The sequence below is a fragment of the Mesoplodon mirus genome, assembly GCF_964341445.2.
Source record: "Mesoplodon mirus genome assembly, chromosome: 6".
Classification (NCBI taxonomy): Eukaryota; Metazoa; Chordata; class Mammalia; order Artiodactyla; family Ziphiidae; genus Mesoplodon; species Mesoplodon mirus.
Window position 1 is genome coordinate 144876579 of NC_138982.1, and position 142561 is coordinate 145019139.

At 47.0% G+C, this 142561-nt stretch overlaps 2 protein-coding genes across 5 annotated transcripts; one reads left to right on the forward strand and one right to left on the reverse strand.

The window, feature by feature from the left end:
* Positions 1-2005: 2005 nt before the first annotated feature.
* Positions 2006-88867, reverse strand: HSF2BP (heat shock transcription factor 2 binding protein). Of its 3 annotated transcripts, none has more exons than XM_082624503.1 (9): positions 88768-88867; positions 87763-87993; positions 86756-86906; positions 73283-73386; positions 65513-65662; positions 63735-63867; positions 53197-53314; positions 42753-42856; positions 2006-3083 (listed from the first exon to the last, which is right to left on the reverse strand). In XM_082624503.1, exons 2-9 carry the CDS (start codon positions 87769-87771, stop codon positions 2875-2877), a joined length of 978 nt encoding a protein of 325 aa, XP_082480629.1. In that variant the 5' UTR covers positions 87772-87993; positions 88768-88867; the 3' UTR covers positions 2006-2874. The 3 variants fall into 3 exon arrangements, with proteins under 3 accessions (XP_082480629.1, XP_082480628.1, XP_082480630.1); XM_082624502.1 differs by having other exon boundaries at positions 87736-87993; XM_082624504.1 differs by lacking the exon at positions 2006-3083 and adding an exon at positions 36846-37154 and having other exon boundaries at positions 87736-87993.
* A 104-nt stretch (positions 88868-88971) lies between these two features.
* On the forward strand, positions 88972-114156 carry RRP1B (ribosomal RNA processing 1B). 2 transcript variants are annotated; one of them, XM_082625076.1, is made up of 16 exons: positions 88972-89168; positions 96412-96494; positions 98074-98131; positions 99367-99452; positions 99755-99816; positions 100155-100284; positions 101837-101901; positions 102338-102519; positions 105038-105132; positions 105708-105805; positions 107567-107586; positions 108669-108800; positions 109325-109959; positions 111623-111772; positions 113014-113077; positions 113933-114156. In XM_082625076.1, exons 1-16 carry the CDS (start codon positions 89039-89041, stop codon positions 114091-114093), a joined length of 2151 nt encoding a protein of 716 aa, XP_082481202.1. In that variant the 5' UTR covers positions 88972-89038; the 3' UTR covers positions 114094-114156. The 2 variants fall into 2 exon arrangements, with proteins under 2 accessions (XP_082481202.1, XP_082481203.1); XM_082625077.1 differs by having other exon boundaries at positions 108672-108800.
* The last annotated feature ends 28405 nt before the right edge of the window (positions 114157-142561 follow it).

The window sequence follows — 142561 nt, forward strand, 5'->3', positions numbered from 1 at the left end:
GCAGTGAGAGGCCCGCGTACAGAAAAAAAAAAAAAAAAAAAAAAAAAAAAAAGAGGGAGGGGATATGGGGACACGTGTATGCGTATGGCTGATTCACTTTGCTGTGCAACAGAAACTAACACGGTATTGTGAAGCAATTATACTCTAATAAAGATCTATTAAAAAAATATATGGGGGCTTGCCTGGTGGCGCAGTGGTTGAGAGTCCGCTGCCGATGCAGGGGACGCAGGTTCGTGCCCCGGTCCGGGAAGATTCCACATGTCGCGGAGCGGCTGGGCCCGTGAGCCATGGCCGCTGAGCCTTCGCGTCCGGAGCCTGTGCTCCGCAACGGGAGAGGCCACAGCAGTGAGAGGCCCGCGTACCGCAAAAAAAAAAAAAAAAAAAAAGTACCATTTTATTGATTTGGGTTTTTTTAAAAAATAAATTTATTAATTTATTTTTGGCTGCACTGGGTCTTTGTTGCTGCACGTGGGCCTCCTTTAGTTGCGGTGAGCAGGGCCACTCCTTGTTGCGGTGGCTTATCTCGTTGCAGAGCATGGGCTCTAGAGTGCAGGCTCAGTAGCTGTGGCACACAGGCCCAGTTGCTCTGCGGCATGTGGGATCTTCCCAGAGCAGGGCTCAGACCGATGTCCCCTGCACCGGCAGGCAGATTCCTAACCACTGCACCACCAGGGAAGTCCCTGATTTTTGTTTCTGATTTTAAAATTCACAAGAGACCTCAGATACTGCCATGTACATGCTTTTATGCATACTTTTTAAACTGAGTTTTCTTTAGAGCTTTAGATGCAAAAAAAATGAAGAACCCATTTTCCCCTTGACCTTCATAAGAAGAGCAAAAATATTAGAAAGGCCAGTCGCTCCTTAAAATTGGCCTTAAGTACTTTTCCTGTGATATACATTCAAAACATGTATTTAACATATGTTTCTTTTTTTTTTCACATCTTTATCGGAGTATAATTGCTTTACAATTGTGTGTTAGTTTCTGCTTTATAACAAAGTGAATCAGTTATACATATACATATGTCCCCATATCCCCTCCCTCTTGTGTCTCCCTCCCACCCTCCCTATCCCACCCCTCTAGGTGGTCACAAAGCACCGAGCTGATCTCCCTGTGCTACGCGGCTGCTTCCCACTATCTATCTACCTTACGTTTGGTAGTGTATATATGTCCATGCCTCTCTCTCGCTTTGTCACAGCTTACCCTTCCCCCTCCCCATGTCCTCAAGTCCATTCTCTACGTCTGCGTCTTTATTCCTGTCCTGCCTCTAGCTTCTTCAGAACTATTTGTTTTAGATTCCATATATATGACATATGTTTCTTGCTTAAGGAGCTTTCATAAGAACTCCTGCTGTCCTTAGCACTTTAAAATTAGGAGGAAAAAAAACCGTATCCTTCTTAATCACATCCATCTACTAATTACCTAAACTATGCAACATTCATGGGTTTGGCCCAGTTTCATTTTTCTCTGTAAGCCACTGATCCCATCTTTGGCAGGAAAAAGACCCTGCATTTCTAGAGGCAGCACAACTAATTATCCGAGTTTATCTCCTGTTAGCTTTTATCAAAGAAAATAACCAAAATGAAAATGACACTATGCTAGAAAAGAACAAACACACAACATCCTCAATTTTATTTGCCAATCAACAGGACCTTACAGAGCCACACAGCACAGATGGACCAATCTCTGCCCCTGTGAATTTTAAACTGCCTTTTAACAACATTTCTCTGGTTCTGATGAGCCAGGTTCCACAATATGTCGGCTCGTGAAATTCAAGCAACTGTGCCTTCCTGTAAGCTCCTTCATTCAGCCTCAGCCATAAACTGCACATTGCCTATAAAAGAAACATGAAGCTATTCCAAACTGCCACGCATAGCAGAAACAGCGTACAAATGTGTATGGGACGCCTGCAAGTGTGTTTTTGCTCCTACAGGATGCCCAGAGACCACGGGCCTGCAGCGTCATCCTGAGGGACACAGCACGCGCTGCTGTGCCTCTAAGGGGTGCCAGAGAGGGAACCGCACTCACACGTCGCGACACCTGTGAGAAATGGAGCACATCCTCCTCTGTTTTCTGCGGTTGAGAAGGACACATGATGAGGGGACCTGGTACACATACCCGTGCACATTGTTTAAAGAACTCCAAGCAGCTGCATGTGCTCTAATCTGTGAGGCCCTTGTCATGATACTGTTATATGAAACACTGGACTCCTGAGCTTATAGCCAAAGGACCCAGAACAACGTGAGGAGAGATTTTTCCACCAACCACGCGTATGCGTTGTAGTATATACCTTCCTAACATCAAGTTTACAATGTTTCAGAAAACAACAGTTGTGGCGTACCAATGGTTCTTCTTCCTTTACTCAGAAATGAAAGAGGCACAGAAATATCGAACTAAAACGTCCAATATCATCTGGAATAGCAGGTTCACCGGAAGGTTTAAAGGTAAACTTGAACTGGGGCGGGGGAGGAATTAATTATAATTATTAGAGAGCGAATGAACTGTTTTTCAAGAAAGGTATCTCAGGAAAACGCTGACCAACGGGGCAGGCGGTTATTCAACCTTCCGCTTTTAGGGGGGAACCAACAGGTCTCAGGGCCTCCTGGGCAGCAGGAGCCGCTCTGAGAAGGCCCTCTTCCGGATGCAGCTGACATGGGTCTTCACGGAGGAATGGACCCTTTCTCAGCCTCACCTCTGGCAAGGTTAACCAGCCACCCACAAAAGCACGTTCACCTCCAGAAGCAAGTCGGATGGGCACATCTCAGTACACAGCCATCTCTAGGCATCACATTTGTTGTCTGTAACACATGGCACACGGTTGGTGGCTTTAGAAGACAAAGTGGGGACCCAGGGAGAAGACGTGGCGCTGAGCACCCCTACGCATCATGCTCCCGAGTGCGCAGGTCCTCCAGGAGCTCCTGGGCCACGGCCTGCAGGTGAGGGTTGCGGCTCTTGGCCATGGCCAGGATGCGCTGCAGGGGCAGGGAACTCTGGAACTCCGAGGCCATCCTGGAGAAGACTTCTGGCTCCAGAACCACAGACTGGACAAGGCGCAGCACATGAAGACACACCTCTGTGTCTGGATCTAGGGGGAAAGAGGTAACGCTTCTGGTTAGAATAAAACCTTCTACAGGGACCTTGGGGCAGAATCCACCCCTCAGGGGTTCTTGGTCTCTCTGAATGATGGATGTGACAGTTTAGTAAACTATGAGCTGACCCCAAACAGTGTCACTTGTTGATGTAAAAGCTTAGCTCATAAGAGGAGCATGACAATATCACCCTCTAGTAACATTCCACCTTCAAACATTACAATCACGTAACTTGAAAATGCTGAACTAAAAATATGAGGGCTTTTCAGGTCGTTTTCTGTAATTCTGCCCAGTTATAAGATTGTTTTAAGAGGTATTACTTCATTTTCACTCCAAGTGCAGCAAAGCCCTGAGAGACCACATACAGATATGGCATCTCTTCAGGTCACTGAGTTCCGCAAAGTCACAGCTGCAACACTCAAGGTGAAATCCATTTTCCCGTGTGAATGCTCTCTGGAGTTACAGAACCTGACAGCCCTGTAGCAACCACTAAAAAGCAGCTGAACTGAAACAACAGCCCAACACAAGTTATAACCTTTAACCACCGGGGATCCAATTCTCCTTACCATGTCTCTCTACTGGGAGCCTTAAACATGCCACTGATTCTTGATTAGATATTGTAATTGGAACCAGACTCAAAATCAGTACCTCCTTCTTAGCACTACACTTTAAACACCTTTTAAGAAGTAAGTGGACTGAGAGAGTAGACTGAGCAAACCCTCAGTGGGAACTGCCACGGCACCAAGGCCCCCGGAGTCCTTCCCCACTGAACGAGAGCCACCAGGGCTCAGTGAAGACTGCTGTGTTGGGAAGCGGAAGAAAACCCTGCCCTACCCTGGGCCCAGACCGTTGAAGTGCTCCTATTTGGGGGAAGGGGAAGGAAACTTGCTCTGGTACAAAAACTGCCAAAGACACAGGCAGAGCGGCTGCCACAGGGAGGAGGACAGGATCCTGGGGAAGGCGCCGCTCAGATGCAGGTGGATGGGAGCCGAACCAAAACAACAGAGAACTCCCCTGCGTCCTCCAGCGGCCCAGCAAACACCCAGCGGCCAATAGAAGCAGGCTACGGCAGCAGCGGGAGGGGCAAGAGGATGGAAGGAGACCCCTCCTGAGGCACAGACCCAGTGGGAAGGCCTGCAGCTGGGGGTGGAGACCGACAAAGGACTCTGGCAACTCAGTCCTCACCTGCAGCACAAGGAAGGAGAAGACTGGAAACCAGCGGCACAGAGTCACCACAGTGACAAAACCCACACCAGCCCAATGCCCACACCGACAGCCCCGCAGAGCAGGAGGTGTAAACACTCTCTATGTACCTCATTCTCTCCTGCAGAGGTTGGTGCACTGTGGCCCAAGGGCCAAATCCAGCCCAGGACCTGTTTCTGCACAGGCTGTGAGCTAAGGTTGGTTCTTACATTTTAAAGAGTTATCTTAAAAGAAAACTAAACAGAAGAATAATATGCAACAGAAACCACACATGACGCTCAAAGTTCAAAGTATTTAATAGCTAGCTCATTACAGGAAAAGTTTGCTGACCTCTGCTCTACTGCCCTCCACACAATGCCCAACACTCAATCAGAAATTACAATGACACAGCAAGGGAAACAAAACCCCACTGCAGTAATAAAGTAATCAGCAGAGCCAGACTCAGAGATGACCCAGATTTAGAAACAATTAGAAAAGGAATCTGAAGTAGATATGATTAATAGATGGGAAAGCACTGTTTTACGGTTCTTGCGCTATACCTGAAGCAGTACAATGTTATTTAAAGATTTTTAATGTTTCAATTGAAAATCTTCAACTAACTGTGATTAATATAATTAATTAATCACAGTTAATTAAAGATTATATTGTAAACCCTAGGGAAAATACTAAAAAGAGTTTTTAAAATGTAAATGATAAGCCAACAGTGCAGTTAAAATAGAATATTAAATACTCAATCCAACAGCGGACAAAAAAAGAGGAAAATAGAAACAACTAGTAATATTTCTGTACTTCTATATACATTAGATGAAAACTGTATAAACACACTGCTTAAAAGACAGAGAATGCACAAAACGTCAAGACCCAATTATACACTGTCTACAAGACACCCAAGATAAATATAAAGACACAGGTTAAAAATAAAAGAATAAAATCATGCCATGCAAACACTAATCAAAAGAAGTCTGCAGAGCCTATATTATTATCAGACAAGGTGGACTTCAGAACAAAAAATATTACCATGGATAAGGAGGGATTATAATTGTATAATTATAATTGTATAATTATAAAGAAGTTAATGCATCAAAAAGACATGACAGTCTTAATTAGGTATGTACCTAACAACAGAGTTTCAAGAGAAACAAAGCACAATATGCTAGAAATCCAAGTGCAAATAAATTCACAATCAGAGGTTGGAAACTTTTTTTTTTTTTTTTTTTTTTTTTTTTTTTGCGGTACGCGGGCCTCCCGCTGCTGTGGCCTCTCCTGTTGCGGAGCACAGGCTCCGGACGCGCAGGCTCAGCGGCCATGGCTCACGGGCCCAGCCACTCCGCGGCATGTGGGATCCTCCCAGACCGGGGCACGAACCCGTGTCCCCTGCATCGGCTGGCGGACTCTCAACCTCTGTGCCACCAGGGAAGCCCAGAGGTTGGAAACTTTAATACTTTTATTTCCATTACTGATTTTAAAAAAGAGAGAAAATCAGTGAAGATACAGAATCCCTGAACAACACTATCAACCAACTTGACCAATATACATTCAAGAGGATTCAAAGTACATTCTGTGATCACAAGGAATTAAGTTAAAAATAACAGAAATACATAATAAATAACAGAAAATAACAGAAATACAAAATAAATAACAGAAAAATATGTTTAAAAATCTCCAACTATTTGGAAATAAAACAACACACTTCTAAATAATGTATGGATCAAGAAGGAAGTCATAAGGAAAACTAGGAAATACTTTGAATGAAATGAAAATGAAAACACAGTATCATAATTTATAGATGCCGTTAAATCACAGCTTATCAGGGGAAATTACAGCACTGAATGCTCATATTGGAAAAGAACAAAGGTCTCAAATTAGTTACCTTAGCTTTCATCTTAAAAAAAAAAAAAAGAAAAAATCAAACCCAAAACATGCCAAAGGAAGGTAATAATAAAGAGCAGAAATCAATACAAAGGAGGACAAATAAAAAACAACTGGGGAAAAAACAGTAAACCCAAAAGGTGACCCTGTTAAAAAAAATCTATAAAATTGATAAAACTCTAGCCAGGCTAAACAAGGAAAGGGGGAAGGAAGAAAGGACAGACAGATTACAAATTTGGGGAATGAAAGAGGGGAAATCACTATAGAACCTACAGATATTAAAGGAATAATAAGGGAATATTATGAACAAATTTGTGCCCATACATTTTGCAACTTGGATGGAATGGACACACAGCTTGGAAGACATAAACTACTAAGATTCATTCAAAAAAAGAATCTCTGGAGCAGGGGACATCAGGCACAACTGAAGATGGAGGTTCTGTCTGGAAAACACATTGGATTAAGCTAAAACACACCCACAAATTCTCAGAGGCTCCTTCTTCCCCGTCTCCGTTGCTAGAGTTGGATGAGTCTTCTCTGGGCAATCTGAGCAACCCAAGAGGAAACATCTAAAGATACTGACCTGTGGGTTCCCAGTGAATGGCTGAGAATGGCTGAGCCAGCTCACAGTACAGTGAAGTTCACAAGCCCCACTCACATGCTCAGGGCTTCCAATCGGCATTATAAATCCCACCCTTAAACACAAGCAAAAAACGATGTGTTACCAGACACCTGAGAAGAAGTTAATTATCATTTTCAACAAAAACAAAAGGAGGGCCAAAGAAAGACTATGCAATGAGAAGAAAACTTTTTTTTAAACTTTATTCATCTCCTCCTCAAGGAGATTTTTTAAAAGTTGTATTATCCATTAAGCAAGAATGGGATGCTATTTTTTTAATTCCAAAAAAAAAAGGCAGCTGGAAATTAAGTGCATGATAGTAGAGATGAAGACTTCAATAGGCAGTATGGAAAATAAAGTAGAGGAAATCTCTCAAAAGTGGTACAAAAGACAAAGGGATGCAAACACTTCCAAAAAAACTGAGGAGGAGGGAATGCCTCCTAACTGATTTTATGAAGCCTATATGACCCTGATACCAAAACCAGGCAAGGACAACACAAAAAAGAAAACTGGAAGCCAATATTCTCTGATAAACACAGATGCAAAAATCCTCTATAAAATATTAGCAAACTAAATACAAAAAATACATTAAAAGGATCATACACCACAATCAAGTGGGATTTATTCCAGGGATGCAAGAATGGTGCAACATGTTCAAATCAATCAATGTGTTACATGACATTAATAAAATGAAAGGTACAAATCATATGATCATCTCAGTAGATGCAGAAAAAGCACTTGACAAGATTCAACATTAACTTATGATAATAACTCTCAATAAAATGGGTAGAGAAGGAACATAACTCAACATAACAAAGGCCTATGACAAACTCATAGCTAACATCAAACTCATTGGTGAAAAACCAAAAGCTATCCCTAAGATCAGGAAAAAGACAAGGATGCCCACTCTCACCACTCTTATTCAACATACTATTGGAAGTCCTAGCCAGAGCAATTAGGCAAGTAAAAGAAAATAAAAGGCATCCAGTTTGGAAAGGAAGAACTAAAACTGTCACTGTTTGCAAAAAAATGATTTTATATAGAGAAAACCCTAAAGATTCCACACACACAAAAAAAAACTGTTAGAAGTAATAAACAAATATAGTAAAGTTCCAGGGTATAAAATCAATATTAAAAGATCTGCTGGGGGCTTCCCTGGTGGCGCAGTGGTTGAGAATCCGCCTGCCGATGCAGGGGACACGGGTTCGTGCCCCAGTCCGGGAAGATCCCACATGCCGCGGAGCGGCTGGGCCCGTGAGCCAGGGCCGCTGAGCCTGCGTCTCCGGAGCCTGTGCTCCACAACGGGAGAGGCCACAACAGTGAGAGGCTCGCGTACAGCAAAAAAAAAAAAAAAAAAAAAAAAAAAAAATCTGTTTGGTGTCTTTACACTAAGAACAAACTATCAGAAAGAAAAATTAAGAAAACAATCCCATCTTTAATTGCAACAAAAAGAATAAAATACCTAGAAATAAATTTAACCAAGGAGATGAAAGACCTGTCCACTGAAAACTATAAGACACTGTTGAAAGAAACTGAAGAAGACACAAAGAAGTGGAAAGATATCCCATGCTCATGTATTGGAATGTTATACATTGTTAAAATGTCCATATTACCTAAAGCAATTCCTATCAAAATTCCAATGACATTTTTCACATTAATAGAACAAACAATCCTAAAACTTATATGGAAACACAAAAGGCCCTGAATAGCTAAAGCAATCCTGAGAAAAAGAAAAAAGCTGGAAGTATCACATTCCCTGATTTCAAATTATGCTACAAAGCTATAGTAATCACAACAGTATGGTTTGGGCAGAAAATCAATGGATAGACAGATCAATGCAACAGAATTGAGAGCCCAGAAATAAACCCACACATAATATGGAAAATTAATTTACAACAAAGGAGCAAAAAACATAAAATGGAGAAAGGATAGCCTCTTCAATAAGTAGCGTTAGGAAAATTGGACAGCCATATGCAAAAGAATGAAACTAGACCATTATCTCACACAACACACAACAATCAATTCAGAATGGCTTAAAGATTTGAAATGAAGACCTCAAACCACAAAACTCCTAGAAAAAAAAAACCAGTACATTCTTTGACATTGGTCTTAGCAGTATCTTTCTGAATATGTCTCATCAGGCAAAAGGAACAAAAGCAAAAATAAACAAATGGGACTACATCAAACTAAAAACTTATGCATAGCAAAGGAAACCATCAACAAAAAGAAAAGGCAACCAACCAAATGGAGAAGATATTTGCAAAGCATGTATCTGATAAGTGGTTAAGATCCAACATATATAAAGAACTCATACAACTGAGTATAACACACATGCTCACACACATAAAAACCTGATTTAAACATAGGCAGAGGAGCTGAACAGACATTTCTCCAAAGAAGACATACAGATGGCCAACAGGCACATGAAAAGATGTTCAACATCACTCAGTATGAGGGAAATGCAAATCAAAACCACAATGAGGTACCACCTCGTGCCTGTTAGAATGGTTATCATCAAAAAGGCAAGACCTAAGTGTTGGTGAGGATGTAGAGAAAAGTAACCCTCATGTACTGTTGCTGGGAATATAAACTGGCGCAGCCACTATGGAAAACAGTATGGAGGTTCCTCAAAAAATTAAGAATAGAACTACCAAATGACCCAGCTAGTCCACTCCTGGGTATTTATCCAAAGAATAGGAAAACACTCATTTGAAAAGATATCTGAACTCCTATGTTCATCACAGAATTATCTACATTAGCCAAGATATGGAAACCTAAGTGTCCATTGATGGATGAATGGATAAATAAGATGTGGTGTGTGTATGTGTGTGTGTATATATATATATATATATATATATATATATATACACACACACACATATATATGTGTGTGTGTGTGTATAAATATACACACACACACAAAGGAACACTACCCAACCATAAAAAAAGATGAAATCTTGCCATTTGAGACAATATAGATGGACCTTTAGGGTATTATGCTAAGTGAAGTAAGTCAGACAAAGACAAATACTGTACAGTTTCTCTCACATGTGCAATTTTTTTTTTTTTTTTTTTTTTGCGGTACGCGGGCCTCTCACTGCTGTGGCCTCTCCCGTTGCGGAGCACAGGCTCCGGATGTGCAGGCTCAGCGGCCATGGCTCACGGGTCCAGCTGCTCCGCGGCATGTGGGATCTTCCCGGACCGGGGCACGAACCCATGTCCCCTGCATCGGCAGGTGGACTCCCAACCACTGCACCACCAGGGAAGCCCCATGTGCAATTTTTTAAATGAACAAACCAAATCAAACAAAAACAACCACAGAGAACAGAGTAGTGGTTACCAGAGGGGAAGTGGGTGGGGAAGAGAAAAATGGGTAAAGAGGGTCAACTGTATGGTGACAGATGGAAACTAAACTTTTGGTGGTGGGCAAGCTGTAGTGTATGCAGAAGTCAAAATATAAATTTGTACACATGAAACATATAATGTTATAAACCCATAAAAAATAAATAACTAAATCTCTTTAAGAGAAAAAATTCCTATTGGCATTTTTTCCAGTGTTTGTCCTTTTTAAAAAAAATTTAAAGAATTTTTTTTTATTGAGGTATAGTTGATTTACAATATTAGTTTCAGGTGTACAACATAGTGATTCAAATTTTTATAGATTATACTCCATTTAAAGGTATTATAAAATATTGGCTATATTCCCTGTGATGTAAAATATATCCTTGTAGCTTATTTATTTTATACATAGTAGTTTGTACCTTTTAAACCCTACGCTTATCTTGCCCTTAACCTGCCCCTCTCCCCACTAGCAACCACTATTCTTTTCTATATATCTGTGAGTCTGTTTCTGTTTTGCTATATTCATTCATTTGTTGTATTTTTTAGACTCCACATATAAGTGATAAAACAGTATTTGTCTTTCTCTGTCTGACTTACTTCACTAAGCATAATGCCCTCCAGGTCCATCCATGTTTTTGCAAATGGCAGTGTGTGTGTGTGTGTGTGTGTGTGTGTGTGTGTGCCACATCTTCATTATCCATTCATCCGTTGATGGACACTTACGTTGCTTCCATATCTTGGCTACTGTAAATAATGATGCTAAGAACATTGGGATACATATGTCTTTTTGAATTAGTGTTTTTGTTTTCTTCAGATATATACTCAGGAGTGGAATGGCTGGATCATGGGCTGGTTCTATTGGGTTGGCTGGAAAGTTCATTCGTTTGTTTGAACAAACTTTCTGGCCAACTCAATATCTTTAGCTTTGAGGCACCTCCACATTGTTTTCCACAGTGGCTGCACCAATTTATATTCCCAGCAAGCATACAAGAATTCCCCTTTCTCCACATCCCCACCAACATCTGTTATTTGTGGTCTTTTTTTTTTTTTTTTTTTTGGTGCGATACGCAGGCCTCTCACTGTTGTGGGGATGCGCAGGCTCAGCAGCCATTGCTCACGGGCCCAGCCGCTCCGCAGCATGTGGGATCTTCCCAGACTGGGGCACGAACCTGTGTCCCCTGCATCGGCAGGCGGACTCTTAACCACTGCACCACCAGGGAAACCTTCTGGTCTTTTTGATAATAGCTATTCTGACAGGTGTGAGGTGATAGCTCACTGTGGTTTGGTTTGCACTTCTCTGATGATTAGCAATGCTGAGCATCTTTGCATGGGTCTATTGGCCATCTGTATGTCTTCTTTGGAAAAATGTCTATTCAGGTCTTCTGCCCATTTTTTAATTGGGTTCTTTGTGTTTTGATATTGAGTTGTATGAGCGGTTTATATATTTTGGATTTAATCCCTTATTAGTCATATCATTTGCAAATATTTTCTCCCATTCAATAAGTTGTCTTCATTTTGTCAACAGTTTCCTTTGCTGAGCAAAAGCTTTTAAGTTTTGTTTTTTGTTTTTTTTTTTTGCTGTACGCGGGCCTCTCACTGTTGTGGCCTCTCCCGTTGCGGAGCACAGGCTCCGGACGCACAGGCTCAGAGGCCATGGCTCACGGGCCCAGCCGCTCTGCGGCATGTGGGATCTTCCCGGACCGGGGCACGAACCCGTGTCCCCTGCATCGGCAGGTGGACTCTCAACCACTGCACCACCAGGGAAGCCCAGCTTTTAAGTTTAATTAGGTACCATTCGGGGTTTTTTTTGCTTTTGTTTCCTTTGCCTTAGGAGACAGATCCAAAAAAAATATTACTATTATTTATGTCAAAGAGAGTTCTGCCTATGTTTTCTTCAAGGAGTTTTATGGTTTTGAGTCTTACATTTAGGTTTTTAACCCATTTTGAGTTTATTTTTGTATATGGTATAAGAAAATGTTCTAATTTCATTCTTTTACATGTAGCTGTCCAGTTTTCCCAGCACTACTTATTGAAGAGATTGTCTTTTCCCCATTGTATATTCTTGCTTTCTTTGTCATAGATAAATTGACCATAAGTGTGTGGCTTTACTTCTGGGTTCTCTTTTGTGCCAGTACCATACTGTTTTGATTACAGTAGATTTGTAATATAGTCTGAAGTCAGGGAGTATGATTCCTCCAGCTCCATTCTTCTTTCTCAAGATTGTTTTGGCTATTCAGGGTCTTTCTGTTTCCATACAAATTTTAAAATTATTTGTTCTAGTTCTGTGAAAATGCCATCAGCAATTTTGATGGGGATTGCACTGAATCTGTAGCTTGCCTTGGGTAGCATGGAAATTTTAACAATATTAATTCTTCCAATCCATTAACATGGTATATCATTCCCAACTGTTTGTGTCATCAATTTCTTTCATTGGTGTCTTACAGTTTTCAGTGTACAGGTCTTTTACCTCCTTCATTTTATTCCTAAGTATTTTATTCTTTTTGCTGTGATTGTAAATGAGGTTGTTCCCTTAATTTCTCTTTCCTATAGTTCCTTGTATAGAAATGTAATAGATCTATGTATATTAATTTTGTATCCTGCAACATTACCAAATTCACTGATGAGTTCTAGTAGTTTTTTGGTGGTGTCTTTTCTGTGTACATGCATCATGTCATCTGCAAACAGTGACAGTTTTACTTCTTCCTTTCCAATTTGGATTCCTTTTACTTCTTTTTCTTATCTGATTGCTGTGGCTAGGACTTCCCCAATCAGTATTTTTATTTGACATACTGGGGAAAAGTGTCAGCTTTACAATATAGAATCTTCTCAGCCAAAAAAGGATTTATCTTTCCATTTATTCAAGTTTGTTTATCTTCATCAATAGAATTTCTCATAAAAGATAAAAAAAAATAAGCAAAGAGATGAACAATAGGAGAAAAAGAAGAGAGGCCCAACACCAAATATTAGATATTCCAAAAAGAGAAAACTGTGTCAGCAGATAGGACATCACTCTATAATGATTCAGTAATTCAAAATAATTTTTTAAAGATTCCTAGAATCAAAAGATATGTTTCTAAGCTGAAATGTCCCTTTCAGTTTCCAGCAAAATTGATAAAAGTTACATCTAATACACCAGGCGTATCAACATAAAATTTAAGTTCAGAAAATGAAACAAAGAGAAACTTCTACAAGTTTCCACAGGGAAAACATACCATATACAAAGAATGAGGAATCAAAACTTCTCAACACTGGACATTAGAAGATAATGGAATGTTGATTTCAAAATTCAGAAATAAAAAGTAATTCTAACCTGGAATTCTATACCCAGCCAAACTCTGACTATTATAGGTGAGGTAAAATAAAGACATTTCAGAATAAGATATCTTAAAAATTTTGTCTCCTCAATTATACTTCAAAAACAAACAAACTCAGAAAAAGATCAGATTTGTGGTTACCAGAGGCAGGGAGTACAGGAAGAGGGAATTGGATGAAGGTGGTCAAAAGTACAAATGTCCAGTTATAGGATAAATAAGTACTAGGGATATAATGTACAACATGATAAGTATAATTTATACTGCTGTATGCTATATATGGAAGTTAAGAGAGAAATTCCTAAGAGTTCTCATCATAAGGAAAAAAATTTTTTTCTATTTCTTTAATTTTGTATCTGTATGAGCTGATGGATGTTCACTACACTTACTGTAATCATTTCATGATGGAGGTAAGTCAAATCATTATGCTGTATACCTTAAACTTATACAGCGCTGTATGTCAACTACATCTTAATAAAACTGGAATAAAATTTTTTTAATTAAAAAACTAAAATAAAACCACAATAAAATAGGGCTTCCCTGGTGGCGCAGTGGTTAAGAATCCGCCTGCTAATGCAGGGATCACAGGTTTGAGACCTGGTCTGGGAAGATCCCACATGCCACGGAGCAACTAAGCCCGTGCGCCACAACTATTGAGCCTGCGCTCTAGAGCCCGTGAGCCACAACTACTGAAGCCTGTGCGCCTAGAGCCCGTGCTCTGCAACGAGAAGCCACTGCAATGAGAAGCCCGTGCACCGCAACGAAGAGTAGCCCCTGCTCACCACAACTAGAGAAAGCCCGTGCACAGCAACGAAGACCCAACGCAGCCTAAAATAAATAAATTTACAAAGAACAAAAAAAAACACAATAAAATAACCCCCGTCAGACTGGCTAAGGTGAAGAAGGCTGACAGTAGCAGGGGTGGTGAGAATGGAAAGGAGCCAGAAGGCTAACATGCTGTCGGTCAAATTTACACTGGGTACAACCATCTTGGAAAACAGCCCTGCACAAGCTATACAGTTGAAGACACACACTTTCATAGACCAAAACTTCCATTATTATTTTTTAATATTTATTTATTTTATTTATCTATTTTCCTTATTGTTTTGGCTGCGTCGGGTCTTAGTTGCAGCCTGCGGGACCTTTCCTTATGGCGCACGGCCTCTTCTTTGCGGCACTCGGGCTTCTCTCTAGTTGTGGCGTGTGGGTTTTCTCTCTCTAGTTGTGGTGTGTGGGCCCCAGGGCACATGGGCTCTGTAGTTGTAGCATGCAGACTCCGGAGCATGTGGGCTCTGTAGTTTGTGGCATGCAGGCTCTGTCGTTGAGGCGTGCGAGCTCAGTAGTTGTGGCGCGCGGGCTTTAGGGGTCCCGTGGCACGTGGGATCTTAGTTCCCCAACCAGGGATCAAACCCGTGTCCCCTGCATTGGAAGGTGGATTCTTTACCACTGGACCACCAAGGAAGTCCTGAAACTTCCATTTTTTGTAATAGACACCCAACAGGAAAATATGCACGTTTACCATAGACAGGCACAAGAATATCTGGTGCAGCATTATTTGTAAAACCCACAAACCTGAAACAAGTCAAGTGTCCAATCCAAATGGTAAATGGATAAACTCATATAATGAAATATTATACAGCAGTGGTTCTCAACTGGGGTGGGGCACTTAGCCCTGCAGGGAACATGTTTGGTTGTCACAGCTGGGGGCGGGAGTGCTACAGGCACCTAGTGGCAATACGGCAATGAACAGGCAACAGCACCAGGAACCCACAAACAAAACGTAAATGAGGACGCCGACACACAACATGAGACTCCACTGACGTCAAGTTCAATGCAGGAGGGAGCAGCAGGGGTCAGGAGGGACAAAGGGATCCCCGAGTGCTGGCGACTTCCCACTCCTCAGCCTGGGGGTTTTAATAAGTGCTGCTTGCAACAGTTCTCTCAGCTTGGCCTGTATGTCTTGTGTACTCTTCTCTAAATATGTTACATCTGTTAAACTTATTTTGATAAAGGAAGGAAGGGAAAAAGGAAGAAAGGGGAGAAGGCAAGGAGGGGGAGAGAAAGAAAAGTAACAACTTGCCGAAGTCAATCCAGAGACGCTCCTCCCAACTCCTGCGGTCCACCCTGCCTACCCACCCGGGCCCACACGGGTATCTCTCCTCCCTGGACCCCTGCTCTGCTGGGAGTGTCACTGCCTGGCTCAGGTCCCAGCCTGACCACTTGATCCCTGGTAGTGATTTCACAGGGCCGGTGAGGGGACGATAGAGTGAAATGCATGTAACAAGCTCAGGATAAGGCCTGGCACAGAGCAAGCACTCAGAAATGTCACTTATCATCAGCATCTCATTAACTACTCTGTACCATCCCAAATTAGTTCTTTAAAGTCTTGCCTTCTGTGATGGTCAATTCTATGTGTCAAATCGACTAGGCTAAGGAGGCCCAGAGCTGGCAAAACATTATTTCTGAATGTGTCTGTAAGGGTTTCCTTGGAAGAAATCGGCATTTGAACCCACAGACCAGGTAAAGAAGATGACTCTCACCAGTGTGGGCGGCATCAACAACTCACTGAAGGCCTGACTAGAACAAAAAGGCACAGGAAGGGTGAATTCGCTCTGTCTGCTTGAGTGGGACGTCCATCTTCTCCTGCCCTTGGACGTGGCGCTGCTGGCTCTCGGGCCTTTGGACTTGGGACTGAACTACAGCACTGGCTTTCCTGGTTCTCTGGCTTGCAGACAGCAGATCATGGGACTTCTCGGCCCCCACAGAAATCTCCTCATATCTATCGATCTATCCACCCTACTGGGTCCCTTGCTCTGGAGAACCCTAATACACGTTCCCTGCAAATTTCAAGTTCTTGAACATGGGAGACAAGGCAGTAACCCTCACAGACCCAGAGCCGGGGCTATGTGCACCCCAGATGCTCACTGGGAGTCTCTGCAGACCGGCTGACCCTGCGCCCGAGTACCCAGCACGTGTGCTGTGCAAAGCTTGCTGGTCCGCAGAGATGCACCTGCATCACAATGAGTCCCACTGTATGCAAAGTGCCTCCAGTTCCCCAGGCAGGTAGGAGAGCCGTGGTTCATACCCTGCAGAGGGGCCCCTGCTCCTGGGAGCATGGCCCAGACGGACTGTCTATTAGACCCAAGTCTGACCATGGACAGATTCTGAAAAGAAATAATGCCAAACATGCCTTCAAAATAAGCTACACGCCACGCAGCAGCTCAGCCAGCCAAGAAATGAAATACTTACTTGGTTTTCCTTTGTTGCTTGTAGGCCTTTTTTCCTTAAGTTAAAGAAATAGGTGCCTTGAATATTAAACCATTAGGTACAAATATCTCTAAGTCCACCAGTGACATCAACTAAACTCCAAGCAGGAGTAACTCAATTCGTGCCGTGTACACTATGTGTTCCAAGTGACAAGCGAGCATTTTAAGAGCTCTTTTACTGTTTCACATCCTCTATGAATCTTCCTGGCCGTCCCTGCGCTGCCCCCCACCCAGCGTCAGCTGGTGACATCTCTCAGTGCTCACAGCACCACCGGCCCTCACCTAAATGCAAACGTGTGCGACTCGTAAGAGAAACAACACTGAGGATTTCTCTACAATTACTTCCCCGTGGTAAAGGAGGAATTCACTGGATCAAGGAGAAAATCCCATCAAAATTAAACAAAATCCATCTCCACAAGTCAACCAAAGCTTATTCTCTCATTCTCTAACCAGGAGATAGTTATTGAGCCTTAACCGTTAAGACAGATCAGACTCATGACATGTAATTTCGCCACAGAAGCCTCATCCTGAAACAGCATTTGAGTCCCTTTAGCACTCTAACATAAACCAGTGAGCAAACACTTTTCCTCCTGGCGGGCATCTCAGCACCCTCCAGCTGCAGCACCCTCCTGCCACCTGGCTCTACCAGCGCATGAGCTCTGAGAGCCCAGCACCTTGCCCTGTCTTCCCTCAGACAGTGGGTGAAAGACAAGCCTACACGCCGGGGGAGCCTGGGGAAACGAGCAGTCATCTGGATGAGCGAGCAAGGAAAACGGGAGGGCGAGTGTGCTTTGGCTGGTTGGGAGTAAACTATAAAAAGAGAGCTTGGTAAGACATGAATTTCAAGGTGACTACAAAAGGTTTGACCATAGAATCCTGTTAAATTACAAGAACAATTCAAATATAATTTGATTTTTAATTCCTCTCCACGAAAATCTAATCTACTGAATGCAACAAAACCAAACAGGAGGAAACCGGTCCCTCCGTCAATATAGTTCAACATGGCAGGAGAGGCTGGGGGTCAGCAGCTGCCCACTCCCCGGCTCCAAGAGCGGCTCTCCCGCCCAGACAGGGCATCTCCAGGGCACTTCAGAGCAAGGAGAGGAACCATTCTACCAAGTTCCAGAACTCTCACAACCCAGAGCCTGCTCTCCACCGAAGCAGTCGGCTGGGAGGGCTTCAGCTTCGTTCCAGAAATGCCATCACTGTTCAGCAGGTTTCTGGAATGCCTCCTGGAACTGCCTTCAGAGCCAGTCTGCGAGCCATTCCCAAACATGGTGTCACCGCCTTAGACGCCGACGCCACGTCCGCATGAGGACCTGGCTGCTCGTTGTGAGCCCTGCTGAGGAGCCGTTGACCACCCAGCCTCAGGCTCCCCCCGAGCGCCCCCCAGCCGGGCCCTCTCCCCTCCTGGCCTGCAGGCTACCCCGACTGCAGCTCGGCTGCTCAGGGCCGTGCGACACAGTGGCTCCGGGTCCACGGTCTTCAGGGACCTCGAGGACACCACGCCCTCTGGGCTCTCCGCCCTCGTCCCACTTCCGTCGTGCTCCCTCGGCATCTCCTCTGCTTCCCCCTCCTCTTCCTCCTGCACTGGAGACGCCGGAGCAGCCCAGGCCCGTCCTCAGAGCCCCCTCGCTCCCGGGATGACGCGGTCCACTGCTAGGCCCACGCGTGCTTCCTACACCGTGACGGCTCACAGAGTGGGCTCCAGCCCCAGCCTCAGCGTGAACTCGACCCAGAAACCCAACCGTGCACTTCGCACCCCCCCTTGAAGGTCAAACAGGCATCTCGAGTTTCACGTGCACCAAACTACTGGTTCGTCCCCAAGTCCTCCTAATAGCACCACCAGGGACCCAGCTACTCAGCCCCAAACTCAAGCATCACCCCGGCCCGCCCGCCCTCATATCCCCCTCCCCTCCAAATGGACCTGAATCCACGCACGTCAATCACCGTCGCCGCTGCTGCTACCCGCAGCCGCCACACCTCCCACCCACACCCCGCACCTGCCCCCCGGCCCCCGGCCCTGGCAGCCAGACGGAGCCCCGTGACCGCCCCTCAGACCAGGGCTGCCCTGCTCTGCCTTCACAGCCCACTCCAGGCCCCAGGGGCCCCGGCCCGACGGGCTCCCTGACCTCCTTCCTGACTCCCCTGCACCTCTCCACCGCACCGCCGCCTCACCCCTACATTCTCAGGGCCACGGCCATCGCAGGGCCTGCCCACTGCCCCTCCGCGGCCCGGGATGCCCTGTTCGCAGAACTCTGATGGCTTGTCCCCCACTTCACTCAGGGCTGCACTCACACGCCCACAGAGCAGCCCCACCTTGTGCCTCGAGGCCCTCACACCACCCCATCTTTATTTGTATTACACGATCTCCGCCATTCTGCTGGTTGTCAAGTCGTTCACCTGAATATAAGTTCCACAAGGGAAGAGCTCTGTCTTGTTCACTTCTGAACCTCCAGTTCTTAGGGCAGGCTCGGCGCTCAAGGAACACCTGTAAAATATGAGCTTCCCGAGTGCTCCAAGCTTCAGTGCACCCTGCCCGTGGCGCCAGCCACCAGGGAGGCAGGTAAAGCACTGAACCACCAAGGGGGCAGGTAAAGCCCCCAGCTCAGCAGCAGGGTCTGCAGAGGGGATGCCAAGCCCCAGCAGTGTACTTTGTTGGAGACAAAAGAAATACAACCTCTAGTCTCCACTCTCTCAACTACTCTGGGACTTTTTTCAATAAAATAGTTCCAGGCCATTAACAAGCAATAGACTAGAAAGTAGGAATATGAGTCTGTTTGTAATATCCACCGTGAGACCCTAAAGAAGGAAAGATCAGTCTTGGGGGTGGGACATCTGGAAAGGCTCCCTAGAGAGCGGTTTCTACTTTTATTCTAAAGATCTGGGAACGTAATGGGTCTAATCATTTATCACATTTCTAGTTTTTTCTTTCCAAACTCATGTTATGCCTTCAACCTTTACCAACTAAAACTCCCTCCAAATGGCTGTGAGCATCCTGGCTTCCTCCACCAGCTCATCTGTTTCTGGATCACACTCCAACACGGATTCCTCATTTCCTTCTTCCCAAAATCTCTTCTCAACTTCTTCAACACAATACTTTACACAACGGATCACACACAGAGGGAAGTGGAGAAAGGGTTCCTTAGCCCAGCTAGGAATTTGCTCCTTTTCTAAAATATACTTGCAGGGCAGATGGGTCAACTCCGACACATATGCAGAGCCTGAATCGCAACCAAATGAGTCCCCCTTCAACACATGTCAAAATACGTGAAAATAAGCAGATGTCAGTGACCATACCAGTACTACCACTGGAAAACAGACTTCTCAAAATGGTATATGATCTATTAAATGGAGGCCACGCACAAGTTCCACATTTCAAATTAAATGCAGGTTTAAATCACAAAGCCAGCAGAGCCCAGGAGAAAACACACAAGCTCAGGGTCTGGAGTCAGGGGGCCAGGATATGAACACCAAATATGGTACCTTCCTAACTGCCCAGCCTTGGCAAGTGAGGATTTCACATTCTCTGAGCCTTGGTTTCCTGGTCAGTCAATCAGGACACACACCACATCCAAGGGTTTGAGAGAACGCATTACAGAATGCACGTAAGCACGTGCTGGCTAGAGTACGGGTTCAGTACGTGCAGCTGCTAGAACCCTGGCTGTTGCACTCCCTTCAGCCGTGAGGAATATCACACACCAATGGCCTGACAGAATTTAGGCATCTTACCTGAAAGATCTTGCCAAGAGTTACCTCTTGGGTTATTTTTCTGGAAAGATTAGTTTATGGGCAGTAAATGTTAAACATAAGGGTGTTTGTGCCAGCAGCTGTTTCTGTTTCCTGTGATGATGCAGTGTGGGGAGAAGCAGTGGCAGGGTTGTGAAGAGGACGCTGTGAGCTGGATGCCCAGACAGCCTGCTCCTAAGTACTTCTTGAGGAGGAGGATGGCCACAAGCCCAAGGGAGAACATAAAGCTACCAAATCCCCTCATATTGTAATTTTCTTCGATCAACTTTTGCCCTCACACAAAGAGGAAAAAATATTGAAAGAAAAAAAAAGCAAAAAGCACCAGTGACCTGTGGAACACTATCAAGCTTGTTATTGGAGTCCTAGAAGGAGAGGAGAGGGAAGACATAAAAACATTTTGAAGAAATCATGGCCTAAAATATTCAAATTTGAGGTAAACCCCAAACCTACAGATCCAAGAAGGTAAAGGCACATCACAATCAAATGTCTGAACACCAGTGATAAAGAGAAATCCTTAGAAGCAACAAGAGGGGAAAAACAACATGAGGCAGAAAGAAAAGGTAAGAAAGACAGCAGACTCCTGGTAAGAAACCATGTGGACCAGAGGACAGGGGGCAACATCTTTAAAGTAATGAAACCTCAAGTCCCATACCCAGCAAAAATATCTTTCAAAAATAATGGTGAGTAAACACTTTGTAAGACAAACAGAAACTGAGAGAATTCTACACCAGCAGACCTGCACCCCAAGAAATGTTAAAGTGATACCAGGTGGAAACTGAGATCTACACAAAGGAATGAGAGCACCAGAAATGGTAAATCATGGACCTTTTTCTTCATATCTTTTCAATCTCTTTAAAAGGTAGCTGTTTAAAGCAAAAATAATAAAAATGTATTTTGAGGTTTTCAACATACATATGACAATTGTAAGAGAATGGAAAGGGGAAAAAGAAGTCTACTGCTGTAAGCTTCTTACACTACACATGAGTGGTATATTTTGAAGGTGGACTATGATAAGTTAAATATGTATATCTTATACCCTAGAGTAACCACTAAAAGAAATTTTTTTTTTTTTTCTTTTTGCGGTATGCGGGCCTCTCACTGTTGTGGCCTCTCCCGTTGCGGAGCACAGGCTCCGGATGCGCAGGCCCAGCGGCCATGGCTCACGGGCCCAGCCGCTCCGCGGCATATGGGATCCTCCCAGACCGGGGCACGAACCCGTATCCCCTGCATCGGCAGGCGGACTCTCAACCACTGCGCCACCAGGGAGGCCCCCAAGAAATATTTTTTTAAAAAGAGAAATAGTGGCTTCCCTGGTGGCGCAGTGGTTGAGAATCTGCCTGCCAATGCAGGGGGCACGGGTTCGAGCCCTGGTCTGGGAAGATCCCACATGCCGTGGAGCAACTGGGCCCATGAGCCACAACTACTGAGCCTGCGCGTCTGGAGCCTGTGCTCTGCAACAAGAGAGGCCGCGACAGTGAGAGGCGGGCACATCGCGATGAAGAGTGGCCCCCGCTCACTGCAACTAGAGAAAGCCTTCGCACAGAAACGAAGACCCAACACAGGCAAAAATGAATAAATAAATAAATAAATTTTTAAAATTTCACCCCCAAAATGAACTTAAAAAAAAAAAAAAGAGAGAGAAATAGCTAATAAGCCAATAATGGAGATAAAATGGAATCACACAATAATACTAAATTCATCCAAAAAAAGAAGGGTGAAAAAGAACAAGGAACAGATATGACAAGTAGAAAACAAATAGCAAGATGACACTTAAACCCATAAAAATTAATAATTACATTAAATATAAATTATCTAAATACTACAATTAAAAAAGCAGAGATTTTCAGATCAATTTTAAACATGCTGTTTACAAGAAATCCACATTAAATATACAGACACAGGTAGGTAAAAGGATGGAAATATATTTTTTAACATTTTATATATTTTTTATATATGTATATTTTACATATGCATTAAAATATACTAATACGAATCAACAGAAAGATGCAGTGGCTATACTGACCTCAAGCAAAGCAGAATTCAGAGGAAGGATTATTACCAGGGATGAGGAAGGACATTTTGTAATGATTAAAAAAAAGTCAATCTATTAAGAGGACATAAAAATTCTAAATCTTTAAGCACTTAATAATAGAGCTTCAAAACCCATGAAGTGAAAACTGACAGACTGAAAGGAAAAATAAATCCACAGTGATGGTCAAAGATTTCGATATCCCTCTCTTTTGTTTTTTTTTTAACATCTTTATTGGAATATAATTGCTTTACAATGGTGTGTTAGTTTCTGCTTTATAACAAAGTGAATCAGTTATACATATACATATGTTCCCATATCTCTTCCCTCTTGCGTCTCCCTCCCTCTCACCCTCCCTATCCCACCCCTCTAGGTGGTCACAAAGCACCGAGCTGATCTCCCTGTGCCATGCGGCTGCTTCCCACTAGCTGTCTATTTTATGTTGATAACTGACAGAACAAACAGAAAATCAGTAAGGATACAGAAGACCTGAACAACATTATCAACCAACTTGAAAGTACTGACATTTAAAGAACACACTACTCCAAAACAATAAAATACACAATCTTTTTCAAGTGCAGTGGAACATTTATAAGAGAGACCACACTTGGCGCTATAAAACTGGTCTCAGTAAACTTAAATGGACTGGAATCAGTCACAGTATGTTCTCTGACCACAGCGGAACTAAATTAGAAATCAATACCGGAAATATACCTAGAAAATCTCCAAATATTTGGAAATTAAATGTCACCTTAGATTAGAACATGTGCCATACAACATATTAAAGAGTCAGGTGGCATCACAATCCCCAGTAGTTAGAAACACTTTACATGCTGCATTATGTTCTGTACTGTTACTCAGGCGTAATAGATTTTTCGTATATATTCAAAACATACAGATGTATAAGCATTCTCTTCATTGCCAATCATCCAGGGGTCCTCAAGAGGCCACCCAGATACACCTGCAGACCCCAGAAGGCCCACGAGGTCCTGTAGGCCGCACCCCGATGCTCTGGCCTCCTCCGTCACTGCCTCTTTCTCCCACGGGCTCACTCCTCTCCTATCCCCACCCCTACACAGCTCCTGGGGTGCTCCCTCCACCTTTCCACCCCTAGCCCTCCAGCACAGTTTCTGTCCCCACAACTCTACTGAGTGTGCTTTCCCGAGGAATCCAGGGACATCTGGACACTGGATCTAATGGCCCTACTCAGACTCTCGAAGAATGCCCTGGCCCAGTTCTCCCCCTTCCCTAGGGCAACCCTACATCCATCACCAACCCCGTCCTCCCCAGCTACAGCTGGACAGAGAGGACACGTTAAGGCTCCGCCTTCCCCACCTCACTTCTTGAGCCAGCAGCCTACTTGGTAATCAGTGAGCGCTCAACATCTAGAGAATGAATGAATGAGTCCACGAGCGAGAGACTGTAGGGTGAGCGTGTTCCCTCAGCAGTCACCTGCCACGCCCCTGCAGGGGGGAGCCAAAACACCAGGGTTCGATCGGGGTTCCCCCACTTGCTAGCACTGTGACTACAGAAAAAAACACTATCTGGTGTCACGCTTTTCCCCAAGGTGACTGATGGGGTGAATATGGCCCGCTCCACACATGGCTGTGAGGGGGAGTTCCATGTGCAGTGGGCCTGCAGCTCCATAACCTGGCTGTGCAGGGCACGGCCCAGAGGACGCGGGGCTCCCCCAAGGACCTGTAAACAACGCTGCCCTCTCGGAGTGAACTGAGGAAAACCCCCACACGTGGAATGTACAGATTAGGAACTGAAGTGAAAACAGGAACAGAGAGTCATGGGCCTTGCCGCAGCCCCAAGAGGACAGACCCAAATTCCCTCCCGCACCTGCCAAATGCCGATGGGGCTCTGATCGAACTGCAGGTGATGGCCGGCTATCAGGCAGGGAACAGGACAGAGGGCACAGACAGCGTGACAGTCGTGGCAGGCACCCTTGGAGGTGGACCGTGGGAATGGAGGGGCTGGCCAGGCTCAAGCGTGGCAGGAGCTGGCAGAGAGGCAGGGTGAGGGGGGCGCTGAGGACCGTGTAGACCACGGGCCCCTCACCGGAGCCGAGCGCCGCCAAGGGACGGGTGACCCCAAGGGTTCTCGGCTGATCTGCGTCCATGCTCTGCACATCCTTTCCTCTGTTCTTACGCCCAGTGCAGCTCTGTGACGGATAGTTTGGCTTGCTAAGGACTCAGAAATCAGGACGAAGGCGCTCTGGGTGGGGACAAGAGCATCCCAGCCACTAGCCAGGAGCGCCCCGAGGTCCAGCACTCCACTAGCTCCCTGCTCTGTAGACCCAGTTCCTGTGAGTGAGCGTGACCAGAGGCGGTCCTCAGTATCCAGCACATCCTGGGCCCTGAAAGAGGGTGGAGGCCCAGACCGTGGGCCCAGTTGGTCTCTCAGCTGACGGGCTCCAGCAAGCCTTCCCCTGGAAAACAGCAAGGTCACTCACCAGGCCCTTTCAACCCGTGATCCTATCTAGCACTTAAATTCCATACAAACCAACCACCATGCTCTTGCCCCATACCTGCTGACTCTTCTGAAGGCACCCAGCAAATCTACAAGTTGGGCGTTTATCTTGCAAGCAATGGTTCTTACCATCTTTTTTTGAGTTAAAAAACCTTCTTCAAATTCTGATAAAAGCTGTGAATTAATCCTCTCCAACACCAACACACACACACACACACACACACACACACACACACACGCCCCTTGGAGGAAGCTGGCAGTCTGCTGGACAGATCTCGGTTTTCCTTGCTGGGAGACGGATGCCTTCCTTGGGACTGCCGGCAAAGGGCCGAATCAGAGCTGTTCCGCCTTCTCTCGTGCTTAGGGAGTAGCTAAGGGGGCGGCAGGACGAGCCGGCAGACACGCAGAGTTCCGGGCACCCCCTCTGCTCTTTCTCTCCGCCCGGGCCTGGGGAGCCCGCAGGTGTGCACGGGACGGTCCAAGTGCAGGAGCCACAGGAGGACTTCGCTCCCCTTCCTCACTTCTAATCAAGTTCCCACGGTGCTTTTAAAATAGCCTATTCGTATTTTCTTTCTGATTTAAAAATCAGACTCAAAATATTTGAACCTCCAGGGTTTGGTAATTTTCAAATGTTACAGTGTTTATATCACAATGCTGGTAACAGGCCATCAGCCACCGACAAAGTTCACAGCATATGAAAATACAAATCTTCGTTCAGACCCACGGGTACCTCATCCTTCTAGGTGCTAGAGAACCAACCCTTTACCCTGAAAATAAGAGCAACTTCTTTCAAAACCCGCGTGTTTCCACGGAGAAGCCGTAAGCTTGCCGCAAGAACTCCATCGTTCACCTGGGCTCTCAGGCTTCCTTCAGGAATCAAGAAAACACTGGATCTCTCCAGCTATGAGGTGGGAGGAACTGAACCCCAACTGCTGCAGGACCAAGTGTAGTACTGGCCACCCTGTCTTTCCAGAAGGAGATAATGATAAAAACAACTTACATCTGACGAGCAGTTCACCCCTTACAAAGTGCTTTCACACCCGTTACTGCCTTTTTACTTTGGGGCAATATCTCTTTACTGTCTGCAGTCAAGTCAGCCTGCCAGAGTCAGACGTCCTTCCTCCATGACTCAGGAGGATGGAGCGGACTGCTAGGGCCCCGCCGCAGAATAAGAAAACTCCTTAAGGAGCTTTCTTCCTACCTGTGGTGAACACTGGCCAAGACTGGGGCCCACGGAAAGGCAGTGGCAGGTCCTAAGGATATTCAAATCCGAACTCAAAAGTCACTTCCAGGTCCCCATGTGCAATCGTGCGTAAGGAGACCAACCTCAGACAGAGCCACTGCCCTCCTGGGTCCAGAGCTCAGTGACTTAAATTTCCAAGTGGAGAAGCGGTGAAGGTTTTGCTGTTTGTTCTACACCTTTGTGACCATCCACAGCATTAAACTCGCATTCTAAAGCACCACACTCCTAGCTGTGTGGCCTCAGAGAACCCTATGCTTCCATGAGCCTTAGCATCTTTGTGTATAAAATATACCTGCTGTAAAGACTACACAAAGCACAGTAAGCAGAGACTTTGGTCCAGTGGCCGTCACGTAGCGAGTGCACAGAGAACGTGCTGTACCCACGTGTGCTCCATTGCTGTTCACCACAGAAGCACCGTGGGTGTGGGCCCCTGGATTAAAAATAAGCCAGTCACATATATCTGACAAAACAGTACATAGAAGGCAACCCTCCACTATCACGTCTCACAGATGAAAACCCTGCCTCGGTGGTGCTGAGCCTTTTAAAGGATGATATAATTATAATCTGTCTTCCTAAGAATTAAGTACTCTGTGCATAGCCCTGAAAATTAAACATGTAAGTTACTTCTTTGGCTGAGGTTTTAAATCCCATGAAGTAAAGTGAAACATGGTTAACTCCATTTAAAAAAAAAAACAACTTTCACTGAACATTATTTGAGACCAAAATAATGCTTTTAATTATCCTGATGACATCCCAAGTTCCCAATTTTCACTTATTATTAAAAATGTGTTCAGCTGAACCACGTGAAACTGTCATTTTTATAGGTCCAAAATGGACAAATACTGGCAATTCCATGTGGCTCAGCCTAGCCCCAGCCCCACGCACTGTGCTGGTGCCCTGTGTCCATGGACGGACTAACTGAATCCCTGTAACCACCCCGAAGCAGATGTCACTGTCACCACTTTACAGGTGAAGAGTGGGAGCAGAGGCTGGTCAACGAATTTGCTCAAGATCAACAACTAATAAGTAGGATTTGCACCCCGAACCTACGACCGGCACTTCTGAACCACATGCAAAGAACTCTGCTAAGTCTTCACATTTTGTCAAGAGCAAAGCAGGTACGTTGATGCTGGCAGGGTACGCTTTCAAGGCAATGCAGATGTTACCTCCGACTATCACACCTTCTTTGTATCCCTTCATTCTGCGTATCGAGAAACTTGGAACTGATTTAGGAAATTCTACTGAATTTTTACTACAGAAACAGTGAGTCAGAATACTTAGCAAAAAATACAAAACGACAACTCAAACTGGCTTAAGCACTAATAACATTTATGATGTCATGTCAAGTCCATTATAGAGCTGGGCTCACTGGCTCAATCATGCCATCAAAGACCTGGGTCCCCTCTTCCCCTCACTCCACCCTGCACAGCGTCACTCTAAGGCTGGCGCACTCAATCACGCGGAGGTGCAAGCAGCATGCAGGGCTGCGTGCCTCCTTGTTTACATCCGGTGAGGGAAAAGCCTCTCCACCATCCTTGGGGTCTGGACGGGCCTAACGTAGCTCATGCATCCTCTTCCGGACCAGTGACCGTGGGCCGGAGGATGCCACGCACTGAGTGGAATAAGCCCTGAACCCTAAACCCATCACTGGCACGATGGTAGGATTGCCATGACCGCCTCAGACCACTAACCCTCAACCCTGCCGTACACATTAGAGTCACCGAGAAGGTGTGAAAACCTCGACATCTGGGTCCCAGTCAATTAAATTACAACCTCTATGGATGGGGACCCAAGCTTGAATATTAGGGCACAGGTAGGTTTGTGCGCGTGTACGTTCTCCTTTGTTTTCCACAAAGGCCCCTACTGGAGTTTAGAATCTCTCTCCTGGGGTCGTATGGTCCATGAAAGGGAGAGTGAAGCCCTGAGTAACAGATACGAGGGACACGACATGGGGTGCTGGATAAGTCACGCGCAGTGTCCAGAATACACAGACACACCCAGAGGAGTCACGGGAGAAAGGCAGAGTGGTTCCGACCCCAAGTGCTACAAAGCTCAGGAACTGCATCTCTCTCAGCACTGTGCAGTGCACAGTTTCACATCCTGTAAAACAGGGGTAATGATCTCTGACTGCTGTGATCTGATCCAACTGTAAGAGATGACCCAAGAACCCTGTGCCTTGCACGTAACGTAAGCAGAACTCTAACGGGCACCTTCCCAGGCTAAATGGGGGGAGGGGTCCCTGCCTTCTGTGCTGTTCCTGAGCTGAAGTCACGGTGGCCTCCTGGTGCCCTGGCATTGCCGCTGCTCTGCAGAAGCCTCTGTGGCCTGGTGGACATTCTGGCTGGGAGGGTCATGCAGGTAGGATTAGAAGATGCTCTGGTCGTGCACCTTCAAGTTCTAGCCAGGCTCTCTCCTGGAGCCATATGATCTTGAGACATGCAAGTTTTTCTCTATAATTTTACACTTAAAATGTTATATTTGTGTCCACAAAATATAGTCCAGCAAATATATGATAAACACTAACTTCCCAATTTTCACCTTCTAAAGGCTTTCTTTTGATTCCTGAATAAACTGGCTTCCAAGATGTTACATAACTCGTGTTATCAGTAGAGTGTGTTCACAGCTGGAACGTTTACAAATCATATGGGAAATTTCATTAGCTGAGGCTGAATAATCCTATAAAGAACAATAATCCTAAGCACTGGATCTTCCATCAGTGAAAAATACTTAATGATGTCTTTTCTTAAAGAATAATGCAGAATTCATACAGAAAGAATGATTATAAAAACTATTCTAATATTAGCAGACTATATTAAAACAAACCACCAAAAATGAAGCAAGTATCACATTTTAGTAACCTACTTTTATGCCAGAAAAGAACTCACCATTTAAAGATGAACTGCAAGAGAAAATAACTCCTTGCCCAAGAAAATGTTATGGTCACAGTGGGTTGTAAAGTAAGATATATTAATTCTTGGGGGGGGGGGGGTTGTTATTTTTTGTTGTTGTTGTTTTTTGGCCGAGCGCTCATCATGCAGGATTCTTGGTTCCCCGACCAGGGATGGAACCCGCGCCCCCGGCCCTGGAAGCGCTGAGCCTTAACCACCGGCCCTCCAGGGAAGTCCCTAATTCTTATTTTTAATTATTTCCTTTCTATGTGAAATTCAAAACCTGAAAATTAGGACCTGATGACCCTTAATACCCTTAATACCCACGCACGACGCCCCCCTTTCACTAACAAACTCCGCCCAAGCAGCATTACCCTGACCTCTGCTCCCGTTTCCCCAGCCCCTCCTTCAATCCCCTTTGTCCTTAATTCTGTACTCTACAGAAAATCTTTTCAAAGATCACCAAAGCCTTTTCTCCTTTCCTGTTTTCTTGATCTTCAACATATATCTGACACTATTAGACTCCTTTCTTCACAAATGACTATTTTCTCCTTTTATTTAATTTATAAACCATTTCCATTTACTGTTACACTAAATTCTCATGGCCTCCCTTTGAGGAAAGCAGAGACACATCTGCAGTTCTGCTTTGTAGATGACAAGCCTGATTGTCATATAATCTAAAGGACTCGCCCAGAACCACAAACCAGGAAACTGCCAGAGAGGGGCTAGGCCCACCTCTGCCCTCGCCCTGCTTCTCCTCACTCCCCCATGGCCCTGGGAGAGCCAGCTCGGCTGCATGACGGCCTCCACACTCCCAGTCCTCTGTTCTGTTACTTCTCTAACAATGACTCCCAGACCCACGCCTCTGGCCTAAAACATGGACTCCAAGCTTCTCATCTCCAATGACCTGTTGGATAGTTCTCTTCAGATATTTTCTTTTTTTTACTGTTACCCTGAACGGAGCATGTCCCACACCAAACTCATCTTTCCATATAAACTACCTCCCCTTTCTAAATTGTGACCATGAATTAATTATACCTCTATCAGACTAAATTTTCCATTGTTCTCAGCTTGTTGGATCTGACATATGTAAGCCAAATGTTTTCTGACATCCTTCAAGATATGAAGTAGTCATTTGACCACTCAATTCTATCAACAGCTAAAAATCAAACATCTAGACTGTGTTTCTGGTTAAAACTGTTACTTAAGGTTTGATTAATCAAAGAGAACAGGCCCCACAATATCCTGTGGGGAGGTTGACTTCTTTATCCTACTGGACCTGAAGGCCAAGTGTCAAGTCAATAATATTTGAGAGTTTTCCGTGTTTTTTTTTTTCTTTTTTTTGCGGTACGTGGGCCTCTCACTGTTGTGGCCTCTCCCGTTGCGGAGCACAGGCTCCGGACACGCAGGCTCAGCGGCCATGGCTCACGGGCCCAGCTGCTCCACGGCACATGGGATCTTCCCGGACCGGGGCACAGACCCGCGTCCCCTGCATCGGCAGTCAGACTCTCAACCACTGCGCCACCAGGGAAGCCCCATGGTTTTTTTTTTAAAGACAAATGCCACACCTGTTGCACTGACAATCTGAACACTGGGCTAATGCAAAGTATTAGGAGAAATATTTAACCAACATAATAAAGCAGTTACATTGAAAATCTTTGTAAATAACCATCTTAAATGTTTTGCTTTTTGATCACATGGTTATCATCATTGTTCACATAATAAAGACGTAGCTTACCAGAATCATAACCCTTGCAAGGCCACCTATTTGGGCCAATAGGAATGCTGAAGATACGTAACTAAACTTTCATCAGCATGCAAACCTCTCAGCCTTTCTCTGTGCCTATGATCCAAATATATATAACCAAATGCCAAATATTCTCTGTGATATAACCAAAGTCCAAATAAGAGCATTGCATCTCTGTGTGAGATGATGGACAGCTGCACACAAACTGAAGGGTTTCATTCATTCATTGGAGATGTGTTTTTGCGCACCTCCTACATGTTACAGGTGCTTGGGATCATCTGTGAGCCGAACGAGATCCCTGCCCTCTTGGAGCTTTCATTCCCGTGTGGAAGAGAGACAATAAACAACAAGCAGACCAACCAGGGGAATTACACAGCATGACAAAAGGTGACTGGTGCCACGGGAAAAGAGAAAGTGACACCACAGTGGGGTAGGGAGGTGTGAGTTAGAGGACGGAGGTACGCTGTCCTCACTGAAAGGAAAATGATGCTTAAACTAACTTTAGAAAAAGGAGAGGAGCTATTCACAGAAGATGCTGGAGTGACTCAAAATTTGAGAAAAAGCTAAACAACCCAGCTCTGGGAAGGGCAGGGTGACGCCAACTGCAAACTGGAGGATCCCTCTTTGCACCTTGTGTCAGCACTCTGACCTGGCTTCAGTGACCGGCAGCACAGATGAACTTCCCCCAGGTGGCCAGCCACATAGCCACAGGCAGCTCTCTATGGCCCAGACTGGGAAAAACACTCCTCTTCAGTAGCTCCAGCCAGAACACTCCTGGAGGACGACTCTGGTCTGGCTCAGGCCACGTGCCCTTCACTGAGATCGTCACCATGGCACCACCAGGCCCCAGGCTGACCAGTGGTCAGGGTAGAAGGCAGGAGCATGCCAAGCAGACCAAAGAACAGCCCCACAGAAACTGAGTCAAGGCTAACTTTCCTAGCCCAGGGTCCAATCACGCCACCAACAGTGAACTTGGGGACCCCACCTCTGCCTAGGCTGGTGACCAACCTGAGGAGTGTACAGAACAGGAGGTGTGTCCAGGCAATGTTGGGCCAGAGGTGGCCACTAACTTCTTGCAGGTCGTGGCAAAAAGACCCAGATGCTTGGGCAAAGTGGTGGGGATTCAGAAGATCCTCAGAGACCCAGTCAGCACCCAGTTCAGTGAAGAACTGGAAAGCAAATCCAGAACAGAGGCAGGAGACCACGGGGAAAGCTACAGAATGCATAAATGGCCTGAGGGAAACTGGACACCGTCTCCTAACAGATGTGGAGCAGCGCAGGGCGGCTCCTGCAGCAGGTGGAATGGAGACCACGGCCAAGGGCAAGGGGAGAGGCAGGCTTTCGACAACAGGAATTGCGTGAAAACCTAAGATATGGTTCCAACCAAAAGGAAATGTACGGTCCAGTTGGATATGACTGATATTTATGAAACAAGATACCAAGAAAATGTTAAATTAATATGTCTCTAAATAAAATGGGAAACCAAAGGAGACAGGGCTTGACGTGGGCTAGAGCAGCAGCAGAAAGCTCCTAAGAGGCATGACCCGAGCTGAGCCTGCAGAGACAGGAGAACGGCAAGGGCGGACCGAATGAGGCGGTGTTCAAAGTCGCTGGGTTTGATGACTTTGGACGCCTCATATAAGGGGGATGGTGCAGGATTTGTCTTTTTGTGACTGGCTTATTTCAGTCAACTACCTCGATGTCCTCAAGGTTCAACCACGTTGTGGCAGGTGTCAAACCGCCCTTCCTTTCTAAGGCTGAAAAATACTCCACTATACGTATAGACCACAGTTTCTTTATCCATTCATCTGTTGATGGACATTTAAGTTGCTTCCTTATCTTGACTATTGTGAATAAATGCTGCAGTAAACATGGGTATGCAAATATCTCCTCAAGATCCTTTTTTCAATTCTTTTTGGATATGTACCCAGGGATGGGATAAAATCTTTCACTCTTACTAGAAGTGTTTTAAAACACAGTTTTGGGCTTCCCTGGTGGCGCAGTGGTTGAGAGTCTGCCTGCCAATGCAGGGGACACGGGTTCGTGCCCCGGTCTGGGAAGATCCCACATGCCGTGGAGTGGCTGGGCCCGTGAGCCATGGCCGCTGAGCCTGCACGTCTGGAGGCTGTGCTCCGCAACGGGAGAGGCCACAGCAGTGAGAGGCCCGCGTACCGCAAAAAAAAAACCACAACAGTTTCAACAGAGAGCGCCTCTGAAACACCAGCCTTACCCATGAATCATACTGAGCCCATGGAAAGGTGGCCTCCACCAATATCTCTGGATTGAAGTTATGCATTGGGGTCATTTTCTCCCAGCTTTAAGAACTTCCTTTCTTGTAAAGAAGGTCTGCTAGCAATAAAACCTCTCAGTCTTTGCTTATCCAGGAATGTATTTTGCCTTCATTTTGAAGACTAGTTTAGCTGGACACAGAATTCTTGGTAGAAGGTCTTTTCTTTCAGAACTTTGGACACATCATCCCTCTGCTTTAGGACCACTGTTTCTGATGAGCAGTGAGCTGTCAACCTGTGGTTTCCTTGTACGTGTTTCACTGATTCCGAAATGTTCTCTTGGTCCTAAGTTTTAACAGTGTGACTGTGACATGTCTACATGTAGATCTTTTTGTTTATCCTACTTGAAGCTCACATATCTTCTTGGATATATGGATTGTTTTTCATCAAAGTTAAGATGTTTTCAGATGTTCTCTTTTCAAATATTTTTTCTGCCCCTTTCTCTCAAGTATTTCCTTCAGGGACTCACACTGTGCTTATGTTGGTATGCTTGATGATGTCCCAGAGGTCTCTGAGCTTTGTTCATTTTCCATCTTCCTCTTTTGTTTCTGTTGTTCAGAGCAGATAATCTCTAGCTAGCGTTAAGTTTGCTGATTCTTCCCACCAGCTCAAATCTGCTGTTGAGCCTACCCAGGGTTGTTCCCATTTCTTAAGTTCTTATGTAGATGTTCAGCTCATTCATTTTCTACTTTCTTCTTTAAATTGATAAACTTTCTACTAAATACTGATTTAAATGTATTTCACCATTTTTGATACGTAATATTTTCATTATGCAGTTCAAAACATCTGATTTCTATTATGAGTTCTTCTTTTACTCATGGGCTACTTAATTTCTACACGCAGGATTTTACTAATTCTCTTTTTGTTATTAATTTCCACCTTCACTGTATTGTGGTCAAAGAAGATACCCCATACGATTCTTATCATCTGAAACGTGAGACTTGCTTCAAACCCCAGAAAATGATCACTTTCATAAATTTTCCATGTGTAACTGCAACAAGTATACAGTTGGAGTCTTCTGTGCATCCAGTGGGGCAGATTGGTTAGTTGTGTTTTTCAAACCATTCATATCCTTATTGAGTGTTTGTTCTTTTTTAGTTATCAAGTATCGAGTGAAGTGGGTTAAAATGTCCCTGATCATGGGGGATTTATGAATTCCTTCTTATGCTGTTTTTAGTTGTTTCATTTTTGAGACTATATTAAGAAGTGTTTATATAAGTTCAAAATGTTATATCCTGGTGATACAGAATCTGGTGATGAGAATCTGCCTAGTATGTTTTCCTTTTATTCTCAACCTTTATGTATTCTTATGTTTTAAATGAATCTCTTATAAACAACATATAACTGGATGACTACTTTAAATCCAGTCTGACATGACTATCTCTTAATTGGGTCATTTGGTCCATTTATAGTTGTAACTGCACATATTTTTGGATTTATTGCTTCCATCTTATTTTTTCATTTTTTCTCTCTTTCTTGCCATCTTTTGAATTATTTTTCACATTGCATTTTATCCTGTATTAACGTTATAGGCATAGAGTCTATTTCTATTATCTCCACGTGATCCTAGAAACTTTCACCTGCATACTGTCAAGGTCTGAAATTAGCCACTGTTTCGGCTCTCGGTTTTGAACAGGGCTGGACCTCACAATGCTGCCGCTCTGCCTATCCTCCTCCCATGCACATGCTATTACTCTGCTCTTGGTATTCTACTGTTTGGGTCTTCTGTTCGTCAGTGTTTATTTTGACTTATTGATACATATGCTACCGTCTCTGATCATTGTTCTCACTTGCATCTCACACTTTCCATCCAAGATCAAGCTCCTCCTGAAGTGTGTATATATGTATATATGTATGTGTGTATATATATATATACACCCTTTAGAAGCTCCTACTGGGAAGGTCTATTGGTGACAGACTCTCTCAGTTCTTGTTTGTCTGAAATGTCTTTATTTCACCCTTGCTCTGAAAGCTATTTGTTGGCGGGGGGAAGAAGCATACAAATTCGTGTTCACAGTTATTTTCTCTCCGTGCTAAGATACTGCACTGTTGCTGTGAAGGGGTCAACTGTCAGTCTAAGTGTCAATCCTCTGAAGGTATACATCTTTTCTGTCTGCCTGCCTCTAAGACCTCCTCTCTCTAATGTTCTGGTTTTCAATACAGTGTGTCTTAGTGCAGATTCCTTGTCCTTCATCCTGCTCACAATCAGGTGGACTTCTCAGATTCAGTGTACACAAGGTGGGGAGCTCCTCCGTCATGACCTCTTCAAACGCTGCGGCTGTCTCCCTCACTCTCCCCTCGCTTCCCGGAACGCTGATACGTCCAGGGCTCAGTCTCTCCTCTGTGTCTCCTGCCCACTCCAATTTTCCATCTCTGTCTCTCTGTGCTTCATTCTGGATAATTTCTTCAGAACTGTCTGCCTCAATCTAATTATCCCTTCAACTGTGTCTAATCTGCTGTTAAAGCTGTCTAATAAATTTATAATTGCAATCATTATATTGTTCACTTCCAGAAATATTATTCGACCCTTTTTCAGATCTGCCCAGTCACTTTCACAATCTCTCACTCTTTACTCATATATTAATCCCTTCTTTTATTTCTTTAAACACAGTTAACATACTTATTTTATACTGATTTGATAACTCTTAGATCTGAAATCTTCTTTAGGGTCTATGTCATGTTATTTCACTAATGATACTTCCCATGCTTTTTGTAACTCTTAATATGTGAGCTCTGACTCTTGGAACCTTATCTGTATGAACCGGTTGAAGTCAAAGAATCCTCCAGAAAGGATGTGCATTGTTCTCTAAACAAGGACCGCCTGGGTGGTTTGAATTCAGGCTTCGAAGCTGCATGAAAACCAGTCTACAGTGATTAATTCTCAGAGGACATTTTTCCTCCACTACAGCCTATGGTTATTCTCAGAAGAGGTTTTCCCCCACTGTGTTCAGTCCCTAAGGTCACACAGGCCGCCTTCCTGGAGTCTGCAAGGGCAGGCAGAGTACCTTCAGTCTACCCTGACAATGCTGGTAAGTACCTTTGGGAGTCCCCTACCCAGCTACTCATTTAGGGTGGTAACTGAGCTTTGTTTCCTGTCCCCACACCCTGTTAGGACACGGAAACTAAAGGTCATCTTGACAAATGCCTTCAGAACAGGAGTTAGCTCAGGTCTCTGTTAACCTGTCTGGCATCTCACTTTCACTTGGCTTTTGTGCTCTGGGTGTAATTACTATTTTTCTAGCTCAAAGGAGGATTTTTAAAGTGTTTTTTATATCTAACCAGACGTTTTGACTGTTTTCAGTAAGGAGACTTGTCCAGGATCTATGCCATCACACCCCTGCCTCCCAATTCATGGTCTACAAGGATGGACTGATGGGAGATCTGCAGGAGGTGACTTGAAGTTTTTAAACAGAAGATGAGGGAGGCCCAAACCTGGTGGCAGTGGCAGACTGTGGTCAGACTGTGGATGTATTTTGAAAGCAGGGCCATCTGAATTTCCTTACAGACTGCACGTGGGTATCAGAGTAGAAGGAGACAAGGATCACTCCAAGGTCTTTACAGGCCTGAGAAACTGGAAAAATAGAGTTGCCATCAACTAAGACTGGGAAGGCCGTGAGTAGAGTTAAATGGAGGAAGATTAGGAATTTAGTCTGAACACACTGAGTTTGAATGTCTATTAGATGTCCACGTGGAGACGTCAAGTAGATAATCGGATATAGGAGTCTGGAGTTCAGGAGAGAGGTCTGGGCTGAAGATATTAATACAAATTGGGCAGAACATCAATGTTTCATATTACTTAGATAAACCAAATAAATGTAAGGTGGGAAGCAAATGCCTATATGTCTGTTCAACATTGTAGACATGAGTAGGAAGTGCAGCACTGAAAAGTTACAGGTTGATCTGAACACCAGTCTGCAGTAATGGCTACATGACATACGGCCGACGTCCTCCCAGAACGCTCCGTCCTCATCCGCTATTGGCTAGGGTTCCACGCCAGTTCTTCGGCTTGAGAGGAATGTGAAGAATTTGGAGAAAGCCTGGGAAAAAGCCAGCCACACAGTTGAATAAAGGGAAGGAAAACGAAACCCAGCAAAGGTTAAAGGAAATGAGATTATTTAGTCAGGGATGATTAACAGCAACTGGCCCTGTACTCTGGATGAAAGAAGTCCGGATACTTGAAAGCAACTTGCCACCTTTAGGTCAAAGGAATTAAAAGGAAATGAGCTTTCATTGTGGCATAGAAGATTTAGATTATAAATAAAAAGCAAAACTAACACCTCTTTAACACCTAGTATGTTAGGTATTGGCCCAGGCACTACTGCATTTTCATATACACGAAGACCCTTGAGGTAGAAATCCCCATTTTGCAGAGCAGAAAAGAGGGATCCTAAAAGGTAAGTTCCCAAGTAGACAAGCTGTAATTTCAATCTGGGTCTAATGAATCCAAAGTCCATGTTCTCTAAAACATATCAAATTTCCTAACATGAAAACTGACAAATGTAGGAACCAATTATTGAAAGAAGTAATGGAGTCTTTTTTCCTAGATCTTTTAAAAGTTAAGAGAGATTCTTATTTTCTAGTATATTTTCATAAAGCAGATCTACCTAAAAGCAAGAATAAGCCAGTTTTTAAATTCTCTTAGTCCTAAGCAGTTATGACAGTCGAGAATTATGAAAACAATCACACCACCACCGCCAGGCACCAAGATGAACATACTTTTTTCAGAGAACTACTTTTGTTTCTATTTTCCTATTCTATAATAAAATATATATTCACCTTCCTAAAAGACACACCAAATTCGATAACAAATTTCAATTTTTAAGTTAAATTAATTCCATAGATAAATCAGGGGACAAACATGCTGGGCTTGACAGACCTTGTCTTTATTTGACTATGATAGCAAATAACATCAATTAAGATGACCTTTCAAAAGATTTATTAGGCTTTGGGCTGTGCACATTGTCAAAAGAACCAGTAACTGTCTTCATGAGCAAGAAAGCCTGATGGCCCCGGGGCAAAAAGTGGCATTAAGGCAACTTTACCCCAGCCCCCACTGTACAGGACCCGAAGTTCAAGCAGGAACAGTCCACCCTGGTCAAAGCACGCCACCTCTGGTGAGGGTCAGGAACCGACACTCTTGGGTTGCTGGCAACCTAGAGAGCTGCCTAAATTAAAATGAAACTGTAAGGACTGTCACTCGGCCCTGGAACACTTCTGGAGCACCAGAGCTAGAAAAGGCCCTAGAGAACATTCAGCCTAAGGCCCTCTTTTTATGCGAAAGTAAACAACTGGCAAAAGGTGCTGGAGGATCACTGGCTGCAAGCTAGCAGAGAGGGGCGTAAGGTTTCAGGACATCTATCTCTAAGGCTGAGACTCGCCACACCAGGAGACAAGGAAAGGAGAGAGGTCACCGGGAACTTAGCATCCATCTCAGAGGCACTTCCTGTGGAGTGGAGGTCCACAGAGTGGCTGGGAGAAGGGACCTAGAACCCAACTGCCCGGACTTCCACCCAGAAACTGTATGACATCGAGGAAGTCACTTCATCCCTGCGTGCTCCAGTTTCCTCGTATATAAAACATAAATCGTAATATTTGCCTTATAAGGGTATTTAGAGAAGTAAATCTGTAAATACACATTGCCTGGCACTCCAGGAGTGTTAGGGACCCTTATTTAATTATCCTCGCCCTCTCCCCACCCCCGCCCCCACCGACTGACACCATCTGCTGGCACGTGGCCCACAGCGACCAGCCGGGATAGCTACCCACCTCTAGCCCAAGACCCACCTCTGATTCCATGGGTTCCTTGGTTCACGTTCTCAAGAGAAAAACGCTGTCTGGTCAAATACCTAGCCCTCGTGGGCAGGAGGCCTCCTAAAATACAAACACAGCCCTCTCGGCCACCTCCTTACAGCTTTGGAGGATCTGGGGTTTTACCCTACTTGCAAGTTAAGAAGCCAGCGTGCGAGAGTCTCACGGATGCTGGCAGGAGAGACAACACCCCTGTGTCCAAGGCAAAGAACAGTATTCCTCCACGGCAACGGCCATATCCAGAGGGTCAGCACAGTTCACTGAGACCCAATTCTACAGGGCCAGGCATACGCCATGGGCTGCATTGCAGAAGAGAAACCCCAAGCTCAGGGAACCCAAATCGTTCATAATGGGAGTAATCCTGCCAGACCTTTTCCCCAGAGGGAAGCATTATCCCTATTGCGTGAGTGTCAACAAACCCACCCTTTGTTCTGGGGAGAGACAGTATCTCTACCTTCACGGGGATTTACTACATCAGCAGCCTTGAAAAGAAGCCAGAAACAAAGGAGGCCAGTTCCTCTGCGCTCCCAACAACATCTAAATAAATGGACACACATATACTATTCCATTGACTGGGAGACTCGGTATTGCTCAAATGTCAATTCTCCCCAAGACGAACTGCTGATTCAACACAATCCTAATAAAAATCCCAACAGGATTTTTTGTCGCTGTCAGAAAGTGACAAGCTGATCCTCAAATTCGTATGGAAATGCAAAGGACTTAGAAAGAGTCAAAACAACTTTGAAAAATAAGAACAAAGTCGGAGGATTTACACTACCTGACTTTAAGATTTATTATAAAGTATGGTATTGGCATAATGCTACAAAAATGGATCCACAGAACAAACGAATAGAGTCCAAAAACTACACCCTCTCATATAATGTCATTTGATTTTCAACAAAGGTCCAAGGGCAATTCTGTGGAGAAAGGAGAGTCTTCCAAACAAATGGTGTTAGATCAACTAGGCGGCTTTATGCAAAAAAAAAAAAAACCTCAAAAACAAAAAAACTTTGAGTCATACCACTCAACATATATAAATATTAACTCAAAATGGATCACAGACCTAAATGTAAAATGCAAAACTACAAAACTAATAGAAGAAAACACATTTAAAAAATCCGTGGGGCAAAAATTTCTATACCAAAGGCATGATTCGTAGAAGAAAAAGAACAATAAATTAAACCTCACCAAAAAAATTAAGAACTTCTGTTCTTTAAAGATGCTCTTAAGAGAATGAAAAGACAAGCAACAAACTGAGAGCAATTATTTGCAAACTACATATCTGACAAAGGATTTGTATGCAGAATATACAAAGAACCTCAATACTCCATTGAAACAACCCAATTTTTTTTTTATACAGCAGGTTCTTATTAGTCATCCATTTTATACACATCAGTGTATACATGTCAATCCCAATCGCCCAATTCATCCCACCACCACCACCTCCCCCCGCCGCTTTCCCCCCTTGGTGTCCATACGTTTGTTCTCTACATCTGTGTCTCTATTTCTGCCCTGCAAACTGGTTCATCTGTACCATTTTTCTAGGTTCCACATACATGCGTTAATATTCGATATTTTTTTTCTCCTTCTGACTTACTTCACTCTGTATGACAGTCTCTAGATTCATCCATGTCTCTACAAATGACCCAATTTTGTTCCTTTTTATGGCTGAGTAATAACCCAATTTTTTTTAATGGGCAAAAAGGTGTGAACAGACATTTAATCATAGAAGATATATGGATGGGCAAATAAACACAGGAAAAAATGCTCAACATCATTAGTCATAACATAAATGCAAAGTAAGACCAAAGTGAGTGAGGTATATCACACCACTCCCGGAATATCTAAAATTAAAAAGAAGGACCATGCCGAACACTGACGAGGATATGCACAACTGAGGCGGTAACCCTCTGCTGGGGCGGGGGCTGGGGGATGCAAAGCGGTGGCACCACTCTGCAGCACAGCTTGGCAGTGCCACAGAAACACCTATTACACGAGCCAGACAGTCCACTCCCAGGTGCTGACCCCAGAGAAATGAAAGCCGGTGTCCAGGCAAAAACATACAAGAATGTTCACAGCAGCTTTATTTATAAGAGCGAAAACTTGGAGACAACCCAAATGTCCATCAACAGCCGAATACATAAAGCAATTGCAGCCTCTCCACATAACAGAATACTATTTAGTAATAAAAAGGAATCAACTATTAATACACACAGTATGGATAGATCTCAAAATAATTATGCTGAGTGAAAGAAGAGAGGCAAAAAAGAATACACAGTGCATGGTTCCATTTATATAAACCTGTAGAAAAAGAAAACTAACCTGTAATACAGAAAGGAGGCAAGCGATTTTCTGGGAAGAGGGGAATAGAGGGACGGCAAGGAGGGATCCAAGAAGTACAAGGTACCCCTCGAGAGTGACAGGTATGCTCATTATCTTGATTGTGATGATGATTTTACGGGTGTATAACTTACGTCAAAACTTATCAGTTGTTTGCCTTAAATGTGTGCAGTTTATTCCATGTCAATTATACCTCAAAAAACCTGTTACAAAAAATAAGCATTTACCACCAGATGGAACTGAAGCTCAAAAACAGAGATGGATCTGAATTACAAAAAAATAAGGAAAGGTAATTTTTTTGCACACTTGAGTGAAATATGTTCCTATTGAAGACATGGTATTAAAAAGTATGATGGGGCCTCCCTGGTGGCGCAGTGGTTGAGAGTCCGCCTGCCGATGCAGGGGACACGGGTTCGTGCCCCGGTCTGGGAGGATCCCATATGCCGCGGAGCGGCTGGGCCCGTGAGCCATGGCCGCTGAGCCTGCGCATCCGGAGCCTGCGCGTCCGGAGCCTGTGCTTCGCAACGGGAGAGGCCACAGCAGTGAGAGGCCCGCATACCGCAAAAAGAAAAAAAAAAAAATAAAAAAAATAAAAAGTATGATGAACAGGACTTCCCTGGTGGCGCAGTGGTTAAGAATCCACCTGCCAATGCAGGGCACACAGGTTCGATCCCTGATCCAGGAAGATCCCACATGTCACGGAGCAACTAAGCCCATGAGCCACAACTACTGAGCCTACGCTCTAGAACCTGTGAGCCACAACTACTGAGCCTGCATGCCACAACTACTGAGCCCGCGTGCCTAGAGCCCGTGCTCCGCAACAAGAGAAGCCACCACAATGAGAAGCCCGTGCATCGCAACGAAGAGTAGCCCCTGCTCGCCACAACCAGAGAAAGCTCGCGTGCAGCAATGAAGACCCAACGCAGCCAAAAATAAACAAATAAATTTATTTTTTAAAAAAAGTATGATGAACAGATTGCGACAAAATTTTAGGTTAAATTGGTGGTTAGGGAGAAAAGCCGGAGAAACAGTAAAGACAGCTTTTTATTCCAAAGAAAACAAAAAAGCACATCAGATGGATAGAGCGACAGACAGACGGAACTTCAGAGCTGCAGTCTCTCAGATTTTTCCCCCACGTTGCTTAACGACGGGATTTCCCTGTGCCTGATGTTCAGAGCCACAGACAGCATACATGGTGCTGTGTCGTTCACAGTGAGAGGGACACAGGTTAAAGCCACTTACTAGCTCTTTTATTAGGTAAGGTTTCTGTGTGTCACAGAATCATAACTAAATTGAAAGCCATGCTTCAGAAACAGAGCTAGAAATAACGTAGCATACCAGTGAGTTTTCTATAATGTGAAATCTGTTTTTCGGAAGGCATGAGAACACCTTGGGATGAACAACCCTCATCTCTAATACTTTACGACCTCCTCCTGCCACAGGGGGACACGTGTACAAGGAGACACACAGGTAAAGCCCATCCTTACCGCTCAGAAGCCACCACAACAAAGGGATGAATCCTGGACTCTCACTAATGTACTTCAAGCCTTTCAAATTGATGCTCACGTTGTACAGGGACATCAGCATTAACCTGAAATGTAAAAGAAAATGGTGTTGACATGCTGCCCCTCCATACTGCGTCACCCTAAATATATCTCCTGGTTCATAGGACCTTAACATATTTAGGGGTGCCCTTAGACTTCAGATGTCCAACTCTAACACAATCTGGATGACAGGTATAGTAAGCAGAAGTATGTGAAATACTATTTGTCTCTGTGAGGCTACCTGAAAATGGGAAACTTCAGCAATACTGCCACGTGACACCACCTCTTATAAGCTCACATTATCAAGAGACACATATGCAAAGCGGGCACAGGGAACCTCAAAACCATATTTATTGAGTAATCTCTTTTAGTACCAATCCTGCATTTATATACAGATAACCCTCCATTCATAAGTATACTGTACTCTAAAAGTTCAATTCACTGTTTAAAATTTAATCCTACCTTTCACTCAATGAATGTTACCCATGATGTCTGGGTGGCCAGGTCAGGCCATACAATCCTGTTTAATCCACAGCAAAGGGATGGAGAGCACCACAATCCAACCATCCCTAACAACCAACAATCCTAGTGACCTGGAGTTAAACAGGGTTTTACAAGTGGTCTTGGGAACTGACCACAACTAGTAATACAGAGTGGAATATTATTAAAAACTGGAAAACGATAGGACTGGTTTCTGATAATACTGCTGAATACAGAGACCCCCCCCCAAACTTCATACTGTACAGTAATAGAAAAGGCTACACAAATATTTTGCAAAGTCTTGGAAAAAATGAATGACCTTGTAAGAAATGAAGGGAAAACATCTCTAATCAGGAACTTAGTGAGAGCTCAAATTCAGAAAGGTGAGCCCTAAAGATGACAGATTCCAGAGACACAGAATGTCGGTGTTAGTGCCTTTGTGCAGAGGGACAGAAAGAAAAGTCTCAGAACAACACAAGACAGGACTTCAGAGCACAGACCCCTTCAGAAAACCAGGAAAGAGTGACCTGTCAAGCTTGGCATGAATGCATACTTTTTGTATGGCCTGAAAATCCACAAGCCAATAATTTTAAGAAGAAAGTAGACCTGGGATGGGAGGTGCTCCAGCCACCCGGCCACAAGAAACATTCTCTTAAAGGAAAGGACCTCAACTGGGTCCTCAAAGAATTCTCACAAATACAGTGCTAACAATTTTAAGTTCATAATAAAAATCACAAAACACATGAAAAGTAAGACCTTAAAGTAACAGCACAAAGAACCAATGACAGAGTCAGCATAAAAAAAAAATTATCAGATACTACAAGTATCAATTACCAAATAGAAAACAGCTATGTTTAACAGGTATAAATAATTCAAAAAATAAATTGAAAACATCATCAAGGAGCTACTGAGTATTATAAATAACCAGGCAGCTCAAAAAAGAACCTAGAAGAACTTACAAGAATGAAAACTTTAATAATCAAACTGTAAAACTCAAGGGTAATTAACACCTGGGAAAGGAGAAATACTAAACAGGAAAGAGAGCTAAAGAAGGGCTTCCCTGGTTGCACAGTGGTTAAGAATTGCCTGCCAATGCAGGGGACACGGGTTTGAGCCCTGGTCCGGGAAGATCTCACATGCCGCGGAGCAACTAAGCCCGTGTGCCACAACTTCTGAGCCTGTGCTCTAGAGCCCACGAGTCACAACTCTTGAGCTCACAAGCCACGACTCCTGAAGCCCAGGCGCCTACAGCCCATGCTCTGCAACAAGAGAAGCCGCCGCAATGAGAAGCCCACACACCGCAACGAAGAGTAGCTCCCGCTCGCTGCAACTAGAGAAAGCCCACGCGCAGCAACGAAGACCCAATGCAGCCAAAAAAGAATAAATTAAATAAAACTTTTTAAAAAGTGAGCTAAAGAAATTGCAGCAAATGGAGCAAAGCTAGGGAGGAGGAAGCCCAGAAAGGCAGCTACCAGACAAGGGGAGCACTAGCGAGCATGCAGAATCTGCCCAGGCTGCAGCCGGCTCTGACCCGGCCACTGGACGAGGCAGACACTACGAAGCCCAGTGGAGAGTGAGAGGAAACCACGGAACGAGGTACAGATCTGGCACTGACCACCTCAGGGGGGCCAGGGTTTAGGAGTCAGGAAGAGCTAACTGCCTGTCAGGACAAACACCAGTTCTCTTCAGGAAAAGGTACCAGAGCCCAGAGCCCACAGCCCATCTCCTGCAGTGTCCTATGCGTGCACAACTGAACATTTAACCAGCAGGGCCGGAGAGGGTGAGGAGAACAAGGCACTTGCTTTGGTTGCAAATTTAAGGGGTGCCAAAAAAGCTTAGCAACCAAGGTTTTTAAAATATATTGTAATGCAACTTTTTAAAATCAGAACTACTGCAAAAATTCCATAATAAGCAATATATCAAAATTTAAAATCAAGATGGGATCAGTAACAGTACCATGCCAAGACTTATTAGAGCCTGAGGCAAAAGGAAAATCAATAAAAGCAATTCAGTCCATTAAGAAGGGATCAATTAAATTATGGTACACACATACATGCATGCCACAGAAAATGTTTATTACAGTTTTCTGTCAAAATAGCTGGTTTCAGGCTTCCCTGGTGGCACAGTGGTTGAGAGTCCGCCTGCCGATGCAGGGGACACGGGTTCGTGCCCCGGTCCGGGAAGATCCCACATGCCGCGGAGCGGCTGGGCCCGTGAGCCATGGCCGCTGAGCCTGCGCGTCCGGAGCCTGTGCTCCGCAACGGGAGAGACCACAACAGTGAGAGGCCCGCGTACCGCAAAATAAATAAATAAATAAATAAAAATTTAAAAAAATTTAAAAAAATAGCTGGTTTCCCCACTAAGCTTTGTTTGTCAAAAGCAAGCTCCACGGCTGATTTGCCTTTACAGACACATAGGCTGGTACAGTACCTGGGACATGATACACGCTCGGGCTCAATATGGAAAGTGACGCAGCTCCCAGCGACTGGGAGCCTCAGCAGGGCAGCGTGCGGAGACGGTCTGGCTCTCCTCCCATTTCCATGGCATTTTCAAAGTCAAGGCAATGCTACCATCCAAGAAGATAACACCAGACTAGCACCCTTGAGAACAGTAATGCCCAAGTCTCAAATTACGATTTTCAACCTCCCCACGGGCCACAAAATGAGCCAAAATTACAGATGTTTTCAAGTTTTCCTGACAATTTTTACAGATATCCAAAATCTATGCACTAGTAACCATTTAATGAGTTATTAAGGGATGTTCAAATATCGTATTCATGAGGAAAATTCAACACATTAACTAGAATTTTCTGAGATCTCTAATCCAGGATCTCAAGAAGAGAAAAGTTCAGATCACCAACACAGATAGTTGGAATTCCTTAAAATTCAATGTATTTCCTATGCTGCTTTCAGGCTACAACAACAGGAGTGAGTCACTGCAACAGAGATCGCATGGCCCACAGAGCCTAAAATATTCTATGTGGCCCTTTAGAGGAAAGCTTGCCAACCCCTGCTTTAGAGAATGAAAAGAAAATAAGCCAATCTTCTCTAGATTTTAAGAGGCAAAGTTAATATCTGGGTGATGACTGAAATATGGGGCAAACCCCAGATAATATGTCTAGTTGAAATTCTTCATTGACTGCTGTTTAACTTTGAGGTGGCAAAAACACAAATTGACAAATGTCTCTAAAATTTCATATTTGGTCACAATCAGCCAACCTTAAGAAGCTAAAATGAGGGACTTCCCTGGTGGTCCAATGGGTAAGACTCTGCGCTCCCAATGCAGGGGGTCCGGGTTTGATCCCTGGTCGGGAAACTAGATCCCACATGCTGCAACTAAGATCCCGTGTGCCACAACTAAAACCCGGCGCAGCCACAATAAATAAATATATAAAAAAAAAAGAAGTTAAAATGGAACAAAAGTAATTGCCACGGCCATGGTGCCACCTGACCTCGTGTTACTGCCAGGCTACATCTTTCGGAAGACCAGAGAATCCTCCAAGGTCACACCATGACTTAGCAAACAACAAACCCTGAACCACTTCCTGTTTCTTATACAAATACTTTCTATTCCAACATTTCTACTCCAACCAAAAGCACTCTGTAAATAATGTAGCAAAGTTCCAACTGTCAGGTCAAAAGAGACCGCCCATTCAATTCACTTTTCCGCTACTTCAGTATTAAAAGGAAATGTCATTTCCCAAACTACTGTAGTACTAGGAGTCATGTGTTTCTTCCAATGACAAAAAAGTAGGTAAATTCTGCTTCCTACCATGAACCTAAGCAGAAGACACATTATAAATGGATTAAGGGCTGCAAAAGAGCAATTTCCCCATCTCTGCAGTCTTGAGAATTTCAGAGGCATCTGACATTGGTAATAAAAGGACTGAAAGCAATGCTAAAATAAAGGTAGTAGTACACTTAAAATGCTACGCAAGTAACTCTCCTTGAATGACAAGGCCCTCTCTCCACCTAGATGCACGAGGCCTGCGCCTGGAGGCTGAGCGGGCTCTCCTGGTGAGACGTCAGAAAGCCCCCCAGACACTGTGACGTCCAAGGCTGAGGTGCTCAAAGTAAAGGTGATGCAAGTGAGCTACCTTGTTCTTCATTGTAAAAGAAATTATAACTTGTAACCTAGAAGCAGCAAAGAATAAACACACCCAGTACTTCAAAACAAGCCAACCATAAAAATAAACCAAAACGCATGACTTGTGATGTCTACTGGCCTGAAACAAAACCCACAAATCAGTCATCCAAAACTGACTAAAATCTAAAGTAGCCAAATTAGCACCATCAAGTAATTTTAAGGAACAAAGAGTAATACAATTCTTAGAGAAGACTGCACGTGTTACATGAGAAAGAAGCAATTGGCAGAGCAATACAGTCAGACACTTCAGACCAAATGACGGACAGAAACTCGCAGTTAGAGGCCCACCAATTTTTAAAGAGGATACAGTAACTGACTAGTGAACGTGCTTGTTTTAGACTCGGGCCCCCTCCCCAGTCAAGGCAGAGCTTAAAAATCTGTGGCCTATACCATACGTAATCCTAATCAAGTACCTGAGATTAATTTTTATCTACTACTTAACAGAGAAGACACACAAAAAGACAGAACAACACGACACCCACCTCCCTGGTTAAGAAAGAAACCTCCTCACCGTAGTCAAATCCCCGTCATGAACTCTATCTGAACTCGGACTTCAGGCGGGTGGGAACCACTATCCTCATTTGCTACGGGAGAGAGGCGTGCATCTCCACACACCTTTACAGCACGTATACAGAGCCCGACGACCCTGTTCCCCACGCCTGTATCAGCAGCGCGCACCGCAGTAATCTTCCCCACCACCGTGAGAGGTCTGTCCGTGTTGATCTGTGTAGCTCGGAAGTATTTTCACTGATGCGTCCCAACGTACTGCTCGCAATTGGTTTCTCTGTTCTCCAGCTGACGGAGGTTTGGTCAGTCCCTAGTGTGTGCTATAACACACACAGCCGCTGTGACATTTCCGCACGCGTGTCCTGGGGCTCATGGGTAGAACTGTCCCTGGAGTAAGTATGCAGAAGCGGGTTACCTGTCCCAGGCCTGAGTCCATAAGGACTGGTAAAATCATAATGAAGGATGAGCAATGAGACAAAGTCAATGAGAAATTTAAGGGCAGAAGAAACCAGGGAGAACTTAAAAGGCTGGAAGCAACCCTACTTCCCGGAATCCAGATCTCCGACGAGAAACAGAAATTGTGTTTGTCCAGCTCAGAACGGCAGCACCAGTGTCACACAACAGCAGTGGGGAAACAGGCCACAACCAGGAGTTTCTGAGGGTCCATCGTACCAGGCTCAAGGCCAGCACGACACCTGGTGGCCCTCAGAATCCCAAGGTCAGGGTGCAACCCCAGACACAGCACAGAAACTGCCTGTACCAAACGCTGTGTGTGCCTGGCTGATGCCCCATGGCTGGAGGTGGAAGGAAAAGGACCGATGCTGGTGAGGATGGGGACTCTCTGGACAGTTCCCACCCTGGAAGGAAAAGGACCGATGCTGGTGAGGATGGGGAGTCTCTGGACAGTTCCCACCCCGCGCGTGGCTAAGTAAGAAGAAATGCACAGAGAAGAGGTGGACAAGAGCCCCTGCCAGGCAGCACTGACCTCCCCAGCCTTGGCAGACAGAGCCTGGTCTAGGGCCGGCCTGGGGTCGCCCACAGTCCTATCAAGTGGCCATATGGAGCAGACACCTGAGAGGCTGATGAGAATGTTAGAAATTATCAACAGAGAACACAGACCTGGTTGGTGTAGCAAGAAGGTCATCCCCTTGAAGGTAGGGAAGCCAAGGCTTAAAAGATACACCACCATAGCAGGCAGCAACCCAGCCCTCCTCCTGGCAGCAAAAAACACCTTGAGAGGCCCTCAGGGCCAGCTGGTGTCTCACCACCAGATGTTGGAAGTTTCTAGATTTGGAGAGTTTAAAAAGGGTCTTCCAAAAAAAAGGCAGATACACTGGAGCTATCGAGAAGTCAAATGGCCTGAGAAGATGTAGCCCTGAAAGAACTCACAGAGGCCAGTCACAACAATGTCCCACTTGTCACCAAAGAGGTGGCCCTGGGGCCCCTCGGTGGAATCAAGTCTGTTATAAAGGGCCACTAACCCCAAGGGCCCATGGGGACTTCAAGGGAAGCAAAAGGAACAGGGCCACATAAGCCAGCCCTTCATTCCGGAAAAATGCGTCATGTCGTGGAAAATCCAAAGCCACCCAAATCCTAGCAGAGCTGGAAACGCTCTGATATGGACCCTAGGGCACCGCTGAAGGTGATCACAGCACAGCTGGGAGGAAGTCGGCTGAAAAGGAGCCAGTGGGAGGGAGAACTTGGAAATGCCGAAGCAAGAGATGACAACTAATTGAGCAAAATCCCAGAGGGCAACTAATCAAAAGCACAGCTAATCAAAACCAGAGGTGGAGGCCCCAAAAGGCCACATGAGAGAAGAAAGTGAGAGGCTGAGTGGGTATAAACAAGTGAGGCAGAGAGATGAGAAAGCTCAGGCCCACAGCCCTCGGCTCTCCCTGGGGAGCAGGGAGGAAAGCCACCCTCTGGGATAACTGCCCCTGCCCCACAGGGGACCGAAGAACAGCGCAGTGGCCGGCGTCACAGAGAGAGTCTGCGTCTGATCCAGCCACTGTGGAGACTAAAGTGGCACTGATAAGGATGCAGAGAAGGGTTCCAGGGGGACTCAGGACCAGGCGAGGGTGAACCGGCACAACTCTGTGCACTTGAAACCTCCTCCTCAAGCATCACCGCAGCTAGGAAGGGAGATGGTGGATGGCCAGTCCAAGGTCAGAGCATCAGGAGGTGGTGGTGAGGGTCCAGGTTAGCTGGACGGAGGGGAGGCCGTGGAGGAAAGGGAAGCAGGAAGCAGCAGGAGTCTCAGCGAGGCTCGGGGAGTGATGGGAGGAGGGAGCTGAGCAAGAGAGCGTGTGTCTAAGGACCACGACGGGCTCACCACCTCAGAGGCTGGAAACCCACGTGATGATAAACCCAGGGCCCTCTGTATGCTGTTATAATAATGAATGTGTGTCATAATGTATCTGTCCAAATCCACTGAATGGACAACACCAAGAGTAAACTCTGAGGTAAACTATGGTCTTTGGATGACTATGACGTGCCAAAGTAGGTTTACCCTCGGTAAAAAATGCACCATTCTGGTGAGTGACGGTGATAACAGGTAAGGCTACGCATGGGGGGCAGGGGGGACAGGGGTATATGGGAAATCTTTGCATCTTCCTCTCATTTTGTTGTGAAACTAAAACTGCTCTAAATAATTATTTTAAAAAATCCCCGTCTCTGGGTCTGAGGCACCCAAGCTGCTAAAAATGAGCAGCCTTTGATCATGAAGGTGGCAAGGAAAGCAAAATCCCCAAGAAAAAGGCAAACTACAGTCAAGGCGTGGAGAGGCCAAAAGGAAAAGGAAGTTTGCTTGTAGTACAAGAAGGGTCCTAGTTCTGGAGGACTCAAGGCTGGACGTTAGTAGCGATGGAGAAAGTGGGTATACAGTGTGCGTATCAGAAGGCGGCCACAGAGAACGGAGCGGCAAGACCTGCCTCAGGCCGCTTTGCACAGGGATCCCAAGAGGGGTCTGAGGCTGACAGCCCGCACACGGCTGTGCTTGGGGGTCAGATGGAAGACTGTCAAGTAAGCAAGTAAATGTCTCTGCAGGTGGATTGGGAAGAAGACCAGAATTTTAAGAACCACCAAACCAAGAGTTTACCACTCAGCCCCCAAATCCAGGGTGGCACTGACCCCCACAGAAAGAGCACCAGGAGAAGCCCTCTGGCTCAGGCTCGAGGAGTAGGAACGGGATCTCCCAGCAGTGACCGTGCTGGCAGTGGGAGTCCTCGGGTAACTCAAACTCTGTGGAAAGGAAATGTGATCCTCTGAACTCCTGCTTCTTGCCCTGGACTGGGCCTAGCTGCAGAAACATGGGACCTCAGGGCATATAAAACCTCAGCATTCCAGGTGAAGGACTGAAAAAGGGAGTGCTGGGGAACTCACAAGTACTAAGACGTTGTGGAGAGTTAAGAGCTCAGGAATGTAGGGGCTTCCCTGGTGGCGCAGTGGTTGAGAGTCCGCCTGCCGATGCAGGGGACACGGGTTCGTGCCCCGGTCCGGGAAGATCCCACATGCCGCGGAGCGGCTGGGCCCATGAGCCATGGCCGCTGAGCCTGAGCGTCCGGAGCCTGTGCTCCACAACGGGAGAGGCCACAGCAGTGAGAGGCCCACGTACCGCAAAAAAAAAAAAAAAAAGAGCTCAGGAATGTGACCCCACAAGGCCGTCTATAGACTCCTGGCCTCACCCCAAGCTATGCATGTGTGGATCTGATCATAAACAGCATATCTAAGACTCTGAAAACTAAAATATCAACTATCATCCAGGTCCCAAACAAGGACATACATGAGGGCAGAGCATCAGGAGACGGTGGTGAGGGGTCAGCCTCACAGCAACAGCACTGCAGAAACTGCTTAAAAACGGAACTCAAAGGAGTTCCCTGGTGGCCTAGCGGTTAGGATTCAGCACGTTCACTGCCATGGCCGGGGTTCAATCCCTGGTCAGGGAACTGAGATCCCAAAAGCTGTGCAACATGGCCAAAAAAAAAAAAAAAAAGGAACTGACATGGAAGCCACAAACAGAGAAGGCTGGTCAGAACTTGTGACCTGAACCCAACCAGGATGACTGCTGCTGAAACAAAACATCAACATCTCCCATAAGATTTAAGCAGGACCCAGGGTCTCAAAACATAATATTCAAATGTCCACGATACAATCCAAAAATTACTCAGCCTACAAAGAAACAGGAAAAATCCCAACTCACGTGGGACAAGACAACCAAGAGATTCCAAGGCCAAGATGACACAGATGTGAGAAGTATCTTACAAAGACTTAGAGAAGCTATTAAATGAAGTGCTCAAGAAGTAAAAACAAACACTCAAAATAAATGGTGTGGTAGCAGAATCCTAAAATGGGTCAAGGTTTCCTGCCCTAATCCCCGAGACCAACATATAACACCCTGGTCACATTAAGTTGCCTGGTCAAGGCAGTGAGACTCTGCAGATACAATTAAGGTTACTAATCAGCTAACTCTGAGTTCATCAAAAGGGAGTTTATCCAGTTATGCCAAATATAAACCCATGACCCCATCAAAAACAGTGAGTTTTCTCTGGAGGGTAAAAGAAGAGGAAATCCAAGAGGTTCTGAACTGTAAGAAAGGTTCCGCAAGCTGTTGTGACTTGAAGATGGGGTGAGGTTACATGATAAGGAATTCAGTCAGCCCGGGAAGCTAAACATGGCCCCGCCTGACAGCCAGCGAGGAAACAGGGACCAGAGTCCTATTAACACAGGGAACTGGATTCTTCCAGCAACCTGGATGCACGTGGAAGACATTCTTGTGCAGAGCCTCTGGAAAGGAGCCCTGCCTGGACAACCCTTGATTTGGGCCACTTGAGACCCTGTAGGGAACCCAACCAAGCCCACTCAGACCTCTGACCTACAGACCTTGAAGTAGGTGTTGTTTCAGCCAATAAGTTTGTGGTAATTTGTTAAGCACCAGTGGAAAATAAGTCTGGATTCTGGCTCCTGGAAGTGGGGTGCTGTCAAAACAATCACCTGTTCTAAGTTCACCCTGAAGTTCACCCACGATAGCATTTGGGACTCAGTGACTGCCCTAAGGTGGGAACATTCCTTTTGTTTATATTATTTTCCTAAAATAGTATTGAATAGAGAGTGTATCCCTTAATTCTCTGGGAAATTTGTTTCTTTTATTTTTTAGAACTATAGCCAAATTAAGTGCATTTGCTTGAAAAGGGGGCCCAATCAGCAAATTCTAACTACTATGTAAATAAACATAACTTTTAAATATTATCCACCGTACACTTTGAGTTTGGTGCACTGTCCCGGCTTCAAGTCTCCCAGAAGCTGCAGTATGGTGTCCAAGAGCACCCGACTTGAGTTAACCAGGAATTCACGACCACTTGCTATGGCAGCTACATCTGCAACATAAAGATGAAACAAAGCGTCAAAAGTCTGTCCAAGATAGAGGATGTGTTGCTGTCTTTCTCCTAGCAGACTTAATGAACACACAGAATAACTAGTTATCCACAGAGCCGATGGCCCAGATAGGGTAACTGACAACCACAGCAGTTACTAAAATGGTGAGTGACGTCCGCTGTGATTAGCAAATGCCTCAGTAGTGGAACCGAGCACTAGGTCTAAACATGTCTGCAGCCTGACCACAGCACGGCAAGTGGACACAGGCTCCAGAATACTGGAGTAAACAGCTATGGGCAGTCAGGGTCCAAACAGAAGGTAGGGGCTGATTACTTTACCAGGGACCAAGGACACTAAAATCCACTTTCAACCCTGGGAGCGAAATCCTAATGACTCTAAACCAGAATACCAGACTGAAATCATGAGGGCAAGAGAGAATACAAAAACTGATTCCAAAAAGAAACTTTTCTAAATTGTACATCCTGCTGTGGGTCAGCAAGTATCACGTTTCTTCATGCTTGAGGCCCCGCAGAGCCAGCATGGGGACCAGACCAAGTCACTACACGGGCTCCCATGGACACCGCTGCAGATAACACTGGCTCCATCACATTCCCAAATACCTGTGAGGACACGTCAGTGATCCAGAATATTTATGTATGTGTCAGTAAGATTCTTCTTTAGCTACGTCTAACAATAAAGCATGATTCAAAGGGACTAAAATTTCTAACCCAAATGAGCCGGCCAGGGTGGAGACAAGAAGAGCAGCAGCATCCTTGTTCTCCTGACTTCGGTGGAGATGCTTCTAGCAATTCACAGTTACGTGTGGTGTCCACTGGATGACTCCAGCAGAGATCCTCTACAAGTTTAAGGAAGTGTTCTTCTATTTTTAGTGTGCTAATAACTATCGAGAATGGAAGATGAATTTTATCACGGATTTGTTCTGCTTTGATTAACGGTAACCTCATGGCAGAATATAAAATTTCACCTATGCTACCAGAACAACTTTATGGAATCAGATCCTGGACATTCCGATTTATTTTTGTTTATCTGAGCTGAGGAGGATCAAAAGAGATATATTAAAGTTTCCTAAACCTAACAGATTTTTTCCCCCCATTTCTGCTTGTCCTTCCAGCACTTTTTGCCTCTTTCCTTGCATTGGTGCTTTTTGGTATATAATTTCATGACAGCTATAACTTTACTGAAGACAGGACCCTTAACTGATACAAATGTAACCTGTGTTCAACGAATTTGAACCTGATGACTCTATTTTCTACCATATGAAACACTCTACTTTCACTAAAGAAATACTTGGGGGGAATGAAGCATTTGGCATCATAAACTCAAAGTCATTTTAAGGTAGTTCTTTGGGGAAGACATTCTTCATGTTAAGACTACATTTGGGAACCCCCCAGGAAAACATACATTCTAGCTACATACTTTAGTAGTTTCCAGAGACGACATCCCAGCAAACCACGGCTCTGGTCTGCCGACCTTGGGTTGTTCCTGCCCTAAGACTCCAGTGTGACCAGCAGAATGCAGCGCAGCTGCTGCATGACTTTCAAGGCAAGACAGAAAGAGCCTGGCAGCTTCCACCTCCGTCTCTCGCCACTTGCTCTAGGAGCCCTGGGCCGCTAGGAAAGAAACCTGACTCTCCTGAGGCTGCCGTGATGCAGACTACAGAAAAAGCACACAGTTGGAGAAGCCTGGGACTACACTAGGGTAGGAAGATGTCCCACCAGCCCCCAGCTGTTCCATCCCTCAGCAATTCGAGTCACCCCAGCTGAGGCCCCAGACAGCAGAGGAGCAGCAAATCCTCCTGCCAAGCCCTGAGAAAGTTGCAGGTTCCCGAGCAAAATAAATGACTACTGCTGTTTAAAGACAAAGTTTGGGGGCAGTTTGTTACCCAGCAATAGATAACAGGAACATCACTAATGTATCACTGAAGAAAAAAAGTACACCGTAGCAGAGCAGGCAACAACACCCGACAAAACACAACAAATTTACTGGTAAATGAAGTCCCCTATCATGTATCCAGTATTATAATAGCAAATGCCAATGCTGCATTCCAAGCAAACTATGAAGTAAAATAAACGTGAATAAATTCCTGCTCAGATAGCTCCAGTATTTGTCAGTCTGTCTGGGATGCTTATGAGTCAACCATAGGACTACAAAGGATTGCTGGTTTAATTTTCTGTTAAAATGTACTTTTTTCCTAGGTTTATTTTTCTTTAAAGTTTATAAATATTTCTAGAAGTTACCATAGTAATTATATAATTTAAGAAATGAAACTAGTGTGAATTATGTATGCTGATAAAAAATATAAAGAGTTGAGGCATATTATGTCTGATATTTTTGCTTTAGGTTGTAACAATTCTGTCTTATTTTCGACAATAGAAATAATAATAAGGTACTGGCATAATGACAGTCATACAGATCAATGGTAGAACTGAGAGACCAGAAATAAATACTCAAATTTATGATCAACTGATTTTCAAGAAGGGGATCAGGACAATTGAATGGAGAGAGGATAAAAGAATAATCTTTTTAACAAATGGTGCAGGGACAACTGAATATTCACATGCAAAGAAATAAAAACTGGACCCCTACCTCATACCATACATAAAAATTAACTCAAAATAGATCAAAGACCTAAATGTATGAGCTAAAATTATAAAACCCTTAGAAGAAAACACAGGAGTAAATCTTCATGTCTTTGAATTAGACAATGGTTTCTTAGATATGACAACAAAAACACAAGCAACTAAAGAAAAAACACTGGATATCATCAAAAATTAAAACTTTTTTGCTTCAAAAGACACTATCGGGGCTTCCCTGGTGGCGCAGTGGTTGAGAGTCCGCCTGCCGATGCAGGGAACGCGGGTTCGTGCCCCGGTCCGGGAAGATCCCACATGCCGGGGAGCGGCTGGGCCCGTGAGCCATGGCCGCTGAGCCTGTGCGTCCGGAGCCTGTGCTCCGCAACGGGAGAGGCCACAGCAGTGAGAGGCCCGCGTAGCGCAAAAAAAAAAAAAAAAGACACTATCAAGAAAGTGAAAAGACAACTACAGAATGAGAAAAGTTTTGCAAATCATATGCCTGATAAGGGACTGGTATCTAGAGTATACAAAGAACTCTTATAACTCAATAATAAAAAGACAAATGACAATTTTTTTAACATCTTTATCGGAGTGTAATTGCTTTACAATGGTGTGTTTCTGCTCTATAACAAAGTGAATCAGTTATACATATACATATGTCCCCATATCTCTTCCCTCTTGTGTCTCCGTCCCACCTGCATCTTCCTCCCACCCTCCCTATCCCACCCTTCTAGGTGGTCACAAAGCACCGAGCTGATCTCCCTCTGCTATGCAGCTGCTTCCCACTAGCTATCTATTTTACGTTTGGTAGTGTATATATGTCCATGCCTCTCTCTTGCTTTGTCACAGCTTACTCTTCCCCCTCCCCATGTCCTCAAGTCCATTCTCTAGTAGGTCTGTGTCTTTACTCCCATCTTGCCCCTAGATTCTTCATGACCATTTTTTTTTTAGATTCCATATATATGTGTTAGCATACGGTATTTGTTTTTCTCTTTCTGACTTACTTCACTCTGTATGACAGACTGTAGGTCCATCCACCTCACTACAAATAACTCAAATTCGTTTCTTTTTATGGCTGAGTAATATTCCATTGTATATATGTGCCACATCTTCTTTATCCAGTCATCTGTTGATGGACACTTAGGTTGCTTCCATGTCCTGGCTATTGTAAATAGAGCTGCAATGAACACTTTGGTACATGACTCTTTTTGAATTATGGTTTTCTCAGGGTATATGCCCAGTAGTGGGATTGCTGGGTCGTATGGTAGTTCTATTTTTAGTTTTTTAAGGAACCTCCATACTGTTCTCCATAGTGGCTGTATCAGACCATTTTTTTTCTTTTTATTTGGTTGCACTGGGTCTTAGTTGCAGCTCGCGGGCTCCTTAGTTGTGGCATGCGAACTCTTAGTTGCAGCATGCATGTGGGATCTAGTTCCCTGACCAGGAATTGAACCCAGGCCCCCTGCATTGGGAGCAGGGAGTCTTACCCACTGCACCACCAGGGAAGTCCCTCAAGTGACTTAATTTTGAAATGGGCAAAGGACTTGAATAGACATTTCTCCAAAGAAGATACACAAATGGCCAATGAATACATGAAAAGATGCTCAATATCATTAGCCATCAGGGATATGCAAATCAAAACCATGACAAAGTACTACTTCATACCCACTAGGGATGGCGATAACCAAGAAAATAACTTTAAAGCGTGGGCAAGTATGTGGAGAAACCTCACGCACTGCTGGTGAGAATGTAACATGGTGTGGCCACTGTCAAAAAATGGTCTGACTGTTCCTCAGATGCTAAAAGCCATATCATATGACCCAGCAATTCCACTCCTAACTGCATATCCAAGAGAAATGAAAACATATATCTACACAAAAATTTTTACACAAATTTTCACAGCATCATTATTCATAATAACCAAAAAGTAGAAACAACCCAAATGTCCATCGATGGATGAATGCATAAATGTGGTAGAGCCAAACAATGGAATATTATTCAGCCATAGAAAGGAATGAAGTACTGGTTCATGCTATGACGTGGACACCTTGAAAACACTATGCTAAGTGAAAGAAGCCAGTCACAAGGGACCCCACGTTACATGGTCCCATTATATGACATGTCCAGCACAGGCAAATCTATAGAGACAAAAAGCAGACTGGCTGCCTAAAGCTAGAAGAATGGCAGGATTGGGGAATGATGGCTGAGGTGAGCAGAGCTTCTCTTTGGGTGATGAAAATGTTTAAAAATTGACTGTGGAGATGGATGCACAATTATATGAATGTACTGAAGCCATCAAATTATATACTTTAAGTTGGCAAATTGTATGGTGTATTTTTATCTCGATAAAGCTGTTAAAAAGTAAATATAGTACTAATGACAGTGGGGACATGACTGTCACGCTCAGGGGATGACTCAGTCTCTACTGCTCATCCGGGACCTCTTCTCTATAAACCGCTCTTCTGAAGCACCAACACGACATCACATTTTTTGAAAGAAACATAAGAAAGTTTCCTCTGTGAATACTGTGACTCTGATTTACTGTTTGGTTTTTGTTTCTTTGCATTTGCTGTGGTGCTTTCTTATCAAGTCAATTATTTGGCTGTCAGGGTGGGGGAGTGGGCCAAAGGCCATGGGTAATCTCAGTCTTGAAACTGCCTCTGTATGCTAGGTATGGAAACCCCGTTAGAGCTGGAGGGAATGCCCAGCCCCACTGGGAAGTGGCTCCCAGAATCCAGTTTCTCTCCCACTTGCGTGATCTGGCTTCTGTGGTGAGAAGTCAGGCTAGAGAGGAACACCCTGTAACCTGAGGGCCAGCTGAAAGGGGTGAGCCTACTGTCCTTCCCTGTTTGCTGCGGTCAGTCTGCAGTGTCAACATGACTCCCGGGAAATGTTCCCATACATCTTATAACCTCCTTGCGCTTTCACCTGCCAAATCTGCCTCACCAGGCTGGGTACGTTTCCACCATGGAGTGAGCGTGCTCTGGCCGTTAGGACGCCCAGTCCCAGAAAAAATCAAGGCCAAGGCCTATGGTGACAGAGTGCCACTGCCAGCCAAATGCTGTCACCTGTCGACCCACCATGAAGGAAACAGCTCCAAGCAGAACCCCCAACTTTCCTACGGCTCATCTACAAGCGTAATTCCTGTTCTTTCCACTTGTTCACATTCTTTCCCTTAACACGCAACTGCACGCTCAGGAAAGAAAGACTCCCAGCACCTTTCGTTTCTCCCAACCTGTAACTGTGACTCTGAGACCATTATCAAAAAGATACTCCTTCTTCTCTGGGACACAGCCCCTGCAAAGTTTAACGGACAGACGTTTATTTTGTAAATGGAACAGATAAAGAAAAGGCCCTACAGAAGGATAATTTTTAGAAGTCCCAGAAAATTCTCCTATACACAAATTACAGCTGATCTGAATATTATTTGCCCATACTCTGTAAGATTCAAGAAATAACCAAAAACTTAACTATAGTCCCAGAATCCCTATCAGTAAAAGGTTCTATGGACAGAGTTAAACAACTGGGGCAAAAGCCAAAAGACTGCAGATGATTCTTCTCATCTTTACCTCATCTTCTCTAGAGCTGAAGCCACGGAAGGCCACAGGCCACCAATGACCAGCTTAATAGAAAAAGGACTCGTAATTCCTTGTACCAGCCCCCAAATCGCTTAATGCTACCTGTTTAAAAAGACTCTAATGGTTGAGGATATGGATTTGTCCAAAATCTGTGAACAATTCCTCTTCTCCGTCCTGCCTGCAGCCACTTCTTTACAGGAACAGATTAATGCTCAGGTCTCTTTACTGTCACATTCTATAAAATTGGCCAATTTACTTGCCTTCACCTAGAAAAATCAACAATTCACCCTGAAAGTTATGTCCCCAGGGATTCACTGAAGTTCTATCCTGCTTCTCTCAAGTCTTAATCCCAGATCTTAAGTATACAATGCAGCTCTTTGTGGGGTCCTTCTGATCCAACACACACATAACCTCCTCTTACCTTCCATTAGTCTGGAAAACTCTAAGGCTGACTGTGTTTATCTCCTCACTGAGGGTGCTAAAAAGGGAGATGAGCTTCCAAAGAAACACTCTAATTCCACAAAACAACAGCTCATTATCTAGGCCATACTCTGGCAATTGAAGGAAGGGCATTATCTAAGGAAAGATTACACAGTAACCCAAATTATCCAAGACAAACCACTGAAAGATGATTGAGAATTTCTGTGATTAACTGGATATTGTAGATAACAGATACCAAATTCTCCTGAATTGGCAAGACCAGTTATATGACTAGACTAAATCAAACATGTCAGAAGCATGCCCAGGGGACAGAGAAACCAAAACAGCCTTCAGAAATCTCAAAATCTCTCTCAACAATTACCTCTAATATCCAGGAGTATCATAAACCTTTCTGTCTATGTACACGATGGGTTAAGGCGGTGCTCTAGGGCAGTGGTCTCAAAGTGGCAAGGGAGGATGACTTTGCCCCCAGGAGACAACTGGCAACATCTGGAGGCATTCTCAGGTGTCACACCTGGGGTTGCTTCTGGCCTCTAATGGGCAGAGTCTAGGGATGTTTCTGAACTCCTACAATGCACAGAACACTCCCCATAACAGAGAATTCAACTGCCGAGGCTGAGAAGCACTGCTCTAGGGACATTAACTCAATGACATGGCACACACCAAAGACCCACTGCCGCTCAGAGCCTGTCACCTGATCCAGGAGGCGAGGCTCAAGGTCCCCTTTTCTCAAAGCAGCCACACAAGTCCAGGGCTGGGGTAGACCTTAATCATCATCTGGGGTCTAAGACTCTTTTCTCAGAAGATGAAGCTGAGGGTCACAGAGTCAAGAACACAGGTCTGGTCAGTGGTAGAAGCAGAACTGGACACTGGGCCTCATTCCCACCCACCCACCCACCACACTGCTCCCCTGAGCTGGAGGAGCCAGGAGCAGTGCTGCTCACTGACCCAGGGCGCTCTGCTGTCAACTCTGTGGGACTGTTACATCCACAAAAGATAAGCTGGATCCAGTCCTGCCATAAATTATCAACAATCAAGAAGTAATTTAGGGGAGTTCCCTGGCAGTCCCGTGGTTAGGACTCGGTGCTTTCACTGCCAGGGTCTGGGTTCCATCCTGGTCGGGGAACTAAGATCCTGCAAGCCACGCAGTGTGGCAAAAAAGAAAAAAAAAAAAGGTAATTTTGATTCTGTAATCATTACCTAACATTGTTTGAATGAATAAACCCAGAATTAAGAGGCAAGGAGTGCAAATATGACTTTCAAATAGTCAAAAAGTAGTTTGAAAAATAAGTTTTCCACTTGCAAGCTAAGCAAGTTAATCTTCACAGGGCTGTGGTAATAATTTGCCATCTTCTTTTAAGTTCTATATTTGTCCACTTATAAAAGTTGTTGGAGGGACTTCCCTGGTGGCACAGTGGCTAAGAATCCGCCTGCCAATGCAGGGGACACGGGTTCAAGCCCTGGTCTGGGAAGATCCCACATGCCGTGGAGCAACTAAGCCCGTGAGCCACAACTACTGAGCCTGCGCTCTAAAGCCCGCAAGCCACAACTACTGAAGCCCGTGCGCCTAGAGCCCGAGCTCTGCAACAAGAGAAGCCACCACAATGAGAAGCCCGTGCACCACAATGAAGAGCGGATCCCACTTGCCGCAACTAGAGAAAGCCTGCACGCAGCAATGAAGACCCAACAACAAAGACCCAGTGCAGCCATAAATAAATAAATAAATGTATTTTTTACAAAAGAGTTGTTGGAAACAGTCGCACCCCCATGTCAAACAGGACCTTGGTTTACAGTGTGTTACCACTTCACCATAGCTCAGTAACATTCACAACAATGTGTAAGGTAGTCAGAGCAGGTATTACTATTCCACTTCACAGATAAGGAAAATAAAGTCCAAAGAATTGACATCCTGGGAAGTGGACTAGCTGGGCCTGAAAATCCAGACCCTTTATACTATTTTAATCTATTATTAAGAACAGTGACTATGGATGAGTAAGAAATTTCAATGTTTAAACAAATCCTTGACATCCAGTTTTTGCTTAGGATACAGTAAACTGAAAAGAGCTACACCTCCATTCTTTAAAAGGGGCAGTTTAGATAATTCAAAAAATCACAACTTATCTCGAACACATCAGAGTTGAGGCTGAAGGTCAACCAACTGATATGAAAAATAAGAAAAGGCAGGTGCTGCAAGGAGACCTGTGAGGCAAGCACTTGCTCACCTGGAGCAGGCGCTGGATGCCAGATAAGCCAGCCAGAAAAATCAGCTAAAAGGTGTAGCAAATTGCCAGACGAGCGGCTGCCTGGGGCTGCTGGTGGGCAGAGGGGCTGGCTACAAAAGGAAGGGGTAGTGCAGACGGGGAGACGAGACGGAGGCGGTGGGACTGCTCCATGTCTTCACGGTGGTGCTGACATGACCGCATGCATTTGTCAAAACTCACAGGACTGCAAAAAGGTGAGAAAAAAACTGTAATGGGTGAGTTTACCGTAGGTAAACTTAAAAGAAGAATGGTTGTTTTAGAAGGCAGAGGATCTATCTGACAGCTAACCAAGGTGTCTGCTGTACTGCCTACTCCCCGTGGGACAGTCTTGGTATCTGACACACATAAGGCCCCAATGCCTCTGGAAAGCAGCACCAACATAGCACGGAATCATCCCGTACGATTCACCAGCGTGTAAGGGGAATGTGGACATGCCCACGACCAGGCAGGGAAAAACAAAGCCAGGTTGAGCTTGTCTGCGGGGCAACAGGCTGGCAATTCAAGCAGCTCAAACTCACAACTCAGCAGAATGAAAAGTCACATACATCTCAGACCTTTGAGGTCACTTGCAAATAGCAGAGAATCTAACCATCAAATCTGCAAATACCTTCTGCTAAAAAAGAGACCTTAAAGGAATATTAACAGGTGGAGCAGTGCAAGCCTCCACCAGCTGACGGCGCTATGATGGAAGTGCATGCTGCAGTCCTCCAGCGGATAAAGTGCCGGGCTAAATCAGGACTGGCCTGAACACCATCCGCGTCTCAACGTCTGCCCCAGAAGAATATCACCAATTTCTAAGGGATTAAGAAGAAATCATCTACATGAGATCTGCTTCGTGAGGATTTCAGTAGATGAAGAAATGTAACATTTCCCCTCGCATTAACAGCAGAGAACAGCAGAGCATACGCAGAGATGAAAAAGCAATGTAAGAAAATAAGTCATAGCTCTATCTTTAACTATTTCATTGACTTTAGAACAAAAAGCCTTAATACTCCCTAGTATATACCACCTCCTACTATTTGAAGATATTAGTATTAATTATATAGCCGTCTGCCTTTATCCTTTACAGCAGTTTTGCCATAGAATTCTACCTAACTATAATCTTTGGGGAAAATTTATTAAAGAGACAATTTAGGGTTTTGGAATTCTTTAGTTACAACACCAAAACAACAGCAAGAGTTTAACTTAAGCTCTGCTTAAGGCTTTTACTTTAGCTAGACATTAGTAAATGATGATGATTCCAAATAACAAGTAGCTAAACTTACAGTTTTGACTTCTGTCAACGTAGAGAACTGACCAGAACATGCAAACGCATCCTGTTCTCCCTAAGACTACTCGTTCTTACTCACCAATACTTATCAGAATCACCTGGAGTGATGTTCCACAACATACACCTGGTCCCTACCCCCAATTTACTGAGTCAGATTCTCCAGGGCAGAAGCCTATTTGAAATGTTCCTGAGAGGTGTTTATACACACACACCCCGACTGTGATCACTGCTCTGTAACTCACTTCTGAAAGTCACTACGTTTGAAGAGAATTACTCACTTGTTACGATTCCAGCCAAAGCAAAAACAAACTGATTTTCAGCAGAATCCAGCTCCTTGACATCCCCATCCAGTGACTTCACAAAACTCTCCATTGTTTGACCGGTGATGTTGAAAAACTTCAAAGCTTTATCCTGAAAGTTCAGAAATGGAAATGTCACACCCTTTCACAAATACCAGTAGGAAAACACTTTCAAAGTGCAGGACACAGAGGAAAGACTCTGGTTTTAATTACAGAAGCAATGTTTTAAAATCTATTCCTTCATTAAAACTTCCCAATGAAAAGATCAGAAAAAAGAAGTTTGGGGCATGTAGAAAAATTACCCTGAAGACTGATACAGTAAAATACATGAAGGAAACAGTTCAAATTTATACAATGATAGAAGTACTGGGTTGAATTCACCCAAAAATATACTAGAAATATACTAGAAAAATATGTTCTCTATTCTAGGCATGAAACCAGAGGTCTTCAAACCTTTGGCAGAAATTGTTTTTCAGATAAAATCTTAACTGAAACCGCAACATGTAAAAGACAGCAACAGGCTCATCTGACAGCTTCAGTCCCCATTACTCGGCAAAAAGAGTTTCCAAGTTCCCAGAACCTTGAAAGCATTTCCTTGGCAGGGGCAGGGTTCTAAGGAATAGTTTGAAAACCAGTGCATTTACACATGTCACAAGGGAACTGCATGGGGTGATATAAATATCCTAAGACTGGATTGTGGGGATGATTACACACCTCCAAAACTTAGCTAGAAAACACTAAGTTGTACACTTACAAATAAATGAATTTTACGACACGTAAGTTACACCTTAAGAAAAGCTCAATAAACTTTAAAATACATTTAGTCCCTCCACTGTTTGTATTTCTGCAAATGATGAGTAACACACTACTGGCCTCCCGCCAACCATCCGCCCTTGACGGATGGTTTGCCATTCAGGACCACTCGATTCTCCCAGGGTCAGATAACAGTCCTCCCGGGCTCCTTCAGTCCTCTCCGCCCTGGAGACCACACTGTCACAAGTCCTGCCTCACCCACACAGCTCTCCACCCCCTATGCTATTGGGGGGCGGCCTTCCACGTAGTCTTCCTGGCCAGTCTCCACACCCACAACCCCACCCGCCCTCCCTCCTCATTCACTGTCAGGTTGAGCTGCCCGAATTCCCCGCCTGTCCCATCACTTTTTCACTCAAAAAGCCTTAAGGAATCCCGTCCTAGCACCCACTGGACAAATCCTCGACCACGCTGACCCCCCACCCTGTGTCACGTGACCCCCACACTGTCCCTATGTCTCGCTCCAGGTCGCTGACTGCTCTCTTCTCCCCTCCTGAGGGACCCTCTTCCCTTCCTGCCACTGCTGCCTGTGCAAGTTACTCGAGGTTCATTTAAAATCTCTCTTCCTCTGTGAAGTTCCTTGATGTCTGTGTGCACTCACATGCTGTTAACATATAACGTATAACATTCAGGCAATTAAATATTATATTAGCCCTGGAATAACATACGTAAAAGCACTTTAAACTCTGTTAAATGCATATAATGTCAAGTAATACTACTGAAGTGGAACTACCTCCACCAACACCATACAGATTCTGGGAGAGAAGGGATCTTATTTCATTCATTTTACATATCCCCCGGAGACCAGTTACCGTGGGCCCTACAGAGATGGTATTCCAAAACTATCTGATGAGCAGAAGAAATGGATTTAGTCTGTAGGCGCCTTAATAGATGCACTGTGTCCTGCACTACTCAACAATGTCCAGACAGCCCGCGGGCGTGCTTACTCCTCCCAGAATGGCTTTGACCACTCCTTCACTGCTGGAGACATCCCACAGAACGGTACAGGCTGCTGCACCCATTTCTGTACAGTACTCTGCCTGCTGCAGGAGCTGCTGCTTTGCTTCATTCAGCTGCTGTCGAAGAGCCAGTTTCTCCTGAAATCAAAACAAAATAAAATCAGAAAAATGGACAGCATTCAACCTCAAAATACCTCTATTGTGTTTCCTCTTTCAAAGATATGTTTAAAGAAAAGAAATGCACATGGAATATAGTAAACAGCTGGCAAATGTAAACTAGCCCTTAGAAAGGCATAATGCATAAGGTTTTAAAAAACTTCAGAGGCAAAAATAACAGCCACAGAAAAGAACATACTACCGCATTAGAGTTTATAAATACTGCCAAAGACTTGAACTCATCTTCTTTTAAGTAAGATGGACGATGAGGCATCTCAGGTCCCAAGTGGCTATACCCAGGACAGCACCAACTAGGACACCCGAAGAAAGTAACAAGCTAACCCAGCAGTCCCCACGTAGAGCAGTATTTCTAATAAAGGTGCCTGCCACCGCCAAGTGGCTCACTCCACTGTAAAAACGCCATGTGACACAGCCAAGACCAGGCAGGAAAGACGGGAGCAGAGGCAGGAGAGGAGTGGGAAGGAAGGGCCTCCCTGGCGCGCCCTGAACCAGCAAGCTAAGCACCAGCGTAACAAGAAGACGGAGGCCAGGCAAGATTTCTCAGCCTCCCACCAGCACTGGGCTTCTGAAGCCAGGGCTCTTAACAAGTGAACTGTCCCCCTGATGTCACCTCTGACCACACAAGCACTCCTAAAGGTTCACCTTCAGGTGGGTCTTGGGTGATGTGGGGCTTCCTGCCCGCCCCAACTGTCAACACCAGTTTCACTATTCCTTGTTACCTGAAGTTCCCTTAAAAGATGAGAGCATTTCCTTACTTAATAATAGATAAACTCAAAAATACAAAAACCTGGTACTTCCCTGGTAGCGCAGTGGTTAAGAATCTGCCTGCCAATGCAGGGGACACGGGTTCGAGCCCCGGTCCGGGAAGATCCCACATGCCGCAGAGCAGCTAAGCCCGTGTACCACAACTACTGAGCCCGCGTGCCTAGAGCCCGTGCTCTGCAACAAGAGAAGCCACCGCAATGAGAAGCCTGCTCACCGCAACTAGAGAAAGCCTGCACGCAGCAACACAGACCCAACGCAGCCAAAAATAAACTAATTCATTTTTTAAAAAAGAAAGAGCTATCCCTCTCCTGTAACCGTGCCTATGGCCTTAAAAAAAAAATACAAAAACCTAACTTCATTTATACCAAAGTATAATTAGCTCAATAGCCCACAGAGTTAAAGCATATGAGATGTTTTAGCTTTTTCTTCTATGGAGGTAAGTGCAGGACAATTAAAGTAGAGGGGGCTTTTCGCCTAGTGGAGAAAAGGGAGCAGCGGACCACAAATCGAACTTTGTTGACTTTGTAACTTGGCCTAGGGTGGCATTCATATCTACCTGGGGACAATGCATTTGGTAATCAGAGCTTCATACACCTTCATACATATAGTCACATTTACTTTAGGAGAAAAGTGGTCACTGAGCCTATGACACATGGTAAAACTGCTTTACGTGATTTATTAACTCTGGGTTTTTAATATCTGGCTTCATCACAACAGTTGCCTAGATTCCCAGATTTGCGCTTCAGCCACTCAAGCCGAGGTGACATATGCAAAAACTGTATCACAGCATTTCCTTCAGAATTTTGGCTTTTCTCACACTTGAAGTAGGCTGCATGCTGAATAGTCTGGTTACGGTGGCTCTTCTCTAAGATCAACAAGAACTGTTGAGAGTGACCGTCAGAACTGTCTTCTATGGTCACATCCGGTGGCTACAGGCAGATATGCCCTGACACAGGGCTGCACAGACAGTACAGTAATATCAAGAGGAACTCAAAGAGAATAATTCCATTCACAACGACACCAAAAATGAGAATATACTTAGGAACAAATTTAAGAAAATTAGTTCAAGCCCTGTACAGTAAAAACTACGAAGCATTATTGAGAAAACGTAAAGATCCAAATAAATGGAAGCATATATACCATGTTCAAGGGTTGGAAGATTCAATATTGGTAAGAGGGTAATTTTCCCCAAACTGATCTACGGATTCAACACAATCCCTATCAAAATTTCAGCAGGCTTACTTGCACAAAGTGATCATCTGATTCTAAAATTCATATGGAAATGCAAAAAAAAAAGTTTGAAAAGGAAAAGCAGTGTTAGGGGACTAACACCACCTGATTTAAAAACAAAACAAAACAAAATAAATCTACAGAAATCAAACCACTGTGGTAATGGCATAAGGATAAACATACAGATCAATGAAACACTGACACGTATGGCAACTGATTTTTTAAAAGCTGCCAAGGCAATTCAAGGGAAAAAGTAGTATTTTCAACAAATGATGCTGAAACAACTGGATATTCATACATGAAAAAAAAAAACCTCAAAATGAATCATAGACCTAAATGTAAAATTTCTAGAAGAAAACCTCTGTGACCTTGCGTTAGGCAAATGTTTATTAGATATCACAACAAAATCATACCATTAAAAAATTAAAACCATTAAAAAATTATAAATTGCTGGGAATTCCCTGGTGGTCCAGTGGTTAGGGCTCAGTGCTTTCACTGCCAGGGTCCGGGAACTAAGATCCCGCAAGCAGCACAGTGCAGCCAAAAAAAAAAAAAAAATTATAAATTGAACTTCATCAAAATTTAAAACTTTTACTCTTCAAAAGACATGAGTAAGAAGGTAGAAAGACAAGCCATGGACTAAAAGAAAATATTTCTATATCTGAAAAAAAGACTTGTATGAAGAATATATAAAGAACTCTTACAACTCAAAAATAAGACAAATTAAATTAAAAATAGGCGGAACCTCCCTGGTGGCGCAGTGGTTAAGAATCCGCCTGCCAATGCAGGAAAAACAGGTTTGAGCTCTGGTCTGGGAAGATCCCACATGCCGCGGAGCAACTAAGCCCGTGTACCACAACTACTGAGCCTGTGGTCTAGAGCCCGAGAGCCACAGCTCCTGAGCCCTCATGCCACAACTACTGAAGCCCGCACGCCTAGAGCCCGTGCTTTGCAACAAGCCACCACAATGAGTAGCCCCCGCTCGCTGCAACTAGAGAAAGCCCGCACGCTGCAACGAAGACCCAACTCAGACAAAGAAAATTTTTTTAAAAAGGCAAAAGATTTAAATAAACATTTAACCAAAGAAAATACATGAATGGATAATAAACACACGAAAAAATGTTCAAGAAAATTAGTCATGAGGAAAATGCAAATTAAAACCACAATGAGATACCATTACACCCACTAAAATGGCTAAAATCTAAAAGGCCAAAAATACCATGGACAATCATAGGTGAAAAAAAAAAATGAGCCTCAACGTTAAGTTCACATCTTATACAAAACTTAACTCAAAACGAATCATAAACAAAATACATAAAAATATAAAACTGTTAGAAAAAAAACAGGAGAAAATCTTTGGGACCTAGGGTTAGGTGAAAAGTTCTTAGACATAACACAAAAAGTACAATCCATAGAAACAAAAATCAACAAGTTGAACTTCATCCAAATGTAAAACTTCTGCTCTGTGAAAGACCCCGTGAGGAAGAAGAAAAGACAAGCCACACACTGGGAGAAAATAATCTGCAAACCATATATCCAATAAAGGACTTTTATCTAGAACATATTAAGAACACTTTAAATTTAACAGTTAAAAAAATCCAACTAGAAAATGGGCAAAAGACACAAACAGATATTGCACAGGAGAGAATATATAGACAACAAATAAGTACATGAAAAGATGTTCAACATCATTAGCCAACAGGGAAATGCGAATCACTACAACACATCTATCAGAACAGCTAAAATAAAGAATAGTGAGAACACCATATGCTAATTAGGGTGTGGAGGAAGTGAATCACTCATGCTTTGCTGGTGAGATGTAAAAGGGTACAGCCACTCTGGAAAACAATTTGGTAATTTCTTACAAAACTAAACATGCACCTGACACGGAACCCGGCAATCGCACTCTAGGGCATTTATCCCAGAGTAATGAAAACATATATTCACACAAAAACCTATACACACATGTTCACAATAGCAAAAAAAAAAAAAAAAAAAAAAAGGAAACAACCCAAATGTCCCAAATGTCCTTCAATGGGAGAACATTTAAACTGTGATATTTCCATACCCTGGGATGCTATGCAGCAATCAAAAGAAGCAAACTATTAATACATGCAACAGCTTGGAAGGATCTGAGTGAAAAAAGTCAGTATCAAAAGGTTATAGGCTGAATTATCCCATTTCTATGGCATTCTTGAAATAAGAGAATTAGACAGATACCGTGTGGCAACTGTATACATCAGTGGCTGCCAGGAGGCAGGCGTGGGGAAGCGGCTGGGCATGGGTGCACCGGGGTAGCGCAACGGGGTCTCTGTGGTGATGCAACGGTGCTGTATGTTGAGTGCGGAGGGGAGTTCATGAATCTACACATGATAAAACGGCACAGAACTATGCTCACACACATAAGTAAGTGCAGGCAAAACTGGTGAACTCCAAACAAGTCTAGGTAAAACTGGTGAAACCTGCACAAGCACTGTGGATGGCACCAATGTCAGTCTCCTGGTTTCCCTAAACTGTAGCTGTGAAAGCTATTTACCACTGGAGGAAACTGGGTAAAGGGTATTGGGCCTCCCTGGACTTTGTGCAACTTTCTGTGAATCTATAATTATTTCAAAAAGTGTCTTAACTAAAACACAAACTGGTTTGGGTGACAGTTGTATAACTGCATAAATCTACTAAAAATTATCAAACTAGACTTTTACAACAGATGAATTTTATGGTATACAAAATACACCTCAATAAAGCTGTATTTTAAAAAGAAACAATAATCAAACTCTGATATATTTACCTAAAGCGGATACTCATACATAACAGGGTAGCAAGCACACAATTTTAAAGATTCCTTTAAAATCTTTGTGTAGTTCATTTCTGATTATAATAACTGAACTATACTATCAGTTAATTTTTCTTTAAAAACTTTCCTGAAAGAACATACAACGTTTGCAACAACTTCCCATTTATCATCACAAAAGCAGCAACTCTTTCCTAACAAATTAAAAATATAGATAGTGAAAAAATAGCAGTCCATATTTAAGTTTACTGACTATGAAAGATGCTGCCCTAAGAAAACACACAGAGGATGAAGCCATAGGTAAGCCGGGGAAACATGGCTCCTTAGAGAGAACGCTGTGACTCTGCCCGTTGTCTGAAGCAAGTCCACGCGCACGGGAAAGCAGGCCAGGCACTAAACGCTGTGCCAGCAGAGACGTTGTGGAAGGTCTCAGCTAGCCCTACAGGAGCAGCACAGTCCTTCAAAGAGTAATTCAGACATCCTCCAACAGCTTCACTGGCGCCTTCTTCTCGTGAGTTCAAAGGCTGCTATTGCCAGGACTCTCCCGGCCCACCCCTTAGATCACAACAAGGCCCAACTAGGCCCAAATTGACCCCATTCGACTGTCACTGAGGACACACCTCAACGGAGGGCACGAACCAAGCTTTTCTTGTCCCAGTGACGAACCTCTAGAGGGTTAGGCGCTGCTTCTCACCCAGCATCTCCTTTATAATTTTGAGTCCACACTTTGTTTTCTGATCTTTCCTCACATGCTGGATTCAGTGATGTCTGCCTTCTCCTTAATGACTTTTACCCCAACTGAAGTACTTACTAGCAATACTGTAATTGAGTATCTAGCCCTGGATTCTTTCCTAGTTCCTCAACTCTAAAATAAGCTTCCAGAGTCCAGCCTCAAGATCTGTACAGACCTGGGCAGAAAAGGCCACAGAAAAGGGAACTGCCAGTTCCCTACAGCAGGAAGAGACAGGGCCTTGTCACAGCAAACTTGCAGGGGCTCCAACCTGTATTAAATTGGCGGGACTGTTAAGCAGGAGGCTTAACTGGAAATAGGTAATGGTTTAACCTAAAATATTCCCACATTTTAACTAAGGTCAGAGGGTCTGGGCAATAACATGCTGATGATCTGACACTACTTTACCACAGCCATTTCTTCCTCTATTCTGGCACTTTCCCTGAGTGGCTTATTTTTAAGCATTACATCTAAAATGCCAGCCAAACATGCATTTTTTCCTATGCTTATCAATTTTAAAAAATAGGAAATCTAAGATTCTGCCCAATTTAGGCTTCAACCTTAACAAGGATGTCTTGGTATTTTAAGGAGTACAGAACCAATGGATTGCACTGTTCACGTTTATCAAATTCCTTCTTGCCTGCTGGTCAACTTCCTTCAGACAATGAAACTTTTAGGTCCAGACAAATTAACCATGCGTCCATCTTAGTGTATCATGATCTGAATAGAACATGACTGAGCTAGAATTTCAGCTTTCAATGTGTGACACTCAACCTAACTCAGTTGTGAGACTAAAACTCTTTCCCTGGTCTTCTCTACTTGCTCGGTATTAAAGTCTATACAGTCCATTTCTCCATCAGTCTGGAAAGATGTTGTTGAGCCATCTTTCTCAAGGAGAAAAACAACCGTGGCTTCCAGTTCTTTGATGAAACCTCAGATGCATGGCCTTCTGGCCAAGTGTCTGCAATTTCATATTGCTGGAGCATTCATTGTTATCTCTGGGAGCTGCAGCTTTCTATAAGTTTGCTGTGGCTGAACCAAGAAAGAAGGCACATGCAGATGTCTACAGGATTTATGATTCCATAAAAGATTTTGAGGCGATGAGGAAAGCTACTGTCTTTCAGAGTGCAAAACGATTCTGGAATGTAAAGAATGTCTTTGGGTTGATTTCCATGGCAGTTTGTCACTTACCTGTGTTCCTAAACTATGAAACTAAGAACTATGAATATCTGGGCTAAGGAATAGTTTTTCTTGATAAATAAACAATTAACAAATACGTGGGGGGAAAATAAAGGCTGTACAAAATCCATCAGTTTTGGAAAACCTCCACTGCAGCCACAGACCTTCAGAACTCCTCCACACAAGGAGGTAGCGTGACACAGAGCTTGGCGCACGGCAGCGGGGCCTGGGACCAGCCTCCTCGCACTCCGGCAGGTTAACGGCACCTGCTGACCCAGCTGTGCTGGGAGAAACAAGTGAGATGCATGGACAGCTGCTGACCACCTGCCAGCACACGGTTAACAACACATCCCAGCTTCTGTCGCTAGGACTATTACTACTTTACTATACGAAAATAAAAATTCAAGCTCCAAATTTCAGCAGAAGTGGCAGAAGAGTTCGAGTTTTATAGAAGAGGAAATAACTTATTCCGTGCAAAAAAATGTATAATTTTTAAGAAATATTATTAGTCTCCCCAAATATTAAAATGAAATATAATTGGTTATTTCTAAAATATCAGTAAATGATGTGTGAAGTTAATTACAAATGTTTCTATTTAATATATTTATCTCTGATTATAAATCATTGTATGCATGAGTTTTAATAACTTGGATCGGGCTTTTAAACACTGAATTAACAGTAAGTGACTATTAAAAGGCACCAAGTAAATAATCCCCCACATTAAATGGTTGTAAAATCCAAACGATCAACTATTTTCCAACCCATTCAGAATAAATACATGTAAAAATGCAATGTCTTGAGGCTTAAGGGCTGGACTGTGGCCAGCACCACTTTGTGGTCACGGCCGCAGTGCTGGTCCTTTACAGGGACCCTGTGAGCATCGTACCTTCTTCTCTCTCACGCTGTCCTCTTGCACAGACTCCAGGCGGGCTTTGAAGTGCTCACAATCCATTCTCAGTTGCTCTAACTCTTGCTCTTTCCTTTCCAGATCTAGAAGAGACATAAGAATATTCAGTATTTCAAATCACTAATCTCTCCTGAGCATCCATTTTGCTTAATCTCCTCTTAGGAAAACCTGATTTCTTGGGTAGGATTATTCACATAACCAGTCCTTGAATAACCAATCTTCTAAAAGTCCTGCTTTTTAAGTTTTGTCCGTGTTTGGCCCATGGCGGACAGCACCTTTTTGTTCTCTGTTTTCTGTTTTTAAGACTTCATTTTACTGCCAGACTTGCACTCAAGGTTTTCAGAAAGCGTGTTATGTAAAGGACTGAAGGCAGGGCTGAGCAGCCCGACAGTCTCATGGCACAGACTTGTATCTGCTCCATAAAAAGCAGAAGGCAGCTCAGTGAGGAGACGGTGCCAGCCGGGCTGATTCACAAAGCTCGTCTCACCACGGGCAGACTGACTGCACGGGAACAGCTGCTGCCGCAGTCAATGGAGAAGTGAAAGCAGCGGCAATGGAGACAAGAGGTGGCCACGGTGAAAGCTGGGAGGTAGGGAACGCTCCCTCGCTACCACATTCGTTCAGGTGATGACTCAAAGGGCCAAGGAAAATCCCAAAAGACATCCATGTTAATAAATCTGAAATCAACCGTACTGTCAACTCTAAATAAAAAATATTATGCTACAGAAATACTGACATTCAAACAGAAAAGAAACAGGTACTTTAAAGTTTTAAGTGCCTTGGCTTCAAGGACTAAGATATCATCAGTTGTAATGCTAACATATACCAAGATCTGGGGGGGCTTGTGCTCAGAGCTACTGGTGTAACCTCCTAATTAAAGTAGCACTGCCTGGGGACAGTGATTCTCAAACTTTACTGTGCATCAGAATCCCCTGGAAGGCTTGTCCAAGCAGAGCCTGCCGGGCCCCATCCTCAGTTTCTGACTCTGAAGTAGGCCTGAGGATCTGCATTTCTAACAAGTTCCCAGTGAGACTGATACTGCTGGCCTGGGAACAGAGTTTGAGAGGGACTGCTTGAGGGCAACAGCCGCATCTCTCACCACCAACAAAATGAGATCAACACACAGCCAGCAACAGCAAACAACGGAACCCAGCCCTAGGGATGTAAAATAGCGGGAAAATGGAGGGCAGTACAAGGCAGTCTGCCCTGAGAGCGCCTCATAGGGCAGATGCTGGAAAAATGGAGCATCACTCCACCCTAGAGAAGTGGCTCCCAGACACTTCCTCCAATGGACAAAAGAGAAGGGGTGTGGCTTTATGACCTAGGGGTCTGGGACAGCAAGGAAAGCCCAGACGACACACTGGCGGTGGGGGTGGGGGTGGGGTGGGATCAGTGCCAAGAACAATGCAGGCATTCCAAAAGCTCTGGAAAAATAAAGGGAGGCCTACATTTTCTAGAGACCTTTGCCCTAGAAGGGAGATTAAAACCTAAAGCTAAATGTTCAGTTAACGATTGTGAAACAGCTGGCAAAGCTTCTCTTAAAACGGGTTTCTTAGAAACTGGGGTGGGATGTATTATGCCACAACATGACTTTCACTGGAATTCTTTATTTTGTCCCACTAATCCTGGCCACCCAAGAAACCAACTATATCAATCAAGGGCTATACTTTGAAAAATACATACCTGCCTTTTGTAACAAAGTTAAATGAAAACATATATAATTATGAATGAAATGTGAACTGCAGATGGTCACAGACAAAAAGAAACAAAATGAACAAAAACTGAGATAAAATCATTGGTGGCATAAAGCTTTTTCTTTGCAGTTAATTTTTAATTTTTTTCTTCTATTACTAAACTGTATATTACTCAAACATGGTAAAGAAGACAGGAAACTACATGGCTCACGTGTAAAAATATGTAGGAATTAATTATGACCACCCAAAAGACTCATTACGGTAATTTCATAATCTCTCACTCTATATAGCTGCTTATGACCTTACTGTAAGTTAACATAACAAAGGGACGGGGTTAAACCATCCCACTCTACCCCCCAGAGTTCAAAGGCAGTATCAGGGGTGTCAACCCACCCACCCCAGGCCCTCCAGGAGGCAGGTGGTGGCTTTGTGCTGTACAAGGCCACCGCCTTGTGGCGAGAAGGGAGCACTGCCGCCACCTCCCTGCATTTTCAACTTGGCCCACAGGGCATGCCTGCTGCCTAAAACATGAGGGCAGGGATCTTCACGTGTTCTGATGCATCTCACGAGCCTAGAACAGTACACGGCACCGAGCAGGCACTTTATAAATACCTGTCACATAAACGAATTTCACTTCTTTATACAGTCCAGCTAATCCTTGGATAAAGAAAAAAACTCAGCTATTTTGATTGTATGTCTTATTCTTCTACAAGAGGATATATTGCTTTTGCAATTTTTTTAAAAAATCAGGGACAGAAATAATACATATATAGTACATTAGACATGGTCAAGACATTACCTTACCCAGCCTCAGTATTAGAACGAGGAAGAGGCTTCCACCCAGCCTAGACTGTATTTCAACTGCTAAGCTTTAGCATTCAAAATGGAGAAATCTGAGTAAAAGGGTGGCCTAGACAGACTATCAGTGTATAGAAACAACCTAAATCACAGGCCATTTCAACATCTATATATCTTCTGAAACTTAGAATGCTTTTTTGATAGCTTTAATAACATGAGAATGACTATCAACTTATTCACAGGAAGGGTACAGAGAGCCATAAATGAAAAGCGGGGTGACTAAAACCCAGCTAAAGAAATATAAACTATAAAAAAAGGGATCGATTTCTCCTACCCTTTACCACCTGGCATGTTTATAATACATTAATTGTAATATTTAATAAATTATCAGATATTTCATATAATAAGAAAAAATAAAATATTTGTTTTTAATCAAAATAGCTCAGTAAAGAGTCTCAAATCCAAAATAAGGGCTTTTTAATAGCCACCAACTTTTACATTCTTCTCACTAATAGTTTTAGAAAAGAATTTAGAATTAGCTACTGATGGAATCCATCTTTACGATGAGCTGAGATTTGGAGGGTATGTTAGTTTCCTAGATCTGCCATAACAAAGTACCACAAACTGGGCGGCTTAGAACAGAAATGTATTCTCTCATCATCCTGGAGGCTACAGTTGGAAATCAAGCTGTTGGCAAGGACACGCACCCTCTGAGATCTGTGGATGAAGGATCTTTCCCATCTCCTCCACCTTCTGGTGGCCCCAGACGTCCCTGGGCTTGCAGCAGTGTAACCCCAACCTGCCTCTGCCTTTGTCTGGCCTCCTCCCTGTCTCTTCACATTATCTTCCCGCCGGGTACTTCTGTCTCTGTGTCCAAATTTCCTCTTTTAAGAAGGGTACCAGTCATACTGGATTAGGGCCCACCCTAAAGACCTCATTTTAACTTAATCGGCCTGTCAAAAAACGTAAGTTGAAAAAGTGAAAAGATGAGAATATTCCGGGATTCATGTAAACACACAAAAAAACCTCAGTTAAAGAGTTTAAATGCATTTCCAGCCAAACGACACTTTAATTAGCTGTCAAATTTTTAAAACAAACCGAAGGGAGTGGGGGAGGAGAGTTGGAACCAGAATATGGAAATAGAATTTTTTTTCCTGCGCTGCCAAAAATCTGCTTCTTTTTCTAACGTAAAGGCCACTGGAGCACCCTCTCATAGGGGAAGAAAACGTGTGACTGATAGGAATCTGGCCTATGCTGGCACCGCCAGTGTGCTCGGCACTACCTTTTCACACCTCCACGTTGGAGCTCCTCAGTCTGCCCACGAATTATCAAGGAAAAGGATCGGATCTTATCCTTTTTATATCCCCACATCACCTAGCAGAGCTTGACACATACCAGGCATACAGTGAATACCTACCTGATCGATTTTCAACTGAGTTCTATCTCAGAAAACTAAGATCAACCTTGCTGAACTCAAACGAATTCTGTTAAAGTTATTTCCCAAACCAAAGAGTCAGGGACTTCTGCTTTTCATTTACTGGCATAAAATGCAATGTTAACAACTGGGTGGTTGGTAGTGATCTGTCCAAGTAACATATGTCTCCACGCCTCCACCTTGGCTACCTTTCTGCTCCTCAGTCCACTAAGCCCCAAACAGTAGTCCATCTTCTCCTTTCCCAGTCCCCTGCATTCTGGACGCTCTCCACGCGCCCTTCAGATCCACTCTCCAACCTGCTCTGTCCCGAGAGGTAAAAGGTTGAGCTCAACCTCCACAGCGACCAGTTCCCTTGCCTGCTGGATTTGGACAGTGGGTTCCCACAGGAAACAAGGACAGGAGGCAGGGTGGGACATCGACTTCCCCACTACATTACCCCTGCCAGGTTCAAGCAGCAGTGGTTTCCTCCTCCGAGCTGAGGCATAGTCCTGCCCAGCACGCACCCTCCTGCCAGTCTGGCCGCTCGCTGGGGGGCCACGGCACCCCACTCTTCCAGGTTCTGGGCCTTCGCCTCCCTTGTGCTGGTTCCCCAAACCCTGCCCACCTTGGTCTGTCATCGCTTCATGATATGCTCTGTTTACCCCTTCTGTTTCCTGCCAGGAGCTGGACTTGATACACTCTGGTATTTATTATCTCATATGAGCCACAATAAACCTTTGGTCAAATTAAATAATATCTTCTTGGCGCTCACTCTTTAATGATTATCCCACTCTCTAATGATTCTCTCTCTAGTTCATATTTCTTCTTTTTCCTTTTTTTTTTTTTTTTTGGTGACTGCACCAGGCAGCTTGTGGGATCTTAGTTCCCTGACCAGGGATCAAACCTGCGTCCTCAGTAGTGAAAGCACGGAGTCCTAACCACTGGACTGCCAGGGAAGTCCCTACTTCATACTTCTATGGGTCAAAATAATTCTTCTCTGAGTTGAAACAGAGGTCCCCCTCTCTTCTCATTAATATCAAACTCTTGGGCAATTAATCTCAAAACACCCCACAAATGCTTTAGAAATCACGTAGTGCAGTGCTTTTCAAACCCCACTGCTAAGAACCCAAGTGCCTCAGGGATGCTTATGGTTCTGTAAACATTTAATTAGTATTTCCATTTTACAATATGTTTTTCGCTGTTTTATTTGGAAATAATTTCAAACTTACAAAATGTTGCATAAATAAAAATAATACAACGAATACCCACATACCCTTTACCCACCCTTACGTACTGTTAACATTTCACACATTTGCTCATCATTTGGACCGTACACAAGCGTACACACAGTACATTTTTTCAGGCAGTTTAGAGTAAGTTACATATATCATGGTCCTTTACTTCTAAATACTTCAGTGAACATCTTCCAAGAATAGGGATAACGTCTTAGTTACCCAGTATACACAGTTGTCAACTTGAGAAAAATTAACATACCTTTACCTAATCTACCACGGACATTAGAATTTTGTCAAATGATCTAAAATTGCCCTTTACAGCATTTTCTTCCTTCAAGGTACAGCATCTAGTCTAGGATCAGGTATTGCATTTAACTGTCATGTATCTTCAGTCTCCATTAATTTGGAACATCTCCATAGCCTGTCCTTTCTGTATGACACCACAATACATTTTTAACAATTTAAAAATCATAACAACATACATGGAAGAACCATTTCCAGCCAGCATGGTGATGCAGCAGATCAATCTTCGCCCCCTCCCACCAAGAATAAGTAGGAAAGCAGAATTTGAACAAACCAGAAAAAAGTTGTTTCAAAGTATCTGAGAGTTCCCAAATCATGTAGGCCTTGAGAGCCGAGACCTAGCGAAGAGGGAAATGCACTGAAGTGAGCAAGCCCAACTTTCCAGCCCACTCTTCCCCAAGGCATCTGCATATTCAAAAGCAGCACAGGCAAAGAGGCAGCAAAGCTAAGCAGAGCATCTCGCCACGGAGTACAGAGCTACCAGGCAGCCGAGACCTGGGCCAGGCCATGACCCTGGAGGAGACGGAAGCGCAGGGGAAGCGCAGAGGGGCTGCAGAGGGAGGCGGGCGGGCGGTGAGTGCAGAGAGGCCAGGAGGCCAGGCAGAGCTGTCATCAACCTCATGGTGCAGGAGAGGTCAGAACGGGAGGTCAGGGCACTTCCCTGGTACTCCAGCGGGTAAGACTCTGCGCTCCCAGTGCAGGGGGCCTGGGTTTGATCCGTGGTCGGGGAACTAGATCCCACACGATGCTGCAACTGAGAGTACGCATACTGCAACTAAGACCTGGTGCAGCCAAATAAATAAATAAATATTTTTTAAAAAGAGAAAAGAATTGAAGGTCAGGCAGGGCCCGCCTAGATGGAAGGACTCTGGGAAATGACTCAAGCTCTCAGTTAAAGAGCTAAAACCCTAAGAGCTAAAGAAGAGCTGAAGAGCTAAAACCTTAAGACGGAGAATGAACTAGAAACAGGCCAGCTGGAACTAAGACTGAAACCAGCCGTGAACCAGCTCGATGCCTAACTGGATTCAGGTGAACTACTCTGACTCCATTCTAACTGAGTGAGAGAAGCCAGGGGGAAAAAGTCCTTTGCTGGAGAAAAATATCAACATCCAGAGCCTCTACACACTTCATTTTTTAAAATCCATAAATCAGTAAAAAAAAAAAATTACCAGAACTACCAACAGGAAAAACAGACAATACAAGCAGATCAACAGGTGATCCAGACAATGGATTTATCAGATTCAGACTTTGAAATAACTGTGACCAATATGTTCCAGAATAGACAACAAGAGAGTTTCATCAGGGAGCCAGAATAAACAACAACCTAGCAGAAAATCAACACAAACACTAATAAATACTAGTATTTAAAAATAATTTTAAAATAAATAACAGAGCTAATAAAGAATTGAGAATCAGACCCACATAAAACTAGCTACTATGACAAAAGACACCGTCGCACAGGAGGGGAAGACTGCCTTTTCAATAAATGGCACTGGGTCAGTTGGCCACAGATGGCTAGTGGCTATTTTTAAAACAGACGTAGACAGCATAGATCATACAACACCTTCACCACCACAGAAGGTTCTACTGGACTATGCTCACAGAGGTAAGGTGCTGCTGTACAGATTTCAAATTACAGAAAGTAACTTTTTTTCTCTGCTAAAAACCTAGTCAAGTATCTCTCCAGTATATCATGGCTGCACTTCTTTGTATTCATTGCTGATAGGCACTCTACTAACATTTAAATATATTTATTTAAACAAATAAATTTTTTAAGTTAAAACTAATGTTGCAAATTTTAAAATGTCAGTAATGCCGCTGTAGTTTATGTTTGGTGTCAACACGTAAAATTAAATAATTCCAACGCCTCTGAGACTCTGAGTGAATATCTGATAGACTGCCACTAAGGCGGCAAGTTGTTTTTAAATTATATCATTTAACATCTCAAATGCAACATAATTCATTTGGAAAGTGTCTTCTATAAGACAATGAAAATTTAAACAGGCTGAGTGGCTTTTCCATCATCTCTCTCCAAAATGAACACCTACCAACCAAGAAAGGCAAGAAATTCTTAGACTTGGTGACTTAATTGTGAAACAAAAATATCTGACCCCTCTGATTTCAAGCTTCAAGATCAGTTTAATTGAAAACTGTCCTCATGTTACAAGGTGAGCTGTTTAAAACATTTCTCATTTGCAATTCCTTATCTCTGGGATTTGTCTTTTTCTTGCTACTTAACAACCACAATTAAAAATAGAAACTGGACAGTGAGGATGGTACTGCAACTGTCTTCCAAAATGTCTAATGTTAAATTTTTGTTTTCATCAAAACACCTTCATTGGGGACTTCCCTGGTGGCACAGTGGCTAAGAATCGGCCTGCCAATGCAGGGGACACAGGTTCAAGCCCTGGTCCAGGAAGATCCCACATGCCGCAGAGCAACTAAGCCCGTGCGCCACAATTACTGAGCCTGTGCTCTGCAGCCCGTGAGCTACAACTACTGAGCCCACGTGCCACAACTACTGAAGCCCGCATGCCTAGAGCCCGTGCTCCGCAGCAAGAGAAGCCACCGCAATTCGAAGCCTGCGCACCGCAATGAAGGGTGGCCCCCCCTCGCCGCAACTAGAGAGCCTGCATGCAGCAACAAAGACCCAGCACAGCCAAAAATAAATAAATAAATTCTAAAAAAAACCTTCATTGTACCCACTGATTTTAAAAGTAAATGTTATAAAACTGAATTTTTAAAATAAATGCAGGAAATACAACTTTCATTTATTTTACATATTGAACAACCATATACTATATAAAACTTTATTTTTTTTAGAAAAGCAGGATTCTCCCAGTTTAAAACAAATTCGTGCCATGCACTGATGTAGTAATAACTCTTTCACTGTTGGAAGAATGTGCACCAGAAGGGATGACAGAAAAGGGGGGTGAGCTAACTTTTACTGAGTACAGTTGAGCCCTGAACAACCCGGGAGTTATGAGTGCTGATCCCACCCCACCCCCCAAAGTACAGCTCTGCAGTCAGCCCTCCACACCCGCCGCGAGGAGGGCTGTGCAGCGCTGCAGCATCATGGGGACCCGTTTACCACGCGAGTGTCCAGGGCCCCTCCACCTGAGGGCGTCCTCATCCTCTCCGTGGAGGGCGCCCCAGCCCCGCCTGTACCAAGCACGTGCCAAAGGGGAGCTCACTGTAAAGCCTGATGCCTCCAGTGAGGCAAGCGCGGCTGTCCTCGTTCTAGACAGGGAAGGAGCGGAGACAGCCCACAGCAGCAGGCACAGACCACTCCTACATCCCCGTATCCCCCGGCTGAGCTCTGCGCCCACCTACGGAGCCTAACCAGACCAACCATTTCTTCTCACGTCCTGTCCGCTCCATCCATGCAGCCACAGTCCACACTCTAACGTCAAGTCCAGACCTTCCTTGATGAGCACTTTACTGTTAATTTTTCTTCACCTTCCAACCAAGTCCTCAACCTATCCTAACTCAGATGCAAAAATCATTCCCCTGAAAATGTCATTTTAATCACTATTTTGAAGTCATTTCCATGTGCTAATTTCCAACTGCCTCTCCTTTCAAATTTAAAACACTAATCCGTGATTACTCTGTCTTCCTTAAACTGCTCACGTGTACTGACACCGGCCATACCCCAACCTCTGCTCCACGTCAAGCAGAAAAACTAGCTTATTAACCCACAACCAATCCTGCTCACTCTCATTTGTGACTTTCATACATGCCTTACCCTAGCCTAAAACATCTTCCCATTTCCCCTCTAATAAATCATGCCTCTGCCCTCAAAGTTCATCTATTCCCCAAGGATTCTCAGGCAACACCCTTGTAGGATTATTCCGAACTCCACCGCCTACTGCCCAGTTTCCCAAAGGAAACTAAGTTACCGTGCTAGAGGCAGAATTAAGTCCCATTCACGACCTGACACCCATCACACAGTCCTAAGTCCTCTGGTTGGCTTGTACAGCCTGAGCCCATCCAAACCATCCCAAGATGCACACCTATTCTCCTAAAGAAACTTGCCCTAAACTCAGGTGTATGGCTTCCCTCTCCTTCCTCCCTGCCTGCATCCCCTCCTACGTTGCCCTTTCTCATTGCTTAAGACAGGAGGCACACAGCAACTCTTACTGGTCAAAGCCAAGAACTGTCCTGGACCACAGGCCAGTGAGAGGATGGATGAACCCACATGTCAAACAGCTCTGGCTGCCACCGTGTGATTCTTGGACTGTCTCTAGGGACCCATTTTCAAAGCGATGGCTCATAGGATCCCTCTGGGAAGACAGGCCCTTGGGAAGGCCAAGGAAGGGCCATCAGACCTAGTCCTCACAAAGAGATAAAGGGGCGGGGGGTGATTTTTGTTTTCTTTCACGTCACCTGAGTGATAAGAATTCAAGAGCCAAGGAATTCCCTGGCGGTCCAGTGGTTAGGACTCCGCGCTTACACTGCCGAGGGCCTAGGTTCGATCCCTGGTCTGGGAACTAAGATCCCACAAGCTGCGCAGTGAAGCCAGAAAAAGAAAAAAAAAAAAAAAAAAAAGAATTCAAGAGCCAAAATTAAGTGAAAGATGCCTCTTAGGAGGCCATCTTCTAGGCCAGGCCTCAGACCAGAGAAGCAGAAGTCTTCAAGGGCCAGCTCGTGTTCAAGGTTCACAGTGAAGCCTACCACAAGCACTCCGGTCCACTTCGACCCTCCCTTCCTATACACCCAGTGACCTGCAGCACACACTAGCCTCACGAGATACCACTGCAATTTTTAAAAAAGAGCATGCAGGAACGGGAGGCTGGGTGGTCCCTTAGGACCAAATACTCAGCCAGGCACAGAGAATGTAACGGGAGACCCTGCCCTTCCACCAATTTATACTGTAAGATGGGACTAAAACCATTCTGTCTGAAGGAAAAGTACAGGATGCTATGACAACATCCAACAGGAAGACAAATCTTGTCTAGGCAGTCAGATAAGGAAATGAGTCTGGGCCGGAGGCTAAGTCCAATAATACAAAATCCTTTCAAGCCATGGTACAGTTTTAAGGTTTGGGGTGGTAGGGGGTTTGGGTCAGGGTTGTGTTTGTTTTTTGGTCTTTATCCTAAGAGCAAAGAGAAGCCACTGAAAACTGACTTAAGCAGGGGAATGACATAATCAGACTGAACTGTTAACAATTACTAAGGCTACAGTATACAAAGTGGACTGGCGAGTGGCAATGAGGTAATGCCATCAGGAGCAGAGATTCAGGCAAAGTGACAGGGGCCTGGACTCGGTGGAGGCAGTGGCGATGGAGGTGGCTGATGAATTCTGGATGCATCCATGAGGGGAAACGTACAGGACTTACGGGGAGACAGGCCGGGGCTGGAAGGGGAGAGAACAGTGAGAGGAGAGGTGGGCAACGAGGAGGATCCCAGGTCTCTGTCTGGATGGTGGTGCCCTGGGGAGGCTGGGAAAGCCTGGTGTCCAGTGGGGCAGGGGCGGGATAGCATGAGTCAGATGTGAGAAAGTAAAATTAGCCTGCTCTGAGAAAGTGAAAATCTGTCCTGCAATTTGCTAGGCTGGGATAACAGACACAGAAAGCTGGCTGCCAAGTTAACAGGAAACAACACTTCTCCCAACGACACACTGCAAGAGTAAAGTGCCATGATGAACCCTTCTTTCAGTGGCTACTGATTTCTTGTTCAGAGAAAGTTTACTCTTTAAAATCCTAGACTATCAGAAATTGTGCTGTTTGGAATTATACTAGTAAGAAGGAGGAAACGTGCACTCTCGCCTGCGGGGTCACAGTCACCGTGACTCAGAGCGGGGCCTTGACAGCCAGCTAGCTGCAGAGCTTCAAATAAAGGATTTCTAGACCTGATGTGCCACCAGCTACCTAAATTTTGCCGTTTGCAAGGAAGCAGGACCTGGGGCCACTGCAGTGAGACCTGATGCTGACCCCTTCACACACAGACCTACTCCGCTTGGAGCCCGTGAAATCGCAGCTCCATCTGCACTCCATGTAAACCCGGCCCTGCCGCAAATCCTACAGCACCTCTGTCCTTTCCTTTGTCGGCAGGATGCCCACAGTCCCTCTGGTGTGTGGTCTCCCTCGCTGCAACGAGCCAGTAATCTGCCCTTGTCAGAATACAGGTCCTTCCTGATGGCTGCAGGCTGATAACCCTAAGACACACACTTAGAACTTGAAATGAATGTGAAACAAGCGAGAAGAAACGCCAAGTAGGAGTTAGATACAGGGCCCTGAGCCTGGAGAAGAAGTCAGGCTAGAGAAAAGCCTATGAGGCACTGGCATCAAGAGGGCAACTAAAGCTATGTGTGTGCAGAGGTTGCCCACGGAGAGGCCACGGAGTGAGGGGAGAAGGGGGCCTAGGCCTGAGCCTCGAGCACCTCCACGAGCTGAAAGGCTGCCGCAAAGAAGGCTGACTCGGCAAAGCAGACCGAGAAGATCAATGGAAAAGAGGTGATGGTGTGGCTGGGGAAGACCAGGGACTGTGAGGCAAGATCTCCTAAAGCCTAACTTTGATCACGTCGCCATGGATTCATCTGTGGGCCTCGTTTTTGCAACCACCAGCCTGATTCTGACAGAGGACTCATCTCCAAAAATTGACTTGCGCTCACCAGCTCATGAGAAGACCCTGATGTATTTTTCAGAATGCCAGTTTATTAATTTTCAGTGAGAAATACAACTACCCAGCAGGCTGACATACTCAGCTGCTGACCAGCACTTTCCTTCCCTAAATGAGCACGAGATCAGGACTAAGAAAATTAAGAAGACAATCACCTGGAGCTGTGGTAACCAGTGACAGAGAGCATACCTGGCAGCGTCCCCGCGGGAAGCAAGGGAACCCTGGTGTGGACTTTCTGGAAAGGACTACTTACAGAGGGGGGAGCAGGGGTCAGAGACCCAAAAGGGATGGCAAGGCGCCCAGGGGCCAGCAGCAGCCCTCCGGCTGAAAGAATGAGGGGGGGAAACAGTGCTCCTGGAGCCCAGTGAGAGCTGGGAGCGACTCCCAGGGGCGAGTCACAGCTGCGGGGGAAGCGGGAGGCAGCGCCCCAAACCCCTCCTGCCCGCGGACGCCTCCTCTCGGTGAGCACCACTGGCAGCCAGCAAGGAGGCAAGAGGCACGCAGCCTGCGGAGCCCACCTCCCAGAGCACACCGCAGGCCGAGAGCGCGTCTGAGGGCCCCGAAGAGAGGACAAACGGGCGGGGAGCCATGGCAACCATGAGCACTCTGCCCTCTAACTGGATATGGCTGCCCCCTTGACCAGGTACCTTTCCACAAACCAGAAACTTGTACTGTTGAGTCCAGATACCTCCTGCCTGGACTAGCGCTAAAGACATGACCTGGGCCTCCTAGATACACCTCTTCCAGAGGCTAAGCAGTGATGGCAAACAAGCAAACACAACGGTAAGTTAGCCTTGACCACTGAAGGCTGATTTGATAGTAACTCGGCCTCCGTCAGGCAAGTACTGAATCAATCCGAACCAGCTCCAAGAACTTCAGCGGGGCTCCTAGACTGATAGCTGACACAATGGCTAAGCTCAAATCTCAGAATCTGCATGGACAAGTCCTAGCAACTTAAATCAGGGCTAAAACTGCCCCGTTCCCCCATCGAGAGAACTCTCTCTACAGACACATCTGACCCCCTGCAAGGTTGCTGCATGGCAAGATCCGTAAGTTACACAAAAAAGACTTAATTTTTGGAATAGAGCTTTTCAATGATAAAGCATAAAAGTCTTCCGCCAAAGATGAAAGGGGGAGAAAGGAGAGCTGGTAGCAGATACTCAGAAAGCTGGCAGCCCTTTCCTCCTACGCAAACGTGCACACAGCCAAGCTGCTCACCGTGGGCACCTCCCTCCCTTGTGCCGCATCAGACTCTCGCAAACATAATTACAAGGACTATACCAGTACCTTAAAGTTTCTTGATAGTCACTTCACAGCTACGGAAGGCAAACCTGCTGAAACAGACTGCTGTGGCCATCAGACACTGCTAAAGATGAAGTAACACTCACTTTTTTCTACCATCTTTAATTTCTGGAAGCTTTCCAGCACTTCCCCGTTTAGTATTCTGGGTAAGAGGTCCCGTATTTGCATCACTTCAGTTGTCAGTCGTTCCAGGTCCTTCTTTCTGACTTTAACAAATTCTTCTTTAGTTGCCATTTGCTAAAAGAACAAGCACGCCTTAAGGTTACTACGCTTGTCCTCAGATGACTAAAACCAGCAGCCCAAGTGGGCTTGCCTCCTTCTCTTTAACACCTCCTGGGTTCACAATGGTTTCAAAAGCACGTCTTCGCACCTAACGTGCCCTCCACTACGTACATTACAGCTAGAGCTGTGAAGCCCCAGCCTTCAAAGGGCGAGCCAGTTTTTCCAAGCGCAAACGAGGCCCCACTGCTGAAAGCCCAGGGAAACGCCAGCAACTTTTTCTTAACGCTCCGCCAGCGCCACGCTAATCACAAGTTAAATGAATTTGACTGGGTTCCTCCTGGGTGTGCCAAGCCCCTTGCTGGCCAGCGCGCTTCGTGTTGACCACAGCCCTCAAGGCTGTCCCGCTGGGAAACGGGGGCACAGGCAGACTCTCAGGAACCCCAGGATCAGGGGACACCAGCGGGAAATCTGAACCCGGATGCGGCTCCAAAGTCCATCCCCCAGCTCGGGCACCACCACGTGCGGCGGCTGTGACGGCCGGGCAACCGTGAGGCCGAACAAGCCCGACCCGGCGACAGGGCCTCACGGGTGGGGACACAGGAGGCACAGGAGCACGCCCACCGCCCACCGCTCAGCCTCTCAGACCCGCACGCGCGGTTTCCGGGGCTGGGGTCGCCGCCCCCTATCCCCGGCCCAGGCCATGCTGTCCGCAGACGACGCCCAGGGCCCTCCCGGGCACACTGGGCAAGGCCCAGGCGGGCTGCGGTGTGGCTCAGAGTGGGGGAGTGGAGGGCGCCACAGCCCGGGCCCGCGGACGGCGGGCGGCCGGGGCGCCCACACTGACCCGGCAGGTCTCCTCAGCGCCGCTCGCCTCCCCCATGGCCGCCACAGCCTCGGCTCTGTGCGCCTGCGCGGCAGCGCGCCCTCTGACCCCCACGCCAGAAAGCGCGAGAACACGTCCACGCCGAGAGTCGGGCACGCAGAGCCGGGAGGCTCAGGCCTCGCAGAGTTTGGGCAGCCTTCTCGACGGGAAACCCGGGTGCTCGGTCGGCAAGATCCCGCGTTGGCTCTTCTGGCTTAGCCAGGATTGTAAACTTGTTAACTGCAAAGTAGAAGGACAGTGAGACCCACGTGTAAGTGTCCTGTGAAATAAATCGAATCAGGCCTCTCCTGTTTGGCGGGGGATGTCAGACCAAGGGGCGATGCGTTCAAGGGAACCAGCGGCCGGCGGCCCGGCACCTGCGCTCAGCCCAAGCTCCGTGAGCAAAGGCCCAGGCTTTCCGACCACAGGCTGCTCAGGAGGTCTGCCCCGGCAGGGGGCCTTCGTGCAGCCGGCTGCTACGTAACTGAGACGACCACCATGAACTGGGAGACATCACCCAGTCCATTGCCCTGCCCCTACACGCCCACAGAGTTCGCAAAACAAGGTGCAGCCTGTGCGTTCAAAGGTACCGGTTCCCGCACAACTAGGACTTCGTCTGTCTGAAGCCGGCCGCGAGCCGACACCGCCGAGTCCCTGGCGTGCGTGCCCTCCAGGCCCGCGGGCGGACCGACAAGCTCACGCTCCCAATCCTCGCGGCAGGGACACGGGCATTGGCGGTCGCCGGTCGGAGAGGTGAAGCCCGGCCGCCGCTAGGGCGGCCGGAGAGAGAGCTGCCCGCAACATCCCGCCAAAATCCCCAAGGGCGGCCTCTGTCCCCCGCCTCCACACCGCCCAGGCGGCCCGAGGAGTCCAATGTGATTAAAGACTCGGTGCCGCGTATCCCGGGGAACAGCTGCCGATCGGATGGGGACTTCGTGGAGTGGGCGCAAAAATGCTAGATGACATAACACTGGCCATCCGTCTCTTCCTGGCCAACACCCAACGCCGGCTAACCTCGCAGTCAACGGCCCCGAACTTTGGCGACCGAGAGACTGCGGAGCCGGGCAGGCGCGACGCGAACCTGAGCTGCGGGAGTCCGCCCGCTGCCCAGGCAGCCGCGCTTGCTCCCAGAACGCGCTGCGAGCGGCGTCCGGCGCCTCTGTGATGCCATCAACCCGCGCGCCGCCGCCCGCCCCGCTGCCTTCTGCGCAGTCGCGGCCCGGGCAGCACGGCGGCTGGCGTTCGGCGGCGGCGGGCTGCGGCCGGGGATGCTCCAACGGGTGCGATGGCCCCCGCCATGCAGCCGGCCGAGATCCAGTTCGCTCAGCGGCTGGCGTCCCACGAGAAGGGCATCCGGGATCGGGCGGTGAAGAAGCTGCGCCAGTATATCAGCGTGAAGACGCAGAGGGAGACAGGTGGGCGCCCGGCGGTCCGCCGCGCACATGGCGGCGGGGGCTGGGGAGCCCCGGGTGGGCCGGGGCGTGCGGGGAGAGGGGCCGGGCCGGGGGAGCCGCCGGCGGAAACGGGGGGAACGTGCGGCACTGATTCGCACTCCTGCATGTGCTTCTGTGTCCGCTTCCTGCTGGGTCTCGTCCGGTTCTACGGTTGAGGGACTGCGGCCGACAGGGTTAGGTGGTCTGCCGAAAGTCCCAGCGAGCGGGGAAGCTGAGAGTAGACGCGTTCTGTCCGATCCCATGCCTGCACGTTGGATCAGTGGACTCTCCTGCTTGCTTCTGGTGCGCTCGTCATTGAGTTACGTCCTCACTTGACCAACACCTTTAGGTGCTGGGGTTGCAGGAGAGAAGATAGAAACCCTACCCTCGAGGGAATTGTCCCGGGAAATCCAGGGAGGAATAGATAACTGAAACAGGGCTCGTATAAGTGAGGTAAAGAAAACGAAAAGCAAGGAAAGAGAGAGCTCCTCTATACAGGCTGTTCCACAGGCCTCTTGGGGTGGCGTTCAACAGGTCTGAGAGGAGGCGAGAGGGAAGAGCTGGAAGGTCAGTAAGAGAGGGCCAGGGTGTTAACAGGTGAAGTTGAAAAAGTAGGCAGTGGCCAGGTCACACGGGGCTTTTGTGGTTTGGATTTTAACTTCAGTGGGGTGCCATTGACGGATTTTGTTACCTGATCTGTAAACCCTTGAAGGCATGAACTACTGTACACAATGGAGGTTTTTATTGCACTAAGATAAAGTCTGATTTGTTTATTGCTAGTATTAATACTTTGAGTCTATTTGAAAGAATTGATATCATTTATCCCTGTACTGACATCCTTAGTTTGTTTTATTTTGACAAGAAATCACGAAAGACTACCCAGGAAAAAGAAAATACAGTTTCATGGGAAGTCTGCTAGAAAGAGGAATGAAGCCAAGCTTTCTGACTTCGATTCTGTTAGGGGTCTTCCCGACAGATTTAATTTATTCTTATCCCATGTATGTTAGAGGTTCCTAACCTGAGCCTTCTATCCCAGACCTCTGCTGTTTTCAGCTCAGATATGCCCTACTCACCTGACGTCTCCACCTGCATGTCCTCAAACTCAGAATGCCCAAAAGTGACTCATTTTCTTCCTTCCAAAACCTCCTCTTCTGGTGCTTCTCTGCTGCCTGTGGTCTTTTTAATTTTTGGCCATGCTGCACGGCATGCGGAATCTTAGTTCCCTGACCGGGGATCAAACCCACACCCCCTGCATTGGAAGGCGGAGTCTTAACCACTGGACTGCCGGGGAAGTCTCTCATGCTCTTTTATTTTGGATGCCAGTTTCCATCCTCCACTCAGACTCTAGCTGGACACGTGCATGGCCTGGACTACTCCTCCTCATCCTCTCCCTGCACCCTGCATCCACTGTCCTTTGGTCTTCCTTGTCTCCTCTCCTGAATTACTCTGCCCTGATTGAAGGCCCCTCCAGCTCATCTAGACCTATGCACTTGCTTACTTCCTGGCTGATCTAACAACTCCATTTGTGCCCCCCTTGAACCCATGCTCCACAAACCAGCCTGGGCTCATCTTCCTAAAACAGCTGGACCACATCACCACCTTCTTGGAATTCCAGGTCTGCGGACCGTGATCTGTCCTCTCTTTCTCCCCACCTCAGCCCCTATGTGACTGCTCCACACTGATTCCTGGTGTACAGTACACCATTTATCACCTCTACCTTCACTTCTCCTGTTCACTCAGAAGAGGTTCCCAGCCTTGATCCACTCCCGGCATTCAGTTCAGCATCGCTTGCCCCTAACTTCCTTACCTGTCACTTCACCCTGCTCCTCTAGGATTTGGAGATATCCAGTATGTGTCTGTTGTGGCACTTAGCTATACTGTTTCGTATTATCAGTAGATGTGCCATTCTCCCCCCAAAACACTGTAAGCTTCCGTCTGTTTTCCTAGCCGGAAGTGGGCGCACATCCAGACACACGAGGGCCTTCCCGTGTACAGGAACAGAAGAGGGACCAGATGCAGTACGTTCGGCCTGAGGCAGCCAGACAGAGCCTGGTGCTCAGAGCCCCTTGGTGAACAGGCTCAGGGTCCGAAATGCCAAGGTGATGCTGGGGGAGGAGGCCGGGGGTGTGTACCAGTGCCCGGGGTCCGGTCTGGTTAGCGCCATCCCACCTGAGTTACTTGTCCTGTACTCCTTTTCACCACCACGCCCACACTGCAGGGAATGTAGCGGGCCTTCCACAAAGTAACTGCAAAGTGAATGTCTAGACAGTGATGATGGGACAAAATAAAACTGTCTGCCACAGCTGTCCTCGTCAGAATAGAAACACAAGTTTGGAAATAACTTGGCCTGACAGCGAATCTCACTGACAGACCCAAGTTTTCTGTGTCGTCTTCGGCATAGAAAAGGCAGTCCGAAATTTTACTCTTTTTTTTTTTTTTTTTTCCCGATATGTGGGCCTCTCACTGCTGCGGCCTCTCCCGCTGCGGAGCACAGGCTCCGGACGCGCAGGCTCAGCGGCCGTGGCTCACGGGCCCAGCCGCTCCGCGGCATGTGGGATCTTCCCGGACCGGGGCACGAACCCGTGTCCCCTGCATCGGCAGGCGGACTCTCAACCACTGCGCCACCAGGGAAGCCCCTGAAATTTTACTCTTGTTGTCTGTTAGCAACGTAGAGAGCTTCGTCATTTCAAAAACAAATTGAAAATCTCTGTAGAACTTAAAGCAACTTGATGTTGCTCTGCTACTTTAAGTGTTCCTGTTGATCACTCACAGTTGTAGGATAACCGTGGTTTTATTCACGAGGGCTCACTTCGTCCCTGTTTACTCGTTCATATATTCAGCAAGCGTGTGGAGCGCCGCCTCTGTGCTATTATTATTTCGTGCACTTCTCTTGGCACTGGGACTGCAGCAGGGAACGGAACCAGACAAGCAGCTCGGCCTCTCTTATCCATTCTGCAGCTTTACGCATTTAACATCCAAAATTGGGATAAATTTTAAAATCACCCTTGTGACAGTTTCGTTTGCGTTCCTGCTTTCTCTTGGCAGCACGTAAGATAACAATACATCTTATAGTTGATGGCGTCTTAGAGCCAGTGGCAGTAATGGGGGAAACAAGTGTTTCTTCACACTGGCAGGGTTGGGGTCTCTCAACTCAGTAGTTAGAGAACTGGGGAGCTATGGCTGTTTCCACACAGGCGTGGGGTCACGTGTTACCGGCTAAGCTGCCTCCTGGGCTGATTCGTGATGAGAGGAGCTGTTGGACTTGCTGTATCCACGTGTCACTTTCATGTTCACCGCATTCATTCTGAAGCAACTAAACCTATATTATTGTTAGAAACTTAGTTGTATTAAGTTTAAGAAACTCAACCCCCAAGAAAAAAAGACAAATCCAAAAGCAATTGTGGGACAAAACTGCTTCAGATATGTCGTAATTCATCTTCAGGGTCTTGACGGAAATTAGATGATGAGCATTTCTCTGTTTTGCTTTACATGCTTCAAAGATTGGTACCTTGTTTTTACCAGTTAAATTCCTGGGTGAAAATGAGAGATTTATATATATATGTTGGAAACAGGTGGGTTTTTTTGTTTTTTTGTGTGTGTGTGTTTTTTTTTTTTTGCGGTACTTGGGCCTCTCACTGTTGTGGCCTCTCTCATTGCGGAGCACAGGCTCCGGACGCGCAGGCCCAGCGGCCATGGCTCACGGGCCCAGCCGCTCCGCGGCACGTGGGATCCTCCCGGACCGGGGCATGAACCCACGTCCCCTGCATCGGCAGGCGGACTCTAAACCGCTGCGCCACCAGGGAAGCCCCGGAAATAGGTGTTTTTTAAGGGAGACGAGCTCTACTAGGCTGTGGGTAGAGAACATGGGACGATCACAGCAATACCCGCCCACCATGTAGTGCTTTGCTCTTACAACGTGCTTCTCATTTGTACACTTAGTTTTGACCCTAAGCATGAACCTGACACGTGTCACAGGTGAGGAACAGGAGGCTCAAGGCCTTTCTAGGAGTGACAGCCAGGAAGGAGCTGACCAGGGCCTGACCAGTGCTTCGTTTCCGCTGTACTTGGTTGCTCCACGTAGGATGAAAGTCAGAATACTCTTTCACGTCCAAGCCCCTTTCCTGCCTGCTGTCCAGGATCTGCTCTCACCTGTCACTTTGTCGAAATGTGCTGTTTTCCCTCACAGAGGCCTCTGGAGTGCATCCCAGCACACCTTTGCCTGGTACAGCTGTGGGTTATCCAGAGATGCTTCAGTGCCTCACAAGATCAGTTAGAGGTGGTTTGACATGCTGCCGCCCTTAGAGAAGCCATCTGGAGATGAATACACACTGTGCTCTTTTTAAGTGAAAAGGCTTCTGAGCTTGAGCACACACACCTGTGCGTTTCTGTATCACACATGAGTGTTGTGTAAACACACACAGGAAAGATGCCACCAGGCAGAGAGCAGTGGTCCCTCGGGGGGGAGGGGGGGGACTGGGTTTGGGAAGCAGTGAATAAGCCACTTTCAATTGTGTACTCTGATATAGTATATGACTTTTTTGCCATAAATGTTCCTCTTGGTTAGGACTCTTTTTCAGTTGGAACTTGACAGAATATCCAAGCCACACTAGTTTTCAGGGGAAGAAAACCAAAGCACAGCTTTATGCAGGAGCCCCACTGATGGCACCAGAGCCCAGCTTCTCTGCAGACAACTCTGCTGTCCCCTGATGCTTCCATTCTCAGACAGGCTCCCAGCCGTGTGGCAGGGTCCAAACCGTGGCTTCTCTTCAAGTCTCCCAGGAGAGATCAAGAGTCTTTCCTAAGGCCTGAGCAAGAGGATCTTGTCCAGCCGTGGGATGACCAGTCCATTCTTGCGCCAGCCCTGTGGGCAAGGGGGTTCCTGCTGCTCTGGCATAAGCCCAGCTGGCTGCTTCCCGCCACATAGGTGAGCCCTGCCCAGCCCTGCCTTGAAGGGGGGCAGCCCTGGAGGGGGAGACTGTGTAGCTGCTTGGCAAAAACAAGGATGCCCAGTCCCAAGCCTCATGCAGGAACTGGTGTCATTTAAATCCGGTTTCATCAGTGGTCGTGCTTTTCCAGTTTCATTATGATGAGTTTTCTCAACAGTAAAAAGAAGAAAGAAAACAGCCCGTGATAACATTTTGATAATCTCATGCAGTTCTTTTTTTCTTCTTTTAATTAAGGAATATTTCAAGTACATAATTTCAAATATCAGTACTTTGCTTCAGTATTTATTAATTGCCTGGCCGGGTTGTCTGATCGGCCCACTTCCTCCTTCCCACGGGATTCTTGGGAAGCAAATCCCCAGCCTCTCATTTCATCTCCTGATACCTCAGTGTGTATCTCTAAGATAGGGACCCTTCTAACCTAACCACAGCACCATTATCACACCTTCTGAACATCTTTCCTTAACATGAAATATCCAATCTGTTGAGTTTTTCCCATCATTCCATAGATTCTTTATGACAAACAGAATCCAGACAAGACCCATCCATTGCATTTGGTCGATATGTCTACAAAGATCTTAAATTCCAGCAGGCTTATCCACCTCTTTTTCCCTTGCAGTTTATTCATTGGAGGAACTGGGTCATTTGTCCTATAGAGTTTCCGACATCTGGGGTTTTGCTGGCTGCATCCCATGGTCTCATTTGACATGTTCCTCTGACCCCTATATTTCCTGCAAACTGGTATTAACAGTTAAGATTTGAAGTGGTGTAGATTAGCTTTTTCGTTTTTGAGAGAATACTTAACAAGTGATGCTGTGTTCTTCCTGTTGCGTCACATGGGACATCTAATGGGCGCGGGTGTTGTTGGTCTGATTCATCCATTGTAACGCTCCTCAGTATTTGTTCACCTAATGTCTTAGCAGCCATTGATGACCCTTGCCCAGATCCACTAATTCATTCGTCTTAACATGATTGGTTATAAACACAGGTGACAATGACAAAGTGACTACAGTCGTGACTGCAGTTGGCTCTGCTCTGGTGGAACTTACCACTTACACCATAGCTGTGTAGTCAGGTGTGGCTTATTTATTACAAGATGGGGAGGAAACCAGTTGGCACATCATTTGCCCGAGCCCTAAAGGAAAGGCACTTTAATAAACCACTGTTACTGTCATTTCTGGGGAAGTGAGAGCCCATCACAAAGAATCAAAATGCACTATAATGAAATTGTTGGTATGAGAAAGGTCTTCAGTAACTTGGAAATCAGTACCTATAAAGCTCTAAAGCATACTCTGAATAAAATACATAAACCTCATTCTATCAAAAGGGATCTCTTTGTCACTTTTAACTTAACTATGCTTTGGAGTATCGAAATCACATTGATTCCAAATACATACTTGTTTACATTCACCTAGTTTATCCTTTGCTGCTCCAGAAGATTCTTCCTGGTACCTTCTAGTGAAATATTAATAATGACCATTTGTAACAGGCATCAAGGCTTGAGGATTCTGTTTGTTCTCCATAGGCTTGGAAACTGCAAGGGTGTACACTTACCTGATTTTGTGGGTTCTTACATTACTCAGCAATTGTTCCGTGACACCTGGGGTCCACCCAGGAGACAGAAGTCTGTGTGCAACTTGTGGCTTGGTCATAGGCGGTTCAGGCAGAGGTGGGGGGCTTGAATAATGAGTGAGAACAAGGCTGACCAGGGTGGTGCCACTTAAAACAAGACTACGCTTGCCCAGTAAGTGAAAACTGTAACCAGGAGAGAGGGAGATCAAGGTACAGCCGAATGTACGATCCTTAAAAGGGTCATCTTTGCAAAAATATCCCAAAGCTTTGCCAGTTTCCCTGGGCTAGTTGTACGGGACTTAAGCAAATCCTTCATCTTTTGTAGGATTTGCAATTTTGCTTTGCAAGACCAGTGAAAATGTTGGTGTTCAGGATGAGGTGCTAGTTTTAGGCAGAAGGCCACTTGGGGGAGCTCGTAAATGGCCACTGAATTAGTTAATGTTTTGTTGTGATGACATTTGCTTCTTTCCTCAGATAATAAGAACACGCCACCACTACCGCCCTGCACCATAGCTGATAAAGCTGCCTAATTTACGTGTGTTTGTTTTATAACAGCAAGAAAATGTATGCTTCAAATTTAAAAAGACATTTGCAAGTGAAAGAATGAAAACGTATGCAGTATTATTTTCACGGCTTACGTGGCAGTTCTAAATTTAGAAAGGAAATGTTTGGACTCTAAAATAAGATTTTTATGCTGTTTTACCCTCTAGGAGGTTTCAGCCAAGAAGAACTTCTAAAAATATGGAAAGGGCTCTTCTATTGCATGTGGGTGCAGGATGAACCCCTTCTACAGGTAACCTACAGTTCCCTTTGTCATATGACTGGATTTTTGGCACAGGTGGATAAGAGACCTGCCCATTTTATGCTGTATCCATCCCTAATGTACGGAAACAAACTGAAAACCATTGCTTCAAGAGATCACTTTCTGACCTCTTGTCCATATAGAAAGGGATGCAAGCAGTGGGGTTAATTATCTCTTCAAAGAGCAAAGAAGACACATAAATTAGATTTATTATTTCTCTGTCACAGTTTCATAGGTTCCACGGTAGGTTTTATTTACATTACTTATTCTAAAGTTTCTGTTATATCTTTTATTATTTGTGGTCCAAAACAGCATGGCACTAGTCTAAGATCTTGTGAGCTACCCCGGCTCCAGGCCCACCTCTGCCACAGCCAAGTGGGTGCCCGGGACTGGGCGGCCCCCATGCTGGGGGCAGGGTCTTTGTAGAGTGAGCAGCGGCCCCAGATCTGATGGCCTCACCCACAAAGGCAGTGGAGACTTGTCACTGGTGTGCGTGCTCACCTGGACCCCTGTCTGCCGCGCACACCGAGCCCCGCCACCAAAACTGTCAAAGAAAATGGCTTAGGCTCTTTAAGAGCTTTGTTCTGCCGTGGAAAAGCAGGCCTGCCTTTGTAGCAGTAGAGGGTCAGCCTTAGGAAATGCTGTTTGCAGCCCCCTGACACGTCGTGGGTAGGTTTTACTCGGCTGGGTTTTACCGTGCAGCTTTGCTACTTCCCCTAAGCTGTGTAATGACTCACTTTGATTTATTGCCTTTATTCCACTGAACATGTTTTGAGTAGGATAGCGGAGCAAAATATTTTTAAGTTACATTCAAAGTAACAGTAACCAACAGCTTTAGTGGAGGAAGAAAACAGATGAAAACAGATAAAAGGGAAGATCACTTGCAAGTCTGGGAGTTCATTTAAAATGCGTAAGAAAGACTTGAGTCCAGGTAGTATCGACAAGGATTGTTCTTCCCTTCTGTAGCTCATAAACAGTTACTTTGTTGACACTCCCCAAGGCAGGTTTCTTCATAGACCAAGACACCAAATTCTCCCCAGCGAGCTTGTGTGGCTCAGCAGGACGGGGCTCTTCACGTGGCCTTGGATGCCCTTAACCTTTCCCACCGCCCTGCCTTTGCAGCCTGTCTCTGAGCAAGCCAACGAGAGGACTTCCTGGTTCCGCACGGGAGGACAGTCCCGGTGTCTGCCTGCCGGCAACTCCCCCTCACTGGCACCTGTGTTTCCATTATTTGGGGGTTTGGAATCTCAATTCAAGTTGTATCTTGACAGCCAGGACTTGCTGACAGCTAGTGTGTTTCTTCCGTAGGTCATTTGAGCGCATAGCTAGAGATGACTCGCGTAAGCATGCGGCTTAGACAGTTCTCAAAGGCATGTTGAGTTGGCGCAGGGGTCCGTCGAAATTGGGAATCTCACATTTGATGCAATCCGGATATCCAGATACAAGCTTCTTAGTGGAGGTGACATTGAGAACGAGAGCTAGCGACGCCCCTCCCCCCAGGCCGTGATGCCGTTGTGTCCGTGGTACCGCGTAATAACCCCGATGTTTCTCCCCAACCCCGCCTTTGCAGGAGGAGCTAGCGAACACTATTTCCCACCTCATCCATGTTGTTAACAACTCAGAGGCCCGTAAGTCCTGATGTTTCCATGACTTTCGAAACTTCCTTGTTCATCAGACTTGGTAACTTGCCTACGAAATCTAGTCAATATTGTTTCTTCTCCTTCCTTCAAAGTCTCCGTTTTCCAGTGGGCTAGCTTCACGTGAACCTGGGCTGCTAGTGTGTAAATGTCAGGCGACAAACCGTCCCATGGGGAAACTGTTAAACACACTGAGAGGGTGACGAAGGAGGTGTCCTGTGGGACACCACATCGGGCATCTCAGAAATTTCAAAAAAATATTTTAAGAAATAGCAGTCCTCCAGAGTTTCCAAATCCTGAGTTACTTTAGCACTCTTAGAGGCTGTGTGTGACTATGCTGGTGTTTGCAGTAACCTCTGGATGTAGAGGATGGCTCACCCTCCTTAAGACTAGAGCCATTTAAGGTCATCGCTGGTAACAAGCTGTAAAGTAACCCCTCTTGACCAAAAAGAATAAACAAAGGGAGGAATTAATTATTTCTGAGACACTCAGGCTTTGATAAGCTACAGAGGAAGAGAAAGCAGAATTCGCCTCTTTTGCTCAGCCCTCCTCAGAACACAGCCGTCCACTGGCCTCATTAACCCTCTGTGGTTCTCTGGATTTTAGCAGGGTCTCAGCTGACTTCGTACGGACCAAAATTCTACACATGGAGTATACTGTAGCTTTTCATATATCAAGAGAGAATTGTGCAAAAAGAAGTAAAGCAAAAAACCCAAATTATTTTGGGGTGAAAAGGTGCTAATTTCATGGCTCAGAAGAGAAAAATAGAATGTTTTGTTAGACTTCACCCAGCTGACACTGAACATGAAAAAAAAAAAAAAGCCGAGTTTCTCCATGGATCCTCCAAGTGTTCATCAGAATTAATGGCTTTGGGTTGACTGTTAGGTAGAGATGGGCTTTGGAAAAGGGCCAGTAGCTGGGGCTCAGGAAATCTTTTGATCTTTAACAGAAATGTGGCTTGGCAGTGGATAATGAAACACTCTCCAGACAGCATTCGAGTTGAACGTTAAGATATTACCAGCCTTCCTGTTATTAAAATATGCTTTTATTTAAATGTAAAAGAAGTTACTGAGCATACTTAGTTACCGAGCAGATTTTCTAGCTGCCCAAGAATTCTTGAGAAGAGTGAATAAACAATCCTAGTCTGTTTCCCTTTGTTACTCTCTTGCTCTGTGGTACCATGGTACCCTGTAAACCACGCGTTCAGAGCCTCTTGTTCACTGCAGAGTACCTGTTCATCCAGACCTTCTGGCAAACCGTGAACCGGGAGTGGCCAGACATCGACGGGCTGCGCCTGGACAAGTACCACATGGTGAGGGCGGGGCCACAGCCCCTTTGCTCGGGGCTGGGGGCGGGCGGCAGCTGGCGGACCGTGCCAAGGTTGGTTGGTGCGGTGCACGGTAAGGTGACCAGCGGAGAGCATTGGAAGATGTGCTCAGAGCCGTCTGTTTTGTTTGGGCATCCTTAGTGAACAGTTTTTGTTCTAGAAGCTAAATATGATCATTGCGGAAACTTTTTCACTTTGGGGATGCGGACTATACCAGTCATTCTGCTCAGCTGATGGATATTTCTCACTTTCCCTTTCTTTGTAACAAAAGTTGTCTGTCTCTATAGCTGATCCGTCTGGTCCTGAGGCAGTCCTTTGAAGTTCTGAAGCGAAACGGCTGGGAAGAAAGGTTGGTAAACTGTATGGGTTAGTGTTTGGGGGCCTTAAAACTTTTAAGGCAATAGTGTGGTTTCAGGTCTTTCAATTAACAAGTTTGAATCGCCTGATCCACGCCTTCCACTCTGCGTACCAAGAGCCAAACATCCTTTCGCGTGAAGAACTTCAAATCCAGCAGATCTGAGCACACGTGACAGTTAGCATTTTATACTTGTTTCAGTGGTTGTCAAGCTTTCTCCGCCTCGCATTGCTTGTTAAGTAGGGGGGCACGAGAGTGTTGCCAATCTCTCTGGGGGAAGAGAGGATGTTGGCAGCTGGGGTTAACAGAACCGTGTGTGTTGTTTCCTGTAGCCGAATCAAGCTCTTCCTGGACGTCTTGATGAAGGAGATCCTGCACCCTGAGAGTCAATCTCCGAACGGAGTGAAATTCCACTTCATTGATATTTATCTGGATGAACTGTCCAAGGTGGGAGGGAGAGAGGTAAGAAGTGGGCAGACACCCTGCAGCAGTGTCATGTGGCCACAGCTCCCCCAGACAGGCAGGGCCTTGGCCCTGCTCTGAATGTTCTGGGAGCTGGGGGTGGAAATGCTGTTTGCTGGCGCCCAGGCTTACCAGCCACAGTAGCAGCATGGATGGGTCAGCCTGTCTTTTGACGTAGCTCTTCCCCTATCTAGGAATGCGTCCTAAGCAGGCGATGGGCCATGTGGGTAAAGGTTTATGCAGTAAGGGTGCACGTGGCAGCCTTATAAAACAGAATTGAAAACAGCTTATGCAGTCCAACAAAGGATTCCGTAACATGAGGAAGTGCTGGTGATGTTGAGTTTTTAAAAAGCATGAGGGGGGACTTCCCTGGGGGCGCAGTGGTTAAGGATCCGCCTGCCAATGCAGGGGACACGGGTTCAAGCCCTGCTCCAGGAAGATCCCACATGCCGCGGAACAACTAAGCTCATGCGCCACAACTGCTGAGCCTGTGCTCTAGAGCCTGTGAGCCACAACTACTGAAGCCCGCGCACCTAGAGCCCGCGCTCCACAGCAAAGAGAAGCCACCGCAGTGAGAAGCCTGTGCACCGCAACGAAGAGCAGTCCCCGCTCGCTGCAACTAGAGAAAGCCTGCGTGCAGCAACAGAAGACCCAACGCAGCCAAAAATAAATGAGTTAATGATTTTTAAAAAATCAGTAGGGCGGGCTTCTCTGGTGGCGCAGTGGTTGAGAGTCCGCCTGCCGATGCAGGGGACACGGGTTCGTGCCCCGGTCCGGGAAGATCCCACATGCTGCGGAGCGGCTGGGCCCGTGAGCCGTGGCCGCTGAGCCTGCGCGTCCGGAGCCTGTGCTCCGCAATGAGAGAGGCCACAACAGTGAGAGGCCCGCGTACTGCAAAAACAAAAAACAAACAAACAAACAAACAAAATCAGTAGGGCGACTTCCCTGGTGGTCCAGTGGTTAGGACTTGACGTTTCCAACTGCAGGGTACACGGGTTCCATCCCTGGTCCGGGAGCTAAGATCCCGCAAGCCAGGAGGTGCAGCCAAAAAATAAAAACAAAAAGCAGTAGGGAAAAAAGGCCACAGACAAAGCTGGGCAAATGGTGTGGCTTTTTAAGTATATATTCATCTGTGAACAGACAAAGGGCTAGAAAGGAAGTACACAATTTTTAGCACGCCGGTGAGTACCTGAATTGGGGATTAGGAGGAGTGGTTTACCCTCCTCTTTCACGAGTGACCTGCGGTGAACATTTGTTCTTTAATTCCTCACCTTAGTGTCCGGGAGTGTCCGAGTGGGACTTCTCCGTGGAGGAAGGCGTATGTGTTGGGAATGCTGGGAGGGGCATCTTCTCTGGTCACTGCACAGAGATGCCCAGGTGGCTGGATGGCGGCCATGACCTTCAGCGGAGTGTGTTTCGGGCGTTGTGAGATACGTGTTGGTCTGATGCAGTCTGTGTGAGAAACACGAATGGTTCCTTTCTCAAGGACACATCAGAAAGGAGAAAGGCTCTTTTTTCCCCCCTCATTGTTTTTCCTCTTTCTAAATTACAGCTGCTGGCCGATCAGAACCTCAAGTTTATTGACCCATTCTGCAAGGTGGCCGCCAAGACTAAGGAGTAAGTATCCACGTGTGTTTTTACTGCTTCGGTTGGTGCTTCATTATGGGAGGTGGTGGTAAAATGGTAGGTGAAGCATGGCGCACAGGCCCTCCAAAGCTAAGAGCAGCTGCGCGGCGTTGGAAGGAAGCTCTGAGTCGTGGCTGGGCCCCCCAGCGGCTCCAGGAACCTCGCCCTCCCATCGCCCGGGCTCCCTCCCACCCCCGGTCCCTCCCCCTTGGCACACGGCGCCCAGCTGGCCCCTGGCGGCTGCAGCTGGTTGGCACGGGGGTGTGGTTAGAAACGCGGGTGCCGGCTGCTGGTCCCAGCGGGTCCCCGGGGGGCTGGATGGGGTGTGTGGTGACTTCCTCCACCTTCCAGCCCTCTGTGCTCCTTTAGGGAACCAAGTCCAGGCCGACTGTTAACCACACTTTCTCTGCTGTGCTTCCGCCCTCAGCCAGACTCTGGTACAGACTATAGCTAGGGGTGTTTTTGAAGTCATTGTAGATCAGTCTCCTTTTGCACCTGAAGAGACGGTTGAGGAACAGAAAACCAAAGTGGGTGACAGTGACCTCTCTGAGGAAGAGACGTCTGGAAATGAGATGACATGGAGAAAAGCAATCAGTAGAAAGAAAACAGGTAACAGGATTTACTTGAAGAGTCTTTCTTAGGTAAAGTTCACTCAAAGGAACACTTTTTAATACATTTGTTGCCAGCTCACTGACTACACCCTGGAATTCATCAGCGGTGCCTCTGCCTTGGCCACCACCTGGGAAAGGAAGTAGGGCTGTGTTTAGACACTCGGGTCCAGGGCCCCTGGTTACACTGGGGCTCACGCACAGTTCTGCAGTTCCCAGGGTCGCAGGGCTTTCTTCGAGGGTTTTGTCATTTTTGTTGCCGTTGCTTTGGGTTTTGTGTGTTTTTGTTGTTTCAGCTTTTTTTTTTTTTTTTTTGCTGCGTTGCAAGGCTTGTGGGATCTTCGTTCCCCGAACAGGATTGAACCCAGGCCCTCGGCAGTGAAACCACCGAGTCTTAACCAGTCTTAACCACTTGACTGCCAGGGAATTCCTTCGGCTTTTTTGATGTGTTTAAAAATCTTAATGTGGTCTCGTGTCTGTAAGAGGGTCCCTGACGGGAGACCTGATTTACTGTTGCATTGGGAACGCATGCTTGTTTCTGCAGCTCTCCTTTCTGTCTCCGAGTTCCTCCAGGGTTCTTTTTCTTCGGGTGTATAAATAACCACTGTGGATGGACCCTGTTCTCAGCGCTGTTTGTATCCGTGGGAATTGCGTGGGGCATTTAAAATGAAGCCTCATCAGAACTCACGTTGGTTTTCAGCATCTTGGTGCCATGGTGTCAGGTAAAAGGCTAGTTCAGGTTGTACCCACGCTTTTGAAATGTTCTAGAGCCATTGAAAAGGAAAGTTTTCAAAAACTAATAGAGAGGGGCTTCCCTGGTGGTGCAGTGGTTGAGAGTCCGCCTGCCGATGCAGGGGGCGCGGGTTCATGCCTCGGTCCGGGAAGATCCCACATGCCACGGAGCGGCTGGGCCCGTGAGCCATGGCCACTGAGCCTGCGCGTCCGGAACCTGTGCTCCGCGACGGGAGAGGCCACAACAGTGAGAGGCCCGCATACCGCAAAAAAAAAAAAATAATAATAATAATAGAGAAAATATAATTTAAAAAAATTTTTTGTAGCAGGACCAAAAAACTCTGTGTAGAAGGTGCCTGATTTGTATATTTAGACATATGCATATAAACATGTACGTATGTATCTGGAAGGATATACACCAAGGTGGTAAGAGCTAGCCCTGCGTGGCAAAATTGTGGGTGATTTCTATTTTCTTTGTACTTTTGTCTGTTTTTTCTAAGTTTTCTTCAATGATCATATATTCTTTAGTCAGAAAAAGACAAATCTTTACAAAAGAAAAGATAAAATATTCTAATTGTAAGCTCAGCACGAGTGACAACTCACTGAATGGCCTTGAGCACATTTTTTTTTTTTTTTGGTTTTTAATTTTTTTATTGCAGTATAATTGACACATAACATTGCATTATTTTCAGTTGTACAATATAATAAGTTGATATTTGTATATATTGCAAAATAATCACCACAATAAGTCTAGTTAACATCTGTCACCATGTATAGTTACAAATTTTTTTTCTTGTGATCAGAACTTTAAAAATCTACTCTCTTAGCAACTTTCCAATATGGAATACAGTATTATTAACTATAGTCACCATGCTGTACATTATATTCCCATGTTTTTGACTTGGCTCTGGCCCTCTCCTTCTGCCACGTCTGTGTCTGAACTAGAGCCGTTCCCCCTCTTCCCTGAGCGCTTCCCAAGATTCCCCCCCAGGTTCTTCATTAGATGCTTGTGGGACCCGCCCAGTCTACTCCGGGCTCTGCCCTGAGGCCACACCACTCAGGAGCTGAAAGGATTCCAGAGACACCTTTGAGATACCTTTGAGAGCTTGTGTGATTTCAGTAGTCATTTCTATCTGCTTCTCCTTGAGCTTTAATGCTCTTTGGATTATTTCTTAAATGCCAGAGTCACATAAACATCAGCCTGCTGTGTTTCCTGAGGCGGCACCCTGAGAGTCAGTGTGCTATTGTAGAGAGTTCACCACAGCCTCAGCTTTCCTAAGACTAGGGACAGACCCTGTCTGCCCTCCTCCCACTGGCCTGAGCCCTGGCCCACAGGTTTCCTGTCCACCTCCACTGCACTCCACAGTGGGGTTTTGTCTACAAGGTAATTAAAAGGCAAAATGTGTGATTTCTCCCAGGTGTTTGTTTGTTTGTTTTTATGTCCCAGGACTAAAAAACCAAAACATCTTTGGGAGATTTTATAAATGTACTTGCAGCGTTTTGTCTGTAAAGAAATGTTCTTCTTGGGACTTCCCTGGTGGTCCAGTGGATAAGGCTCCGAGCTCCCAATGCAGGGGGCCCAGGTTCCATCCCTGGTCGGGGAACTAGATCCCAAGTGCCTCAACTAAGACCTGGCGCAGCCAAATAAATAAATAAATAATTTTTTTTTAAAAGAAAAAGAAATGTTGTTTTTCACTAAGAGGCACCTAATTGGACGGTGGGTGGCTCCCTTGGGGGTAGCCATGGCCACGTATTTGAGTTGTGTCTGTGGATGTGTTCCTTGATAGCACTGGGCAGATATCACTCCAGAAAAGAGGGAGTCGGTGAGGAAGGCAGACGGGACGGCAGCGGAAGCGTGGAGGACGCCGGGCTGCTTCTCCAGGTTGGTAGCAGGTGTTGCTTTTTGTAGAATGCTGTGGAGCCGCCTGGCTGCTGGGGAATTAGGGTCAGAGCTGATTAAACCACATGCCTAATGCATAAGGTTTTTTATAATCCCTCAGTCACTGGTGTAATGAGCTTATTGGAGACAAAGAGATTTAAGTATGATGGCAATTTGAAAGATGTTGGTCTTTGTTTTGGCCTGAATTACTGAGATCTGTTCCATACCACAAAGCGAGCCCAGTGGTACTTTTCAAATAAAGGAGGTTTACTACGATACCAAGTACAAATTGAACATCTGGATTAAATTCACAGAACAGCATAGCATACCAACTAAATTTTCAGAAAAAAGAAAGAGAACAAATATAGAGTAGCTTTTTCTGAGAACAAATAAAAGGAAGTTTTCAAGGGCAGTGCTTAAGCTTCTGGCTGGCAGGCCTTAGGCATGCTGTGTGCACCAGCCTGTTGGGGGATGCTTCCAGAATCCCCAACTCTGGGTTTCCTGTCTCTAGTTGATGTGATTTCCAAGTCAGGCAGCGTTGTGCTTTGGGCTGATGTTTAGTTTTTCTTCTCACGTAGTTTGACTACAAGGCAGTTGCTGACCGACTCCTGGAAATAACCAACAGGAAGAACATCCCTCCCTTCAACAGGAAACGCCTCTCCAAGCTAATCAAAAAGTAAGTGATCGGGGAAGGTTTCACCTGATCGTCATTCGCGTTCAAGTCCAGCCCTTTTGTTTCTTGCCATGAGATGAGCTGTCACCATGCTTACCGTTTTTCTCAGTCCTTTAATATTATTACTCATAGTCTTGCAGTACCCACACATAAACTGAAAGATTCTGTAAAAACAGCCGCTCCCCTGCCCCTCAAGTTCATTCTGCGGAGGCAGCTAAACCCGCCTCTTAGCTGTTGCGTGACGATGTAGAAGGAAGCCTGTGGAGAATGTGTAGTCTACTAATCAAGAAATTGCAGGGTGGTTGGGATAGCGGTGCAGCTATTTCCCCCTCCCCGCCCCCCAGCTCCCACTTTGTCTGCCAGAAGTGCGGTTGTGACACCGTTACAACCATTCGGGTAATGCACTGCGCAGCCCCGGGCTTGTGACTGACAACAGGGAACAGGTGAACTTGATCACGCACTCTGGGAGCGGCCCTGTTCTGAGCGCTGCACGTAAATCATTGCACGTCCAGGACAGCTTCTGTCACTGCCCCACTTCACACATGAGTTAGCTGGGGCACCGGGAGGCGACCGATGGCCGGGCTCGCAGCTGCCAGACGCAGCTGGACGCGGGCCTGTCTGCTCCCCGGCGCTGCCGTGCAGCCCACACGCTGCCACACGCACACACCTCCTCACAGCACACCCTGTCACGGCACACACGCCCCCCGGGGCACGCCCCTCACCGTACACCCCCCTCACAGCACACGCCCCCTTGCAGCACACGCCCCCCCCGGGACACACCCCCTCACGGCACACGCCGCTCACCGCACACCCCCCCATCACGGTACACGCCCCCTCACCCCACACGCCCCCCCCACCATGGCATACGTCCCCCCCTCACGGCACACACCCCTCACGGCACGCGCCCCCCCACGGCACACCCCCCACACGCACACGCCCCCTTACAGCACACTCCACCTTACAGCTCACGCCCCCCACATGCACACGCCCCTCATGGCACACACCCCCCACACGCACACGCCCCCTTACAGCACACGCCCCCTCACAGCACATGCATCCTCACGGCACACGGCCCACACTTCCTTTTGTTCTAATGCAGCAGTCACGTAGAGCAAAAAACGGCTAGGCTGTCTCCACTTGGTAACAAAGCAGAGAATGCAATGTATGTAGAGATGTTAGCTTTTTCAGCCTTAAGAAACAAGAAGATTTAAATTTCTCCGTTTCATTTGGATGTGCCAAGACAAGTCTTTAGATCCTCGTGTCGTTGATGATATGAGGGCAGTTTTGTCTGTTTCTCGCCCTTGCCTCCCACCGCCTTTCTCTTCCTCCTCCCGTTCTAGAAGAGAAGGAAGCTGAGCTAACAAACTCCAAATATTGCTTACCCTTTAAGCTTCTATATATAAAGTAGAAAACATCAAGGTCCTACTGTATAGCACAGGGAACTATATTCAACATCGTATTATAAACTATAACGGTAAAACACGTAAGAAAAGAATGTATATATGTGTATAATTAAATCACTTTGCTGTATAGCAGAAATTAATAACGTAAATCAACTATACTTCAATAAAAATATATTGATAATAAAACATTCAACTGTATGCTTTAAATGGGTGAATTGTTTAGTATGTGAATTATATCTCAATGAAGATTTTACTTTAAGGAAAGACAAGTATCACTTATATTTTAAAAGGTTAGTGCATATGTTTACAGAAGACAGAAAGACAGGGTTTCTCTAGGAACCTTTCTTGTTTTCTGTTTCAGATTCCAAGATCTTTCTGAAGGTGAGGAAAATGAGAAGATTATAACTGGTGATGTTAATAAGCATGGGCCCCACAGAGGGCGGTTGTGCCAAATTTTGAAAAACAGGATTGAGAGACGCGAATTGAAAGCATGAGAAGTTAGCCTGCTCAGCTGAGCAGAGGCGCTTGCAGGAACCCGGCGTTGGGCCTTTTCCAGCCCGCTGCCCACCGCCCCCCGTCCAGAGACCAGCGCGGAGCCAGACGCGGGCTCTCCCTCTGGACGCCAGGGCGAGGGCTCGAGCCCCTGGGGCGGGGTGGATTCTTCATGAAGAAGACAAGCTGATCTCTCAGAGTCCCTTTCATTTGCTGTGTGATCAGCCGTCCCCCAGGGGAAGCTGCTGCCTGTGGGCTTGGTTACATTGGAGCCAAGTGGATGGTCTGCTGCTCCCGCCCGTCTTGCACACGGAGAGCTTAGAATCGGAGGGCCCTGCAGACCTGGCTAGGTGTAGAGGGTGCCACCCCAGGTCTGCAGTCCCTTGCCTCAGCTGAGAGATGCACAAAGCTTTTTTTTTTTTTTTTTTTTTAATATATAAATTTATTTATTTATTTTTGGCTGCGTTGGGTCTTCGTTGCTGCGCGCAGGCTTTCTCTAGTTGCGGCGAGTGGGGGTTACTCTTCGTTGCGGTGCGTGGGCTTCTCATCGCGGTGGCTTCTCGTTGCGGAGCATGGGCTTCTAGCTGCGCAGGCTTCAGTAGTTGTGGCACGTGGGCTCAGGAGTTGTGGCTCACAGGCTCTAGAGCGCAGGCTCAGTAGTTGTGGCCCACGGGCTTAGTTGCTCCACGGCATGTGGGATCTTCCCGGACCAGGGCTCGAACCCGTGTCCCCTTCATTGGCAGGCAGATTCTTAGCCACTGCACCACCAGGGAAGTCCCCACAAAGCGTTTTTAAGTCTGTACTTCCTGGGTCCCAGCTTTTGGGTTGGGGTCGGAGGAGTAGTGAGGGCCTTATGGCAGAAATCAGGGTTAAAACTCTACCCACGTGACGGGAGGGGCATGGCTCGGAGGCCCTGGGGACAGAGCGGTGCTCGTCTCAGAAACCTGACCAGGAGGGGCTTTGGTGTCCAGCAGGCAGTATCTCTCACCTCAGTTTTGCTGAGGACACTTCTGCTGACGAAGATGACCAAACCCTCAGTCAAGGGAGGCATAAGAAGAAAGGGAACAAACTTCTGGAGAAAACAGACTTGGAAAGAGGGAAAGGTGAGCCACAAAGCCCGCAGTCTGTGAGGGCGGGGCTGAAAGGGCGGCGGCGCGGGGACTGCCTTTGCCATCCACACGGGTCATCTCAGAGCGGAAGCCTGTCACTCTGAGGGGCTGAGACAGAAAGTCTGTCCGAGTGTTTTGCTGTTTCCTGTGGAACCACGTTGCAGCCTCCCTAAAGTAAAGGCATTTACTGACTCCTAGTGGAGAAAGTGGGTGGGGACAGGGAGATGCTGGGTGGACACTGCCCTTCAGAGCGTTTGTTTTATTACTGGGTCTGGGCCTGAAAATTAGCAGAAATCGGAATACTATTTCAGATCCATTTATATCAAAGCTGGCCTTAGGAAGGTTTCCGGTCACAGCTGGGGCAGGGAAGAGATGGGGCCAGGTGAGGAAGCTTGTGGGGTTCGAGGGCGCGGAGGAGGACCTGTTGGGAGGTCGTGGGGACGTGCCCTGGGATCCCCCACAAGGCCGGCCAGGTGGCCTGGGCACCGGGGCGCTCACTGACCGGTTTGTGCCTCTAGGAACCAAGTTCTCTCCTGCCGAGGAAGAGGAGAGTGCAGGCAGTATTCCAAAGAGAAAAAGGAAAAAGAAGAAGAAGAACCGCCTCTGGCCTGAACACTTACGGCCCGGTGGTGAGGCCATGTGCCCGGAGCAGAATGGCAGCCGGCAGCCCGAGGCCGGTCCCGGAAGAGCCCAGGAGGCGAGTGCGGCTGTGCTGGGGACGGTGGCCACGTCCTGCCCCCGGGAGCAGAGTGGCTTGGAGCATGCCTCCGTGCACAGCAGGAGGAAACGACGGAGGAGGAGGAGCCTGAGGGTCCAGGTGGAGAGCCTGGAGGGAGCGGCCCCGGCTGGGGGCGCCCCAGTCCTGAAGAGGAAGCGGGAGCTCGGGGCCCTCCTGGTCAACGGCAGCGGCCCGCCCACGCTGGCCTGGCCCCTGCCCCGGAGGGAGGGCCCTCCAGCGAGCCCAGCAGACGGAGGGGACTGCCCTGCCATCCTGCCCCAGGGCGGGAAAGTGAAGAAAAGGAGCGGGGAGTCCGGCGGCCTTGACCTCTACCACCTGTCTGCTCAGAAAGCTGCCATTTTGAAAAAGAGGAAGAAAATGAAAGAGATGTCAAAGTTGGCGGAGCACAGAGGGGTCAAGCTCGTCCAGGCTCTGGTAAGGCGGCCGGGCCCAGGGCAGGGGGGCTGGAGCTCCCGGGCAGGAGTGTCAGGGCCCTACCTCCTCAGCCCCATGGATGGGCAGGGCAGGGGACAGCCAGCCCCTGGCCCAGGGAGCAGTCATGGCTCCGGACAGCCTCTACCAAGGAGCAAGCAGTGACCCACCTGGGTGGCTTCCTCTGCTTCCCCCCCAGCCCCCACCCCTCCGGCTACGCAGAGGCCAGGGCGGGGCCGGCCTCAGGCTGGGGAACTGTCCCCATGGCCAGTCCCAGCAGATAAACAGGCAGGTGTGTGTCTCCGTCACACGCTGATCTCGTTTTTCTTTTTCAACTCATGGCCAGTCCTGGGCTCCTTTGGCAAAGGCAGAAGCCCCAAATTCTCTTATCTCACTGATGTTTTTAATGAAAAAACTTTTTGTCCACTTGGATCTCTAGAGCCACCTGTAGACGGGGACCTGGGCTCTAGGTCTGCGTCTCACACCCCCCTCTCTGGACGTGCAGTGCGTCTGTGCCAGTGGTTGGCAGACGTCGTCTCCCTAGCACACGGCCCGCCAGCGGCGCCCATGCCGGCCTGGCTGCTTCTGCCTCTGGCGGCAGAGCTGAGGAGTGCGACGGAGACCTCACGGCCTGCAGAGCCGGAATCGTTTACTCCCTGGGCCTTTCCAGAACAAGCTAGCTGACCCCTGCCCAGCGTGTGTATCTGCATCTCCTGCTTTGCAGCAGTTACGACATCAAGGCCCTTGTTTACAGAGCTTGTGTGGACTGGGTTAAACGCTGCTTCCGGGCCTCACAGTGCAGGATCCCTGAGTGGGTCCGTATTCAGTCTGAGCCAGGGAAACAAGGCACGCAGCTGGCATTCGGGAAGTCTGCTCTCACCTCAGACCTTCCCTGACGGCCATGTCACCTGCGTCACCTTCTCTGGGCTCTGCAGCCTCTGCCCTTCACCCACTAGTCCCTGATGCTCTTTCTTCACTGAGAATATCAGAGGAATTTCCTTCTTCGAGTCTCGTTTCTCTGGCCCCTGGTAGCCCTCCTCGGAGAGGATTGGAGCGGCTGCTAAATAAGTCACAGGGTCGAGGGAGGTTTTCCTCCCCAAGGGGTGGCATGTCTTGTCCCTGTGTGCGACACCGTGGGTCCTGGCCAGGAACACCAGGGACTTGCCAAAACCACCAGTGGGCTGCCTTGGGCTTCTCAGACCCCTGAGACCCCAGGAATAGAGCGGCGCCCGCCGTGGGGTTGTCAGTGTAAAACGTCCAGGGGACATTCTGTGTCTGCCTGTCACGGACCCACAGAACCTGGTAGCCTCACTCCCGTGCCAAACTTTGCGTGGGCAGTGATGTCTGATCAGAAATGAGTGTGAATTACTGCCCAGTAGACGGTCTCTGAAAGGCGGGAATCTTCAGGACACGGGCATGAGTTTGAAGATGGGTAAAAATGGGTTCTCGTGGCCGCGAAGGTAGACCTCTGGCTGTCGGCATGGTGCCAGCGTGGGGAGGCGGGCATTCGTGTGTGTGTGGCGTCTGCTCCAGAAGCAAGGTGTTTGCACAACTGGAACAGGAAACAGGGGGCTTGGGGTGAGCTGGTAAGTGGGCCTCGCCTTGTGTCTGCTCGCTTCCTGCATTCACGGGGGGGTGCGACCCCCATTCGCCCCTCTGCACACAGGGGAGCAGTGGGGCGCTCAGCCCTTTGAAGAAGCAGCTGAGGACCCAGAAGGACTTCGTGAAGTTTGACGCCTCGTCCTCCCCGAAGCCCCTGTTCTTCAGGAAGGCCAAAGGCAGCGGGGCCGCCACCTCGCCGGGCCCCGGGCTGCAGGTACCACCCCCCACCCCGCCGCCCGCTGCCCAGGCCCCGGGCTGCAGATACCACCCCCGCCCCACCGCCCGCTGTCCAGGCCCCGGGCTGCAGGTACCACCCCCCGCCCCGCCGCCCGCTGTCCCTCTGCCCCCCGGCCCACCACGGCCACCCGAGGCGCGGACAGGGGCTCTGCGCGCCGGCCTCGGGCCCCGCTCCGGCCTCTGCTGCTTCCCACGGCGTGCCGGCCTTGTTCAGGCAGCCATTCCGGCCCCGGACAGCCCGAGGGCTCAGCGGGGAGCTTGAGGTGCGGTCGGTGACACCGTTCCGCGTCGACAGGACTGGGGTGCCGCGTCCGAGAAGTCACGGGACTGGGCGGCGAGGGGGGGACGGAAGCTCTGGGGAGTCTGGGTCCGCCGGTCTGCCTGGGACACGAGGGCCGTGGTCAGGGCGAGTCGCGGTGGTGAGAGAGGGCGGTCACTGTTTCAGGGCTCAGGAAGGCAGGGCCAGCCGTGCCGAGTGCCCAGGCCGGGCCGCTGGGGGTGCGTCCAGTCCACCTCCAGGAGACAGAGGTCCTGGCGGAGCCACTGTGGCGGGCGGGCCGAGCTGGCCTGCTGGGGACACCCCCGGCGAGTTCACATTTAAATAACACCCACTCGAACCAGCAGGGTGACTGCTGCCTGTGTGTCTTTTAAGGTATTTTAGGGATATTTGTTCAATGACTCAAGACTCACACAAGCCAAGTCCCTCTCTTAAAATGTTGATATTAAAGCAAAAATGGTATAAAGTAGAATTATGGGATTCACACAGATTTGGGATTCTAAGAAGGATTTGATAAAGTGCTTCATAATGCAGAGTGGGGACGCTTCTAGGAATTTGTCAGATAGGAAGCAGTTACTTAATTTTGATGAACTGTTAGAACATCCAATCCGCTTGGAGTCCCCCTGCACAGGAAGTTGGGAAATGGCCGTCTGTTGCCCCCAGAAGTGAGGTTCTGTGACAGGAGTGGGCCCATCGCTCCCCTTACGAGGTCACGGCGGGGCTCTGGGACGAGGTGGATGGAGTGGATGGTGAGCTTTCTCTTGTTCCCGGGAGGTTTCAAACACCGTAATGCTGCTCTCCTCCCCGGGACCCCAGCGACAGGCGGTTACTGCAGAGCGGGGCTGGCCGGCCAGTGCTGGGCCCGCGACGCGGCCCCCGGGGGCTCTCGGGGTGGCTGGGCCGCTGTCCTTTGCTCCTTTCAGTGTCGTTTTCTTCTGCAGCCACACAGGACGCCGTCCAGCTCCAAGAAGGTGACGTTCGGGCTGAGCAGGAACACGACGGCGGGTGAGTCGGCGTCCGCTCTGCGGGGCGGGGAGGGCCTGGGCCCGTTGCTGAGTCGCTCACGGGGCGGCCGGGAGGGCCTCGGCTTCCAGGCCTGCCTGCCCTGATTCTGAAGCCCTGTCGGCCTGCGGTCTGGCGGTCTGTCCTGCCTCCGCGAAGGTCTGCAGGCTGCCTGCCCTGGGGGAGAGGGGAAGAGGGGCATGCTTGTCTTACCGCTTTCAGTACGGGTGTGATTCACTTGCCTTGCTTTGTCTTTCAAAGGAGGAAACCAGGGTTTTTACAAGTACATAATGAGTTTAGGTCCTGGCTGTTTTTAAGGACCACAAGTAAACGTGTGTGTGTGCACGCGCCGGTGCATGTGTGTGTGCGTGCACACACGCACGCATGCAGAAGGGAGGGACTGTCTGGAGAGGACCTGTGAAGCTCTCTCTTCAGCGCTGGAGAAAATGGGGGGAACAAATCCACCAGGAAGGAAAGGCTCCTCCTTCAACTGTCTAAACCTGGAGTTCATCCCAGACCCAAACTGGGGGTTCACTGAGTGCCCGTGTTCCGTAACCACCCCCCGGGACCTGGCCCGCCTGGCGCTCCCCCCACGTCCGTGCAGGCGGCCTCAGGGCCTTTTCCGTGGAGGGTGAAAGTCGTCCAAGGGAAGGAGCCTCACTGGCAACTCCATTTCCTCCCGGGCTCTCGGGCCCTCTCTGCGGGCCTGGCGAGGGCACCGCCCTGCCCGGGAGTGAGCACGCGGCTCGGGTCCGGCGGGAGCCTGCGCTGCCGGCGGCACCGAGGTGGGCGGATGGGTAGGACGGAGGGACGCGTGCGCACCCTGTTAACCTGTGGCCTTGCTTTCATCTGGGGCAGAATTCAAGAAGACGGACAAGAGCATCTTGGTCAGTCCCACGGGCCCCTCCCGGGTGGCCTTCAACCCCGAACAGAGACCCCTCCACGGGGTGCTGAAGACCCCCAGCAGCTCGCCGGCCAGCACGCCAAAGAGGAGGCCGACGGCTGTAGACTTCTTCTAGGGTAGTCAGTCCTTTCACAGACTGCTTTTGTACAGAGTATTCTATAACTTATAACGTTTTAAAGGTGGGGCCTTTTTATTGTTTTATAAATTCCCATGAGTTGTGTGTACGAGGTCCTGGGTGAGCCACGGGGCCGCGGGCGTCTGGGTTGAGCTTCTGCTGCAGACGACGTTCGTGCTCGAGCTCTCCGCTCCCCAGGTGTTCCCAGCTGTGGGCGACCTCAGGGCCCCCCGCCGTGGCGGCAAGGCCCGTGGGCTGAGAGCACGCTGCCCGGTGCCCCTGTACTGATGCTGCGCGCGGTGGCATCCCGGGGCTCAGTTCCTTGCCAGCCCCGCCCAGCACGTGTGGAACTGCCAAGCGAGGCTGGTTTTCTGGTGGTCTTGGGTCTAACAGTCTGTCTTTTTTCTTTTTCAAAGCATGTAGGGCTTTGTTCCCGTGTTCTGGGGGTGTTTGGCAGTTTGGGGTAGAGGTGACCTGTAACCACATCAGCAATACCGCGCTTTTTCTATGCGCTCGCAGTGCGTGCTCAGCGGGGGTGACCCTGCGAGTTGGGGGCACTGGGGCGGGAGAGAAGAGCCTCTGCCCTCGGGGGTCAGACATTTCCTTCCCTCTGCCTTGGCCTGGTTTCCTCCCTGGTTTCCTACCTCTGGGCCAGCCTAGGGTGTCCTCCCTGGGCGCCCGGGTCCTCGTGCTCTGTGAGCCGACACCCTCCATGGCTGGCGGCCCCAAGAGCAGCTTCCCCATCTTCAGTCCCAACTCACGTCTTCAGAGGCGCGGCCGCCGTGTCTGAAACCTGGGTTCCTGCTAGAAGGCAAAAGAAGCAGCCTTTAAGAACTGTCTGTGCTTATTTATTTGTTCGTAGCTACCTTTTTTCAAATGTCGAAGCTTGCACTTACCGATTTTTATAAAGCTCTAATTTTAGTTAATTACAGCAATCGGGTGGAAGGCGCTCAGACTTCAGTTGGAAAAACAGAAATGCAGCTTAGAGCAGTGCTGGCTAGGTGATTCATCTGTCTTGGGAAGCTGTGTCTGTCCCTCGAGCCTGAGTGGCAGGTGGGACACAGACCCAGAAACCTTAAAGAAGCCCCTGGGGCCCCTCCCGGCTCTGTCTGGAGTTTAGAGCCCTAAGGAGGTGGTGCAGAATTTGCGGGGGACAGAGTTTCAGCTCTTGGCTCTGGGGACCTCGGGCCTTCTCCCTCCCCCTGTGCAGGAGCCCCAGTTTCTCACCACAACCCAAGCCAGCCCCCTTCGCTACTCCCCAGCAGAGGACCCCAGCGTTGCTGCGACTTGGGGTGACAGGACCTCACTGGGGTTGCAGGGCTGGTGTGACTTCGGTTTCCTCGATCATGTGATCAGGGTGGGATCCTCTGCAAAGACCACAGCTGACAACTTGCAGGTCAGGTGGGCTGGCCTGCGGGGGCCCTGGTGGGAAGGAGGATGTGCGAACTTTGCTCTTTGCCCGCTCTCTAATAAAGCTTTATCATAATCAGGCCACGAGAAAAGAAACCATTAACATCGTGCTGTTAAATAGTCATTGTAACCTTGTGGTGGTTGCATGGTTTTTAGTGTGCTGCCTTTGATATAATCCATCGAAACCAAAACTGATAGTGTGAAAAGGTTAGATTTGAATACTCAGATATTTTTAACTTTTTGTTTTTAAAAAAATTGTTCCGTTATCCTTGGTCAAATTATTTTTCTAACAGTTTTTATTTCAGCGTTCAGGATGGGTCATATAGCCAAATGGGCCGTATAATCCAATGATGTTAATATGTCTTAGCAAGACATCTAACGGCAGAAATGGCTCGTTTGTCCTGCAATTGAGGGCGGGGGCTTTCTTCCTCACTCTGATATGTCATCTGTCGCTCCTGAGGCCCCAGTGGGGTGTCCTGGGCACGTCCTGCCTGGGGACTGGAGCCCAGGAGTGACAGTGTGTCTTGGATTCCATCTCTCCTTCTCTGAATCTGTCCTGACTTACTCCATTTTGTGGGTAAGCTCAGTAGGTTTACTGTGGCTTATTTCTAATGCCTAAATTTTGGCAACAAAGAAAGAAAAAATACAATTTTTTAAAATTCTCATTCCATACACTCCAAGAATGTGTCACATGAGGAGAATGTCTTTAGAATACCAGTTTTCTATTGGATGCACGTTATTTTCCTAGCTCAAGTTGCCAGGGGGACTTGGAAGTCCAGAAAAGGAAATAATTTAAATTAATGCTGGTGATCTTACAGTCTTTTGTAAAATGATCGTCTTCCCTCTTACCCCACAGGACTGATCAGTTTTGTACAATTTGGTATCACACTTTGCAACTGTATTACCCTTTCTAACTTTTGCTGAACTGAAAGCGCAAAGAAAAGCACAAAGAAAATCGGGAAGTACTGCGAGTGTTGGAAGGGATCCGGAGTTGAATCTGTCTTTTGACCAGTGTGTGTGTGTTTTCTCTGAATTTTCCTGGCTGCTGGCGAGGCCTGTTTGCTCACAGTAGTTTTGGATCCGTGTCTGCAAGGTCGTCAGTGCTCGTCAAAGCCAAATCCAATAAAAAATCAGTCTTTGCCCTCGGATTTGTACTTGATCTTGACTGTCAGCGTGCGTAAAAATACGCCACTTTGGAAGCTATTCTAATGCAGCCGGGGTTCGCCGACGTTGGGGACAGTGGTAAGTGTTTGAGAACAGGCGTCTTGGGGCGCCCGTCCTTCTGTTGTGCGTCCACCGCCCGGAGCCGGCCAGGGGGTTTGTGGCGAGTCTTGCCCTGCAGCTGCTCACGGACTCCCCCACTGCCCGGCCTGAAGCACCTGCTCCTCAGGCCTCAGCCTGTGAGGATAGTTGCAGGGGATGCCGGTGTCCTGGGCGGGGACTCCCATCTCCACCGCAGAGAGGTGCCTGCCACTGTTCATTTTCCCCGAGGGGAAAGGTAGACAGCCCTGTCCTGCTGGTTGTCAGCCTGGCCCGCTCGCCAGGCAAGCAGAACACCGCCACCTGCTCTTGGCCTTGATATACACACGTTCCCCGAACAGACGCTCCTCGGTCGCGGTTTGGATCCCAGACACGTCCACAGAGGGTCACTTAACCCATAAAATAACACCTGGAACACCCGTGAGACCCCCACGCCCTCATACGTCCTCCCCGACCCCCGTCTCAGCAGCAGGACCACGAGATGCCTGTATCCACCCGTTCCTCCAGCGACGGGCGTTTGGTGCCAGGCTCTTGCTGATAAAAATGGAGCTCAGATGTCAGCCAAGCTTTCCAGTCTGCCTGGTGCCAGTGGGACTCCTCCCCGAGGTGAATGCAAAGTCCCAGCAGGGTCTGTGTCCTCAGGGGCGCCCACACCCGCTGTCCGCCTCTGTCTGTGTCTTGTTCCCCATCCCTTTACCTGAGTGTGGGGCATGGGGCATGGGGCCTGAGCCCGGCCCACCCCTCCTGAGATGCTTCAGGCACCAGGGAGCCAAACTGTTCCTGAAGGTTCGGGGTTAGGGGCAGGGTTATGTCACTCAGCCACCACTACCTAAAATCACCTTGAAACACGGCAGTTCTCAGAGTGGGGTTTCTGGGGATCTCTCACCGTTTCCATGCCTACAGCTCTGAGCCAGTACCCATGCCCTCACCCACAGACTCATCCATCTGTTCAGCTCCGTCAGCACCCCCTGGCATGCTCAGTGCCCTCCCCTTTCCTACGTGGCAGACGATAGCCTTGCAGGAGCCACCCTCCTTAGAAGACAGACTTCGGAAGTTCCCTGGCGGTCCAGTGGTTAGGATTTGACACCTGGGCAGGGAACTAAAATCCTGCGACTCGCACAACGCAGCCCAAAAAAGAAGACTGAAATGGGTATCCTTCCCTCCAGTACTAACTGTGTATCCTCTAGAGCAAATCACTCATTCATCCAGCAAATGTTGAGTGCCTGCTGTGTGCCAGGCCGTGTTCTGTGCTACATGCTGCAGCGGCAACAGTCAACGCAGACCGAGTCAGTGCCTGACGATGCTGACCCAGGGGCCGGCGGGAGCGGGGTGAGCAAACACATAAAATGCATGCCTGTCGCCTGGGGACAAGAGCTCCATGTGGACAAAAATAAAGCAGGGAATAAAAATAAAGCATGTGGGACTCCCCTGGTGGTGCAGTGGTTAAGAATCTGCCTGCCAATGCAGGGGACACAGGTTCAAGCCCTGCTTTGGGAAGATCCCACATGCCGCAGAGCAACTAAGCCAGTGCACCACAACTACTGAGCCTGCGCTCTAGAGCCCGTGAGCCACAACTACTGAGCCCGTGTGCCACAACTACTGAAGCCCGTGCGCCTAGAGCCCGTGCTCTGCAACAAGAGAAGCCTGTGCACTGCAACGAAGAGTAGCCCCCGCTCGCCACAACTAGAGAGAGCCCGTGCACAGCAATGAAGACCCAACACAGCCAACAAAATAAAACCGTTTTTTTCTTAATTTACCTGACTCTGCTAGGAAGAAGGAAACATTTGAACAGAGACCAAAAGAGATTGAAAAGTGAGCCGTGGTATGTGAAGAAAGTATAGACAGCAGAAGGAACAGCCCGTACAGAGGCCCTGGGGCAGGTGCACATGCAGGGAGTTGAAAGAGCAGCCAGGACAGCTGGGACCTGTAGAACAGTCATGCCAGGAGCTCAGGAAAACCGCTCCCAGGAGAGACCTGACAAGCTGGTCACACTTAGCAAAGAACCATTCAGAGTCCCTGGAGATTGATCAAAGGGCTTAGGACAAACTGAGAAGCGTTTGTTTGATAATATGTACAGAAGCTCTTGAGAACAGTGAAGCTGGAGCTGTGGCCGTACCCACGCCTCCCAGGGATGGCTTCAGTGTGTCGGCAGCTGCCTGGCAGTTCCCACCTCCCTGCTGCCCTGGGGTGGAGGAGCTTTTCCTGGGAGACCCGACAGCTGAAGAGTAACCTTTACCTTCGCTGCTTCCACAGCTCCAGGGAGCACAGGGAGGACCAGGGCTGCTGGCATGCTGGTGTAGGGGCTCTGGGGGTAGCACCTTCTAAAACTCGTACAGAGGGGGACTCTGCCGCTCGGGGCAAAAGCCTGGGTCTCCCTGCAGCCCCAGGAGGTGTAGGAGCTTCTCCCGGGGGGCCCTCTCTTCTGCCAGGCTCTGTGCCTTACAGATATCCCTGCATCCGGTCCTCAGCGTCCTGGCAGGTACATTGTGATGAGTCCCCGTCACAGACGAGGAAATGAGGCCTGGAGACGCATGTGCAGAGCAGGGCTCCGATCCCAGCTCACCTGTCCCCCACGCTGCCAAACCCTGACTCCACAGCATGGACCCCAGCCGGCGGTTAGGGGTTAGTCGCCCCCAGGCCCAGTGAATCCACACCAGGGGATCAGGGCACACACAGTGGGAAGAGCCCTGGTGCAAAGAGCAGTGTAAGCGCGGGGCTCGATGCAGGAGGTTCCTCGGCAAACACGCTGACCTGAGTCGACCCCAGCTGCAAACCCACAAAAGCAGAGAGGTTTTCTCTGCTCTGCATCCACCAGGTCCAAGCTAGGGAAGCCCCGCCAGAGCCCTGGGCCTCAGCCCTCCCCTCAACCTTGAAGTTTTTGAGCTCCATGAGAGCAGAACAAATAACCCCACAAGCTCCCCCAGAGCCACCGTCTGGAGTGAAGTGATGCTGACATTGGCCGCGGGTTTGTTCATGGTCTTTTGGACTGAACCCTCTCAAATGATGGACAACATGACATTTTATCCGAAACACCCCAGCTCTGCCGGAGAATGACGTTCTCTGTAACCCCGTCACTGCAGTCCCGCCAACCCAAGTGAGATCTCTGGCGTCCTCTCACACAAGCCCACGGTCAAATTTCCCCCCAGTTGTCCCCAGACATGCTTTTTCTAACCAGGAAATCACCAAGGATCACACGTGGCATTTGCTTCTTGTGTCATAAAGGTTCTTATTCTGGAGCATCTCCTCCCTTACTTTTTTCTCACGACATTGGATTTGGGAAGAGTGTGTCTAACCTTGACCCTACAGCTCCCAGGTAGACTGTGATTGCTCTGGGGATGGTCTAGCAGGGGTTGTGACCTTTCTGCTTGGTTTCGGGACCCCAGGGTGGGAAGCCCAGCAGTCTGATGCCCCCGGCATCGCTGGCCAGGTGAAGCCTTGGATCGATGGGCCGGTTGCCGTGATCTCCAACATCAGCCTTCCAGCTTTCTCAGGAAGCTGATACAGTGAAAGGCTTTATTTTCAACTCTGGGAAAGGATGAGTTCCCCCAGCCCAGAGTCAGGACCGGGTCCCCAGAGCACAGGCTGGTTTTCTCTGAGACCTGGGCCCAGGGGCAGCCCAGGACTGGCGCACGGTCTGGCCCAGTTCTCTATCTCTGGGGAAACAAACCCAACGAGGAGGCCAGTTCTCACCTGGCCAGGCGCTGAACCAGGCACCGTGGGGACATGGCAGACCCCAAAGCACAGCATGTCCCCAGGAGGTCCTGCCTCCAGATGCACAGATTGTCACCTGATTTTCATCTTTAAGCTGTGGATCCACCTAGGACGTCGGATAAATTCTGGGCTTAGCACACGGGGCAGCGGGCCTGGACGCGGCCGGATTGTGTGAGGAGTCAACGGAACCCCGGAATAAACTTGATTACTTTACCAGCACCCTGACTAAATACACGAAACATAAGCCAAGTCAAAGTTTTGTTTACAAGCACAACAGGAATGCAGAGAAGTGGCAATTCTGAGCCTGCAGAGCCTGCTGGAGTCAGGTCTGCACACTCGGGTAGTGACCCTGCTGGGGGTTCGGAAGGTGGGAGAAGGCCCAGCTTCCACCCTGCGCCGTCACCACCCCCGGCCACGTGCAGAAGCTCAAGATGCCCCCCGAGCTCCCTCGCGGAAGAAAGGGCCCCGCAGAGGCTGGCAGAGGGGAGGGTCCTCTGTCTCCCCCAGGACCACCTCTCCCTTCCTTCCGCAAGGGCTGGGGGCCGGGCGGCAGGCGGGCCTGGTGCTCACTTGACTTACAAAACGGACGGGCCTTTCGACCGGCACGTCAGCTCCCAGCCTGGTCGAGGAGCAGGCCCGAGGCCACTCCCTGTGGGGCTTGTGAGATAAAATTCATATTTTATGGTAAGACAAGAAAAATTTAAACAAAAATTTCTTCTCTGCCCTTTGGCGTCCTCTCACCCGCACCGTGCCTCGTGTATCTGCGTTAGGAATCGACCAAAGCTCCCCGTCGGCAGAAATTCCTGCTCAGCCAAGAAGAGCAACATTCTCCCAGCATCTACAAGACAACTCCTTAAAGATAACATTCCTTCTTGGTCTTGTAAGGGACCACATGGCCCAGCACAATGATGCTTAGACCTGGGTTACTACGTAAAGTGTCAATAATAGGTCATTTGATGTACTGCCCTCGGTCTCAAAAACCTTACATAACTGTGCCTTGACTTCTAATGGGCGGAACAGTCCTCAGAGCTTTCTGAGATGCTCTTCCCGGGTTAGAATCCTCAAATTTGACTCAAAACTTTTCATTTCTTTCTTAGATCAACTGATTAACTTTTTTGTCGACAGGATTTGGGGGGAGGTGACAGCTGAGGGGCTTCCAGAGGGGGATTCCCTTCAGGGCCAGTGGGTGTATGCACCTCGGCACCCTCTGACCTTTCTCTGGGAACAGCTACCCGAAGAGGGCTGTCCGCACACTGCCCACGAGGACGGGCCTGGCCGCCGGGGGCTGGCGAGGGCAGGAGCCGGGGCCTGGTGTGTGCGTGGCAGGGGGGCTTGCTCTAGTCCCGACGGCAGGGGCTGCAGGTGGGCGACACTCTGGTTGACTCAGCCGTCCCCCCTCTGAGGGTTCTGACGGTACATTTCCCTTTGGGGAAGCAGCTCGCACTGAGCCCCAAACTCAGCCCGTGGAAGCAAGTGGCAGGGGGGCCGGGCCGCCTGCGTTTTGACTCAGTTCAGCCTCGTGTTCATCAGATGCCTAGACAACCCTTTGTTCCCAAGATTCATGGCCTCTGCGGCCCCATCTAAAAATGACTGCAATTCTTCCTGGCATTAGTCACTGTCAGCTGACTAAGGCTTCAGGCTATCAATCTTTTTTTTTTTTTAAACATCTTTATTGGAGTATAATTGCTTTACAATACTGTGTTAGTTTCTGTTGTACACCAAAGTGAATCAGCTATACGTATACATATATCCCCATATCTCCTCCCTCTTGCATCTCCCTCCCGCCCTCCCTATCCCACCCCTCTAGGTGGACACAAAGCACCGAGCTGATCTCCCTGTGCTACGCGGCTGCTTCCCACTAGCTATCTACCTTACGTTTGGTAGTGTATATATGTCCATGCCACTCTCTCACTTCATCCCAGCTTACCCTTCCCCCTCCCCGTGTCCTCAAGTCCCTTCTCTGCTTCTGTGTCTTTATTCCTCTCCTGCCCCCAGGTTCTTCAGAATGATTTTCTTAGATTCCATATATATGTGTTAGCATACGGTATTTGTTTTTCTCTTTCTGACTTACTTCACTCTGTATGACTGTCTCTAGGTCCATCCACCTCACTACAAATACCTCAATTTCATTTCTTTTTATGGCTGAGTAATATTCCATTGTATTCATGTGCCACATCTTCTTTATCCATTCATCTGTCGATGGACACTTAAGTTGCTTCCATGTCCTGGCTATTGTAAATAGAGCTGCAATGAACATTTTGGTACATGACTCTTTTTGAATTATGGTTTTCTCAGGGTATATGCCCAGTAGTGGGATTGCTGGATCATATGGTAGTTCTATTTTTCATTTAAGGAACCTCCATACTGTTCTCCATAGTGGCTGTATCAATATACATTCCCACCAGCAGTGCAGGAGGGCTCCCTTTTCTCCACACCCTCTCCAAGGCCGTCAATCTTGAAATCCTATTCGTACTTCTCAACCTAGGATTTTAAGAATAAAAGTTGACAATATACTCAACTGGCAGCTCGCGGGTTTGAAGCCTGTATTATAGGCACCTTCCCTCGGGCGCTACTGGTAGCTGTCACAACGCGGATGTCCTGGCCCGTGGCTCACACTGACAGTGACTCCAAAAAGATAGCAGATTCTACGCTCAGACTTTTCCCCAATAACTGGCTTCCTGTCCGTGAGAGGAGACACTGCTCTTTCTTCCCCAGGAGCAATTCTACCAACGTTATTTACTTTTTTGGGTTTTTTAAAAAATTTATTTATTTTTGGTTGCATTGGGTCTTTGTTGCTGTGCATTGGCTTTCTCTAGTTGCAGCGAGTGGAGGCTACTCTGTTGCGGTGCGCGGGCTTCTCTTGTTGCGGAGCGTGGGCTCTAGGCACATGGGCTCAGTAGTTGTGGCGCAAGGGCTCAGTAGTTGTGGCACACGGGCTCAGTTGCTCCTTGGCATGTGGGATCTTCCCGGACTAGGGCTCGAACCCGTGTCCCCTGCACGGCAGGCGGATTCTTAACCACTGCACCACCAGGGAAGTCCCAACGCTATTTACTTTTAACACAGTTAAGTTGGCAGCTTTATCTTAAATGATGGTTTCATAAATACGTGGTGAAATCTGCCAATGAAAACACTGCAAGGAATGGGGGTGAGACCGGGTGGCACTCAGGTGTGTTATGCCACAATTTTTTCCTAAGGTGCTGGACAGAGTCCCCCTTCTTTGCCTTCGGAGCCATCGAGCCCCCACGCTCAACCACAGCCTCACCTGCCCTGTTTTAACTACACAGCTCACCTTCTGTTCCCCAAACACGCTGTGCTCTTTACCCACCAGGTTCCCGGGGATCCCGTGGCTGGAAGGCCTTCCCGCTCTTCCTGGCCAGTTGTGAATCCTGGGACCACTTGGGAATGTGCCGTGGGCTCCATGGGCACCTCCCAGGTGAGCGAAGACCCCCACCCTTGCCTCCAGCTTCCGTGAACTGTTTGAATAGGTGCATCTGAGATGACTTCTGGGAGCCCAGTGAGTCCATGAAATCAACCTCAAATCATCCCATTTCATCCCCCATATTATTATTATTATTATTATTATTATTGTTTTTTAGGAATAGAAAAGAGTTTTATTTGAGCCAAAGTGAGGACAGCCCAGAAGACAGTCTCTCGGATAACGCTGAGGAACTGCGCTGGAGAAGCATGGTTTCCTCTCAGAACAAAGAACATCAAACGAGTCAGGGATACATTCCTCGAAGGTTTCAAAAAAAAGCAGGCCGGCACATACACAGTGAGTCATTATGGCCTTGGCACCTGGGAAGGGAATCTTATCATGGAAGGAGTATCAGCTTTGGCTTTCCAGGAAGGAAGGCATTTAATCTTTATTTTTAATATGGATATTCTCTACTTCTGGTGATTGTGCCCTTTTCTTTAATAATTAAAGCAGATGTACAATATATGTTTTAGGCCACAAATGGGCTATTCTAGTTAGCATAAACTTCAAGTTAACTCATGTATAAGGCGGAATGATTTCCCATACATCAATGTGTGAAAACTTCTTCTATCATTTCCCCCTTTTGTCATAAATCTTTTGACAGAAAGCATCGATAATTAAAATATTTGTCCCTTGATGCTAGGGCGGTTGCAGCCTGACCTGCTCCATTATATGTCCCTTGGTGCTATGACTACTTCTTTCTATCTGTTTCCTTTCTCTCTCTTTCTTTCTGTCTTCCTTCCTTTTTTTTTTTTTTTTTAATAAGAATAGATTTGCCTAGTTATCCTTGTTTGGGGTAATTAACTGAGGCAGTTGACAAACACAGTGGTATACGCTGTCAAGGAAGCATTTTATAGGTTATACACATTATCAATCACATCCAGTTATCACACAAACGCTGTACGTGTGCTTTTAGCACTAGACTGAAAGCAAGCTGTGATACACGTCATGAATAGCTTTCATCCCCCATATTATGAAACCCATGTATGCATTGCATTGTGTCCTCAGAATAATGCTGCAGTCCTAAACCCCCAGCACCTGTGTTTGTGACCTTATGTGGAGATGATCAAGGTAAGATAAGCTCGTTAGGGAGGGCCCTAATCCATTATGACCATGTCCTTATACAAAGGGAATATTTGGACACAGACAAGGCACACAGGGAGAACGCCATGTAAAAACGAAGGCAGAGGGACTTCCCTGGTGGCGCAGTGGTTAAGAATTCACCTGCCAATGCAGGGGACACGGGTTCGATCCCTGGCCGGGAAGATCCCACGTGCCACGGAGCAACTAAGCCCATGTGCCACAACTACTGAGCCTGCCTGCTGCAACCACTGAAGCCCGCGTGCCTAGAGCCCATGCTCTGCAACAAGAGAAGCCACCACAATGAGAAGCCCATGCACTGCAATGAAGAGTAGCCCCCGCTCGCCACAACTAGAGAAAGCCTGCACGCAGCAACAAAGACCCAATACAGCCAAAAATTAAAAATTTTTTTAAAAAAAGGCACTGATCAGAGTGATGCTTCTCAAGCCAAAAAACCCCAAAGATTGCCAGCTCACCACAAGAAGCCAGGGGAGAAGCCTGGAACAAATTCTCCCTCAGAGGCCTCAGAAGGAACCAGCCCTGCCCACACCTCAATCTTGGACTTCCAGCCTCTAAAACTGAGAGAGAACAAATCTCTGTTGTTTCAGCCACCCAGTTTTTCATAGCAGCCCTCAAAACTATAGACCCCATTTTTATAGCTGAGGAGACTGTGGCAGAGAAAGGTCGTGTAAGTTAGTGAGTGGTGAGGCTGGTTTTGAGCGCAGGCCGTGGCATAACTGCCTGTCTGCATTCCCCCTTAACGACGATTTGCTGAAATGCATCAAAACAAACTGGCCTGCATTTGGGATGGAGCCAAATTTGGGAGGTGAGCTTCTCAGGATCCTGTGTCTGATGGGGAGGAGGTTATTCCTGAATAAAATATTTCCCCCTGTCAGACCCAAGTCCCCGTTTATAACAAAAACTGAACACCTCCACCCTGAAATGAACCTGCTACATTCATATACTTTAAAAATGAATATTATGCCCTGACTGTAATATAAAGGAGAAATACATTTATATCTACATCAACTGATTTCGACATGTACATGCATGGGTGAGGGCCATGCTTGGGCTGACACACAGACCCATCAAGATGAACAATTATGAAAGCCACAGACACAGATACAGATGCACGGAATGGACCACTCAGGTCCCATCTGATGTTGCCATTGGAAACATGATTTTATGAAATGGTGAGCAACTCTAGGTAAAGGTCAAAACAAAACAAAATGTAATCTGTCAATTTGCATGGCATTTGTGCTCCTGGAAAATTATGTTAAAGCCATGCAAAAATGCCTTTGTGTTTATATTGGTCAGCTCAGGCAGCCAGAACAGAATACCACACATGGGGCAGTTTAAACCACAGACATTCATTTCTCACGGTTTTGGAGGCTGGACGTCCAGGATCTGGGTGCCAGCACAGATGGGTTTTGTTTTGTTTTGTTTTGTTTTGTTTGCGGTACGTGGGCCTCTCACTGCTGTGGCCTCTCCCGCTGCGGAGCACAGGCTCCGGACGCACAGGCTCAGCAGCCATGGCTCACGGGCCCAGCCGCTCCGCGGCACGTGGGACCTTCCCGGACCGGGGCACGAACCTGTGTCCCCTGCATCGGCAGGCAGACTCTCAACCACTGCGCCACCAGGGAAGCCCCTGGATGGGTTTTTGTAAGCCCCTCTTCCTGGCTTATGGATGGCCATCTTCTCACTGTGACCTCACATGGTGGAGGGAGTGGGGAGAGCTCTCCAGTGTTATAAGGACACTAATCCCATAGGATCAGGGCCCCCACCCTTATGACCTCATTTAACCTTAATTATTTCCCTGGTCCAAATACAGCACACTGGAGTTTCAGGACCTCAACATATGGATCTGGGGAGACACAGTTCAGCCCATACAGTGTTTAGATGTACAACACACTTAGAATCTAGATTAGCTCATAATTTTAAAAATTTTTGCACACTTGAAAATGTGCCAGGATCTTTTGTGTCTGTGAGACCACCCTGCACTTTGCTGGGTAGAAAGGACCCCGAGCTGGGTTCACCCAGATGAGCACCACTGCCCACAGGAAGTCACGGAAGACCCTTCTGTTGGGAGGTCGTTGGGTGGGGAGGATTTTTCTAGGGTGGACCTGGGGATAGTTTTCTTTTTATTTGTCCTGCTTGGGGATCACTGTGTTTCTTCAGTTAATGGGTTGGTGTGTCTTTCGGAAGCTTCTCAGCTACTATTGCTTCAAATATTGTTCCCACCCCATTCTCTCTCCTGTCCATGTAGGACTCTTTACTCATGTACTGGGCCTTCTCACTACCTTCCACGTGTCGTTTAAGCTCCTCCTATGGTTTCTATTTATTTATTTGTAATTAAATATTATTGGAATATAGTTGCTTTACAATGCTGTGTTAGTTTCTACTGTATAGCAAAGTGAATCAGCTATACGTATACACATATCCCCTCTTTTTTGGATTTCCTTCCCACTTAGGTCACCACAGAACACTGAGTAGAGTTCCCTATGCTATACAGTAGGTTCTCATTAGCTCCCATGGTTTTTTATTTTTTCGTTTTTGTTTTTTAATATTTATTTATTTAAGCTGTGCTGGGTCTTAGTTGCGGCATGCAGGATCTAGTTCCCCCACCAGGGATTGAGCCCAGGCCCCCTGCACTGGGAGCACAGAGTCTTGCCCAATGGACTGCCAGGGAAGTCCCCCTATGGTTTTTTTTTGTTGTTTGTTTTTTTGGTTTTTATAAGTATATTTCATTTATTTATTTTTGGCTGCATTGGGTCTTCATTGCTGCACACGGGCTTTCTCTAGTTGCGGCGAGCGGGGGCTACTCTCCGTTGCGGTGCACGGGCTTCTCATTTTGGTGGCTTCTCTTGTTGCAGAGCACGGGCTCCAGGCATGTGGGCTTCAGTAGTTGTGGCTCAAGGGCTCTAGAGTGCAGGCTCAGTAGTTGTGGCGCACAGGCTTAGTTGCTCCACGGCATGTGGGATCTTCCCAGACCAGGGCTCGAACCCATGTCCTCTGCATTGGCAGGCAGATTCCTAACCACCACGTCACCAGAGAAGTCCCCCGTGTGGTTTTTAAAAGCTCTGTTTTCTCTGGGTGCTTGGCTTGGACATTTCCTGTTAATGTCTTCCCATTCATTCATCATGCCCATGTCCAATCTCCCATCAGATCCCCCACTGACTTCATTTCAGATGTTGCCTTTTTCCACATGGTTCTCATACACAGCTGGTAGTCATTTCCTTGGCACACATTTATACAAGTATGGTTTGGCAATATGCATCCAGATTCTCACACGTGTGCACACCTTTTAACCCCAAAATTCCACTGTTTGGAATTTGACATTAGGCAATGCTTAGGAGTGTGTGCAAAGGCTGTGCAAGTTTGCACTCCCAGAGCTGTTCATAACTCAGGGGCTGTGTCTATAGTTACCTCACTGGTGAAACTTGGGTGGAACCGAAATTGGCCTAGGAATTCCATGAAGGCTGTCCCTCTAATGTTGGGACAGGGCACTGTCACTCTGGTCAATGGCCAGAAGAAATGTCTGACTTGTGTTTCCAGGCCACATTGCTCAGAAAATCTGTTTCTGGACGTAAGAGACTGGCTCAGCTGGCCTGCGCTCCCCCTGGGCAATCGGGGGAAGGGAGAGGAGCTTGGGGGTGAGGTGGGGGGAGGCGACCCCCTTCTCACAGGGACACCAGCCCTGGCCCAGACTACCAGCCACACCCACACCCACTGTCTTTACTTTTTTTTTTTAACTGAAGTATAGTTGATTTACAATGTTGTGATAATTTATGCTGTACAGCAAAGTGATTCCATTATACATGTTTATATATAATGCATTCCATTATGGTTTATCCCAGGATATTGATTAGAGTTCCCTGTGCTATACAGTAGGACCTTGTTGTTTATCCATCCTACATGTAAGAGTTTGCATCTGCTAATCCCAAACTCCCACTCCATTCCTCCCCCACTGCACTCCCCCCTGGCAACCACAAGTCTGTTTTCTATGTCTGTGAGTCTGTTTCTGTTTTGTAAATAAGTTCATTTGTATTTTTTTTCTTTTAGATTCCACACATAAGCGACATCATATGATATTTATCTTTGTCTGCCTTACTTCACTTAGTATGATAATCTCTAGGTCCATTCATGATGCTGTAAATGACATTATTTCATTCTTTTTTAGGGTTGAGTAATATTCCATTGCATGCATGTAGCACATTTTCTTCTTATTATTTTTTTTTTCTAATTTTGGCTATGCTGCGTCTTCATTGTGGTGCGCGAGCTCTTCGTTGCAGGCTCCTCTCTAGTTGTGGCGAGAGCCCACAGGCTCAGTAGTAGCAGGATGCGGGCTCTCTAGTTGTAGCGCGCAGGATTAGTTGCCCTGAGGCACATGGGATCTTAGTTCCTGGACCAAGGATTAAACACACGTCCCCTGCATTGGAAGGAGGATTCTTTTTTTTTTTTTTTGCAGTACGCAGGCCTCTCACTGTTGTGGCCTCTCCCGTTGCGGAGCACAGGCTCCAGATGCGCAGGCTCAGTGACCATGGCTCACGGGCCCAGCTGCTCCGCGGCATGTGGGATCCTCCCGGACCGGGGCACCAACCCGTGTTCCCTGCATTGGCAGGTGGACTCTCAACCACTGCGCCACCAGGGAAGTCCCTGTACCACGTCTTTATCCATTCATCTGCTGATGGACATTTAGGCTGTTTCCATATCTTGCCTTTCCTTTCTTTAATAGGTGGTTTCACTCTCTTTTGTTAGGCTGAGCACTTGGAGTTGAATTCACGCAGCTTAAATGAGACTCTACTCTTGTGAAAAAGTAACAACCTAAACATCCATTAACTGAGACAAGGATGTGCTGAAGAAAAAACTGAATATCCATCTATTTGAGTACAATACAGTCATGAAAAATGATGATATAAAATAATTATTGGTGTGGAAAGATGCGCACAATCATGCATTCATGAAAATGGTAGGTTATAAAACAGCGTGAGAGATCTGACTCTTCAACTCTTAAAAAAAGCATAACAATTCTAGAGTTAAATCAAACTGTTACTGATGGGTCATAGAATTACACACGATTTTTGTTTATAAGCTTGTATCATTTTAATTCGTAGATCTTATTTGTTTAGAATAGTTCTAAGTCTGTAGAAAAATCAAGCAGATAGTATGGAGAATTTTGATCCACCACCTCTCACATACACAGCCCCCATTATTAACCCCTGGAAGTAGCGTAGTCCACTTGTTACAATGAATGAACCAGCATGATAACATTGTTATTAAGTGAAGTCCAGAGTTTACGACAGGGTTCACTCTTGGTGTCGTACATTCTGTGGATTTGGACAGATGGGTGATGACACACGTCCACCATGTCGTACATTCTGTGGATTTGGACAGATGGGTGATGACACACGTCCACCATGTACCGTCTCACACAGAGTAGTTTCTCTGCCCTAAAAATCCTCTGCACTCCGCCTCTTCATCCCTCCCTGCCCTCCCCATTGGCAGCCACTGATTCTCTTTTACTACCTGTGTAGTCTTACCCTCTCCAGATGTCACACAGTTGGAATCATACAGTCTATAGACTTCTCAGATGGCTTTTTCCACTCAGCAATGCATTCAAGTTTCCTGCATGTCTTGTCTTTTCGTGTTTTGATAGCTTATTTATTTAACTTCTAAATAACAGTCCACTCTGTAGACATACCTTGGTTTTTTTATCCACCTGTCTACTGAGAGGTGTCTTGGTTGTTTCCATTCCTGGCAATTGTGAATAAAGCTGCTATAGGGACTTCCCTGGTGGTCCAGTGGTTAAGACGCCACCCTTCCAATGCAGAGGGTGTGGGTTTGATCCCTGCTCAGGGGACTAGGATCCCACATGCTGTGTGGCATGGCCAGAAAAAAAAAAGGCGGCTATAAAGTCTGTGTACAGGTTTCTGTGTGGACGTAAGTTTTCAACTTATTAGGTAAATATCAAGGAATGCAATTGCTAGATTGTATGGTAAAACTATGTGTAGCTTTATGAAGCTTTATTAGCCAAACAGTGTTCCAAGGTGGCTGTACCATTCTGGATTCCCACCAGCAATGAATGAGAGTTCCTGTTGCTCCACACCCTCGTCAGCACTTGGTGCTGTCAGGGTTCTGGACTTCAACTATTCTAAAAGGTGATATCGTTGTTTTAATTTGCATTTCCCTGATGACATACAAGGTTGAGAAATTTTCACATGCGTACCTTCTTGGGTGAGGTTTCTGTTCAGATCTTTTGCCCGTTGTATTTTATTTATTTATTTATTGGCCACACCATGATCCTAGTTCCCTGACTAAGGATCAAACCCGCGCGCCTTGCAGTGGAAGTGTGGAGTCCTAACCACTGGACCGCCAGAGAATTCCCTTGCTTATTTTTAATTGGAGTGTTTGTTTTCTTATTATTGAGTTTTAAGAATTCTTTGTGTATTTTGGACACTGGTCCTTTATCAGTGTTTTATAAGATTTAAAGATTTTCTTTGATGGTGGGACACAACACACTGACACTCAGGCAGATGAAAGGCAGGACTCTCCATTACTTAGAGGTCCAAACAGGAGTAGGCTGCCACACAGGGGCACACAGAGGTTGCACCTGGGGACATCAGTAGACTGACGTGACCAAGGAAAGACTCAGTGAGCTTGAAGATATGTCAGTAGAAACCAACTCAAATGCAAAGAGAAAAAGGAATGAAAAACATTTAACAGAAGATCCAAGAACCGTGGGACAATTGCAAAATGTGTAGCGCACACACAGTGGAAATACCAGGAGACAAAAGAAAGGAACAGATGAAATAACTGAAGTAACAATGGCTGATACTTTTCCAAAATCAATAACAGACACCAAACCACAGATCCAGGAAGCTGAGAGAACACCAAACAGGATAAATGCCAGAAAAAACTACACCCAGGCATATCATATTCAAACTGCAGGAAATCAAAGACAGAGAAAACATTAAAAGAGGTCAGAGGGAAAAACCACCTTACCTGTAGCGGCACAAGGATAGGGATTACATCTGACGTGTCCTCAGAAACCACGCACGCAAGAGGGTGGAGTGAAACATCCGATGTGCTCAAAGATAAAACCACCAAGGAGATTCCGTATCCAGTGAACTCTTCCTTCAAAAGTGAAGGAGCAATAAAGACTTTCTCTGACAAACAAAACCTGAGGGCATTTGTTGCTGGTAGATCTGCCTTGCAAGAAATGTTAAGAGAAGTTCTCCGGGTACCCACTCAGAAGCATTTCTGGGTCTTTTCTTCCTCCCCTCACTTGGGACAGCAAACTGGGGGCTGCCCTCCCCCTTGGTCAGAAAGGCTCAGGGAAGGAAGGAAGGAAGGAGAGAGAGAGAGAGAGTGAGAGAGAGAGAGAGAAAGGAAGGAAGGAAGGAGGGAAGAAGGGAGGGAGGGAGGGAGGAAGGGAGAAAAGAAAGAGAAAGAAAGGAAAGAAAGAGAGAGAAAGAAAGAGGAATAAAGGGACAAAGAAAGGAAGGAAGAAAGAAAGAGGAAGGAATTGGAGAGGGAAGGAAGGAGGGAGGAAAGAAAACAAGAAAGGGAGGGAGGGAGGAAGGAAAAAGAAAGGAAGCAGTTTTGAAATAATGACCTCCCTGTGCATCTCTTTTCTAAGTTTGGGTTTTTCCTTGAAGAATTCAGTTTTCTTTTTTCTTTTTGTTTTGCTTTGAATGTCCTTTTCTTTAAAAATTTAAAAACAGCTTTATTGAAATATAATTCAAATGACAGAGTTCAACCATTGAAAATGTACATTTTGGGACTTCCCTGGTGGTGCAGTGGTTAAGAATCCGTCTGCCAATGCAGGGTACACGGGTTCGAGCCCTGGTCCGGGAAGATCCCACATGCTGTGGAGCAACTAAGCCCGTGCACCACAGCTACTGAGCCTGCGCTCTAGAGCCCGCGAGCCACAACTACTGAGCCCACGTGTCACAACTACTGAAGCCCGCGCGCCTAGAGCCCCTGCTCCGCAACAAGAGAAGCCACCGCAATGAGAAGCCCACGCACCGCAACGAAGGGTGGCCCCCGCTCGCCGCAACTAGAGAAAGCCTGCACGCAGCAATGAAGACCCAACGCAGCCATAAATAAATAAATAAATAAATGTTTATAAATTAAAAAAAAAAGAAAATGTACATTTTGATGATTTTTAGTATACTGACAGAATTGTGCATCCATAGAATAATCTAATTTTAGAACATTTTCAGCATAACCCTTCAAAATCATGTCCGTATTTAGCCATCACTCCCATTCTCTGCCCAAACCTCAGCCGTGAGCAACCACTGATCTGCTTTCTGTGGATCTGTAGAGTTGCCTATTCTGGACGTTTCGTAGAGATGCAGCCTACAGTCTGTGACCTTGTGACGGGCACCAGTGTTGTCTGGGGAAAAAACTCCTCTTCCGCCTCCGCTCCAGTCTGCTCCGAAGGGCAGGGTCTGGCTGGCCGCGCACTTTCTGGGCCTGGTCCCCACCCAATGGCAAGGCAGCTCCCGCGCTACAGCCGAGCTCCTGGCTCGCCCTGGGCAGCCTCCAGCGGAGCCTGAGAGCCCCGGTCACAGACGCATGGGCCACGGGGGTGCTGCCAGGTGCTGTTCCCTTGTCGAGGAGCCTGCGGACCAGTGTGGATGCCCCGCCCGGGAGGCTGCACCTGCCTCTTGTCCGACGGGCGCCCTGTGTTGGTGCCCTGGGAGCTGGACAGCAGGAGAGTCAGCACGGGTCAGAGGAGGAAGGAGGCCAGGCTGGAGCTTCCGAGAAAGAAGGGAAGTCACTGGGAAGAGGATGGGGAAGATGAAGGGGAGGGAGGCTGAGGATGCAGCACCAGAGACAGCATCCTGGGTCCCCCTCCATCCGGGGACCTCACAGCTGGGGAGACCCTCTGGAGACTGGCTGCCCAAGAGGAGCAAGAACAGGTCTGAGCACCAGGCCACCCCAGGCGCTCGGGGGCCCTCTGCTTGGGGTGAGGTGTCCAGGCCCCGCCTCAGCTTCCCAGCATCTGGAATGAATCAGAACCCCCAGCCACACCTCTAGCTTTGTGTTTTGTTCTAAATGAACGTTATGTTTTACCACCCTTGGCTTGTCACTGGGTTTGTTCTGCTTAAATTTGATGTGTCAGCTCCTAGAATGGAGAATTTGCTTTCATGACATTTGGTAACGCAGTGAGCTTGCTTGCCTTTTCCTTTGATTTTGCAGTAAAGTATACAGAATGCAGATTTACCACTTTAACCATTTTTAAGTGTACAGTTCAGTGATATTAAATATAGTCATAATGTTGTGCAACCATCACCACTGTTCCTCTCCATAACTCTTTTCATCTTGTAGACCTATTTCACGCTCCCTCCCCATTCCCACCCACCCCGGCACCCACCACTCTACTTTCTGTCTGTACGATTTTGACTAATCTAAGTACCTCACGTACGAGGAATCATACAGTATTTGTCGTTTTGTGACTGGTTTATGTCACTGAGCATAATGTCCTCAAGCTTCATCCATGCTGCGTACGTCAGGATTTCCTTCTTTTTTAAGGCTGAACAGTATTCCATTCTATGTATACACCACATTTAGTTTATCCATTCATGCCTTGATGGATATCTGAGTTGTTTCCACTGTTTGGCTTTGTAAATAATGCTGTTATGGAACATGGATGTGCAAATATCCGTGTGAGTCTCTGCTTTCAATTCTTTGGGGCATACACCCAGACATGGGATTGCTGGTTGTGTGGTAATTTTATATTTAAGTTTTTGAGACTTGCCTGTTTTATTACCAGTTGGTTGATTTATCCATCCACCCCTCCACCCCTCCCTCCTTCCCTCCCTGCATCCAATGTTTATTGACTACCACCGGCCACGCACATATGGATGTTGTGGTGTAAGACAGACAGCACTGGTCCCTGCCTTAAAGGAGTTAACAGTCAAGTGGGGGAAGCTGATTTTATTAACCACCAGCATTTATCGTGTGCCCCCATGTGATTCCCCCAGGAAATATGTGGGAGGGATGCTGTAATTACCCCTGTCTTCCAGATGAGGTACTACTGAGCTGAGGGTGCACCTTGGCCAGCGCAGACCTTAATAAAGGGCTGCAGTTGTGTGAGCCATTGGCTCTCGTGGGCTCTGATGCTGCATGGCCAGGTCTGGGGGGCTGAGGAGGACTGGCCTGTTTGGTACAATCGCAGAAGCAAACAGAAGACCCTGTACCTTTTGATGACACATTTGAGATCATTTAAAAATCTAAATGGAGTAACTGGACTTCTCTGGTGGCGCAGTGGTTAAGAATCCGCCTGCCAATGCAGGGGACACGGGTTCGAGTCCTGGTCTGGGAAGATCCCACATGCCACGGAATGGCTAAGCCCATGCGCCACAACCACTGAGCCTGTGCACCACAACAAGAGAAGCCACCGCAATGAGAAGCCCGCGCACCGCAACAAAGAGTAGCCCCCGCTCGCCACAACTAGAGAAAGCCTGTGCGCAGCAATGAAGACCCAACGCAGCCAATAAATAAATAAAATTTAAATGGAGTAACTATGGTTCAGGCAACCAAAATGGAGCTGGTTGGCCATTGTGGATGTGGCTTCAGAAGCACTCCTGCATCACTGAGAACTTGAATTTTGGAACTGTATGAAACTCAAGCACACCACAAACCATTTCCAAAACAAAAGCTGCCGGCAGCTGCCAGCGGCAACCTTGTAGTTTCAAAGTCCCCCAATTTCTCAACTGTGCAATCGTTTGGAACCCCAGCCAATTATTTTTTTTAAGATGATTTGATTTTTTTTACCTAGTGATTATTTATTTATTTATTTATTTATTTATTTTTGGCTGCGTTGGGTCTTCGTTGCTGCGCGTGGGCTTTCTCTAGTTGCAGCGAGCGGGGGCTACTCTTTATTGCAGTGCACAGGCTTCTCATTGCAGCGGCTTCTCTTGTTGCAGAGCACAGGCTCTAGGAGCATGGGTTTCAGTAGTTGTGGCACGTGGACTCAGTAGTTGTAGCTCACAGGCTCTAGAGCACAGGCTCAGTAGTTGTGGTACACGGGCTTAGTTGCTCCGCGGCATGTGGGATCTTCCTGGACCAGGGCTCGAACCCGTGTCCCCTGCATTGGCAGGCAGATTCTTAACCACTGTGCCACCAGGGAAGCCCCCCAACCAATTACTGTTTAACAAGCACCCTTACTTCTAGCCAGATCCAGTCCAAGTTCTTGGCAAACAAGTTTTGTAACCTTGCGGTTTGGGGACTTTACAAGCCTCCCCCATTTTGTAGTCCTGCAGAGCACAATTCAAGTGCTTCTTGAATCTGTGTCTCCCCCGGGCTGCAGTCCTAACAAAGCCCAAAGAAACGCCTCTTTATTTCAACCATGTCTCCATTCTTGGAATTCTTGGTTAGCACTCTAAAAATCCAGCTTCTACGGTTAGATCAATCCTTTTTATTTGCATATATAACTTCTATAAAACTCTAGGGAGACGTTACACAAGTTCTTATCTAAAAATGTCTCATGTGTTTTTTATTTTCCAATTTTCAAGGATTCTTTAAAAATACAGATTCCTAGTCCTGACGAGTCTGTGCTAATTATCATCAGCTTCTGACAGGAGTGTCAATTACACACCTTCCTATAGTATAATTTGGCAATATATATTAGTAATCTAAGATAAACTACCCTTTTACCTGTCATTCCACTTCAAGGAATCTATGCTAAGAAAGTAACGAGAGAACAAGGTCCTACTGCATAGGACAGGGAACTATATTCAATATCCTGTGACAAACCGTAATGGAGAAGAATCTGAAAAAGAATATGCATAACTGAGTAACTTTACTGTACAGCAGAAATTAACACAACATTATAAATCAACTATACTTCAATAAAATTTAAAAAATAATAAATTGATAAATCTTTTTTAAAAAAGTAACCAGAAATTCACACAAAGATTTACTTACAAGTAAGTCCAATGAAATATTTTTAACACCGAAAAGCTGGAGACAACCTGACTATCAAATAATAGAGGATTAAAGAAATTCTTGGAACTCCATATGATGGAAATAATGTAGCCATGAAAGACTATGGAGAAATATTGGAGGACATCATTGATAGCAAGAAAATGTGGCTGATTCGCTTTGTAGTGCAACAGAAACTAACATAGTAATGTGAAGCAATTATACTCCAATAAAGATCTATTGAAATAAAAAAAAGAAAAAGAAAAGATAATATTACGTATACACATAGTACATTACCATCCCAATGTTTAAAATATCTAACATCAATAGATAGATATTTTGAGCATTTACCATGTATCAGATACTTACCAGGTATCATGTAAAACCAGGCACATATGCATGGAAATAAGTCCAGAAAGCTACACACCCTCAAGGTAATGCAGCTCTGAGGAGTTTTGGGTTTCTTCTTTGTAGTGTTTGTAATCTCCCCCAGCTTTCTACAACACGAGTTTCTCTTATAACTAGAGACACAGTGAATGATGTTTAAGAAACTCTGTGGGGCACAGTGCATAAAAAGAAAAGCAGCCGTTGCAGCAAAGTTAATCCCAAACCATCTAGGACAGCAAACTTTGCTTCCAGTTAGATGGCAGGAAAATCCAAATGCCCGTGGAAGATGAATTCACAGTAAAAGAGAGAATTCCCTTGCTCTCTCTCTTTTCTTTCTTGGTGAATCATTTGCCCCAAGAGGCCCCTTGAGGGTCTAAAATTCTTGGGTTTTGGCCCAGATTTTGAATCTTTTCTTAATTAGATTATCACTAGGGAGAGAGAGGAAACACTTCCCATGAAAGTTGGCTGGGAAGAGGGTAAGGCTTGGAGTTATTTCTGTGCGTGGGGACACTGAGCAGTGATACCCCCTCACAGACTAGCACTGAAACTTAGCACACACTTCCATGATCTCCTGGGGGAGGACTGTCCAGGTGGCCTGGAGCTGTTTCAGGTGGAGCCTGAGAGGCTGTCAGAGGGGTCAGCTCAGTGACCCGAAGACGGTGACACCCAGACAGCCCAGGAAAGAATCTAGGGGATTTTCTAGTGTTTTGAAGACACTAGCCCTAAGTGTTTTAAAGGTTCAGAAAATCTTAGCTATTCCCAAGATTAAGCAAAAAATAAGTAAATAACCTACTCTAATTAAAAGAAAACAAAAAACCCCACAAAACTTGTAATCTAGGCTTCAGGTTCAGCTGTTGTCTCTTAAGACATTCTAAAACTGGGAAACATCCCAAAGCCTGTTCCCAAAAGGATGGAGCAACTCTGTAAATACGGAAGGATTTCAAACTAGATTCTTCATCCCATAAAAATGGCTCCCGGAGTCCATTAGTCATGAGAGCAAGCGGACTTTTCCACCAGCTTCTGTTCCAGCAGGGCCAGGGGAATCCTGGATAAGTATCAAGGAGGAAACGTTTATTGAACACTCACGCACGCCAGGCCGTTCTCAGCTCCATGTGGGCCGATCTGCTGACTTCCCATAACATCACTTGGACATGGTTACTATGATCACGTCTCTGCTTGAGGAAATGGGGAAACTGAGTCCAAGGGTTGATCTAACTTGTCACTCCGAGGTGATACGCCCGTCAGAGGCGCTGGGATCCAACCCGGGATGTGTGGCTCTGAAACCCACAATCCAGACTGGAACTCGGACCCACTGTCTTTTTTTTTTTTTTTTTTTTTTTTTTTTTTGCGATATGCGGGCCTCTCACTGTTGTGGCCTCCCCCGTTGCGGAGCACAGGCTCCGGACGCGCAGGCCCAGCGGCCATGGCTCACGGGCCCAGCCGCTCCGCGGCATATGGGATCCTCCCAGACCGGGGCACGAACCCGTATCCCCTGCATCGGCAGGCGGACTCTCAACCACTGCGCCACCGGGGAGGCCCGGACCCACTGTCTTTTAATTGAGATCGCACACCTCGTCTCAGGGCTTCATGAAGCTCAGGTTCTTTACGTCTGGTCACAGAAAGAATTCAGTGAGAGACACAGTGATAGGGAAGAAGTGGTTTTATTTAGAGAGATACACAATACATAGACAGAATGCAGTCTGTCTCAGAAGGCAAGAGCGACGCCAGGGCATGGGGTCATCTGGCAAGTGAGCGTAGCCCTGGGAGAAACACTCTCCCCAGACAGAGGGTGGGCCATCTCGGAAGTCGAGAGACCCTGAAATATGGGGTGGTTAGTTCTTATGGGTTGGATAATTTCATAGGCTAATGAGTGGGAGGATGACTCCAACTATTTGGGGGAAGGGGTGGAGATTTCCAGGAATTGGGCCACCGCCCAATTTCTGACCTTTTATGGTTGGCCTGGGACCTATCATGGTGCCTGTAGGTGTGTCATTTAGCATATGCTGACGCATTACAATCAGTTTAAAATGAGGCTCAAGGTCTACTGGAAGTCAAATCTTCCACCATCTTGGACCTAGTTGGTTCTAGGCAGGTTATGTCTAACCTCAGGGGCTCTGTCATTCTTTTAGGGGTTGTGCCCTGCCCCCTTCCCTCCTGTTTCAGCTCCAGAGCCCAGAGCTCACCCTAGTGTATTAACTACATTTTCTTAGGTTCTGTATTCTTTTTTTTTTTTTGGCTGCTTTGGGTCTTCATTGCTATGTGTGGGCTTTCTCTAGTTGCGGAGAACGGGGACTGCTCTTCTGTGCATGTGCGGGCTTCTCATCACAGTGGCTTCTCTCCTTGTGGAACACGGGCTCTAGGCACACGGGCTTCAGTAGTTGCGGTGTGTGGGCTCGGCAGATGTGGCTCGCGGGCTCTAGAGCGCAGGCTCAGTAGTTGTGGCGAACGGGCTTCGTTGCTCCGTGGCATGTGGGATCTTCCCGGACCAGGGCTCGAACCTGTGTCCCCTGCATTGGCAGGCGGATTCTTAGCCACTGTGCCATCAGGGAAGCCCAGGTTCTGTATTCTTGATGTTGTGGCATCTGGGCCTCGCCGAATGGGGGAGAGACCCTCCTCCCAGTGCCAGCCCATTCTTAGAGATGGCAAACATGCCTTCTACCTGCTAACTCACCAATCCAGAGCCCAGGCTCCAAACCACTCCTCTGCCTGGCTTACATGGTGGGAGGCACTGTCTCTCAGCTGTGATTGTCCCAGGGCCAGGAACCGCACAACCAGAGACAGCCCCGATGCTCCAGAGCTGGCCACAGTTATTCAAATGAGTCAATATTCAGCCTGCTTACCTGCCTTGCCTTGGCTTTCTCATAGAAACAGCAATGAAGATTCCTGCCTGGGGTTTCCCCCCGCCCCCTTCTGCTTCCTGACCCAACCCGGTGCTTCCCCACATGGCCCTGCCTGGCGTGGCATTGTCACCCAAAAAACTGGGTTCACCTCTTGGAGCGTGTGTAGCCAAAAGACACAACCAAGGCAAAGACAGAGAGAAGGAAGGATTTATTATGACTTTGCAGCAAGTAAGGAGAACACAGGGGATTTCCCCAAAGCACTGTATCCCCGAACAGCAGAATTGGGGAAGTTTTAAGCTAAGGATACATGCATATTCATGAGGGGCTTGGGCAGAGGAGAGCTCAGCTTAGAATTGGGGTCAAGGCTGACAGAGTCCAAGCTTTAGTTGATTAAAGTCACGGGGGTCAGAAAAGGTACAACTGATTTATTACCTTTGCTGTCCTTACTTCTCCTGCTTAATAACGGTTTGCTCCTGCGTTCTTTTGTTCCTTGAAGATCATCAATTGCTGAGACCTGTTCAAGGGCAAGCACTGTGACCAGGCTTTGGTTATGAAATGGTTTAGACCAAAAATGGCTTCTCTTGTGTCAAGAAAGCTGTGCCTGATTCTCTTTCTCTGGGGAACCCCCCACCCCGGCCTGCTTACAGTACGCCACCTCTTAGGAACCGCGAGTGACAAACTGTCTTTAGTGGCAAGTGTCTCCTGATCTGTTGACCTCACCCTATCTGAATAACAATACAGCCTACTTTTTTTTTTTTTAATTTATTTTTGGCTGCTTTGGGTCTTTGTTGCAGCTCACAGGCTTTCTCTAGTTGCGGTGAGCGGGGGGCTACTCTTCGTTGCGGTGCACAGCCTTCTCATTGCGGTGGCTTCTCTTGTTGTGGAGCACGGGTTCTAGGCATATGAGCTCGGTAGTTGTGGCTTGTGGGCTCTAGAGAACAGGGTCAGTACTTGTGGCGCTCGGGCTTAGTTGGTCCGCGGCATGTGGGGATCTTCCCGGACCAGGGATCGAACCTGTGTCCCCTGCATTGGCAGGCGGATTCTTAACCACTGTGCCACCAGGGAAGTCCCTTGATCTTTCTTAAAATTATTATTTTTATTTTTTGACCACGCTGCGCGGCATGTGGGATCTTAGGTCCCCAACCAGGGATCAAACCCGGGCCCTTGGCAGTGAAAGTGCTGTGTCCTAACCACTGGACCGCCAGGGAATTCCCTTAGCTATTATTAATCAACAATTAATTATTATTAACTATGATGTGCTTCCTCTTTAAAATCTGGATGGCTAAGACCCTGCCCCCTTCCTCACTGTCCCAGGCAGAAGCCGGGTCACTGCATCCACTGTTCTCACCAGGCTAGAGAGGTTTAAACTTGCTGACTTGGGTCACCAGAGGGATGGAAATCACTGTGTCTGCAAGGGTGAAACCCCAGAGGCAGCAGGTTGGGGGTGAGAGATAAAGGGCAGGGTCACGGCCACGGTGCTTGAAACCCAGCAGGACCCTGTGGGGTCCTCCCAGGTACAAACCTTTTCTGTGTCCCCCATTTCTGGTTTGTAGGAAATAGGCTTCATTCAGCCTCCTAGACCTTCCTGAATATCAAAGAGCGGATTCAAACAGTTGCTAATCAGGGAAGTAACGAATGCAGAAACAAAGGAGAAAAATCAAGAAACTATAGCGCAGCGATTAAAGCAGGATCCTGGTTTCTCCTCAAGGGACAGTATCTTTGAGTTCTTCTGCAAGAACTAAGGCCCTAACCCAGGTGGAGGATGGTAACTTCAGGCTGAGCACAAGATCCCTGGATCACCCCCACCACCAACCCCCCTTACCTCACCACCAACCAATCAGAAGGAAGTCACACACCCTGCAGCCCTCACCCCAAATTTTGCCTATAAAACTTCTTGAAAACCATGGAGGAGTTCAGAGTTTTGAGCACCAGCCACCCTGTTCTCCTTGTTGGGCTCTGCAATAAACCTTTCTCTGCGCCAAACTCCAACTTTTCCGTTTGTTTGGCCTCCCTGTGCATGGGGCACAGGAACTTACCTTCAGTAACAGGCTGGGCTCACCACATGGGTTTGCCCTTGACTGCAGGTTCTGAAAGAGGACATTGCACAGGGGTGGTGCGGTGCACACTGGCCAGGCGGCCAGGCCCAGAACACCCTGAGGCAGAGGGCCAGCCACGTGTCAGGGGTTGGGGAACTGGGCGCCTGGGGGTCCCCAAGGGTCTCATGGCACCGTGGAGGTGTCCGCCCCCCAGGCCTCTGTGGGGTAGTTTGGGTCCCCGCTAGCCGGGTAACTCCGCGTGGATCAGGTCTGCGTGCCCTAGGCGGGGGCGCCCCCATGGACAAGGTGGGCCTGGATCCTTGGTCCTGCGGGGC

Excerpts from the sequence above, each read along its gene's own strand:
- HSF2BP (XM_082624502.1), bottom strand. The coding sequence starts at position 87,771 with ATGGGGGAGGCGAGCGGCGCTGAGGAGACCTGCCGG. Across the intron at positions 73,387-86,755 it reads ATTAAAGATGGTAGAAAAAA|ATCTGGAAAGGAAAGAGCAA; the intron begins GTGAGTGTTACT and ends TGTCTCTTCTAG. Across the intron at positions 3,084-42,752 it reads GTTGTGGTGGCTTCTGAGCG|ATCCAGACACAGAGGTGTGT; the intron begins GTAAGGATGGGC and ends CTTTCCCCCTAG.
- RRP1B (XM_082625076.1), top strand. The coding sequence starts at position 89,039 with ATGGCCCCCGCCATGCAGCCGGCCGAGATCCAGTTCGCTCAGCGGCTG. Across the intron at positions 96,495-98,073 it reads AGGATGAACCCCTTCTACAG|GAGGAGCTAGCGAACACTAT; the intron begins GTAACCTACAGT and ends CCGCCTTTGCAG. Across the intron at positions 109,960-111,622 it reads TCAAGCTCGTCCAGGCTCTG|GGGAGCAGTGGGGCGCTCAG; the intron begins GTAAGGCGGCCG and ends CTCTGCACACAG.